Source organism: Oncorhynchus mykiss, chromosome 2 (genome assembly GCF_013265735.2).
Source record: "Oncorhynchus mykiss isolate Arlee chromosome 2, USDA_OmykA_1.1, whole genome shotgun sequence".
NCBI classification, from domain to species: Eukaryota; Metazoa; Chordata; class Actinopteri; order Salmoniformes; family Salmonidae; genus Oncorhynchus; species Oncorhynchus mykiss.
In genome coordinates this window covers 63,009,116-63,131,011 of record NC_048566.1, presented here as the reverse complement: position 1 = coordinate 63,131,011, position 121,896 = coordinate 63,009,116, and the positions used below count along the sequence as shown (strand labels likewise).

At 44.5% G+C, this 121,896-nt stretch overlaps 5 protein-coding genes and 1 long non-coding RNA gene across 9 annotated transcripts in view; 5 read left to right on the top strand and 1 right to left on the bottom strand.

Moving 5' to 3' along the window:
* The first annotated feature begins 475 nt into the window (after positions 1–475).
* si:dkey-82f1.1 (DENN domain-containing protein 2A) lies at positions 476–40,652 on the top strand. Its single transcript, XM_021567812.2, has 20 exons — positions 476–892; positions 15,631–15,717; positions 17,682–18,716; positions 21,617–21,741; positions 23,314–23,432; positions 23,640–23,837; positions 24,313–24,406; positions 24,838–24,888; positions 25,025–25,212; positions 31,351–31,460; positions 32,369–32,438; positions 32,595–32,672; positions 33,386–33,526; positions 33,772–33,920; positions 38,292–38,469; positions 38,620–38,661; positions 38,815–38,911; positions 39,055–39,324; positions 39,468–39,554; positions 39,738–40,652. Exons 2-20 carry the CDS (start codon positions 15,632–15,634, stop codon positions 39,767–39,769), a joined length of 3,150 nt encoding a protein of 1,049 aa, XP_021423487.2. The 5' UTR covers positions 476–892; position 15,631; the 3' UTR covers positions 39,770–40,652.
* A 581-nt stretch (positions 40,653–41,233) lies between these two features.
* LOC110493488 (transcriptional enhancer factor TEF-3) lies at positions 41,234–72,958 on the top strand. Of its 3 annotated transcripts, none has more exons than XM_021567791.2 (12): positions 41,234–41,583; positions 45,691–45,984; positions 53,499–53,563; positions 54,512–54,583; positions 56,231–56,365; positions 56,479–56,522; positions 56,796–56,857; positions 57,030–57,160; positions 57,511–57,684; positions 63,785–63,925; positions 68,955–69,107; positions 71,206–72,958. In XM_021567791.2, the coding sequence occupies exons 2-12, from the start codon at positions 45,978–45,980 to the stop codon at positions 71,317–71,319; spliced, it is 1,098 nt and encodes a 365-aa protein (XP_021423466.1). In that variant the 5' UTR covers positions 41,234–41,583; positions 45,691–45,977; the 3' UTR covers positions 71,320–72,958. The 3 variants fall into 3 exon arrangements, with proteins under 3 accessions (XP_021423466.1, XP_036808618.1, XP_036808612.1); XM_036952723.1 differs by lacking the exon at positions 41,234–41,583 and adding an exon at positions 55,400–55,437 and having other exon boundaries at positions 45,880–45,979; XM_036952717.1 differs by lacking the exon at positions 41,234–41,583 and having other exon boundaries at positions 45,881–45,979.
* Positions 72,959–77,736: 4,778 nt separating this feature from the next.
* On the top strand, positions 77,737–79,667 carry LOC110501771. 2 transcript variants are annotated; one of them, XR_005037467.1, is made up of 3 exons: positions 77,737–78,219; positions 78,345–78,410; positions 78,732–79,667. It is a non-coding gene; the product is annotated as an uncharacterized LOC110501771 (long non-coding RNA). The 2 variants fall into 2 exon arrangements; XR_005037466.1 differs by having other exon boundaries at positions 78,342–78,410.
* Positions 79,668–90,502: 10,835 nt separating this feature from the next.
* LOC110493479 (zinc finger and SCAN domain-containing protein 2) lies at positions 90,503–94,623 on the top strand. Its single transcript, XM_021567779.2, has 2 exons — positions 90,503–90,753; positions 93,046–94,623. Exons 1-2 carry the CDS (start codon positions 90,582–90,584, stop codon positions 94,029–94,031), a joined length of 1,158 nt encoding a protein of 385 aa, XP_021423454.2. The 5' UTR covers positions 90,503–90,581; the 3' UTR covers positions 94,032–94,623.
* A 10,607-nt stretch (positions 94,624–105,230) lies between these two features.
* On the top strand, positions 105,231–108,044 carry LOC118941153 (MANSC domain-containing protein 4-like). Its single transcript, XM_036952668.1, has 3 exons — positions 105,231–105,638; positions 105,941–106,075; positions 106,304–108,044. Exons 1-3 carry the CDS (start codon positions 105,419–105,421, stop codon positions 107,125–107,127), a joined length of 1,179 nt encoding a protein of 392 aa, XP_036808563.1. The 5' UTR covers positions 105,231–105,418; the 3' UTR covers positions 107,128–108,044.
* A 105-nt stretch (positions 108,045–108,149) lies between these two features.
* The window catches only part of mrps35 (mitochondrial ribosomal protein S35), a 15,540-nt gene continuing 1,793 nt past the window's right edge, over positions 108,150–121,896 (bottom strand). Inside the window, exons 3-8 of the mRNA XM_021567767.2 lie at positions 115,926–116,093; positions 115,651–115,711; positions 115,424–115,563; positions 112,763–112,872; positions 112,491–112,560; positions 108,150–108,722 (exon numbers count right to left, since the gene is read on the bottom strand). Of these exons, the coding sequence (XP_021423442.2) occupies positions 108,453–108,722; positions 112,491–112,560; positions 112,763–112,872; positions 115,424–115,563; positions 115,651–115,711; positions 115,926–116,093 (819 nt within the window). The 3' untranslated portion in view covers positions 108,150–108,452. The remainder of the gene's footprint in view (positions 108,723–112,490; positions 112,561–112,762; positions 112,873–115,423; positions 115,564–115,650; positions 115,712–115,925; positions 116,094–121,896) is intronic.

Sequence of the window (121,896 nt, the reverse complement as noted above, 5' to 3'; positions counted from 1 at the left end):
TTGAAGTCACCTGTAATTAGTAAATAATTAGAAATCAACAAATACATTGTCATGCCGTGTAAGGGCAGAGGTACATGGGGCCATCTGTAGCTACCAAAACACATTGCTGCTGTGGTTCTATTGGGTGGTTTGTGGACTGGTCAGTAAATAAAAGCTACTTTCAGAGATAAAGTCAGTGGAGGGCAGGAAAGCAAAACCCCCACTATCCTCTCAGAGAGAGGAAGAGTGGCCCTTCAGAACCTTTAATTGGCTCCCGGAGGAGGCCCTTATTTAAGTATTCAGTTATGCTCAGTTTTGCCCCTTCCTGCTCCATTCCACTTCTGAGCAGGACACTCCGTTTCCACAGCAACTGGGGCTCCAATCGCCCAGCCAGCTGCAGATTAGTACAGCTGTGGGGGCTTGGGGGTGGGGGCTGAGCTGATGATGGAAAAGGAGGGCGGTACTGGAATAAGGGAGAAAGGCAGAAAAGGGAGGGGGTCATGAGAGAAGGAGGGGTGGGAAAAGTTTGAGAAAGAGAGAGCGGCAAATTCATTGAAAGAGAATATAGATAGAGAGTATGTGTGTGTGTGAGTGAGAGAAGGCAAAAGGACAGAATAACTGAAAACATTTCAACCTGAAGGCTGAAAGGGGACGGACCGCCTTGACTTGTCCTTTTTCAAACAAGTTTGTGGAGAATCTTGGAGAAGCTCTTTTTCTGCTTGGGAAGAAGGGGCAGGGTCTATGCTAAGTGAGAGTGCAGCTCAGAGGCAGGGGTGTAAAACCAGAGGAGAAAGGGGGAAAAGGCAATTTTGCTTTGAAGGAAGTCATACCAGTGGATGCTGTCAGTGTCCGATTTCACAAAATGACAAACCACTTCAAGAGCACTTCTACAGGGCTCATCCAGCTGAGAAAGGTATGGCAAAATAAGATTCACTTGTGTTTAATGTTATGCTTTTTGGTTTCAGAGATTTTGTTTTGTACTTTCTGTGAATCTCATTTTGAACTTTTTAAAATGTTTACTATGGGACTGAACCAGTAACATATTTAAGTGTGTTAATGTGGGTATTGTATGTTTTACTGAGTATTTTATGTACATTTTGGACTATAGGTCATTTATAGTGTGTCGGTTTTGTTAGCTTGTGTGCATTTGATTGAGCGCGCATGCATTTTGTGTCTGTGTTTGGATGCGGTACTGTGTGTGTGTGTGTGTGTGTGTGTGCACATGTGCTTTTGCATATGTTTGTATTTTGATAGCACATCTGAAATACTTCAATGACAAATACAGTACTAGTTTGACTTTTCAGCCATTAAAAAAAAAAATGAGGGTGAGGAACCTATGGCCAACACACAGAACAGCATAACCTCTAGCTCATTCTGCATGTTTCCATGGAAACATTAGCAATCCGTGTTTTAAAATATGTTTTTATATATATTGACTTTCAATGTTCAATTAATATTCAATTACAGTCTGCTCTGGCTCCAGCTAAAGTGTTTTTTGAATCTTCAAATAGGCTGTCAATTAATCATACTGCTGCACCAATTCCGTTATACAGAACCATGTTAGAATACCTAGGAAGACAGGCGCGTGTGTGTCAGCCTACTAAAAACTGTGCAGTAAGAATGATTCTAATGGGTGTCAGCTCTCATCTACCTATATATGAAATGAGCAAAGGGCAGGAGAGATGTTTTGGTTAGATGAGGGTAATGGAGAGAAATATGTGCATTCCAGTCCAGCTTCTAGAGAAGCGCAGATGAGTAGAGGGGGAGAGAGGCGCAGAGTGGATAAGTAGATGAGTGAGGTGAGACATTCTTCAGCTCTAGGAACAATGGCAGCCAGTGTAGAGTCTCTGTATTGTTGGGAGTCGGAGGCAGAAAGAAACATCCCCAAGGGACAGGCTGTGCATCTCACTCTCTGGGGAAGGTAGCACTTTGTTGGTTTTTCATTAGAGCTGTCATTAGAGGTAATCTACACTCTTAGAAAAAAGGGTTCTTTGGCTGTCCCCATAGGATAACCCTTTCTAGTTCCCGGTATAGCCCTTTCAGTTCCATGTAGAGCCCTCTGTGGAAAGGGTTCTACATTGAACCCAAGAGTTCTACCTGGAACCAAAAAGGGTTCTCCTATGGGGACAGCTGAAGAACCCTTTTTTAGGTTAGTGTAGTGGTTAAGTAGGAGTTTATTGTGATATACATTTGATGGTGGAAATTGTAAGGTGGTGGTAGGAGTCTAGTGCCCACAAATAAAGTTAACAATATTGATACTGTTGCATATTAATCACTGTCAAAACCAACATTTTGGACTGGGCCTTCCTCAATGAAAGCTGAACTCAATGAAAACCTCATGTTAGTTGGTGTGAATTGGGGTTAAGGGAGGGGGAATTTGGGTGGAGTTGAGGTGACCGTAAAAGACAGAGGAAGCTCCGATGCCATGCCATACAGTTTACCAGGAACCTCTCCCGAGTTCTTACACGACTATCAGTCATCCTCTTTAATTCAATGAGGTTCTGACCGCCTCCTGATCCTGACGTTCTTCTGTTGTGTAATGTTCTATTAGCTTTCTACCTAACTTAAAAATACTGAACTGAGGAACGTTCAAAACTGACGTTCCGTCAGACACGACTCTTGCTCTTCCTTAGTGAAGAAATCAGTCTTGATTGGCGCTTCAGTTCATTCGACTAGAAGTGCTATCACATGCAACATTCTTCCATTCTTTTCCGCGTCGCTCTGTTGTGCTGTATTGAGTGTCTTGTAGTTCTGTGGCGAGAAGGACTGTAGTATTGAGAGAAGGTCTGTTTTGGTTTGTGACGTGGTACTAAAGCCTTTAATCCTGCAGTAAGTCCGCATGACTGGTGGAGAGCCAGAACCCCTTGTTTTCTGTTATCAGATGCCAACAACGGCCTGTTTGATTGGTGAGCTGTTTACATTCTCTGGAGTGGCGAGAGAGACCAACCGAATGATGACTGCTGTGTGACGCTCTGCTTTGTAGGTTTGCTTTCCCAGCCACACACTTACTCAGCCATTCATACACACTCATGCATACAGACACAACCAAAAGGCAAATGAAAGTGCTCAGTCTTAGATGTTTCGAGTATGTTTTCCCAATATGCAGCGACATTGTTAGTCTCATTTTCAGTGAAGCCAGATGTTTAGTATCGTGACAACTGTCATTTGTCACAATTAAATCTCAGCTGGTTTGGAAACCATCATGTATTGGATAAATGGATCTCAGGGAATCAGATGTGTTGACTCAAAACAGTGCTGGGCCAACTGGAGAAGTCATAAATTGCGTGCTGGGACTTAGTCAATGACAGATCAAGCTGTCTATTCGCACGCTGAGATGCATTTCTAGTGTGAGTGCGTGACATCTGTCCCCTCTCATCAGAGGACCATTATCCTGAACATAGAACAGTGACAGCAGGTCTTTGAGGGGGACAGCCATTTCTCTGCCCTCTTACAGGAACCAGCTTTCTACAGGCACTCTACCAGGCACCCCCTGTGGCCAAGGACCCAACTGGGGCCTTCAGACTGCTGCCATTGACATGCAGCTGTGGTTACCACGGTGACGCAGCCAGAATGTGTCCTGCAGTGCTAGTAGGGGTTTCAAGAAGTCGGAAACTTTCCGAAAAACTTCCAGAAATTTTCCATGGGAAGTTATGGATTTGGGGAATGTTGCTTAAATTTATAAGTGAACTTTTTTTTTTTGTGGGATACACAAGGCAATTCTAGGTCTTGTGGCATTTTTTTGGTTAAACTATCCCTAATTCAATGGAATTGCAACCCTCTGCATGCACAGTGTATTCCTCCATCACATGTGCAGTGCACTTTTCCATCACATGTACAGCTGATTCTCAAGATCCTGCACACTAATGAGATGCTATTGAGCCTACACTACTACACTGTCTGAGCCAAGGACTACAAGCTTTCTGGTAACTTTTGATTACAATACTGGGTGGGGTGAATATATTTATGACATGCATGATTTTGTTATTAAATAGTAGCCTACAGCAGTGTGTTTAAATAATTTGTAACTTAACAATTTCTGCTAGTTTTTGCTACCATGTGGGTTTTAGCTTACTTGAGCCTGCTAACTAAGGAGTGTTAATTCACCTGTTTATACATGCTTCAATTTATAACACGTATCTTACAAAGGAGTTGTTTTAATCTAACTGCTTACCTATTTCTGTACATGGAATTGTATATATTTTTTTTTACTCTTTTTTTCTAATCTTTACAGGAAAATGCCACGGGCACTATCTGATGTGTAGAGACATTTCACTGCAGCTAATGTAGAAGGAAAAGCTGTCTACATTTGCAAATACTGTGCCAAATTATATGTGAAGAATGTAACAAAGATGCAGAATCATCTGGCCAAGTGCATAACGTTCCCTCAGTGCTCACAAGAAGCAAACTCTGACAAAAGTCCCTCTACTTCTATTTGAGGAGAAAATGATGAATCCGACACCTTATTGATAGCAACAGCTCATGGTCCTCCTGGAATCAGAAGTTTTTTTGACTCAATGGAGGAACGTAGTCAGAGAAATGCTGAAGAATGTCTTGCTCGAGCTGTGTATACAACTGCCTGTGAGCATCAGAGGTGAACCAATGTGTATTGGAAGAGATTTCTGAATGTTCTTCACCAAGTGAAGGTCAAGCAAATCATAGAGAAAGCAGACTGTATTGCAATCATCTCTGATGGGTGGTCAAATGTTTGTGGACAAGGAATAATTAACTACATCTCCACCACTCAACCAGTCTTCTACAAGAGCACAGACACAAGGGACGACACACACCGGTCTCTACATTGCAGATGAGCTGAAGGCAGTCAACAATGACCTTGGACCACAGAAGGTATTTGCACTGGTGACAGACAATGCTGTGAACATGAAGGCTGCTTGGTCTAAAGTGGAGGAGTCCTACCCTCACATCACACCCATTGGCTGTGCTGCTCATGCATTGAATCTGCTCCTCGAGGACATCCTGGCACTGAAAACAATGGATACACTCTACAAGAGAGCCAATGAAATGGTTAGGTATGTGAACGGTCATCAAGTTACAGCAACAATCTACCTCACCAAGCAAAGTGAGAAGAATAAGAGCACCACATTGAAGCTGCCCAGCAACACCCGTTGTGGTGGTGGTGTCATCATGTTTGACAGTCTCCTGGAGGGGAAGGAGTCTTTCCAAGAAATGACCATATCACAGTCTGCCGATATGGACTGCCCCGTCAAGAGGATCCTCCTGGATGATGTATTTTGGGAGAGAGTGGTAAGCAGCCTGACACTCCGGATACCTATTGCAGTAGCCATTGCATTGATTGAGGGAGACAATGCCATCCTGTCTGATGTTCAGACTCTACTTGCAGACAAAAGAGGAGAACTCCGTACTGCCCTGCCCACTTCACTGTTGCTCCAAGCAGAGGAAACTACAGTTCTGAAACGCATCAAAAAGCGTGAATACTCCTGCCTGAAGCCCATGCACACTGCAGCGTACATGTTGGACCCCAAGTATGCTGGCAAGAGCATCCTGTCTGGTGCAGAGCTCAACGAGGCCTATGGTGTCATCACTACCATGTCTCGCCACCTTGGCCTGGATGAGGGCAAGGTTCTTGGCAGTCTGGCGAAGTACACTTCCAAGCAAGAGCTTTGGGATGGAGATGCAATATGGCAGTTATGCCAACATATCTCATCAGCCACCTGGTGGAAGGGACTTTGTGGATCTGAGGCTCTTTCACCTCCTGCCTCCATCATCCTCCAAATCCCAACATCAGCCACCTCGGAGCGCAACTTGTCCTTGTTTGGGAACACGCACACAACAGGCTGACCAATACATGAGTTGAAAAATTGGTGGCCATCCGGGTAAATTTGAGACTTTGAGCCTGACAACGAGCCACCCTCAACAAGGTTGGAGAGTGATAGTGAAGATGAGCTCTCAGAGTCTGATGTTCAAGAGGTGGACATTGAGGAGGTCCAGGGAGAAGACATGGAAGACAACCAAAGCTTTAGTTTCCAGATCATTTTATGTCTGTTGAAAACGTTTTTGGGAGATGTAATGGATCATTGGGGATCGTTCAATAGTCCCTTTTTGTTCAGTGAATTCATCCCATGTGAAGAGTCAACTCATTAAAGTAAAATTCGTAACTAAATAGTTTTTTATTTCTATTGAAAGGATTTAATCATTTGTCTACTTATGGTAAGGTAAAATGTTTGTTTCTGTCTCCATATATGGTAAATATATCCAATACAAAAAACATCTGCATGTAAATGGTATTAATATTCATTTTCATACATTGCAGTTAGCTCGCACCCCACAAACATACACCATCCAAAATCTGTGCTTGCAAGCTGTTGCTCATATTAAACTGTCAGGCCAGTGTAGCCGGTTCAGTTCCTCTGCCTCATTTGCTGTATTAAAACATGTTTCTAGTGGAACTGTGGCTGTGGGGAAACTGTTGGTGCTGTGATCTCAATGAGATAAAAAAATACCCCGTTTTCTCCCCAATTTCGTGGTATCCAATTGTTTAGTAGCTACTATCTTGTCTCATCACTACAACTCCCGTACAGGCTCGGGAGAGACGAAGGTTGAAAGTCATGCGTTCCCAACCTAGCCGCACTGCTTCTTAACACAGTGCGCATCCAACCCAGAAGCACCAATGTGTCGGAGGAAACACCGTGCACCTGGTAACCTTGGTTAGCGCGCACTGCGCCCAACCCCTCCCTAACCCGGCTCTCCCTGGGCAACTCCACAGCCTGCGTCTCCACTGGCAGTCTCTCATACTCACTCACAGGGCTTCAGTCCCTTCCACCATCATCGTAGAGGGAGAGTTAGAGTATTGGGCATGTTCTCGTTTGGAAGCTGCGCTGGCAACTATCCAGAGGGTCGCTCTCGTGTGGCTACACCGTTGCCACCGCTCATTTGGCTGCTGTGGCCATGCTCTGCTCTGGGCTTACAGTGAAGGTGGAAAATATTCCAGCACATATTTGCCTTGTTGTATGTATTATATGGCCACGGGGTCTGACAATGGGAACCCACAAAGACAACCCAGTAACCTCCAAAACGTGTAGCCTACTGTAGGCTCTCCTCAGATGTTGCAATTAGTGGAATATACCATCTTGTTTGGTGATTTTGGGGGGGGGTGGGGGGGGGGGGCATTTTAATAGCACCATTCTCAAACATTCATGTCTTAGGGTTATAAAGATTGAATCCTCCTAGTCCAATTAAAATGTGAAGTTGTTATTTTGAAACTAAACCTTAGAAAAGAGAACATAATGTTTCTGACAATTAGATTCACTTCTGAGAATTGAAAGAATGCCTGGAGATTCACCCAGGTGTAACAGCTAAATGAGCATGGCTCTGGAGAGACCATGGCATCTTTGATCATGCAGAAACACATCACTTGCAGCGTCTGTCTCCAACAAGATCACACTGACTGCTGCATAACTCTCTCTGCTAGGTTTTCTCTTGAATTCTCGCTTGTCTTACGCTCTTTCATTTTAGGTTTTGTATCTTGAGTTCTCTCTTGGCTTAGGCTCACAGTTGCCGGTCTTTGGTGTGTGTGTGGGGGTTAAAAGTGTCTGTTTCGCTGTGCTGTGGAGTTTTGACGCTGGGAGACCATTTTCCCAAGCTTTTGCCTCGCACCATTCCTCTGGGAGCAGCAAGGGAATTATACAAATCTGTTCTTGCACAGGCGTGCAGGGATGGGATCGGGAGCTCTCTGCAGGGAATTCTCAGGCGGAACCCCAGAAATGTGGGTGAAAACAGGAAGAGAAGGAGAATTTGGCAGCGAGTTCATTTGGGAGAGGCTGGCTAGGAGGACAAATCTGATCCGGTGCCAGAGAAATAAGTGAACATGTGCATTGCAATGTGTCCATATACACTGAGGCCTATTCAAGACTAGCCATGTCAGTTGCAGTGAGAGGAACCGGTGAGAAGGGGTTTGTCAGTAGTGTTCAAGTCATAAAGTAACGCTAAACTTATTTCATGAGACAGTTCCTTGTGAATAAAACTAGTTTTTCCATCAGCTGTTTGATCTTGGGTTATTGAATAGCACATTTCCTTTGTGGAGCTGACAGGTTTTGGTGTTCCAACAACCGATACAAGCATTAACTGAAGTACAAGACATGTTCTCGCCCCCAAGACATGTTCTCGCCCCACCATCATTGTGGTTGAGGACAAGGTGAAACCTCATCTAGCTTAATCGGCTGTGGTGTGTGTGTGCATATTTTCTGTTGCTACATAGCTTATTCCTCACCCTGTGAAACCCGTAGCCAACGCTTCAGCTACACACAGGAGACTCATAGCAGGGGCACTTTCATAATTTCCAGAGCTGCTTTTATTTAGCAAGTCTAATAGTTAATGGCCTGACTTAATCTGTCACTGGTTGGTTTATTGCAGCTGTATGCACGCTTCCTGTATGTATGGCTCGATTGATGTTGTGCAAGAGTTTCTGATTGATTGTTGTGCATCTAGAGAAGGCCACGCTGAAGAGGTCTGATGAAGTGAACTCGAGCAGGCTTGGATCAGCTATGAAGATTTGAGTTTATGGTATTCAGCAGGCTTGGATGAACTAATGCAGATTCAGACCAAAGTTGAAGGTTTATTCAGAAAGCTCTGCAGGTTTGGATCAGCTAATATATGCCAAAGTTGTAACTATTTACATTTGAGTCATTTCGCATGTGAAATTATCCAGAGCGATTAGGTTTAAATGCCTTGCTCAAGGGCACATTTTTCACCTATTCTGCTCAGGGATTTGAACCAGCAACCTTTCGGTTACTAGCTCCACACTCTTAATCGCTAGGCTACCTGCCGCCTTAAAGAAGACTTGGATCCTAGCTGTTCTCAGTAGAGCAGGCTTGGATCACTTAATATAGTGGTAGCTAGCTGTTCTCAGTAGAGCAGGCTTGGATCATTTAATATAGTGGTAGGTATCTAGCTGTTCTCAGTAGAGCAGGCTTGGATCATTTAATATAGTGGTAGCTAGCTAGCTGTTCTCAGTAAAGCAGGCTTCGAGATTAGCTGGCATAGGCCATGGTCAGTGGAGCCAGCAGGGTAATTGGTAGCAGATTGGGTTGAGGGGCAGCACATGTAGGAGTCTCTTCCTGGGAGGAGGAGGGGAAGACGGGTCTGTAGAGGAGGGGATGAAGGGAGTATGGAGGAGTAGTGTGCTGTTGAAATCTGATCCTTCTTCCCAGATGGGTTGAATGGTGATCGTTTACTCCTCTGCCTCCCTCACTGCTCATTGATTCCTCTTCTCCTTTTCGCCACTCATATTATTTTGCTCTTCTCTGTTCTGCCGTCTTCTCCCTGATTCTATTCTCACCTCTTCTCGTCTGCTCTCAAGGTTACTCTTTCCATAGTTGAGTTGAGCCCAGTCCAACAACTGTCAACCTCCTTTTAAAAGTTTCTTAGTGAGTTTTTGCTCTGCTTTCCAGACTGCGGTGTCAGTAGCTTCACCCTAAACCCCTGGTTCTGGAGCCTGGTCGTATCACTGCTAGTCCTTAAGCACACCGTTAACATACTAGCCACACCATTTGCAACGTCAGTGGAATGGATTTCACTGGGAAGAGAAGGAAAGCCCTTACTATTAAATGCTTGCTGAGGTTACAGATCGGCGTGCTGTGGGGTTTTCAACCCATTTACAACCTCCGCTCTGACAGGTGGATCGGAGTAAGGTTGTTTTCATAAAGACTGGTGCTTCTTGTTTCCGCCCTGGAGTAGAACAATGGACTTACTGTGGTGAAAGGCAGAGCAGAGGAACTGTCAAGAGTTCTCTGGGTTTTTACAGTTTATCTGCCTACACCACAGTGAGGTGGGATGGAGAGGGCACAGGAAGTAGTACACTTAACCCACATCCTGCCATTCACACTTTCTCTGTCTGTATGACTGCCATAAAAAAAACACAAGGGCAAACAAGACAAATGTTTGTCATAGTGTTTGCCCAGAACAGTAAGAGGTTTCTGAGTAGCCGTGGTAACCCTGTGGTCATGCACCATAATTACTGTATATCCTGTGAGGTTTGCAATTGGGGACCCATTGTGGTCATATTTAATTCATTCCTAAAGTCCTTTGTGGGGTAGACGGTACAAACCCTTGTCTTGGAAGCAACTACTTACAGTTGTATACAAACCACACAATAACAAGAAATGCTATACTTGGGTGTGAAAAATGCATGACAATACATGTCAAGGTTATTTTTAGATTGGATTGATACAATTAATTGTTTGTGGTATACCCTTGAGTTCCTGTCTCATTCTGTGGCTAACCCCGTTTTGTTTCTGTCTGCTGTCCATCCTTTCCCTACGGCTAACAATGGAGGAAGAGGGGCAGAGCGACTCGGCTGAGCAGAGGCACGCCATGCTGGGGGGAGTCCCGCTGGGCCTGGACGGGACGTGGGCAGCAGGGCGGCCCCTGTGTGTCTACTCGTTCTGGGTTCCCATGGGTCGCCTGATAGGGATGTTTACTACATCCAGTGAAGAAATGCAGAGACGGTTGGCGCTAGGGGATGATTGCAAGGGAGAGTGAGAAAGTGAGCACGCGAGAGAGATGGTGAGCGAGAGGGAAACGGGTGATAAAATAAGAGAGAGGGGGAAGGACCGGGAGCGAAGTCCAGAGGCCTGTTGCACACGCATTCGACCTGCTTGGCTGCTAGCCAGACACCCTGCTATGGAATCAGCATGGGAAAGAGGCTGGGACCCAGGACAGGCAGTGGAGGAGGGTAGAGACAGAGGGAGAGAAAGAGAGAGAGACTTACTGCTGAGCCTAGATAATATTCCATTGTTCATTTGCCAAACCCTCCTTCCCTCCATACAGCCTTCACGTCTCCTCCACCCCACCCCCCTCTTCTTTCTCATGAATCTTTGTCAGACTGAAGCAGGTCAAGTCAGTATGTGAGCAGGTGAAATCCCTAGCACATAATTTGAACCGGCACATTGTTTCACATCTGGCCTGGGTCCCTACAACATCCTGCAGCAGGGCTGACAACAAATTGGCTTTGCGTTACCTCTGGCATACTCTGGAAGTTCCTTCAGAGTAAAAATAAATTCCTCCATCTTGCTCTCCCTCCAGCTATCATCATATTGCTCTCCAACAGCAACGGAAAAGGGAGGGAGAGAGTCTGCAAAGTTCGCTGTTCCGCAGAGAGCTTGCTAAATGTGAAGTGGTGCATTCAATTGATTGCAGACGAGGCTTTAGCATTTGTTAAAGCAAACCTCACCGTGTGGGGATAGACACGGCTCTACACTTAGCCATACAGGGAGAGAGACATTTAATCGGAGCGTCCTGCACTTAAGTTCTCTGCCGCAGTTTTGAGCAGCTCTCTCCATCTGCTGCTTTGCTACCTTTCTGAAGGACTGTAGTCCTTTCCCCTTGGGCATGAAGTAGCAATATGAGTTTAACCACTTGTGGTGAATTATCATCCTGGACAATCACTCTTTGGTGTAGCGTCCCTTCTTGCTAGCTGTGGTTTCTGGGGTTGCCGTGGGCGACTTGTCCTTCTTTAGGTATGTGGAAATGACTTAGCGCTCCCCCATTCCGGAGGCTCCCTGAGAAGACGGGTGATGTCATGTCTTTCTGAGAAGCAGCTGTGAGGAGCGGCTTGCAGGCCTCCACAGCTCAGAGAGACCTGCAACACTATTCACAACAGCAGGACTTATCACTGACAGTACTACTGACAACACTACTGACATTCAAGACCTCACATTGACAACAGAACTGACACTGATAATACCAGGTCTAAAGCAGAGGAGGCTGGTGGGAGGAGCTATAGGATGGGCTCGTTGTAATGGCTGGAATGGAATTCATTGAACGGAGGCCAACATGGGGGTTCCATATGTTTGAGTTTGATACCGTTCCATTAATTACATTCCAGTCTTTACAATGAGCCTGTCCTCCTATAGCTCCTCCCACCAGCCTCCTCTGGTCTAAACTCTGACAACACAGCACTGACAATACCGACGACTACACCTATGACAACACCGATGACCACACAGGACCTCGGCACTGACAACACAGACGACCACACAGGACCTTGGCACTGACAACACCGACGACCACACAGGACCTCGGCACTGACAACACCAATGACCACACAGGACCTCGGCACTGGACCTCGGCACCATCACATCAAGTCATAAATGCTGATTCCGCACCAATAAACACACCGGTACTGACAAAATGAATGACAAGTCCATGTCTAATTCGCCATGAGGTGCTGTGAGGCTAGGAATGCAGACTCTTATTTAGTCACAGATGCCATGAAAAGCTGAATTCTGAAGTCGACAGTGGATTGTTTGTAGCTGCCCTATTGTTGTGGAATGTCATGGTGCCTCCTCTGGGCTTGCTAGTCTGTTTCCTTGACCCGGCTGTAGCTAGGTTGTGAATCCTGCTTTGTTAGTGTCCTATGTAAAGCAATCCAGGGTTCTTGGGGCTCTGTCAAAAGCTTCCAGGGCCGTCAGTGTGGGGCTGCTATTGTCCACAGAGCCCAGCCCGGGCCCGGTATCAGGCTCAGTGGCGTGTTTGTGTGGGTTACAGCAGTTTGTCTACAGATCTTTGTGGAACAGGGATTTATAGCATCAACGCAGATGGTCATAGTCCCCCAGCTCCTCCTTTAACACATCTTGTGCTCCTCTTCTGTTCCCTGTATTTTTGACTCGCATGCACCAGTGAATATATCACACACTCTTACAATGCTCAAACATGTATTTCTTCCACGCACACTTGAATACATCTTGCACAAACATGCTAAAAACATGATAACCATGACCTACTTCCCTATATTTAAATGTGCATACCATCTTCCCTGTCTTACCGTGACACTGTCCCCATTTGCAGTTTCCTACTTGGCTCACCCCTGTGTTTATGTAACTGTATCTGTGTCCAGACACCCAGTGACCAGCCATCTGCTGATAGGAATCTCCTGCTGTCCTGTTGGGTTTATTATGCAACTGATGGGGCCCTGATGCCCTGCTGCTGACCCTTTGGCTAAAGCTCACTCACACACACACACACACACACACACACACACACACACACACACACACACACACACGTTATGCTTTGGTCTTCTTGCAGGGCCAGGGGTTTACTGATGTGTTTTGATGACAAGGTCTGGGCATTATCAGTCAGTCCTATCTATCCTCTCTCACACATCAACAGTCCCAGACCCTTCTGAACAATGCTCATTCCCATAGTTCCTCTGCCGCAGCGTGCATCCGCTGTCACACCAATCAGATGTCAGAGAGCAAAGCTCAGTGGGGTCACATTTCCCTGTGATGTTTTTATTGGCCAGAGCAGATGGCGTCCCTTGGCCACATCATTGTGGAGGTTGTCATCTCTCCCTTCCTGGGTCAGGGTTAACGGCTGCCAGGGACAAAGAGGTGGCTAAGGCCCTATGTCTCTCTCTCGCGCTCTCTCCAATGGAGTTAGTTACCCCAGTAACGGGCTTGGTCCCAATAAAACTCCCTGGCAGCGCTGTCAGGTTTACAACTTTACTAGATACGGATTCATTGGCTGTCACATTGAGTTAAAGGTTAAGGGGGGGTGTATCATATGGAGCTGTAGTGCCACTGTAGTGCCAGGCTTTGTGATTCATTCGGAAACCTGGAGCCTGTAATGGTCAGTCAGTTACACTCAACAATGACGTGTTCCTCAGTTTGAGTTGTGGGACTGAGTCCACGGAACACGTTCAACTGTGGAGAACGCAGTGTCGCAGTGAGGCAGTCGGCGTTCCATCACAGAACTCCTAGAACAGCACTTTGCTTTCACCCTGGGGCTCCCAAAAATGAATGACAGCTGAAAGCCTCAACCTCTTTCACTGCGTAGCGTTATTCTTGTATTACAATTCACAAGATCCACTTTCCTTCCCTCTTTTTCTCTCACTCCATTTGCTCTCTCCTTTCCTTCTACTCCCTCACTTTTCCCTCTATGTATGCACCCCCCCGTCTTGCTGACCCAGAAAATAAATGTAAATGTAAAACTGCACTTGATCTTTCTGGGGATGCATACATGTTCCAGCCCTTATCCACTGGATTTCTGTTTTTAATGGTCCTGTAGCGAGGGGGGGGGGGGGGCTGAAGTTTCTCCTGAGACGTGTGAATAGTGCTCAGCTGAAAGTCATTTGGGCTTGCAGGCGAGGGCCTGACGCAAACCCCTCCTCTCCCTCTCTGGGGGTACTTCTCCAACAGACGCCAGAAGGGGAGAGAGGGATGGAGGAGTAGAGAGACAGGAATAGAGGCGGACAGATAAAATGCACTTGGTCACGGTAAGGGGTTTGTCAGCCAAGAGCATAATTTCTCCAGCGTCAAGTTATACTTAAACACTGAAGTGGAAAAAAACAACCCCTGAGCTGTGCAGTTTCAAAACGCTGGACGAACCCCCTGGGCCAACTACACAGTTGACTCCGCCAAGGAAGAGTTCAGCAAGTCAACAATTTTTGTAATTCAGCCAAATTGGGACATTTTCTTCAATGACTTGTTCAGCTACTCTGGGGATAGCAATGTATGGCATATGGCCTGACTGGGCAGGCATTCCCTGTGTCCTGAGGGCTGGGGTGAGGGGTTGCAGCAGGGTTAGCTAATGTGTGCTTATTGGGGTTGAGGGGGCGTTTGTTGGAGTGGGCAGTGCTCAGGAAATGTTTAAAGGCTCATGGATGCCCTGGAGCCCTCTAGCACATCTGGGTGAGGTCACACGCACATTCCCCCATCTGTTGCTTCTGGGAACTGCTTTGTCTAGCTATGTGTATGTGTGTGTGGGACGTGTGCGTCTGTCCAGCAGTCTGTCCGTCTGTCTGAGTAACTGCTAACAGGCGTTTGCCCAGATGCGTCCCCTGATGCTAACACCTGAGCCAAATCATGCCAGGACGCTTGACCAGCGTTTATGGGCCTGGTCGCTGAGTGTTTGTCTGCGTCCCAATTGGCACTATATTCCCTATATAGTTCACTACCGTTGACTATGTTTTTAGCATAATAAAGTACAGAGGAAAATGTCAGCTGGGGAATGGGAGGGGAGCCACGATTTGATGGAGGGTAACACGGTAAACAAAATGCTTCAGCACTGCTCTTGAGCAGGTTCCAGGTCTTCTTGGAGAGGTAGTTAGTCCGTGAAGAGGATCGATTGTGTGATCTGTTGTCAAGTGAAAAAACGTTCCTCTCAAGTTGAACTGAATACTGCTTCTTTTGTGTTGGAATGTTGCTGATGTTTTCCTAATAGGCCTTAATTGCATGACGGTAAGCTACATGAATGGAAAACACTGCAAATTCCCCCATGTGCCACATGGACTCTGTTAACTTCCGTGGGTTCAACATCATTTAAAGCATCATTTACAAGTGTATCCTCCAATTACTAATCGAGTAGGGATCTACAGTTTGGGGAGATTCCTCACAACCCGTGAGGTCTGTTCCTCTTTCTGCAGTTTTGATTTACAGGTGTTTTCAAGGCTCACGGAACTCAGAGGGAGGCTTAAAACCACCAGTATATAGCATACCCATTAGCCTGTGTGACTCTTAGTATTTACGTCTATCTCTGTGTGACAGTCCGACTCCAGCCTTTTGCTCCATGAGGAGAATAAGTCCTCCACAAATGATCTCCTCTAACAGACCCATATCAATCTAATTCTACTACCTGGAAACGATTGTGTCTGACTGTCTTTCTCTGTCATTCCAGGATGCCAGCTGCTAGCACAATGACTGGTGGGACGGCCCTGCGATTCTGTACCAACACTGACAACTGTGTCTACCAATCAGTCAACGGGTTTGTATTGCACTACTTCCTGTTTACATTTTACAGTCCGCTCCACGGAACCCCTTAGAAATAGGCAGAGGGCAACGGTGGCAGGCAAACTGTCCCATGTGGTGCTCCCACAATGGAGGGCCGGCTGGGCAGAGGTTGCCATCTGCCAGCTGGATACTGTTACTTGTCACCCTGTTGTCACTAGTGGTGAGTAAAGCCCTATAGCCCTGTGAGCTCCCCACTGCATCTGTGGTAACATTTTAACCAACGGACCTTCCTGACATGGCATTGCATTAAAATGCATGCCTGTGCCTTTGTAGACCCAACTACTGTTCATGATCCCTTGTTAGTGTCATGTCCTTTCTTTCCTTGTTTTGAATCCCCACCCCTCTTTGGCATGTAAAGCTATAGATTTCACAACTTGAAGAAATACCAACATACCTGGAAAAAGCCCAAGCAACAGGTCTATTCCCCCCCCCCCCCCCCAATTAGACTCTTCACCCACTTCAACTCGTTCCCCTTATCTCTTCCCGTCTCCTCATGCTCTGTTAGCTCAGCTGGCCAGAGATGGTTGTTGTAACCCTCTTCCGGCCCCATACCGCCCCCTCCACCCCCACCGTTCTACTCCCTTCGACTGTGGGTGAGATACAGCCTTCCCATAGTTCCCTGCTTTTGTCCAGGCTCTCTTTATGAAACAGGCCTTTCCCTGCTTTTAGCCAGGCTCTCTTTAGGAAACAGGCCTTTCCCTTCTTTTAGCCAGGCTCTCTTTAGGAAGCAGGCCTTTCTCTGCTTTTAGCCAGGCTCTCTTTAGGAAACAGGCCTTTCCCTGCTTTTAGCCAGGCTCTCTTTAGGAAACAGGCCTTTCCCTGCTTTTAGCCAGGCTCTCTTTAGGAAACAGGCCTTTCCCTGCTTTTAGCCAGGCTCTCTTTAGGAAACAGGCCTTTCCCTGCTTTTAGCCAGGCTCTCTTTTAGGAAACAGGCCGTTCCCTGCTTTTAGCCAGGCTCTCTTTAGGAAACAGGCCTTTCCCTGCCAAGAAGAAGAACCCTATTGATCCCCTTCTGCCTCCTCTCACTCCCTCTGTCTGTTCCTTTCCCCTCCCACTTTTTCTTGGCTTTGCAGTTTGACCTAGCTAGTTCTTCTCTGCTGCTTCATAAAAACTAGAGCCTCAACTGAAGGGAGAGGCATACATTTTTTTACATCTGAGGGATCGTTGTTGCAGGTGCATGGTAACAGTTGATTGAGATGAGGGAAAAGAAGAACCCCGCACACTGCTCTTTATTGAGCTTTACGTATCGGCCTCAAGGTTTTCCTCAGAGCTTTTAAAACCAAGATAATTTGCATGTTTTTCCCAATTACTCTTCTATCTTGCTCATTACAAAAAAATTTAAGGGCGCGAAGGGAAGTTGTACTGGCTGTTTCTTTTAGGTTTCCCTCAAGATTGCTGATTTCTCCATTTCCTATATACAATAAAGCAATGTCATCAAAAGTTGCAGTCAGAGGTTGTGTTTCCTCTGTTTGTTTTAAAACCAAATAATTTGATGAACTGGCCTTGATCCAACATGGAGTCAGTAAGTGGGTCAGCTTTAGTTTAGAAAAGATGCATGTCTGCTCTCTGCCGCCTCTCTCCTGGCTGTGTACAGTTTCATCCCCCCCAGAAATGGTTGTTGCTTGTGAACTTTGACCTCGCGTTCAAACAGTCACGACCCAGTCATTGTGCAGAAACGCATATTGAAGTTCGACAAGGTTGTTTTATGAGAAATCCTTATTATTTACGCCATCAAATCAAGTGGCAGTTATTTTATATCTGAAGAGCCTAGACAATTTTGGAATTTTTAAACATACTTACACAGAGATATTATGTGGATATCCAGAATTGAGCTCGATGATTAGTGCTTTGTCTACACCTGTTTTATGTCTGGGATGGGTTTGGCACTGCTATCCCTAATCTGTGTGTGTGCGCATGTGTTCCTATGCATGTGTGCAGGCTCCAGTGCTGCGGCTTGACGGTTGGGGAGGCTCCGTCTGCGGTCCCCCAGCGGCCAGACGTGGTGTGTGGGGACAGGGACACCTCCAAGCAGCCCTTCTCCCCCCTGGTCTCCCCTGTAGACGGGCCAGACACCACTGACACCATCCTGGCTCACAGGAGAGCCACCTCGGACCCCCAGACCACCATGGAGCACGGACTGGTCAGCTGCAGCAAACTCAACAAGACATCGGCGTGTCTGAAGACCAGCGCCAGCATCCGGGATAAGATCTCCCAATGGGAGGGAAAAAAGGAGACCCTCCCTACCACCCCGGTGGTTGGAAGTGGTCCATGTCTGCTGACCACAGTGCACAAGGAACCAGAGTCTGTGAGAAAGAAGGAGATCTCGGAGGTCCACAGGCCGGACAGTAAGAGGTTGGTCAGTTGGGAGAGGCAGGACTCTGGGAAGGAGCATGCAGGAAAGCTGGGGGATTTATGGCCAAAGTCACCTGAGGGCCCCACTACCAAGGGGGACCGAGAGGTGATACTGGATAGAGGACCCCTCAGAGGCAGTAGTAAACCCACAGAGACAGCCAAGGAAAATAAGTCAGTTTTGACTCACATTAAGAAACTGGAGCAGGCCATGAAAGAGGGTCCCACCAATCCCTCCTTGGTGTTGCCTGGGAACTATTTCTGCCCTCCTTCCGAGGAGCTGGAGGAGGCAGAGAGGAGGGGGAACGAGCCCATATTTGGGACACTGGACGTTATGGGGTCAATGCCTGTGGGGTCATCGCGGCAGCGGAGGACAGGTGACCCTGAGAATGTGTACACTGAGCCTGGCGCTGCCAGTCCCTCCATCAACCCCTTACCTAAACCCCAGCGAACATTCCAGCACCACACCCCTCCCAGCACCCCAGGCTCAGGACTGAGCCTGGGCAAGGGGAGACGTGACCTGCCCCCTCTGCCCTCCATCCCCCCGCCTCCCCTACCCACCTGCCCCCCGCCAGCAGTCTGCAGGAGACCCTGGGCAGACCGAACCCGAGACAGCAGTAACAGGTAAGAGGCAGAGATCAGACGGAGATGAAATTAGACAATATGAGAGGAAATACAGCACCCTCCGATTCAGATACAGATTCATTCATTGCCACATCAAAGATTGGCGGTGTTGTCTTTTGGTACAGCAGTCTTCCCTGTACATGTTTTACCCTAACCGCATACTTCATCCAGTAATCCAGTGCAGCGTCTCATTCTGCACATCTGCACTGAATCAGAGGGGACGATGTCATTCTGCTCATCATAGCATTCTAGAGGGTGAGGTCATTGGTTGAAGCTGTGGAATGTACACATGGAACATGAACCTTGCCAAGAGACTCCTGGCAGGAAACAATAACATGTTGCACTGTGTTTTTGTGGTTGATTGGTCCTTGGAATATCAAGGGCTTATGGTGGAGTCATTTTATAGCCCTTACGTGGCATTGATTTACTTTTCATTTTCACTGAAGTGTGAGGCTATAAAGAGACGACGTTCATCCAAGGCTTCTTAAAGCACAGTACGTGTTTTCAAGTATAGAACTAAAGAAACCCCCTGTCTGGACTCAAGCGTTTGCATGTTTCTATTGTTGATTTCTTTAGTAGACTGCATTCTCGTAAGACCTAGTCTGGCTGTGTAACGTTCCATACCAAATATGGAAGTTTCACACAGCTGAGGTCTGTTTCCAAACTCTTTGTGAAGTTGGCCCAAGTTTCAGCCCAGCTAGCACTTAACCCTTTGACACATGCCAACAAACGGGTGTGATCATCCTACAGTGGTCCCTGCAGCGTACGCTCAAACCGGTGTGATTAGAATGTCCAGTTTCGATTGAAGCAACAGTCAGCGTTTGAGCTGTCCCCACACTTTTTCTTTTTCACAAACATTTGGCACAAACACAGTCCCAACAAAGTTATCCCCTGAATTTGACCAGTTTATTTTTTTGGATGCAATGTCTAGCCATGCTGTCGATACTTCTGTGAATAACACAATCATCAAAACCTGAAAATGTAGGCTACATTAATCCTAGCGCTGACTGAGGAAAGAGTGACATCACACAAACGGTCATATTTATCCAACTCTCTGCTGACAGAAACCATAATATTAATTAGCTAATAGCAATTTGTCGCATCACAGGTGAGCTCACCATTGGTCAAAATAATTGAGTAAAACACTTTCTAGAAATCAAAAGTAATCCGACGATGGATAGTTTGTGCGCGCCGCATGTTTCTTTTTTCGCGTCAACCAAAGAAGAGGAGTTTGGTCTGTTTGTAGACACACCCCCTTCAACATGCATACTGCATTGATTCACTTCCCTTCATTCACTTCTGGAAGTTTACTCAAAAGATGAGTGAACCATTCCTTCACGTCATTTTATAACATCTTTGATCTGACAGACATTTACGTGACACCCAGAATGTATTGTATAATGTCAACAAACATGGCACCACACATAGCTGGCAAATAGCTTAGCATTAGCTCATTTATAATCAGTACAACTTTCAAAAAAGTATTTTACACACACACATGTCCATTACAATCTATGCAATCATCGGAATGCATGATTTGTCACCAGTTCTTGAAGATACATTATGCTACACAAAAAAATGACCAGGGGCACAACTTTCATGCCCCCCCGCCCACATTGAAATTGCACTTTTGTCTCCCTCAGTTTTATAATTGGAATGTGATTAAAAACGAGGCATTGGTGTGCTTTAGGACCATGCGGACGCCTCAGAGTGTTCGGGTAGGCTGTTTGGAGTGTAACTTTAAAACAATAATAATAATATCCTGTCAGATATGTATATACCCCCCACTTTTCTAAAACCAAGGTTGAGCCCCTGTAAATGACAACACGATATACAGAAAATAATGCAGTTAGTTTGATTGGACACGTTAGTTAGTAGTTGTAAGGAAAACAACAATGAAGGCAATACGAGCGCCAGCCAGAAAATGTGCCAGGGGGAAAAAGTTTGCTCCTCACTGACGCCTTGCCACAAAACATTTGAATAATGCATTTGCATGATTAATGCCTAAGCAAATTCATTTTCATGTGTCCTATCTGTGCTTGGAGTTCACAAGTTAAACTAAGCTAGCAGTGTTATTAAGTCTTATTGAAACATTCAGTGAAAGTTTAAGGAAGTTATTAAAAAACTTAATGTATTTCCTTTAAATTTCATTCTAAACAATTACAACATTTAGCAGCTGTTCTCAGAACATTTTATTTTATTACCTTCAAATATCCTATCATTTCTGTTCTCAGAACCTTAACCTCCCAGGAAAACTTTCAGGGAACCATAGTAAAATCTTCTCTGAACCTCCCTGCAACCTAAAAATGTACATTCCCAGAACAAGTGTTCTTCAGTTTTACTGGTCAGGAAACTTATGGCTTCGTTCCCAGAATGAAGCCATAACCAAATACAACCAAACCAAATACATGTTTCCACAACTTCCAAAGAAACAAATGTGCTAGCTGGGAGAGTGTGCCCTGGTAAAAAATAGTGCGCTATATACGGAATAGGGTGAGGCTGTCCAAAATGGCAGTCTCTTGTGGGTTTTACAGAACAATAGTCCTACTGGAAGAGATACTGTCTGTTTCCCACTGGGCCAGACTGTTTGGCAGCAGTGGTGCACACACAGAGATGGGCATTCAGAGCTGGCCAAGAGGAGTATCTGTCAGTCTGCCTACACACACCTTTACCATCTGGAGGGCTTTGGAGATAGGTAGTTCTAGACTGAAATGCCTTTCTTTGCTTCCTTTACCTCGGTCCCAGAGGTAGAGAGGGAGCATATGCAAACAGTTTATCTTGAATCTTCACCACCAGCCAATACTGTCAAGTCAGATTATTTGTGTTCCTTAACTTAAATCCACTACTTCCACTACCAATATGTTTCTCCCACCTGGCTGATCCGTGTGTCTGTCCTACAGGAAGTCCTATGAGTTTGAGGATCTGCTGCAGTCGTCAGAGAGCAGCAGGGTGGACTGGTACGCTCAGTCCCGACTGGGCCTACCACGTACTTTATCAGAGGAAAATGTCTACGAGGATATCCTAGGTAACACACCTTCTTCCTGGTCCTAAGCATATGTTCCTAACATGGGCTTGATGGCTCAGTTGGTTGGAGCTGTGTTGGTTTGTTTGCAACATCAGAATTTCTGCACGAACCACATATACAGAGTATGTTCTTATACTGTACGTTCCTAACACTGGATAGTGGAAGTGTTTAAGGGTTGACTCGTGTCATGGGCCCTTCTGCTCAGGGACAACTCAATGCCACAGAGTTCAGGGGCATGTTCAGTAGGTTACACTGTAGCATAACTCAGTGGGAAACAAAGCTGTTTTGTTATTGGACAAGTTCTGTTTCAAAAGCATTTGTTACTTACTGAACACAACCCATGTGTCACTAAGGTTTTCTTTTGTGCTTTTTAATTAAGAGGCATGCTGCTTCGGTATTGTTATTTGTAACAATGTGGTTCTCTTACCTACGTTTCTACATTCTGTCTACTGTGTTGAACTAACCCCACCTCCAGCCTGTTTAATATCATGTTGGTGTAATGGAGTTTTGTGCGGTCTTAACATTTGTGTGTGGGGGGGGGGGGGGGGGGGGGGCGCATATTTGTGGCTTAGTCCCCTGGTGCATTTTTGGCAACATTCTCCATGGTTTCTATAGTTTCTTCGCTCACACACTGAGTATTGGTCGTTACATCTAGGGTATATTCAGGTCTGTGCTTTAGAGCTCAACCATAACAATCAAATGGTGTATTTTATTGCATTTGGGTGCTGCCTATACTTAGTCTGTATTTTCTTAGTGTCTAAGTGGTGTACCTAGAGTGATTTCTAAGACATGGTCTACCGAACCCCCGGCCCCCCATGGGTCAAGTAACTCATGGCTCACTGTAGGAGCAGCTTTAAGTGCTTATGGGAGGAAGAGTTGGAGCTACAGAGGGAGGCAAAGGCGGGACAGCAGACTGTTAGAACTGGGTATGAGTGTCTCCACCATTAACCCCCCCCCCCCCCCCCCCCCCCGAAAAGCTAAACACAACCAACTTGAGCTTGCTCTTTCAAATAGACAAAGCAGCAACCATCACTTGAGAAATCTCTACCACAGACAGTAGTAGGCCTATAATGATATAGATGTTTGCCAGTGAAATGTGAAAACCAGTATTCTAGCTGATCCCTTGTTTTTCTGAGGAGAGGAGGGGGAAGAACTGTCTGTCCCGGTCTGACGTCCCCCTCCAACATGTCCATCTGGTAGATGGATCGACGAGGGAGAAGAGACCGGCCCCGGCTCTGGAAAATGGGCCTCACTGTCCCTGCCTCTCTCTCTTATCTGTGCTCACAGCAATGATTGGAGTTACTGGTGCTGTAGTGTAAACTGCATCTGTGCTAGAGAGGGCAGTTTATCTTGGTGAAATATGATCTTGGTTGCAAGCAAGCACTGCTTCTGGCAGGTCTGTACATACACACATCTGGAGCAAAAATATTGGAAATGCAACCAAAACATACTGGCAATGAATTCGAGCACTCATTTGGGTAGATTGCCGTCCAATTAGAAACGTAGGACATTAGAATCGTGGTTTGATAGCATGTTGCTGAGTTTTTATGTGGCGGTCTGTTTCCTTTGCAGACCCTCCGTCAAAGGAGAACCCTTACGAAGATATAGAGTTGAAGAGAAGTTGCCCTGGAAACAAGCGCTCTTTACCCATCTCCTCTCCCTCATCCCTTGTCCTCGACACACCGGCCAAGGTGCATAATGTAGAATGTATTGTCCCTGCTAGTAATGTGCATTGTGCTTCTAGTGAATGTGACCATAGTAATCAACTGCTTGTAGTGATCAGATTGTGAACTAATCATAATGTCCACTATACAATTTCAGGAGGAAAAAAACAACACATTAATACACGTCTCGGCCTCCCGCTCTTCCTTCTCTTCCTCTATTCTGTCTCCCTCCAGCTGTCCTCAAAGCCAGGTTTCTTCAGGCAGAACTCAGAACGCCGCAGCTTCAAGCTCCTGGACCTGCGTAAGACCAACCGGGACACCGGCATCTCCTCGCCCTCCCGCATCAGCCCCCCCTCCACCCCCAGCAGCCCTGACGACACTCCCAGTCTCTCAGGAGACCCCTACAACCGCAGACGCAGAAAGATCCCCAAGGTAAATGGGGGGCCTACCAGACGCCTAACCTCCCCCATCCTCAGTGATTTACAAGCACAGTCTACTGCTTTGGGGTGCCTGGTGCTCTCAATCGTCCCAGTCTACTGCCAAGGCATGGCCTGCCTCATGCAGTTGTCTGGGAATAACTTAGACAGGACAGAGACAGTTAAGAGAATGTCCCTAGACAGGACAGTTAAAGATTTATTCTGACAATATATTTCCATGGAGAGACAATGTCTCCCAACAAGTGTTGTGTCCAACAACTCTCATAATAGTACTGTGTGGTTGCTGCCGGTCTGTTAATGCCTCTGCCAGTAATACTGTCTTAATAGCCTTTTTTGGCAAGGCAATGACCGAAGAGCTGGCTAATAAAGCAGAAATAGATTGGCACTCAGGTTAACCTATGTAGTGAGAGGGTTGTTCTGGGAAGTTACGATGGAGGATTCTATTGTTGTGCTACTTCTCCTCCCTACAGATGGTGCTGAAGATCAACGGCATCTTCGAGTTGAGGAGAGGGAAGAAACGCATAAAGAGGGTGTCTCAGTCTACTGAGTCCAGCTCAGGGAGAGGTGAGGGGAGACCTGCCAGGAACACACCGAGGGGAAGGGGCTCAAGCTGCTTAAAGGCTTACCCCTACACTGCTACACTTCTACCTCCTTACGACCCTATCCCACTATTCCCCTAACCACCTAGCCGTTAGTTTCACAGCTGCTTTCGCTACACAGTTTGGACAACACTGCCTCATATCTCCAAAAAAACACTCCTCCATATGTGTCCACTTAGCTTTATGGGCATGTTTACATTTTTGGGTCAGTTGCATTTGACCCATTTTTCAGATGAACATTTTGTTGTTGCTTAATCAAACACAAATGTGGAAAGAGTTTGTTATTGTGAATGAGTACTATGCCATATGTGGAAATGTTCTGCCTCAAATGTTATTTCACATTATTTACAATGTGGTGGTCACATTCACTCATTATTCTGTTTCTCTTTGATGCAGTGACCGATGACAACAGTGAGTCCGAGAGTGACACAGAGGAAAAATTGAAAGGTGAGGACATCCTCAAGACTATCTGTGTGAGCATGTGTGCGTGTACTGAAATGTATAGTGCTCTCTTCTTTCTAGAGGAGGAATGATTGGATGAAATCTGCCATTCCTTTGGATTAAGTGTATTTTGATGTGTCAGCTCATAGCCAGCGTCTGTCATCGGTGCAGTCCATGTTGAGGCAGACGGGGCGGTGCCGGACCCTGGAAAGGGGCCCGATGGACCTACAGGAGAGGAAGCTGTTTGAGTACTTCATAGTGGTGGCACTTCAGAATACCAAGGCTGGAGCTCCTTATCTACCAGAGGTCACTCAGCAGTTCCCCATCAAGGTAGTCCAAGCTGACAGCTAGTCCTCAACCAACTGGAGTGTTCATGTGTTTATCGTATAAGTGAAAAACATTTTTAAAATGAGTGCACCTACAGTATGTGTGTGCACATGCATCTCTGTAGTGTGTGTGTGTGATGTAATATCAGACAAGTTTGGAGACACCTACTCATTCAAGGCTTTTCTTTATTTTTACTATTTCTACATTGTAGAATAACAGTGAAGACATCAAAACTATGAAATAGCACATATGGAATCATGTAGTAACCAAAGTGTTTGTAATGCGATGCTACTGGCGGCAGAGAAGTCAGGCGCAGGAGAGCGGAAACTGATTGACAACGGTTGTTTAATAACTATAAACCACCGTCAACAGAATAATACAATAAATGCACAAGCACTACAACAAGGACATGGGGGGTAACAGAGGGTTAAATACACAACATGTAATTGATGGAATTGAAACCAGGTGTGACGGAAGACAAGACCAAACCAATGGAAAATGTAAAGTGGATCGGCGATGGCTAGAAGGTCTGTGATGTCGAACGCCGCCCGAACAAGGAAAGGGGACGAGGCGCAGGGCGATCCGGACGAAGACGGAACTCCTGCAGCATTGAAGGGTACAACACGCCCTCGACCGGAACCCAGCACCTCTCCTCCGGACCGTACCCCTCCCACTCCACGAGATACTGAAGGCCCCTCGCCCTATGCCTCGAATCCAGTATGGAGTGAACGGAGTAAGCCGGGGCCCCCCTGATGTCCAGAGGGGGCGGAAGAACCTCTTGCATTTCAGACTCCTGGAGCAGGCCAGCCCCCACCGGCCTGAGGAGAGACACATGGAACGAGAGGTTAATACGGTAATTGGGTGGAAGCTGTAACCGATAACAAATCTAGTTCACTCTCCTCAGGACATTAAAACCTCTTACAGCTACCCCCCACTTTTTTCAATTCCCGCCTGAAGACATTCCCAAATCTAACTGCCTGTAGCTCAGGCCCAGAACCAAGGATATGCATATTCTTGGTACCATTTGAAAGAACACTGAAGATTGTGTAAATGTGAATTGAATGTAGAAGAATATAACACAATATATCTGGTTTAGATAATACAATGAGACAACCATACATTTTTTCTCATTGTTGTATCGTCATCTTTAAATGGCCCCACAAACCGCGGACTCAGCTTCCGGCAGGGCAGGCGGAGGGGCAGGTTTCGGGCCGAGAGCCAGACCCAGTCCCCCGGTGCGAACACCGGGGTCTCACTGCGGTGGCAATCCGCATTCTTCTTTTGGCACTTCACGGCCTGCTGAAGGTGGACACGGATGGCTTCCCATGTCTGATCCGCGTGCCTGAACCAGTCGTCCACCGCAGGAACCTCGGTCTGACTGATGCCAAGGCACCAGAACCAGCTGGTACACCAGTACGCACTGAAAGGGGGAGAGGTTAGTGGAGGAGTGGCGGAGCGAGTTCTGTGCCATCTCGGCCCAGGTCACGAACGCAGCCCACTCCCCCGGCCGGTCCTGGCAATAGGACTGCAGAAACCTACCCACATCCTGGTTCACTCTCTCCACCTGCCCATTACTCTCGGGGTGAAACCCTGAAGTAAGGCTGATCGAGACCCCGAGACGTTCCATGAACACCTTCCAGACCCTAGACGTGAACTGGGGACCCCAATCAGACACGATATCCTCAGGCACCCCGTAGTGCCGGAAGACGTGTAAATAAGGCCTCCACAGTAGGTAGGGCCGTAGGGAGACCGGGCAGAGGGAGGTGACGACAGGACTTAGAGAAACGATCCACAATGACCAGGATCGCGGTGTTACCCTGTGAGAGTGGAAGATCAGTCAGAAAATCCACCAACAGGTGCAACCAAGGCAGCTGTGGAACGGTTAAGGGGTGTATCTTACCTCTGGGCAGGTGCCTAGGAGCCTTACACTGGGCGCACACCGAGCAGGAGGAAACATAAACCCTCACGTCCTTAGCCAAGGTAGGCCACCAGTACCTCCCGCTCAAACAGCGCACTGTCCGACCGGTCCCAGGATGACCAGACGAGGGTGACGTGTGGGCCCAATAGATCAACCGGTCATGGACAACAGACGGGACATAGACGCCCAGCGGGACACTGGACGGGACCGGGCTCTGCACGTAACGTAACGCCTGCTCTATGTCCATGTCCAGCTCCCACACTACTGGCGCCACCAGGCAGGAGGCGGGGAGTATGGGAGTGGGATCCATGGGCCGCTCCTCTGTGTCATACAGCCGGGACAATTCTTCTGCCTTTACGTTCTGGGAGCCTGGTCTGTTGGAAAGGGTAAACACAAAACGGGTGAAAAACATGGCCCACCTTGCCTGGCGAGGGTTCAGTCTCCTCGCTGCCCAGATGTACTCCAGATTGTGGTGGTCAGTCCAGATGAGAAAAGGGTGTCTATCCCCCTCAAGCCAATGTCTCCACGCCTTCAAGGCCTTGACGACAGCCAACAGCTCCCGGTCCCCCACGTCATAGTTTCGCTCCGCTGGGCTGAGCTTCTTCGAGAAGGCACAGGGGCGGAGCTTCGGTGGCGTACCCGAGCGCTGAGAGAGCACGGCTCCTATCCCTGCCTCGGACGCGTCCACCTCCACTATGAACGCCAAAGAGGGATCCGGATGGGTCAGCACGGGAGCCGAGATCAACAGAGCCCTCAGGTGACTCGAAGCCCTGTTCGCCTCAGCCGACCACTGCAAACGTACCAGGCCCCCCTTCAGCAGTGAAGTAATGGGAGCCGCTACCTTACCTAAACCTTCGGTAGTAGTTGGCAAACTCTAAGAACCGTTGCACCTCCTTTACCGTGGTGGGAGTCGACCAATTACGCACGGCTGAAATGCGGACCCTCTCCATCTCCACCCCTGAGGTGGAAATGCAATACCCTAGGAAGGAGACGGATTGCTGGAAAAACAAGCATTTCTCAGCCTTGACGTACAGGTCATGCCCCAACAGGCGACCAAGCACCCTGCGCACCAGGGACACATGCTCGGCGCGTGTAGCGGAGTATATCAGAATGTCATCAATATACACCACTACACCCTGCCTGTGCAGGTCCCTGAAAATCTTGTCGACAAAGGCTTGGAAGACTGATGGCACATTCATCAACCCGTACGGCATAACGAGGTACTCATAGTGCCCTGAGGTGGTACTGAAAGCCATCTTCCACTCGTCTCCCTCTCGGATACGCACCAGGTTGTAAGCGCTCCTGAGATCTAGTTTGGTGAAGAAGCGCGCCCCGTGCATTGACTCAATCGCTGTGACTATGAGTGGTAGCGGGTAACTATACCTCAGTGATCTGACTCAGACCCCGATAGTCAATACATGGGCGCAGACCTTCCTCCTGCTTCACAAATAAGAAACTTGAGGAGACTGGAGGACCGAATGTACCCCTGACACAGGGATTCGGAGACATATGTTTCCATAGCTTCCATCCGCCTGTGAGAGGAGAAACGCATGACTCCTGGGAAGTGCAGCGTCTACCATAAACCCCCGTCAACAGAATAATACAATAAATGGGTCAAACAAAACCCGGTAAATACCAGCATACCGTGCACAAGCACTACAACAAACAATTACGGCCAAGGGGGGGGGGGGGGGGGGGGGGAGAACAGAGCGTTAAATACACATGTAATTGATGTAATTGGAACCAGGTGTGATGGAAGAGAAGACAAAACCATTGGAAAATGAAAAGTCTGTCAGCGTAGTGTCCAGAGCATGGAGGCGCTACCAGGAGACAGGCCAGTACATCAGGAGACGTGGAGGAGGCCGTAGGAGGGCAACAACCCAGCAGCAGGACCGCTGCCTCTGCAGGACCTCTGCCTTTGTGCAAGGAGGAGCACTGCCAGAGCCCTGCAAAATGATCTCCAGCAGGCCACAAATGTGCATGTGTCTGCTCAAACAGACTCCATGAGGGTGGTATGAGGGGCAGACGTCCACAGGTGGGGGTTGTGCTTACAGCCCAACACCGTGTAGTTGGCATTTGCCAGAGAACACCAAGATTGGCAAATTCGCCACTGGCGCCCTGTGCTCTTCACAGATTTGCTCAGTGTGAACCTGCTTTCATGTGACAGACGTGACAGTCTGGAGACGCTGTGGAGAACGTTCTGCTGCCTGCAACATCCTCCAGCATGACCAGTTTGGCGGTGGGTCAGTCATTGTGTGGGGTGGCATTTCTTTGGGGGGCCGCACAGCCCTCCATGTGCTCGCCAGAGGTAGCCTGACTGCCATTAGGTACTGATGTGAGATCCTCAAACCCCTTGTGAGACCATATGCTGGTGCGGTTGGCCCTGGGTTCCTCCTAATGCAAGACAATGCCAGACCTCATGTGGCTGGAGTGTGTCAGCAGTTCCTGCAAGAGGAAGGCATTGATGCTATGGACTGGCCCGCCCGTTCCCCAGACCTGAATCCAATTGAGCACATCTGGGACATCATGTCTCGCTCCATCCAACAACGCCACGTTGCACCACAGACTGTCCAGGAGTTGGCGGATGCTTTAGTCCAGGTCTGGGAGGAGATCCCTCAGGAGACCATCCGCCACCTCATCAGGAGCATGCCCAGGCTCCTGTAGGGAGGTCATACAGGCACGGGGAGACAACACATACTACTGAGCCTCATTTTGACTTGTTTAAAGGACATTACATCAAAGTTGGATCAGCTTGTAGTGTGGTTTTCCACTTTAATTTTGTGTGACTCCAAATCCAGATCTCCATGGGTTGATAAATTTGATTTCCATTGATAATTTTTGTGTGATTTTGTTGTCAGCACATTCAACTATGTAAAGAAGAAAGTATTTAATAAGAATATTTCATTCATTCAGATCTAGGATGTGTTATTTTAGTGTTCCCTTTATTTTTTTGAGCAGTGTATATTTTATATTCAGTAGTAGCCACCCTTTGCCTTGATGACAGCTTTGCACACTCTTGGCATTCTCTCAACCAAACCATCTCAATTGGGTTGAGGTCAGGCGATTATGGAGTTCAGGTCATCTGATGCAGCACTCGATCGCTCTCCTTGGTCAAATAGCCCTTACACAGCCTGGAGGTGTGTTGGGTCATTGTCCTGTTGAAAAACTAATTATAGTCCCACTAAGCCCAAACCAGATGGGATGGTGTATCGCTGCAAAATGCTGTGATAGCCATGCTGGTTAAGTGTTCTAAATAAATCACTGACAGTATCACCAGCAAAGCCCCATCACACTTCTTCTTCCGTGCTTCACGGTGGGAACCACACATCAGAGATCATCCGTTCACCTACTCTGCGTCTCACAAAGACACGGTGGTTGGAACCAAAAATCTCAATTTCCACCGGTCTAATGTCCATTGCTTCTTATTGGTGTTCTTTAGTGGTTTCTTTGCAGCAATTTGACCATGAAGGCCTGATTTCATGCAGTCTCCTCTGAACAGTGGATGTTGAGATGTCTGTTACTTGAACTCTGTAAAGCGTTTATTTGGGCTGCAATTTCTGAGGCTGGTAACTCTAATGAACGTATCCCTTGCAGCAGAGGTAACTCTAGGCCTTCCTTTCCTGTGCAGGTCCTCATGAGACAGTTTCATCATAGCGCTTGGTTTTTGCGACTTCACTAAAACTTTAAAAGTTCTTAGATTTCCGCATTGACTGACCTTCATGTCTTAAATTAATGATGGACTGTTGTTACTCTTTGCTTATTTGAGCTGTTCTCTTGCCATAATATGGACTTGGTCTTTTACCAAATAAGGCTCTCTTCTACATACCACCGCTACCTTGTCACCACACAAAGGGTTGGCTCAAACGCATTAATAAGAAAATAAATTCTACAAATTAACAACTTACCGAAGCACACCTGTTAATTGTGATGCGTTCCAAGTGACTACCTCATGAAGCTGGTTGAGAGAATGCCAAGCGGGTGCAACGCTGTCAAGACAAAGGGTGGCTACTGAAGAATCTCAAATATTAAATATATTTTGATTTTAACACTTTCTTGGGGTACTACATGATTGTGTGTGTTATTTTATAGTTGATAGTTATTTTATAGTTTTGATGTCTACAATGTAGAAAACAGTTAAAAATAAAGAAACCCTTGAATGAGTAGGCGTCAACTTTTGACTGGGACCATAGCATTGAAGCTAACCTGTTTATTCTCTCTGTCAGCTGGAGAGGAGCTTCAAGTTCATGCGGGAAACAGAAGACCAACTGAAGGTCATTCCTCAGTTCTGTTTTCCTGACGCTAAGGACTGGGCCCCCGTTGACAACTTCCCCAGGTCAGGCTGCTCACACACACATGAACCCCTCCCACCCCACCCCACATAGGTGTTGACAAATGAAGAATGGGAGGCTAGTGAGCTGTTAATAAAGTGCTTTAGGTACTATGAAACAACCTGTCACTTCTTCCTGACACACATTGCCCAATAGTACCAAGACCAGGTCAATCTCACAAGCACTACTTTGTTTCCAAAAGTGACAGTATGTTTCTGGTGGGAGACAGGTAATAATTACCCTTTACCAAATGTTTTATGGGTACCGGCTTTTTGAATGTTAGCTCAAGTAGACCGAGGCAGCATCCCAAATGGGATCATTATCCCTATTTGGTGCACAACTTTTGACCAGGTTTGAATGGGCTCTGGTCAAAAATAGTGCACTATATAGCGAACAAGGTGCCATTTGCGATGCAGTCAGAGCCCCATTACACACACCTGCAGGGCAGAGACGTTGATCTGGCTGACACGGTTCCTGTCAGAGAGCCAGGGTTGGTCAATGCACACCTGTCAGACAGACTGGAGCTGTATTTCTGGGGGTTATGCAGAGTAAGTCTGCCCTGAGGGGAGGACTGGAGAACAAAGTAGGGGGTAATTGGTTTTACTGATGTCAAGAAATGACCAGGGTGGTTGGATTTTTCCTTAAAACAGGATCAATGAGCAGCGAACTATCCTAGACGTTATTACAGTTGATAAGATTACTTTAAAATGGTGCACAGACAGTGACCCATTTTTTTCAAATGTCTAAGTAAATAAGAGGTAAGTTGGCTGGCTAATCTGAGGTTGTTTTGTGAAATACAGACATGAGTTTGAGTGCTCTATTTTCAACACACAACTCACTCAATTTCTTAACAGTTTTATTGCTCCTACATATGAATAGTTTCCAACCTGTGTGAATTATCTTATTTTTCCAGTGAAACTTTCTCCTTCGTCCTGACTGGTGAGGACGGGAGCAGACGGTTCGGATACTGTCGTCGTTTACTGGTAAGCTACTCAAATGGCTACTTTTGTTATTTTCACCACATCCACTTCCATGTGTGTGTCACCGAGTGATGATAGTGATTGGAAATCCCTGTGTTGAAATTAATTCAAACTGGAGGGCCCTATCATTCCCTGCACTGTCCTGCTCTGGGTCCACAGCCCAGTGGTAAAAGCCGGAGGCTGCCAGAAGTCTACTGCATCGTCAGCCGGCTGGGCTGTTTCGACCTCTTCTCTAAGGTACAGTATACTATACACATATTGCCTGGAGTTTTTCCTGGTCAGGTCACATGTTCAGGCCAAACTCCCGGACTTCAGTTCAGTATGGCCACCCACAGTGAGAGGAACTGGAGCCCACATGTACCCACAGAGCCCCTCCCTCTCCCTGTTTGTCACTTTCCCACCGCAGCTTTTCAAGCTGCAGCCCTGGCCACAGTACACAAAGACACATGTGAACCCCAGCTGATGTGGTTACCACAGTGGAATATTGGCATAGGCTCCCCTGTAATGAGCCACTGATTTATGTGTGTCAACATACGTGCACGTATGTTATGTGAGTGTGCAGTTGCCCGTGCTGCTTGCGTATATTTGAGAGTATAAAATATATTATAAACTGGGTGGTTCGAGCCCTGAATGCTGATTGGCTGAAAGTTGTGGTAAATCAGACCATATACCATGGGTATGACACAACATGTATTTTTACTGCTCTAATTACATTGGTAACCAGTTCATAATAGCAATAAGGCACCTCTGGGGTTTGTGGTATATGGTCAATATACCACGGCTAAGGGCTGTGTCCTAGCATTACTTAAATGTGTTGTAGTGCATAAGCTTCAGTTTAGTGTACTGTTAAGTGTACTTTCTATACCATATTTAATTGTGTAAGTTAATGTGCTTTAGGTTATAGTGTACTTCCTACTCCATTGTGAATGTGTGTGCCGTCTTCCCCCTAGATCCTGGATGAGGTAGAAAAGAGGAGGGCCATCTCTCCAGCCCTGGTGCAGCCCTTCATGAGGGGCATCATGGAGGCTCCATTCCCCGCCCCGGGAAGAACCATCACTGTGAAGAACTTCCTGCCTGGCTCAGGCACTGAGGTGAGGGGGAATAACTTTACAGAGTAGGGGTGGCTAGAGTCGATACCACCACTGGCCATAGGAGGTGGCCTTTGGCTTTACTGAAAATGTCATTGACTTGAGGTGTTTATCTTGTGCGTTATAAACTTTGAATGTGTGTACACTGTGCTGTATGCAAGTGTTTTGTGACGTTAGTAGCCTGTGTGTTTATGTAAATACATCTCTTTCTCGCTCTCTCCCCCTCTCTCGTTCTCCATCTTTCTCAGGTGATTGAGCTGTGTCGTCCGTCTGACTCTCGTCTGGAGCATGTGGACTTTGAGTGTCTGTTCTCCTCTCTGTCGCTGCGTCTGCTCCTCAGAGTCTTCGCCTCTCTGCTGCTGGAGCGCAGGGTCCTCTTCACCGCTGACAAACTCAGGTGGGACACTACTGTGTGCTCTATGGCCACTGGTGATGGGGGATCTATACAGTTACTTTGACTCCAAGTATCGATTTGTCATAGGTGTTTTTGTTGTTGCTAGTTAGCGTCAGCTAGCGCTAGTCTTCTGTACCTGTGGCAAAACGCAGCTATATTTTTTATCCTATAGCTTGTTCTCCAAGGTTTTTTCAGCATCCCCCCCCCCCCCCCCATATGACTGATCAAAACTCATTTCCTCATGTTCTCTTTTGTCTCTCTACTGCAGACTTATACAGAGCAATATGTTAGGAACATCAAAATAAAATTGCAGTACTGAATCGCAATACATATAGAATCATGAGAACCTCCATACGTATTGTATCGGCACCTAAGTATCATGATAATATTGTATCATGTGAGGTCCCTAGAAATAGCCCAAGTGGCCACGTCCCAAAACAAGTCCTAGCCTAGAGGTTGTTTATGGACTAGCTAATGGCTATGTGTGTTGCTCAGTGTCAGATTCAGAAAACGTTAATGTCCTCAGAGGCAATTCATCTTGCAGCAGTCATAGAACATATCACATCTAAAAATGTCAAATAAATAGCAAAGATATTTACAAGCAAATAGGCAGGGTAAGTGCAGTTTCATAGTGCATGTGCTAAGTGTAATTAGTCCAACATTTTAAGTTGCAGAATTGCATTTGGAATACAAGAGTACTTGGCCCCATTTTTATTTCGTTTAAATAAATATATTTTTTTAGCCTTCGGTAGTCTGTACCTGTGGCCAGATGGAAGGAGCTGGAATTCAGGGTGGAGTGTATGGGAAGTGTCCACTGCTATTATATTTACCTTCTGGAGGGATCTGCCCAGGTAGAGAGATGACAGTTCTTGCTGTTGCTGCCCCATGATTTTTCCACAAGTCCTGACTATCTTGCCCAACCTATTTTTCTGTGCCACCTTGATATTCCCAATCCAGCAGGTCAAGCAGTAGGACAGAATGCTCTCAATGATTTATAAAAGAGAACCATGATGGTTAGATCAACATTAAAGTGCAGTTTCCGTAGGAAATAGTCTGTTGGCCTTCAAAATAGCGTCAGTACACTGATCCCAGAACAGCTTGTTGTCAATGACTAGCCCAAGGTATTTGTACTCCTCCACTATTTCAATGGGCACACCTTATATCAGTGATGGTGTGTGCATGGTAGTGTTCCTTCAAAGGTCAATCACCATGTCCTCTTGTTTTTGATATATTTAATATTACATGGATGACTCCGACCAGACAGTAAAATCATTCAGACGGTCCGTGCTCGGTTTCATCCCCTTCAAGAAGACTGACCAAAGCAGTATCGTCAGCATATTTTATCAGGTGGCACCCTGGGAACCGGCTCCGGCAGCTGTCTGTATACAGTATGTATAGTACTGCAAATTGGAGGGGGTCAAGAAGGTGTCTGGTGGTGGTTTATGTATGCCTTGATGCTCTTTTCAATAGATTTAATCAAGAGGTAAGAGCGACAGGTCTGTAATCATTTGATGCAGATGGATGGGAGGTTTTGGAACAGGTACAACAATTTTTTTCCATAGTGATGGAATTTCCAATGTATCCAGGAACTGCTGAAAGAGAGCAGAAGATACCACTCAGCTGAGTGGTACAGTGTTTCAAGACACAACCACTTATATTATCAGGCCCCTGGCTCTTTCGTGCTCCAGTGCTTTTGAATGCTCGGTGTACGACTTCCTCATTGATGACAATCACGCTCTCTGTTGCCATGACATCCTCCTCCAGACAGGCCAGGGGAGCGAGGGTGCCCCCTGTTGCAAAGCGAGTGAAGAACTTAAGTTCATTGGCTGTTGAGGGCACACCCTCTCATCCAGGCAGGGATCGATACGTTGCCTCGCTGTGAAAGGGGCGTTTGCCCAACCGGGCAGACGGAGAGTCTCCCTGTAACATTATCTGTTGCACCTTATCCTTGTACTGGCATCTTGCCTTTTTAATCTCTTCGTTCACCTCTCTCTCTACCTCTTCGACTGGATTCCCGGAGGAAAGCACCACTTTCAATTCTTTGGTCACCCGTGGCACGCTAAGAAATATCTTACATGTTTTTTGTGGGGGATCGCCAAATGAACACAATTCAATATAGTCAGATATTACGTTAGTCAACTCGTTCAGGTCAGCGGATGATTCCTCAAATCCACTAAATGAGATACAGTCAAAGCATCCCTGCAGTTGATCACTACTGTCGTTGTCCCACACCTGTGTTCTGTTTTTCCACCGCCTGCCCCCTTTTGACTAACTGTCTATAAGTTGCTCGTAGAAAAGTGTTATGATCTGATCCACCCACTGGAGGTCTGGCCAAGGATGAATAACTTTTCGCGACCGAGCCGTAAAACAACTCAATGATCTTATTTCCCCTTGTTAGACAAGTCACATACTGGGTGAAAGTACTCGGTGTGTTGAGAGTGCAGCTATTGAAATCCCCCATGATGAATTGGGCGCATCAGGGGAAATCGCATCAAGCTCTTGAGTGAGGTTTGAAATTTTGTCTGCTGCAATGACTGTTTGCTCTTGGATAGATATAAACAGTTGTTATAAAAAGCTGGGTGGAATTTACGGGGGAGGAAAAAGGGGTGCAGTGACAATGACAGTAGCTCTCTATCAGGAGTGCATATTTTCTTCCCTTGACAATCATAGAAAACTATCATTTATCAGAACAGACTCTGCCTCCGTGCTCCTTACCACTAGCTTCTCTGCCCATATTAGTGACGGTGAATCCGTCAGGGGTGACTTCAGTCGGGCAGCGTTTCCGACAGCCAAGTTTCAGAGGCCATCACACAGGCCTCCCTGTATTCATATAGATACTGAGCAGGGTAGTTGGAAGCGGAATATTTTTGTTCCTCCTCAACCTCTGCCGCACACCTCCTTTTCCTCCTCCGCCGGGTTGTTTTGTCTCACCATCTCTGCAGGTATGTGCCCTTTGATCCATTCTCCCGAACGTGCGGTATTACATTGTAGAAGAGCTATAGCAGATGTGTGGTGCCCACCGACTTTCTCAGAAGTTGCATGCGGTTTCAGGTACCAGCGAAATGAATCAAAGTAGGAGAATAATCCACTGTATGCACATCATGTCGCTGTATTCTGTAGCCTAATCAGTCATCTGTAGCCTAATCAGTAATCTGTAGCCTAATCAGTAATCCGATGCAACATAAAACACTAATACACTACTATAGACAAAGCAACAAAAACAGTTTAAACGACGGACAAACGCTGCAGGGCACCACTGCGCTGCGTCCTCCTGCCCATCCTCAATTAAGCCTCACGCTTTCAGTCACCGAAGTATTTTGAGTACATACTGTCAGCTATGGATCAGTACAACTTAGTACTTATCTAGCTACCTTTTTTTGGTTATTCTGTATGAGTAAACCGACTTGAGACCAGTGGGATCAGGTGAAAGGCAGAGGAGAGGGAACAGGATGTGACAGACAGACGGCTCCTGGAATAGACAGAGAAAGAGTGTTAAGGAAGGAATGCTGTTGTGTTATACAGTCGTCTAGGGAACAATCATTTCTCTCTGGAAATATGTCATGGAAGCCAGATACAGGGTTGGTGTAGAAGTGAAAGCGTTAAGACTGCTGCGTGCAACCGATTTGACGCACTAGCATCCACTACTCACCTGCTATTGACGGGTGCCTTGAGATGGACTATAAAGCATTTCCAGGGTCTTTCTTGGATGTGCATTTCCCTGTCACTTAGGTGCTGTTAACACAGGCAGCTCAATTCTGATCTTTAGTTGATCTGATTGGTCAAAAGCCTAATTAGTGGAAAAAGATCTGAATTGGGCTACATGTGTAAACTCTGCATCATTAAATACTTCTGAAAACCCAGCAGGAAAAGCTTGTGAATCCACAATAGATTGTTGTTCCACTGTGATATTGTTCTACTGTTGCATTGAAATGAGTGGAAACTTGGCCTCACAATCACTGATTTTTGTTTTTGACTTAATTAAATGAAACAGACACGCACATTGGAAGCATTAAGTTAACAGCGCTGGGTTAGTTCATTCACTCCCGCAATATATATTGTAGTGTTAAATCACGCCCGCTAAAGATTCATGAACAAGTTCTCAAAAAGCCATGCTTTACAAAGTGCAATGTTCAGTTTTATGTTCTAAAGCAAGTCTTGATAATAGCTGAAGAATCTGCTACTACCACCTTGTGGTGGAATATAGAACTGCATTGAATACAGTACAAAGCACGCTGACTTATATTACGTGGCTATGTGTAGGCTACCACTACAGTCATATTTTTGCCGTTAGGTTTTGAATTAATGTTAACAACTTGTTCTATTCTGTCAGTTGACATCCTATTCTCTCCCTCCCTCTCGCCCCTCTCTCTGCAGTACTCTGTCTCAGTGCTGCCATGCGATGGTGGCTCTACTCTACCCGTTCACCTGGCAGCACACCTACATCCCTGTGCTGCCCCCTTCCATGCTGGACATAGTATGTACCCCCACCCCCTTCATCGTGGGTCTGCTATCCAGCTCTCTGCCCAGCCTCAAAGAGCTGCCCATCGAGGAGGTGAGACCAGGCCCCTGAGCCCAGCCCACTGTGTGTGTGAACCCCTAACCTCATCCCTTTCCTCAATAAACAATGATCTCTGTGGGTCTACTCTGAGAAAGAGCTGAGGCTGCCACACTGTGCGGAAATGACATGCGGCTCTCTCCTCAGGTCCTGGTGGTTGATCTCGGCAACAGCCGCTTCCTCAGACAGGTATACATCCCTAACAACGGTACCCATAGCAACAGACAAAGAACATACTGTATGTCTCTTACATAATTGGCTACACCCATAGATGTAGATACAGCTCTCTGCTCATGGCACACGGTCGTCATTTCCTCTCACACCTCGGTCTTTCCACTCCAGCTGGATGACGAGGACTCCATTCTGCCTCACAAGTTGCAGGCTGCTCTGGAACACATTCTGGACAAGAGGAAGGAACTGGCCAGTGAGATGCCCACCGGTGAGTCAGTGCTACTATATTAACACCTCTCGCAGAAAAGTCATGTTGTGACTAATACATGCTTGACGAAGGTCTATGTGACTGTTGATATATGTTACCAAATACCTACTCATGACCGCCATGTTGAATCTGTCTCTCTCCAGACTCGAGCTCCCTCAGCACGGTGGTGTCGGAGACCTTTGTACGTTTCTTCGTGGAGATGGTGGGCCACTACCCTCTCTTCATGGGCGGGGGGGATCGAGAGGACGAGTCTGGAGCCCCCTCCTCGCCCACCCTGTCCTGCTTTCAGCGCGAGGCCTTCCGCAAGGCTGTCACTTCCAAGAGTCTGAAGAGGTTCCTGGAGGTCTTCATGGAGACCCAGATGTTCGCTGGGTTTGTGGCAGAGAGGGAGCAGCGCAGGCAGGGTCTAAGAGGTGTGGAGATGGGTAGTAGAGCGTTTGAATTTTGTTAGTGCCTGGTTGTGAGCACTCCCATAAGATGCATCTGCTTTTGGAGTCTGTATGCCTGTCTGGAGTGCATAATTATGACAATTTTACATAATTACCTGTCTGTCCAGGTTTGTTTGAGGTGAGGTCACAAGATTACCTGGACTCTCTCCCAGGGAGCGAACAGCGTGGGGTCAACAAGTTCCTCAAGGGTCTAGGTAAGGCCCAAATCCTCTTCCATACATCTTATCCACTCAAGTACCTACATACACCATATACCAAGTCACTCTGAATAACAGGTGTTGCATTCGTGAAACTACATTCCTCCTCCATGTTTGAAAAGGTTGTCACTCACGCCAAAGTTATTTTGATCCGGTTCTGTTGCCTGTTTTTATTTTCAGGAAATAAGATGAAATTCCTGTCCAAGAAATGATGCCTCGGGACGGGACTCCATGAGAGGGAGCATGTTCAAAAGAGGTTGAGAACAAAACACTTTGTCTAAGGACCCAAACTCCCTGTGGATAGCATGAAGAAGGGGATTGTGTGTCCACAAGCTTATGGAGACATACTGGGCAAGGACCGAACACTCCTTGCAATATTTGGACTGAACATGAATGACTTTGGGGGGTGTTGGGGTTTAGCAATCGGACCAAAAACATTCCTATTGTCGCAGCCCCAAAGACACAGACCCATCAAGGAACGTCGTTCTCCTTTGAGGTCTTATCATTCGCGAGTGTCTCTCTGTCGCCCCTGAGAGCTTACTTTTGTAAAGCTGTCGGCCTTTATAGTGTACATTGATGTACTGTATAGCACAGTCCATTTCCATTCCTAGAGTTGAGATAGAATGACTCCACCCACAAACCTGAAAGACTCCACTGAGGATGTTGCTGGTTGGGCCAAAAGACCATTCCATTTTGTACCGTATCGTTTAAACATTCCACATATTTCTATTGAGTACAACTTCTATGTTAACAGGAGGCTTAAGTTAATTTATACTGTGTACTTTTTAAGAGTAACTGTTGCTTCCATTTTCCCTCCTTCAAATGAAAGCAAAATAACATCCTGTAGTTTTGTGATGGGCTGTCTGTATGGAGGAGGGGTCGTAGACCACTGGGTTACTATTGAGGAAATATACCACTGAGACAGAGTGAACTATGGATTGGAATGGGTGTAAGGGAAATTATCAGAAAATCATACCTTGGAGAAGGCAAAGGAGGCCTAAAACAAATTGATATGTAATTGTCAAACACCACTAGTTTTGCCTTAAACCTGATTTGAAAATGTTATGAAATAATTAAAGTTATTTTTAATAAATACAAGGATGTGGGCCTCATTCATGCCTGATTGCTATTATAACGTCATAAACTGATTATTAAATCACACATATTATCACTCATAGAGGGTTATTGACTTGATGTCACGAAACAAAAGGACAGTATTGTACAATTGAGCCCTTAATTTAAGTCATTTTCTACATGATCCACTGGAGGGCTCTCGCTATTACCCACTTCATTCAGTACTGACGCTCCAGTTGTTCAGAGTCCACTCGACCAGTGCTCAATTTATTATGGTTTCCTTAAAGATGAATAGCACCATCGATTTTCCTCGTTTGCTAAAACTAAATGACCATTGATATCGAACGAAAAATCATTATGAACGAAATATATCAACATATGTTGCCAAATGGCATTACAAGTTTTATTTATTTTTTTATAGTTAGCCTATTTATAGTTAACCTAATATAAATAGTAATTTATATTATCAAATGTATTACTTGAATAGTGCCCTATAAACAATATTTGTTATCTTCATTATAGGGTTATTTCACAACAAATAATTAGAGGGCTGATAAGGTTTCGCAATAGCGTTGTCCCTTTGTGTGTTTGTCCCTCTGTAAAGAGGCAATGACTACCCCCGACCTCAGTTTTTCTTTGTGATTTCCTTTTTCCCCCTTACCAAGGCTGGCTTTCTTTTCCTTTTCGGTGCGCCGTCCCCTCGAATCCCCCTCCCTCATTACGTGTTGACCGGTCGGTCCTGCCTCCCTATTTCCCCTCGTCTTTTTCGCTCCCTTCCAGGCTTCATGTCATTACCACAGCTAATTCCTGACATTCCAGCCCTCTTCGCGCTTCAAACGACTCAGGAAAGGGGCGACAAAATTTAAATATATTTCTTAACAGAAATCTGACCCCAGAAATTCCACTTGCCTGTTTGACCCAGCGGTGTTGTCTGTGGCTTGACTTTCAACAGGTACGTTTACAACATGTTTATCTGTCTCTTTGCTTTGTTAGTTGAACATTGTTTTTCTTTCATAAACCAATGCCTCTCAAGTTGTTGCCAAACTTTCTGTTTCAGAGTTCGACTGGTCAGCTGTAGCCGTAGTACAGTCGTCTGCCGGTTACATTGTTTATAAAACGCTGTATGGGGTACAAATTCTTTACATTTCTGACATTTTTTCTGTCGAATTTCTAAATTTGCACGGTACTTCCTGCGTTTCAGACGGAACTTTTTAAAGGAAACTAATAACGTCATAGACGCGCAGTTCAACGTTAGCGCTCCTCTGGGTGATGGGCTACTGATATTATAAAATGAATAGATATGTTTACAAAATATATATTTCAGTTGCCTCATTTGAGTGTCAGTTGTCCGAAAATCTGAGAATGTTTCCGAAATAATAGACATGACTTGAGTGAATTTTGTTGTTGTGCCAAATAAAAATACCAGTCTACTATTAATAATAACTATTACTCTGAATTACTTCCACTAACAATAACTACAGCGATTAATACTAATTTAGCACTTGAGCTATATCTTCAAAAACTATATCTAGAGAGAAATTAAAACAATTACATGTGTATTATGTGGCTATGATTATTAATGTGTTATATGCCCATGAAAGTAGTTCCCATAATTTTACATGTTAATATAATGTGTGAAATGTCCACATACCATACATTTACAGAAAGCCTGTTAAGTCAACAAAATGTGGTTTACTGTGTTGTCTGTGCCCAAGCAAAATTCAATTATCAGGCATACCTTTGATGTAATTTTAACGTCCACATTTTCAAACAATTTTATTTTCGCCTTGTTTATGATGTAGTGTACTTGGTATGCTGTTTTTGAGTCCCCAAATCCATCCACTGCTACCTGGCATATTGTGTGCACTGTGCGTAGCCAGTGATGACCAATCAGCACACACACAGGGTTTGGTTTTGTAGTGGATGGATAAATTGTGTAGAGTCTAGTCATGGTGGTGCTGACAGGCTGTGTGAGGGAGTATTTTTGGTCTGGGTCCCAGAGCAGGGTTAGTGTGTGTGTGTCCATCCCTCCCCCGGAGCAACAGGTGGAATGGGCCAGGGCCCTGGAGAGGTAGGGGGCAAGGGGGCAAGCACACCCCTGTTAGGGCACTCTCTTAAAACTACTGTATGACAGCCAAGGATTATTCATGTAATCAATCCTTTCTCACTTTTCGTTTTTCTGTCTAGGGGTCTCTCAGCTCTCAGTTCACTACCCTAGTCTGTTTTTTAAATTTACATACTGTAGCCTATTAATGATGAATTGCTAACATTCTGTCTCTGTCAGTGTGTTCGTATCATCAGGTCTCTGCAATTTATCAAAACTCATAAGCTGTCTGTATTGGTGTTTGCGTTTCTTTTGCCTTTGTATGCCTGTGTGTGTGTGTGTGTGTGTGTGAGCGAGCATTTGTTTGTGTATATTGAGCTGCCCTGAGACTGTCCTTGTGCAGAGGAGACTATTCAGTGTGCTCATCCCGCATTCCTCCTCCACTCACACGAGAAAGCAGAATAATGCCTTGGATATGAGCCCTACAGAACAAAGAAACCCCCTGGCATCCAAGCCCCAACAACCCGCGTCTACCAACAATCCTCCTCTCTCTACATGCATATGTCCAACAAGTCATTGGGCTGTATCAGTGCACATGTTTGATGGATCTCTCTGTAGGGATAACCTTGGATTGAACTCCATCTTGACCCTGTAATCTGTGATTATTGTGAGTTATGACTTAAATATACTGTGGGATTTTCATGATGGTTTTGATGTGGGGTTAGTCGAGGTGTATGGAAGCGTTAGTGGCATTGGCACAGGATGTTACGTGTAATTAGGCAGTGTGTTTGTGTGCGCTCAGAGAGCTTAGTTGATCTGCTCCTTACAGGGCAACACAGTGGGACACCGCACAAAACATGCCAATCAAATGTGTTCCTTTCTCTCCCGATGGTTTTCCACTCCCCACCCAGGCTAATGCCTGATCCTAGAAGACCATAGCTGTGTCCCAAATGGCAATCTATTCCCTATCTAGTGGGACCATAGGACTCTGGTCAAAAGATAGATAGGGAATATATTGCCATTAAGGACACAGACATGGTCTTCTAGGATCAGGCATTTTATGAGAGCATTACATTCCGGTCCCGATTAGAGGAGACTGTCCAGTGGAGCACCACCGTCTCTCCCCCTTCACCCCTAACCCTCTTTGGCGTTGACGCCCCTTGCAGTCTTACCCACCCCACAACACACTGAGTAGGCAGTGAGCACTGTGCCAGGGGCAAGTCGAAACTGATGCAGCTGTTCCCTCTTATGACTGGGGGTCAAAGGGTGGCGAGGGAGTGGGCAACGCTGCATAGTTTGTATAGGTGTGTGTGGTGTAGTCCTATGTGTATTTCTGGTGTCTGAAGTGAAAGTGTCAGGGTGTGTTTGTGTGCGTCTTTACGAGTGCATATCGGATTTGTTCCATACTTTTGTGTGTGCTTTTCTGTGAAGTACACACCTGCTTCGTGTGTGTGTGTGTATGTATGGGGGGGGGGGATCTGTGCCCCCTGAGTGCAGCATCAGCTGGGAGATTATCCCATTGAGTGGGCCCAGGGGAGAGGGGCCGAGATGGAGGACTGGAAGGGGACACCTGATTTTAAGGGGCTTACGCCAATTAACCCTGTTGGACACTTTGGCTGAGGAACCTAACCAGCATTAATGGTTTATGCCCCACAGCTCTCTACACTAAACTTTCTCTTTCTTCATCAGTGTTGCACTATAACATTTTAATTACAGTTGCCCTGCACTCCAGGTTACTCTGTGAGCAAAATAAATAAATGTACTCTCTTTGAGCACAGCAATGACCATTTCACCATAGACCATTTCACCATAGACCCCTCATTTAAAAAGTTACTAAGATTTACCATCAGAGCAAAGAAAGGGTCTCTACAGTGTACGTTTGCCCTCCTCCATTGTTTCTCAGTGTTAGGTGTATGAGCAGGGTTAACTGGCCAGCTCATTTACAGGAAGCCCATAGGAACGTCGGGAGGCTCAGAGGAAGAGATTGTTCCTCACTCAGACGTGACACCCTGTGACTCATCAGGACCACCCCTTCCCTCCTGTCCCACTCTTTACCCCCCCCCCCCCCCCCCCCCCCAACACACAGTTCAGCACACTGCCAGGCAGCCCAGATACAACCAGGCAAATCACACATTATAATGACTAACCATGTCAATAGCCTTAACTGTCAATTGGCAGCCCAGATTTACCTTTAGAGGAAAACAAACAACGATTGAGACAGGCCTCACCCAGTGACCCGAGCAGGAAAAACTCCAGGCCCTAATTATGCATTACTGAGAAACCTAATGATATATTCCGGTCACATGGTCAGCAAAAACTCCCGGCCCACCCTAGTCATGTGATCGATACTGTACATCCAGCTTGAGCGTTAAAGTGTAACAACCCTGCCATGATCTCCTTGATGTGTCTGTCCAAGTCTTTCTCTACCAATGGCGGTGTGGTGGGGATCTCAGTCGAATGTGTTTCCCGGTCTGTTGGCTTAGTGACTCCTCCACCCTCTGTCTCTAGGTGCCATGCTGTTTGTTTTCATGGCCCCATAATTACTTTCTGCTCCGAGGTGCTTTTTCCACGTAGGATTAGCGACTCCCCAGTGATGTGGTCCCGAGATCTTATAGCCTACGCACGCACACCGCTCTTCATTGTGACGTAAACTATCACTTCTCTAGATGGAGCGCCTCCTTGGGCGGACGTCAATGGACCTGAATAGTGTTTTGTTTTATCTTCATTTCTTGATGTTTGAACTTCTTGAGGGAGATCTGGCAAGATGTTGAATAGCTGACCGTATGTAGTCACAGACCAGTACTATGGACCCCCAAGACATTTCAAAGTACCGAATGCTTAGCAGCATAATCAATATTTGAAACCGATCCTTGTTATCCTGACAAGCGCATAATATGGTGCTTCGTTTATTTTACAATGGGTATTGCTTTCCTATGTTCTTGTTCTAACATCCTCCAAGCCAGCACTCCTTGACTCGACCTCCCCTTACCTAAATATTGTCTTTTGCTTCCTCAGGATCACCCTGTCCTATCTTGTCCTTGGCCCCTGGAACGCACCCTCTACCCCCTGCACCTCCCAGCCCGGTCCTGTGGTCCTCCCGGCCCCCCACCACGTCTGCGGAGTGGGTGCCGGCCCCCTCCCCTGGGGGCACCAGTGAGGAGCTGAACGAGCCTCTGGACAAGCCTCTGGAGAACGATGCGGAGGGCGTGTGGAGCCCCGACATCGAGCAGAGCTTCCAGGAGGCCCTGGCCATCTACCCGCCCTGCGGACGCAGAAAGATCATCCTCTCCGATGAAGGAAAGATGTACGGTACGCCCCACCCTTTTCTGTCTATTCCCCGGTGTTATGTGATGGCTCTGCCGTCCCCTCGCTCTTATATGGACATGCTCTCAGGCGCTGTCCCTTGATGTGCAAGATATTGCCTTTTTTTCTGGTGATATTTGTACGTAGTGCTGTCCCTCACATATTTGTGCAACCTTTATGTACAAATACACACGCACACACCGTCTTCATGTTTCAGAGCGCTCTTCACATCACACAGCTGTCCCTGTTTTTAATGTAGTTCTGTCCTCGCTGTTCTTGTCTATTCATGTTCTGTATTATTTCATGTTTTGTGTGGACCCCAGGAAGAGTAGCTGCTGATTTTCACAGCAGCTAATGGGGATCCTAATAAAACGCCAAAATACCCTTTCCCTCCATCCACGTGGTTGAGTAGCACGATTTGATGTGTGCCACTCTCCTCTCCAATGTTTCTGCTCACATTCTGATTGATACTTCACAGGATCTGCTTAACCCCTTAATACATTCCTGTATTTTTCTAGTATTTAATTCCGTAACTATGTAGCGAGGAATTGGTTTGGCCATACCTCATTATCAGTCACAGGTACAGTATACTGTATAGCGTTACTTCATTGGCCTTCCTACCTATGTTATGTTGTAAGTGTTGTAGTCCAATGAAAAGTGAAGAGCAAAAAGTGAGACGTTGTACACGGAGTGTGGAACACCTGCTCTTTCCATGACCGACTGACCAGGCGAATCCAGGTGAAAGCCATGGTCCCTTATTGATGTCCCTGAGGGACGCCTTTGACAAATTGAGGCTGTTCTGAGGGCAAAAGGGGGTGCAACTCAATATTAGGAAGGTGTTCCTAATGTTTTGTGCACTCTGTATGTTGTGATGAGGTCAAATATTTAGGTTTTGTACACAAAGGATTGTATTGTCTACCATAGAATGCTAATAGTATAGAGTGCTCATAGACCCTTCAGAATGTCATACAGTGACTATAGGTCACACTGTCTTGCTGATAGAGGTCTGATAACATATGGCTAGCTGATAGACGTCTGATAACAACATATGGCTAGCTGATAACTCGTCTGCTTGACTGTTTGATAGCTAATCTGGACCTCCGGTGGTGGAAAATCGAGGGGACCAAACAGAATGGGTGATTGTATGCTTATCATATGCGGTCTGCCATGGCCTCTGTCACTGCGCCAGCTCCTCTAGCAATTAGCCATTAGCCACACGCAAGGCTAGCTAGGTCCGGTGAGGTCATAGCCGTCCCCTGATCAACTCTAAACCCTTATAAAGCTTGCAATAATGGGGGTGGAGGAGAGGGGGCAGGTGTCACATTCTGTGTATAGGGGGGTAAAAGAGGGGAAGGGTGTTGAGGGCTGGGGGGGGGGGTGCTGAGGTACCCCTTCCTCCCCATGGGGGTCAGGGGCGGGTGATGTGCACCAGGGAGTACGATGGCCCGTTAAGAATGGTATGCGTTTGGAGCCGGAGTTCAAGGCAGCGCCGCTGTAACCCTATACCAGAATAGACGTTTACCCTTTGAGCGCCTGGAGGGGGGGAACAAATAAACACCAAGGTAGTGGCGGTGTCTTGTGGGGTGCTCTGCACCTGTCCCTGGTGTCTTTATGCCTCTCTCTGTTCCCTGCTATTTATGTGATTTACCAGCCTCTCATGCACTCTATCCCCCGTCCACATCGTGCACACACAAACACACACACTGTAGGCCCTGCCAGAGTCGCCCCCCCACCCCCCCCCCCCTCCGGGTCTGTCTGTCAGTGAGTCTGGCTGCCTTTCAGCTAACCTCCAGCTGCTCCCCAAGTTCACCCCAGCCTCGCGGCCAGCCCAGATTTACAACATGAGAAAAAGGACAAAACTAAGCTCGTAGCCCCCCCATCCACCCCATCAGCCCCTAAACAGCTAAATCAGCCCCCCAGCTCTGTTAGGGTCACCGACAGCCCTTTTGACTCTTTGCTACAACTCTACTAATTTCAACCTAAAGCTATGTGACTCTCATTCTCATGCATTAATGGCATTGTTCTAGTAATAGCCTGCATAGCGCTGGCCGTCGTGCCGATTACACATTCAAGTTAGTAGCTCTTTTGTGTTTTGATTTTTTGTGCGCGGCAGTCAGTCATTCGACATGCATTGCCAATGAAAACATTTCCTATCTTCCATGGGTCCCTGTTGTGCTAGGCCCCGTTGGACTCACGGCCGGTGTGTAGAGTAACGGGGCATCCACCGGGTAGACTGTCTTTTCAGAGCCGGGGTGACAAATGATGTGTGTTCAGGGAGGAGGGAGGGACTGTTGGATAAGTGCTTTGTCCCGAGGTATAGGATACCCATATAGGCCGTATATGGAGAGAAAAATGACATTGGAAATGTGATTATGTTGGCTGTTTATTCACAGCGATTGGATTATCAGCCATAACTCTTCTTGTAATCCCTTTTTATTATTTACATAATCCAAAAAAAAGTGTCTAGTCTTATGCCTAATGCAGAAATAACTGACATTATCATATTTTGTTCAGTCTTTCACACCTGCTCTCCCTCTGACACCTATAGTGATCATCTGTTTTCCGTGTCCTTCATTACAAGGGTTTTATTGCCGATAAACATGTTGACATGTTTGTCTGTCTTGTGTACAAAGTCAAAGTGCCTTGCAAGCAGAGGGCAGCAGTTTCTCCTGTCAGCTCAACCCTCGTTAATAAAGTACATGATGTAGAGGAAAGGCCCAATGGAAAGAAATGGTTCTCCTCCTCACCTAGGTCCCAACTTCCCCAGTCAAGTGAGATATTCACTGACCGAAGGCTGTGTGTGGCCAGTAGCCTTTTGAGAAAGTGCTTGTGTGTTATGTTTTTTTTTGGTCTTTGCAGCTGAGAGGACCGAGTTCTCTGTACGGTCATCATATCATTGCTGAGTCTCCACAGTGTGTACCAGGGCAGTGGGGGGTCACTGTCTCCAGAGAGAGTATGGCCAGGTCAGTGGAGTGTGTGTGGTGCTGGAGGGGACAGCCCTCACATGGGATGGTCCGGAGTCTGAACTGGACCCTGGCTATAACCCTAGCCCCTGTCTTGACCTTCACTCTGGGATAGGGATAGGATCCCCTCAGCGACTTTGAGGAACCAGTACTGCCTTTCTGCTAAGGTGCCGCTGGAATTCAGACATGGCTGTCTGCTTGGCTCCGACATGCATCTCATTATAGGGCCCTCCCATAAGCGTAATCCAAGATCAAACATGACTGTATAGAAAGATAAAAGCTATGTAATGAAATCCCTTGCCCTTGCTTGCACCTATCCAATGGTGGTAAATCAGTGATTACTTTTAGGACCTATTCACATGAGACGAGATGGGGAGAATATTATGCAACCAGTGTAGATATACATACTGTATGGCCAGGATTCACTTCATTCAAATAAAACTGACGGTAAAAAGTCAGCTACTGCTGTTACCATGGTAACGCCTCCGAATGAATCGCAATGCTATGTGGACGTACCTTTTTTAAATCTTTTAAGTCTTTGTAGGGACGACACTGTATCAGACAGTGTCCCTGAGAGAGGGGTGAAATAGCCGAGTGGCTTTAGAGACGGGCCTGTTCGCCAGGAGTCTCCACGCTGCTCGGCTCACTATCCTATCGGAGGGGACCCTGACAACACATTCCTGCGGCCTAAATGTGATTATTAATATTGTTATTATTTTTTTCTCGCCTACAGAGGTACATGTGCTGGCGGAAGCCTTACGGCTGGAAGATGTGTGTTCAGAGAGGGGCTCGCTGTGTGTGTGCGCTCTCCCTGGCTGGCATATTTGGCCGCCTCCTATCGTGCCCATCGATTGCCACTTCAGAATAGAGAGTATATGTAAGAAGCTGAGTCCTGTGTTGTTGTCTGGAGGGGGGCTATGTGCTAAGGTCTGAGTCGCTGTCATTCTAGGCAGGGTCATGAGGGTGTGAATGTTTTAGCAAAAGGGTTAAAGGGTGTGCGTGTGCACACACACACACACACCCAACCCAGTAAGCTTCCCTGAGGCCGGCAGTAGCAGAGAGAACAGATGCAGGGCTGGTGCTGCAGCAGGCAGTGTGTTGGTATGTGAGGAACGCTCGGGAGGATAGAGGTCAGAGGGTAGGGTAGGCCGTTTAGGGTCAGAGAGGAACCCATCCTTCTGAGAGGAGGCATATGTATGACTGGGAAGGGAGGGCTACACCTTCGCGTGGCACAGTCTGCAACCACCGCTAACCCCCTCTGACTTCTCCCTGACCCCAACAAACAGAACTGGAAGGGGGGCGGTAGGGCGAGGGGGAGACCAACTCTCACAGATGGTCCCAGAGTTGGACGAGTAGAGTATTGTTGTTGTGGTCGGTCACTGACTGCTCTTGAGAACTAACACAGGGTCCTTTGACCTGATCCCAGTCCCTGACTATTTATCCTTAAACAATGAGAGCGAGCTACACATTTCAAACTGGCCTTGGACCAGTGGTTAAGGAATTGACCGGGGTCAGGTTCTGTCTCTGTCCGTCAACCTCTCTGGACCGCTCCCAGTGGACACGGTCACACGATGACATCATTGTGTGACTGACCGACGACTCCTCTGATCTGTGATCTCACACTTGCCTGAATATTTTTTTTAATCATACCACCCGTCCATTTCAAGGAGTGGCAGGGACATCTGATATAAACACCTAAAGACCAGCCTCTTAACAGCTCATTAATGACTTGGTGTAATGGTCACAAATACAGTATGCTAATTTTGAATGGACTGGGAGGATGCTGTGTGTGTGCAGACTGTGTGACAGTATGTAAGCATAATCCTGAGTCATGGCTAAAATTGTTTTATAAGCACGATGCTGAAAATCAAGATTCCACTGTCAGTGAATGGAAGAGATCAATAGTTAAGATTACAAATAAACTTTTTTTATAAAAACAACATTTTCAGGAAGTTTTGTGTAACACAGCACTTACAAAGTTAGATGAAGATGGAACATAATGTGGTGGTTTCCTCAAGTACATGTGAAGTATACTGCACTCACCATTTTTGCTACTTTTAAAGTAGCCTACGGTCACAGTTGTCGTAAGAACGGGACCAAGGCGCACCGGATGTTGAGTTCCACATATTTATTGCAAAGTGAAACTTTAAGAAAAAACAAATCAATAAACAAACAACTAAACGTGGCTACGTGGTGCACATGCACTAACACAAAACAATATCCCACAAATGCAGGTGGGGAAAAAGCCTACCTAAATTTGATCCCCAATGGGAGGCAACGATTACCAGCTCCTCTAATTGGGAACCACACAAACCACCAACCTAGAAATCTATAAACTAGATGACCCCCCCCCCCCCCCCCCCCCCCAGTCACGCTCTGACCTAAATACCATAGAGAACCGAGGGCTCTATGGTCAGGGTGTGACACCTACATGTACTTTTCCTAACAACGTGCTTTCTAAATGATTAACTACTGGTGGCATCTAGAGTAAATTGCAACAGAATAATGGGGATTTATATTAAAGTTGCCTTGTTCATTTGAGGTAATGAAATAAGAGCTCTCTGCCTTCACCCTTACACCTTGTAGTCCGTCGCCTGACTAAGCATCTCTACGGAATCCAGAAGTTACCTCGGTGACCTCACAAAGTATTCGCCTTCAGTCAGCATCTGCAAAAAGGGCACAAGAAATGTGGAACACGTTTTTCATCCAAAGGGATTAAAGAAATATGTATTCAGGTGCTTAAACGATTGGCGCGCGAGTGCACCTTCCGATATAAACACTAAACGCTTGAGCAATTCCAGCCCAGAAATTCAAATAAGATTGAGGGTGAATGAGTGCCGTGACTGGGCCTTGTGTGGAGGCAGACGGAGACTGAGCGAAGAGTTTAAATCCACAAAAACCTGACACAAAGGGAGCCCTTACTGCTCTGTTTGTGTGTGTGTGTGTGTGTGTGCTTGCGTAAAGAGGTTAGCGTCACCCTCCTTAATATTCCTCCTTTGTGAACATGTCACCACTTCACAGAAAACCATCACTGCCAAAATTGACCGCAATACCCTCTGATTTTTTATATTTCACCTTTATTTAACCAGTTAGGCTAGCTGAGAACAAGTTCTCATTTGCATATATATATACAGCGTGTGCAAATGAGGTAGGATAAGAGATGTAAAGGCAATAAATAGGCCATGGTGGCAAAGTAATTACAATATAGCAATTGAACACTGGAATGGTAGGATGTGCATACATACAGCTGCTACTTTCAGGAGGCGGTGAACTAGTCCCCTATTAAACTTGAATCTTTTTAGAGTTTGATTAGTGGAAAGTAATGTCCTTACAAACGCCATCTGCTTGAACCTTATCCCCACCAGTGTGGCTCAGAGGAGGGCTGGAGAAACCGTGTTTTGCATTCCACTCGGAGGCTGCGTCCCTAATGGCATCCTATTGCCTACATAGTGCACTACTGTTGACCAGGGCTTGTCAAAAGTGGTGCACTATATAGGGAATAAAGGGTGCCATTTTGGGACGCAAGCTGAATCTGATCACTTTTATTGCCTGCCAGCGTTTCTGGGCTCCTTAGGGTTCGGGTTGCCTTTTCTCAACCCGACCGGGCGTTCTGATTGGTCAGCGGCGTAGGGCAGGGTTTTCTGACCCAAGCATCACTATGTGAGGAAAGTCTTATGCTGGTTGTTCCAGGTTGCGATGTGTGACTGATCTCTGTTAATTCACATGGAGATGTGGTGTGAGAACGAAAAATGACAGTGTTTAAAGAGGTGGCGCAAACTCGACCCTTCTACAGCTGGGTGGCTGGCTGAGTGTGTTAGTGTGTGCGTGTACGTTGTGGGTGTCTGTGCATGCCATAAATGTGCATGTATGTGCAGGGCCAAGAAGAGGTCACATGAGGTCACATGTCCCTCGCCCTTGATGGTGAAACAAGCCCAAGATTTACTGCAGGCGTAAAGGCATATTCCATAAACATTGACACACACACCAGCTGCCGAGCAGCCTCTCCAGGCCTCCTTCATCGCGCTCCAGTGTGGCCGTGGCGTGTCTGTTCTGAGCGTGGCTGCTATACCTCTTCACCTGCTCAGCCGCTGTGACCTGTCTGTCAGCCGCATAGCCCCACAGGGCACATGAATCAGGGCAAGCACACACACACACTCTTGGCCTTAAACAAAATGACACTTTTACTGAACACACACACACACACACGCAAGCACACAAACTCACACACCCCTCTCACCTCTGCAGCTAATTTGCCCAGCCAGGCACGTCCAGCTTGCTGAGGATGAGTTAGCTTCAGTAAACATTTTAATTCCTGCCGGTTTAAAACATCCTCATCGTCTACAGTACCTTATCATCCCATATCAACTGGCACCCAGCTTGTTGTATTTAACTGCATTCAACTAGGATTAACACCATTGGATGATGTGATATGACACTATGAAACCAAAATCAAGCTTTGTATCTAAACAAATCTACAAATATCACCTTTTTATATTGGATTATTTGAATTTTCTTCATGACATTTAGAAAGAAATGTATATTGTCTGGCTTTTACAGGACGGAACGAGCTGATAGCACGGTACATCAAGCTACGCACAGGGAAGACACGGACAAGAAAGCAGGTGAGTTTCACGAAGCACCAATCCACTCCTGCTCTGTGTTCCGAGCCCTGTGCACCCCGTACACTACACACCCCCCACCCCATGTCTGTCCTAGCGGTCTACTCCAATCAGAGGCAAAAACAAAGACACAGAGAAAGCCATAGAACAGCTATGACGGGGAAGTGATGCTGCCTTCGCTCCTGCACAGTCCCCGAGCCCTAGCCCCCTTCTCACGCTGAAATGGGCCACTGCTGAGTGATTTTAGTGGGCCGGGGCCCAATGCACAGATGCTATAGGATCAGATGACGGTGTGTTTCTTCACCACCTCACGTAGCGCATAGCCCAACCTTGTTAGGAGAGCAAGAAGTACAGGATCTTTGCAGGAGAGAGGACGCTGTAGAGGGCTGGATGAGGCAGGGATTTGGAGCCCTATCTGGGACATGGAATTTGATATGGAGTGACTGACTGACAGGTTGGCACTGGCTGATGTTGCGTTACATGGAGGCGGGGGGGGGGTCATCTTTGACCTCTTATGGGATGGGGTAAAGAGGGAGAGGGGTTGGGGTTAACAATGAGTTGAAGTGTCTAGCAATGTATGTGGACACTTGCTTGTCGAACATCTTAAAATCATGGGCATTAATATGGAGTTGGTCCCCCCCTTTGCTGCTACAACAGCCTCAACTCTTCTGCTAAGGCTTTCCACTAGATGTTGGAACATTGCTGTGGGGACTTACTTCCATTTAGCCACAACAGCATTAGTGAGGTCGGGCACTGATCTTGGGCGATTAGGCCTGTCTCGCAGTCGGCGTTCCAAATCATCCCAAAGGTGCTCGATGGGGTTTAGGTCAGGGCTCATTGCACTGTGGTAAAGAATGAGAATATCAACCTTATTGTTTTGTCGCACCTTTTGGCGTCAACATGCAGATAGACACATCTACCAAAGACCTGATCTCCGTCCCTCTCCTCCAGGTGTCCAGTCACATCCAGGTGCTAGCGCGACGGAAGGCCCGGGAGATCCAGGTGAAGCTGAAGGTACGCTACGTGAGTCTCCCTCGTTTTTTGGATCTTCAACTGTTGCGCTGCATCATGGGTTTGCTCAATACAGCAATGGAATGGGTAGACAAACCAATCACAGGGTCTAAATTCTGCAGGATCTGCCAATATGGAGGCACAATTCAACTTTTCACGATTGCGTTTAGAACACAAGACATTCAAATTCCAATCCTCCTCACCAATGTATCTCGGTCCACATACCATTTGTCGGGACCTTGCTTTCAATGGGAATGTCTACCATTCTACCCATTCCAATTCTGTCTGCTACAGCACTAGCTATGCAGGTCATTTGGAGTAGCATGCTGATGTTTTTAACGTGTGAAGTTACTATGGAGGGTTGTTGGGGAGGCTGTGGGGGTGCTTGGCTGTAGCCGTGATGTTGTTCATTTAAAGCCACAGAGCTGAGATCAGCAGGAACGCTTCCTATGGTCTTCATTGTACCTTAACCCATGTTATTCTCTTCTCATTTTGAGGCTTGGTTCCATGACTGAATAACTAAATATACCATGGCGTTGATATCCGATAGGGAATTTCTAATGGATTCCCATTCCTACATTTCAGTGAAAACAATATGGAGAGACAAAACCAATTAGAAACAGAGAGAGTGGGTTGTATTAAATATCAACCCCTTCATTTGTATGAGCATTTTATGCAAGGCTCGGTACAGATGATGCATCCCTACAAGTCCCCACAGTCAATTTAAATATGCTCCAGCATCCCTGGCTTGAGGCTTGCTGTGCACAATATGAACAAATGCATTTGTCAGGATATAAATTAATGTTTGTAATGCATTGTTCCTTCCAGGCATTTCATAAGTATTTCAATAGAAGTGTTCCTGTTTGGTGGGTGAAAACTTTCCTTACACATTCCGTCCCCTGTGCTTGTGTGTTTACGTTTCTCACCACAGACACGCGCATGCAAGCATGTGCCCGTACACACACACACGCCAGGTGACACAGCTCTCCGTCTCTCTGGACAGCGGCCACTGGGCCTCAGCGTTGGTCACAAGCCTTTGACAGGCCTTTTTAAATAGGTATTTCTTGTAACTGAGAACATTAGCAGATGTACTCCCCATATTTCGGCTATGCCCTTGTGTCGGACGGTTTTGGGGAAAAGAATGTGCTGGTTGGCCTTGCATTAAAGGGTTGGGTTGAGAGTGTTTGTAGTCCCAGATGAGTTGGAAACTGCTGAAGTCAACACGATGGACACACGCGCTCACAGAACAATAACGCTTTACCATAGACATCAGACAGGAATGACTCTGCCGTTTCTGGTAGCCACCATGTCTCCTGCTTACCGTTAGCATTTGTCCGCGAACCAGCTTGATTAGCATTAGCATGGCGCTAGCCCTCTGACATGCCCGGGCCAGCTCCCACTCTGACCTCTAGCAAAGACATAGACTGCTTGTCAACACCTCCCGGCCTCTGCCAAGGCTATAAACTTTACTTTCGACTCCAGGGCCCTTGGCTGCAATATCATCCAGCCTCCCAGACCAGCACCGGATGATGCAACCTTCCGCCCCTCTTTTCCCACCCAACTAACATAGTGGGGCAAGTGTTCCCAGGAAAACAGGTTGCTGACTAAAGTGGAAAGTGTGTTTGTCTGACCCCTGGGGCCTGCTGTGTGTGTCTGCAGGACCAGGCTGCCAAAGACAAGGCACTCCAGAGTATGGCCACCATGTCCTCTGCCCAGATCATCTCCGCCACCGCCTTTCAGAACAAGATGGCTCTGCAGGGGCTGTCTAGGCCGCCGTATCCCACTCCCGGCGGGGTGAGTATGTGCATGGACACACAAACCCTGTCCTTGGGCAACACTGAGGGACACATATAGAAGGAGAGGTAGTGTGTGTAATTAAAGATGTTTCCATGTTTTCTTTTCTTTAGTTTTGGCATGGCGGCCTTCCAGGACAGCCTAGGGGTCCTGAAGAGTAAGTTAAAACCCTGTGTGTGCGTGCCTGACTCTCTGTATGTCTGTCAAAAGACATTGGTTTACTGCAATGGAATAAATGGAAATCGCAATCCGTCCAAACTGAATATGAGAAACATCTTATTTAAAAAGCACTTTAGTTGATGAAGCTGAGCCCCCAGTGTGTTTAAGGGTCAGTCAATTAGGTGTGTGTGTGTGTGTGTGTGTGTGTGTGTACGCGCGGGGTCAGGTGGGTGAGGGTGTAATGTGTCTACTGCCTGTCTCGTCTCTCCAGCATTAAGCCCTTTTCCCAGCAGAGTTACGCCATGCAAGCGTCCGGCCCGCCCCCCATAACAGGTGGGTTTTCCCAGCTTCCCTCACATCCATGTGTCGACAGATGCTGTCATGGTCTGCAAGTGATGAAATACACAAGATGCCGATGAAGAGCTCAGAGAAAGACAGAATGTAACATTTTATGAACCTTTGGTATATTTTGTTGCCCCTGGCCCCCACCCTTCCTCTTCACCAGGCTATGAGAGCACGGCGGGCCTGTCCATGTCGCCGGGCACCCCCCCGTGGCAGGGACGCAGTATCGCCAGCTCCAAGCTTCACATGCTAGAGTTCTCTGCTTTCCTGGAGCAGCCTCAGGACCCAGAGACCGTGAGTAGTCACTTAGTAGCCCCTCGCCCTGCCTGATTAGCCTCCGTAATCATCTCACGTAGGCTGCGTTGACACCGACAACTAGTGAAAAATCAGAATCAGAATTGAGCTGCCTTTTTTTTAAACGCAGCCTTAGTTAATAGGGGCACTGCAAATTAGTAAGCAACATTTCTGATCTCATCAATGTACAAGTGTGCGACATACAGCTTTAAATAAAGATCTCACTTTCATCCAACAAGCCTCTTTCTAAAGGTGTTCCTTCCTTCCTCAGGCCATGACAGCATCTTGACCATGAACTGAAGCAGCGCTTTGCTAGTAATCAACATCTCTCTCTCCCCTTTGTTTTGCAGTTTAACAAGCACCTGTTTGTGCACATCGGTCAGTCCAACCCCACCTTCAGTGACCCGTACCTGGAGGCAGTGGACATCCGGCAGATCTACGACAAGTTCCCTGAGAAGAAGGGAGGGCTGAAGGAGTTGTTTGAGAAGGGGCCGCCTAACGCTTTCTTCCTCGTCAAGTTCTGGGTGAGTCAGAGCGAGGTGTGTGTTAGAGGCCAATTTATAGTGTTTGTGTGTGCATGCAGGTGTGACTCTGTTCGTGTGTGTTTTTGTTTAACTATCCTTTTGGGTACCAGATGTCCTTACAGCAAGGAAAAATGCTATTTAAGGTTTAGGGTTACCATCAGGGTTAGAATTAAGGTTAGGGGATACGGTTTGGGTTTAGGGTTCAGTTTAGTGTTAGGGAAAATATAATTTTGGATGGGAATCAATTATTTGGTTCACACATGGGTTGTTTTTCTGCGTTCTGACTAGAATCATAGAGAAGCAAAGCAGAGAATCACTCAAATGTGTATATATATTATAACATCATTGTTTTTTTTGTTGTTATTTTGCCTCTTGGGTCTCCTATGGGCTTGGGCCCAGCCCCTGACTCACACAATTGACCAGTCATATTGATTTATTATGCAGTTACATTTTTTGTTTTTATTAATCAGTTACCCAATTAAGGCAGGTCCCCCCAGAATCCTCCTGAGGTTGGTGGGTGCAGTAAAAAACAGTATTTATTTTTTGCTGCCCCACGGGCCTGGGTCAAGGGGATTCAGCCCCGGTAAGCCGCCATTCATCCGGCCCTGCTTACTGTAACAGATTTCCATAAAAATTGACATAAATAGCTTTTTAGCAAAATACTATTTCTTAAGCAAGCATTTTGCTAGGACTGTCTGAGTGGGGAGGGGAAAACTGAAAACCAGCTGTTATTGGCAGATCGGTTTAGAATTCTCTTTGTTATTGGTCTATTAACTAATTTACCGCATGGTGATGTCACCATGGAGAGCCCCCCCCCCCCCCCCCCATCTAAATCTGCTAATTAGAAGGTCCTGCGTAGATTGTACTTTCAACCAGCAACTAGCAGTAAATAACCCTGATAAAAATATATACACTTTTAGAGTTTGTTTCATCAGCTGTTGTACAATATGATATGGAAAACAGAATTTTGACTCCACTGGGCCTTTAACTGTGTTAGGGTAGATTTAGGACTGGAGCTAAAGGAATTTCTTAGCGATTTCTGTTTGAAACAAATTTAAAAGTAATCTGTTAAGACCTGGCTGTTTTCTGCCCATGGGTACAGCGGGTATAGAGGACACATTGTGGTGTGTGTGACGGCAGCCTTGGGCAGGAGAGTGGCAGGGTTGCTCTTTAACTGGTGAAACCTGAGCCTGGGCACCTGTCCACTCGCTATTAGGCTGAACCCACCCCACACGCATCCACTTATTTATAGATTCCCTCCAACCAAGAGAGAGGGAATGCACAGTGAGAGAGTGAGTGACCATCTTCTCTGACCATTTCTTTGCGCAGAATGTGCATAACTTGCTTCAGAAACATTACTTATACACGCTATATTCTACAGAATGAAGATTTTCAGAGTCGCACCTTTACATCCCAACTCTACATTCCCAAATATAGAATGTGCCCCTCCCCCGTAACGATCTCCCCCTCCAGTTAACTTGTACTTGAGGTGTTAGTCACCCTCACATGCTCCTCTGAAGCCTTATTTATTGTTGAGAGATAAGACATTGGTGACACCCATATGAAGCCGCCATCTCCCCCCTTGGAAGAAGCAGCGGCATTTGATGCAGGGTTAATGGGAAGGAGGGAGCGAGGGACCCAGCCATATGTCATGAAAGTGGGAGAGAAAGGGAGGGGAACATGTCCAAGCCATTCATTACGGTAGCCTCTTAATTTCAGTGCTCTGTTGGGCTCGTGCACCCATGATATATATATATATATATATATATATATATATTTATTTATTTATTTATTTTAATATACAGCTAGCTCAGACTGACTGGAGAAAACAACCCCATATGACTGCTGCTAGCGCCAGGTCCCTCACCACATCATATTATAGTGGGTCCAATTGTCTTAACCCTCATGGCACCAATGACAAAACACACAATCAACCATCCATGCATCCAGCCAGCCGGGTCATGACTTGGGGGCGTCCTGAGGCTCTGGCCGGTTGTCATGGCGACGGTGACAGGCTGCTTGCACATCTCCAAAGCTATGGCATTCTAGATTGAATTTCCAGCTCCACAGCCGGCCCAGCGTGCTCCCCCCGTAGTGCCCATGGCCCTGTCCTAACGTATTGTCTAGCGCCTTTGAAGTGCCCGGAGAATCCGATTTGAGACGGCCCTTGTAAATTGTTACACAGGAGCCCGGCCTGGCTGATCTAATCAGCCAATTGTGGGCTGTTGATTGTAATTGGATGAATTCCCTCGCAGGCTGTTAAAGAAGAGGGGGAGCGTGGGTTCTGGGAGGGTCACGGGGCCCCGGGGATGAAGACAAATGATAGAATTACAGGAGCGAGAGATGAAGACGAGGAGCAGGGCGATGAAGAGAGGCTGAGCGCTGTATTAATGGCCAATTAGGAGACAAGAGCCTGAGAGGGGAAAAGGTAAAGCCCTCTCAATGTTTGTCTGTCTTTCTCTACCATGACAGAGATGACACCTTGTCCAAATCTATAATCAGATCTAGGATCAGATTACCTTGACCCAGATCCTTCCCTTAACCGTTAGGGGGGAGATTCTACTTTCTCAGACAGACAGGAGGTTGGATGCACCTGACGGAGAGGCCCAGACGAGTCTAACGCCACAGCTAGACACAGCATCTTGGGAATGCAGTGGCTGGGGTGGCAGCCTAAGCTAAGTCAACACAGGCAACAGCAATAGAGGCTGCTGGGCTTTGCAGAGAATCAGTCGCAGGCTTTGTTGAGCTGTCACACTGGAGAAATACGTTTTGGAAAGCCAACTAAGATGCATACACACACACGTTCCCTGTTCCTTAAAATGAGGAGAAGAACATGACATTACTGAAAGAAAGCTTGATGTGTTACCACTGAAATAACATGCAAGTTTCTCTTCAGATTTTTGATTGAACTGTCGAACTAAAAAGATCTCCTCTTCAAGACTGGCAGGTTGTTTGATTAATGCCTTATCGGCGCTGACAGAGATGGCCGCCTCGCTTCGATTTCCTAGGAAACTATGCAATAATTTTTTTTTAATGTATTTCTTACATTACATATCACCTCCACCCTACCTGACACCCTAGGAGGAATTATTGAATATAAGAGCAACATTACGACCAGGAATACGACTTTCCCGAAGCGGATCCACTGTTTGGTGCACCACCCAGGACAATGGATCGGATGCCAGCCGGCGACACAAAACAACGACGGGGCAGACGGAGCGGTCTTCTGGTCAGGCTCCGTAGACGGGCACATTGTGCACCGATCCCGAGTTTACTACTCGCCAATGTCCAGTCTCTTGACAACAAGGTAGACAAAATCCGAGCAAGGGTTGCCTTCCAGAGAGACATCAGAGATTGTAACGTTCTTTGTTTCACGGAAACATGGCTCACTCGGGATACGTCATCAGACTTGGTACAGCCACCTGGTTTCTTCAAGCATCGCGCCGACAGAAACAAACATCTCTCTGGTAAGATGGGCGGGGGTGTATGCCTTATGACTAATGAGACATGGTGTGATCATAACAACATACAGGAACTCAAGTACTTTTGTTCACCTGACCTAGAATTCCTTACAATCAAATGCCGACCGCATTATCTACCAAGATAATTATTGTAGCTGGGGATTTTAACAAGGCTAATCTGAAAACAAGGCTACCTAATTTTTATCAGCATATCAAATGCGCGACCCCGGGCTGACAAAACCCTGGATCATTGTTATTCTAACTTCCGCTATGCATATGTGTTCCCTCCTTTTGGAAAATCTGACCACGACTCCATTTTGTTGCTCCCAGCCTATAGACAGAAACTAAAACAGGAAGCACCCGATTCGGTGAACAAGTTAATTAGCAAGTGCATTGGTACCCACAGCGTCTATTAAAACATTCCCCAACCAGAAACCGTGGATTGATGGCAGCATTCGCGCAAAACTGAAAGAGCGAACCACAGCTTTTAATCAGGGCAAGATGACCGGAAACATGACCGAATACAAACAGTGTATCTATTCCCTCCACAAGGCAATCAAACAAGCTAAGCGTCAGTATAGAGACAAAGTAGAGTCGCAATTCAACGGCTCAGACATGAGGGGTATGTGGCAGGGTCTACAGTCAATCACAGACTACAAAAGATAAACCAGCCCCGTCGCAGACCACGATGTCTTGCTCCCAGACGAACTAAACAACTTCTTTGCTCGCTTTGAGGACAATACAGTTCCACTGACACAGCCCACTACCAAAACCTGCGGGCTCTCCTTCACTGCAGCCAATGTGAGTAAAACATTTAAAGGTGTTCACCCTCGCAAGGCTGCCGGCCCAGACAGCATCCACAGCCGCGTCCTCAGAGCATGCGCAGACCAGCTAGCTGGTGTGTTTACGGACATATTCAATCAATCCTTATCCCAGTCTGATATTCTCACATGCTTCAAGAGGGCCACCATTATTCCTGTTCCCAAGAAAGCAAAGGTAGCTGAACTAAATGACTATCGCCCCATAGCACTCACTTCCGTCATCATGAAGTGCTTTGAGACAAGTCAAGGACCATATCACCTCCACCCTACCTGACACCCTAGACCCACTCCAATTTGTTTACTGCCCAAATAGGTCCACAGACGACGCAATCACACTGCACACTGCCCTAACCCATCTGGACAAGAGGAATACCTATGTAAGAGTGCTGTTCATCGACTACAGCTCAGCATTTAACACCATAGTACCCTCCAAACTCGTCATTAAGCTTGAGACCCTGGGTCTCGACCCTGCCCTGTGCAACTGGGTCCTGGACTTCCTGACGGGCCGCCCCCAGGTGGTGAGGGTAGATAACATCTCCACCCCGCTGATCCTCAACACTGGGGCCTCACAAGGGAGTACAGGCCTCTCCTGTACTCCCTGTTCACCCACGACTGCGTGGCCATGCACGCCTCCAACTCAATCATCAAATTTGCAGACGACACAACAGTGGTAGGCTTGATTACCAACAACGGCGAGACGGCCTACAGGGAGGAAGTGAGGGCCCTCGGAGTGTGGCGTCAGGAAAATAACCTCGCACTCAATTTTGACTAAACAAAGGAGATGATCGTGGACTTCAGGAAACAGCAGAGGGAGCAGCCCCCTATCCACATCGACGGGACAGTAGTGGAGAAAGTTCCTCAGCGTACACATCACGGACAAACTGAAATGGTCCGCCTACACAGACAGCATGGTGAAGAAGGCGCAGCAGTGCCTCCCAGCAACAGTGTGTGAAAACCTTGTGAAGACTTACAGAAAACGTTTGACCTCTGTCATTGCCAACAAAGGGTATTTAACAAAGTATTGAGAAACTTTTGTTATTAACCAAATACTTATTTTCCACCATAATTTGCAAATAAATTCATAAAAAATCCTACAATGTGATTTTCTGGATTTTTTTTCTCATTTTGTCTGTCGTAGTTGAAGTGTACCTATGATGAAAATTACAGGCCTCATCTTTTTAAGTGGGAGAACTTGCACAATTGGTGGCTGACTAAATACTTTTTTGCCCCACTGTATAAGGTAGTTGTTGTGACATTTTTAGGTTAGATTACTCGTTGGTTATTACTGCATTGTCAGAACTAGAAGCACAAGCATTTCGCTACACTCGCATTAATATCTGCTAACCATGTGTATGCCAAAAAAAGGGGGAGGGACTGGAAGGTTGTTGCTTGGGTGTGTGGTTCCTCTCTCTGCAGGCTGATCTGTTGTTGCCTGGGTGTGTGGTTCCTCTATCTGCAGGCTGATCTGTTATTGTTGCCTGGGTGTGTGGTTCCTGTCTTTGCAGGCTGATCTGTTATTGCCTGGGTGTGTGATTCCTCTCTCTCTCCATGCTGATCTGTTGTTGCCTGGGTGTGGTTCCTCTATCTGTAGGCTGATCTGTTGTTGTTGCCTGTGTGTGTGGTTCCTCTCTCTGTAGGCTGATCTGTTGTTGCCTGCGTGTGTGGTTCCTCTCTCTGCAGGCTGATCTGTTGTTGTTGACTGTGTGGTTCCTATCTCTCTGTGCAGGCTGATCTGTTGTTGTTGACTGTGTGGTTCCTATCTCTCTGTGCAGGCTGATCTGTTGTTGTTGACTGTGTGGTTCCTATCTCTCTGTGCAGGCTGATTTGAGTGCCAACCTGCAGGACGACAGCAGTTTCTTCTACGGCGTGTCCAGTCAGTACGAGAGCTCTGAGAACATGATCATCACCTCCTCCACCAAGGTCTGCTCCTTCGGAAAGCAGGTGGTGGAGAAAGTAGAGGTGAGCGAGAAACAACTGATTGTTCCAGGTCCATGAATAGAGATCTAGTAAATATACATACAGTATACACTGAGTGTACAAAACATTAGGAACACATTCCAAATTTTGAGTTTCACCCCCTTTTGCCTTCAGAACAGTCTCAATTCGTCAGGGTATGGACTATACAAGGTGTCGAAAGCGTTCCACAGGGATGCTGGCCTACGTTGACTCCAATGCTTCCCACAGTTGTCAAGTTGTCTGGATGTTCTTTGGGTGGTGGACCACTGCAACATTGCAGTTCTTGACACACTCAAACCGGTGCGCCTGGCACCTACTACCATACCCCGTTCAAAGGCACTTAAATATTCTGTCTTGCTCATTTACCCTCTGAATGGCATACATACACAATCCATTTCTCAATTGTCTCAAGGCTTCTTTAACCTGTCTCCTCCCCTTCATCTACACTTATTTGAAGTGGATTTAACACAAATAAAGGATTAAACGCTATTAAACTTATTTTTATTCATTTTTTTATGTTACGCACAAAACTATTAAGGCAACAGGGATCTTGATCCAGGAGGGGATTGAATGTCTGCTGTAAACAAGAAACTTGATCTTGACATCTAACCACTTAGCAAGTTAGCAAACCAAATGCATAGCTAGAGGCCTGAGCTGGATATCATTTATTTGACACATCTTAGATTTCTTATAGTTATACTTAACTCCTAGTTAGTTATAAGCAGTGGCTTAGCACCCACCCCTGAAATACCGATGGTATGATTTTGAATACCGTTTATTTTTCGCGGTATTGGAAATCACATCGGTATTTCGAAATACCCCGGTATAAGCGGTATTTCGCCCAAGCCTAGTATACATACAATATGCATATACAGTACAAAATACATACCATAGATGTGTAGATAAAGACAGACATACATGTAGGTTTACAGTACATAAATAATTTACAACAACAGACGGCCAAACAATTCACAAGACACCACTTAACTCCTCCTCACCCTGACTCACTGGTCACGTCCCAAGGAACCTACCAGGGACAACCCTATATCTGTAACCATGGACACCCTCTTATATCATCCTGACTAACTTGCCTTCTAAATACACCGCTGATGTCTTCATCTAGGATCTCAGCAATCATTGCCTCATTGCCTGCATTCGTAATGGGTCCGCGGTCAAACGACCACCCCTCATCACTGTCAAACGCTTCAGCGATTAGGCCTTTCTAATCAACCTGGCCCAGGATACCTGGTTGCTCTTTAAAAGTGCTTTCCTCACCATCTTAAATAAGCATGCCCCATTCAATTTTTTTTAGAACTGGGCCTCCCGGGTGGTGCAGTGGTCTAGGGCACTCTATCGCAGTGCTAGCTGTGCCACCATAGACTCTGGGTTGGAGCCCAGGCTCTGTCGCAGCCGGCCGCGATCGGGAGGTCCATTGGCCTAGCGTCGTCCGGGTTAGGGAGGGTTTGGCCGGTAGGGATATCCTTGTCTCATCGCGCACTAGCGACTCCTGTGGGGCGCACTAGCGACTCCTGTGGGGCGCACTAGCGACTCCTGTGGGGCGCACTAGCGACTCCTGTGGGGGCGCACTAGCGACTCCTGTGGGGCGCACTAGCGACTCCTGTGGGGCGCAGTGCACGCTAACCAGGTTGCCAGGTGCACGGTGTTCCCTCAGACACATTGGTGTGGCTGGATTCCAGGTTGGATGCGCACTGTGTTAAGAAGCAGTGCGGTTGGGTTGTGTTTCGGAGGGTGCATGGCTTTCGACCTCGGGAGAGATCCCGAGCCTTTACGGGAGTTGTAGCGATGAGACAAGATAGTGAATACTAACAATTGGATACCACGAAATGAAACCCCGTAGAACTAAGAACAGATATAATAGCCCTTGGTTCACCCCAGACTTGACTGCCCTTGACCAGCACAAAAACATCCTGTGGTGTTCTGGATTAGCGTCAAAAAGCTCTCGCGATATGTTTCAAACAGAAATTTGCATCCTGTAGCACTAATTCCAAAAAGTTCTGGGACACTGTAAAGTAAGAGCACCTCCTCCCAGCTGCTCTGAGGATAGGAAACATTGTCACCACTGATAAATCCACAATAATCGATAACTTCAATAAGCATTTTTCTACGGCTGGCCATGCTTTCCACCTGGCTACCCCTACCCTGGCCAACATCTCTGCAACCCCTGCAGCAACTTGCCCAAGCCCCCCCCCCCCCCCCCCCCCCCCGCCTCTCCTTCACCCAAATCCAGACAACTGATGGTCTGAAAGAGCTGCAAAATCTGGATCCCTACAAGTCAGCTGGGCTTGATTAAATGATCAGCCGAAATTGTTGCAACCCCTGTAACTAGCCTATTCAACCTCTCTTTTGTATCGTCTGAGATCCCCAAAGATTGGAAAGCTGCTGTGGTCATCCCCCTCTTCAAAGGGGGAGACACTCTAGACCCAAACTGTTATACACCTATATCCGTCCTGCCCTGCCTTTTTATAATCTTTGAAAGCCAAGTTAAACAGATCACCGACCATCTTCATCGACCTGGCCAAGGCTTTCAACTCTGTCAATCACCGCATTCTTATTGGCAGACTCAATAGCCTTGGCTTCTCAAATGACTGCCTCGCCTGGTTCACCAACTACTTCTCAGATAGAGTTCAGTGTGTCAAATCGGAGGGCCTGTTGTCCGGACCTCTGGCAGTCTCTATGGGGGTGCCACAGGGTTCAATTCTCGGGCCGACTCTTTTCTGTATATATGATGTCGCTCTTGCTGCTGGTGATTCTCTGATCCATCTCTACTCAGACGACACCATTCTGTATACATCTGGCCCTTCTTTGGACACTGTGCTAACAAACCTCAGACGAGCTTCAATGCCGTACAACACTCCTTCCGAGGCCTCCAACTGCTTTTAAATGCAAGTAAAACTAAGTGCATGCTCTTCAACCGATTGCTGCCCTCGCCCTTCCGCCGGACTAGCATCACTATTCTGGACGGTTCTGACTTAGAATATGTGGACAACTACAAATACCTGGGTGTCTGGTTGGACTGTAAACTCTCCTTCCAGACTCGCATTAAGCATCTCCAATCCAAGATGAAATCTATTATCGGCTTCCTATTTCGCAACAAAGCCTCCTTCACTCATGCTGCCAAACGTACCCTCGTAAAACTGACTATCCTTCTGATCCTTGACTTCGGCGATGTCATTTACAAAATAGCCTCCAACACTACTCAGCAAATTGGATGTAGTCTATCACAGTGCCATCCGTTTTGTCACCAAAGCCCCATATACTACCCACCACTGTGACCTGTATGCTCTCGTCAGCTGGCCATCACTACACATATTCATCGCCAAACCCTCTGGCTCCAGGTCATGTATAAGTCTATGCTAAGTATAGCCCCGCCTTATCTCAGCTCACTGGTCACCATAGCAACACACACCCGTAAAACGCGCTCCAGCAGGTATATTTCACTGGTCACCCCCAAAGCCAACACTTCCTTTGGCAGCCTTTCCTTCCAGTTCTCTGCTGCCAGTGACTGGAACTAATTGCAAAATTCACTGAAGCTGGAATCTTATCTCCCACTCTAACTTTTCAAATTGTTCTATTGCTATTGACTGTACGTTTCTTTATGTGTAACTGTTGTTTTTGTTGCACTGCTTTGCTTTATCTTGGCAAGGTCGCAGTTGTAAATGAGAACTTGTTCTCAACTGGCCTACCTGGTTAAATAAAGGTATAAAAAATAAATGGCACCCGATTCTGTATGTAGTGCACTACTTATGACCAGAGCCCTATGGACCACTAGCTATAATGTAATACTATTCAACGGGGACATCAATTTGATTATGGTAACCATTGCCTACAGTATATGTTTAATGCTATATCTGTCTTGCCATATCAGCTAAATTATACATTTATTTCCTTGAATTTCATTTATAAAATAATCGAATGTATTTTCAGTGTGACCATCTCATGATATATTAAACATACAGTAGCAGTCAAAAGTTTGGACACACTTCATTCAAGGATTTTTTTTTGTCTTTACCATTATCTACATTGTGGAATAATAGTGAATACATATGAACTTTAAAATAGCACATATGTAGTAACCAAAAAAGTGTTGAAAATATATTTTAGATTTGAGGTTCTTCAACGTAGCCACCCTTTGCCTTGATAACAGCTTTGCACAAGCTTGGCATTCTCTCAATCAGCTTCACCTGGAATGTTTTTCCAACAGTCTTGAAGGAGTTCCCACATATGCTGAGCACTTGCTGGATGCTTTTCCTTCACTCTGCGGTCCAACTCAATTGGGTTGAGGTCAGGTGATTGTGGAGGCCAGGTCATCTGATGCAGCACTCGATCGCTCTCCTTGGTCAAATAGCCCTTACACAGCCTGGAGGTGTGTTGGGTCATTGTCCTGTTGAAAAAGAAATGATAGTCCCACTAAGTGCAAACCAGATGGGATAGCAAATTTGTTGCAGAATGCTGTGGAAGCCATGCTGGTTAAGCGTGCCTTGAATTCTAAATAAATCAGTGTCACAAGCAAAGCACCATCACACCACCTCCTCCATGCTTCACGGTGGGAACCACACATGGGGAGATCATCCGTTCACCTACTCTGCGTCTCTCACAAAGACACGGCGGATGGAACCAAAAATCTCAAATTTAGACTCATCATACTAATCAACATATTTTCACTGGTTTAATGTCCATTACTCTGGCTTCTTGACCCTTGTCACAAAACACAACTGATTGGCTAAAACACATTAAGAAGGAAAGAAATTCTACAAAATTAACTTTTAACAAGGCATACCTGTTAATCTAAATGCATTCCAGGTGACTACCTCATGAAACTGTTTGAGAGAATGAAAAGGGTGGCTACTTTGAAGAATCTCAAATATAAAATATATTTTGATTTAATACTTGATTCCATATGTGTTATTTCATAGTTTGATGTCTTCACTATCATTCTACAATGTAGAAAATAGTAAAAAAAAAAAAAAAACATGAATGTAAATCATATTTTGGATATATTTTGTTTCCCCAGACGGAGTATGCACGGTTTGAGAATGGGCGGTATGTGTTCAGAATCCACCGGTCCCCACTGTGTGAATATATGATCAACTTCATCCACAAGCTCAAACACCTGCCAGAGAAGTACATGATGAACAGTGTACTGGAGAACTTCACCATCCTACAGGTACACAAGCACACACAAATGCACATTTTAAATATTCTATACATAATTCATACAATAAGGATTCAAATATTTCTGGACAGGGATAGCTGGACATCTAGGGAAACAGATACCCAGTGGTGGCAAAAGTAAAGATACCTTCATAGAAAATGACTCAAATAAAAGCGAAAGTCACCCAGTAAAGTATTATTTGAGTAAAAGTATTTGGTTTTAAATATATACTGAACAAAATGATTAATGCTCAATGCAACCGTTTTGAAGATTTTACTGAGTTCATGTAAGGAAATTAGTCAACTCAAATAAATAAATACATTGGGCCCTAATCTATGGATTTGACATGACTGGGAATACAGATATGCATCTGTTGGTCACCGATACCTTAAGGTAAAGGCGTGGGTCAGAAAACCAGTCAATATCTGGTGGGACCACAATTTGCCAAATGCAGTGAGACACATCTCCTTCGCATAGAGTTGAACAGGCTGTTGATTGTGGCCTGTGGAATGTTGTACCACCCCTCTTCAATGGCTATGCGAAGTTTCTGGATATTGTCAGGAACTGGAATACGCTGCCATACAAATCTATCCAGAGCATCCCAAACATGCTCAGTTGGTGAGTATGCAGGCCATGGAAGAACTGGGACATTTTCAGCTTCCAGGAATTGTGTACATGAGGTGGTCGGCGGATGAATGGCATGACAGTGGGCCTCGGGATCTCTTCACGGTATGGCTGTGCATTCAAATTGCCATCGATAAAATGCAATTAAGTTCGTTGTCCGTAGCTTATGCCTGCCCACACCATAACCCCACCTCCACCATGGTGCACTCTCAGCAAACCACTCGCTCACACAACACCATACACGCGGTTGTGAGGCCTGTTGGACGTATTGCTAAATTCTCACAAATGAAGTTGGTGGCTTATAGTAGAGAAATTAACATACAATTATCTGGCAACAGCTCTGGTGGACATTCTTCAAGTCAGCATGCCAATTGCACACTCCCTCAGTACTTGAGACATCTGTGGCATTGTGTTGTGACAAAACTGCACATTTTAGTGGCTTTTTATTGTCCCCAGCACAAAGTGCACCTGTGTAATGATCATGCAGTTTAATCAGCTTCTTGATATGCCACCTGTCAGATGGATGGATTTTCTTGGCAAAAGAGAAATGCTCACTAACAGTGATGTGTAAAAATGTGTGCACACATTTGAGAGAAGTAAGATTTTTGTGCGTATGGAGCATTTCTGGGATCTTTTATTTCAGCTCATGAAACACAGAACCAACAGTTGAAATGTTGTGATTATATTTTTGTTCATTATACATAAGCACCAAAAGTGAAAGTATGAATAATTTCTAATTCCATATATTAAGCAAACCAGACTGCACAATTATTATTTTAATTTGTTTTATGTACGGATAGCAAGGGGCACACTTCAACCTTCAGACATCATTTACAAACAAATGATTTGTGTTTAGTGAGTCTGACAGATCAGAGGCAGTGGGGATGACCAGGGACGTTCTCTTGATAAGTGTGTGAATTGGGCCATTTCAATGTCTTGCTAAGTGTTCAAAATGTAATGTACTTTTGGGTGTCAGGGAAAATGGAGTAAAGTACATTATTTTCTTTAGGAATGTAGTGGAGTAAAAGTTGTCAAAAACATAAATAGTAAAGTACATATACCCCAAAAAACGACTTGGGTACTTTACGCCACTGCAGATAGCATCTTTTCCATACAGCAAGCAAGCCTGGGATGGCTACGTGCTAAACTAAGGCGTGAGTTGGTGTCCTCTAGGCAGGGTCATGAGGGTGTGAGTATTTGTACACACGCACACACACATTGTATCAATGCTACAGATCATGATGCAACAAGTTTTTCATTCAGTGCTAGGGGGAATAAAATTGTGACAGTATCATTCTCTGAAGGAGCTCATACATTTTTGACAATTCAAATTTGTGTAGTTCGCTTTACATCTCTGTCATGTTCTTAGTGAGAATTGAGACCCACCTGTATGCAAAAGAATGAACATTTGATTTGTTATTTCTTCACAAAGGAAGTGTGCGTTGTAGTGGTGGTATAACAGGACAATGTGTGTGTCTCTCTTTAGGTGGTGACCAACAGGGACACACTGGAGACCCTGCTGTGTATAGCCTATGTCTTTGAGGTGTCTACTAGTGAGCATGGAGCCCAGCACCATATTTACAGGCTTGTCAAAGACTGAGAGAGCCCTGTGGACAGAACCACTATATAGCACAACAACAAACCCAACGTTGGACAATCTCCTCTATAAGCTGCAAGCACCATACAATTGTCTGTCAGGACCCAAAGAAGCACTAGGAGAGTTGCTTGCCCAGTGAAACGACTGTGGAAAAGGTGGATTGAGAGTATTGGGAGCTAGAGTGAACTTTACTACTGTGTGATGTGAGGAGCAGAGGGTGGGAACCTTCATTGTGGTATATCTATATGTACCAGAGAAGCCAAACGTCAAGACGATGCATGAGAACGTTGATTTTCATCTCATTTTACTAGTGCTTGCTTGTTTGATTTATTTTATTTTATGCAGCTGCATGAGCAGGATTGTGTTTGGTTGTCCATGGGCGACACCTAATGACTTAATGTATATTGCACACAGAAGAAAGAAAAGAGGGCAAGAGGACAGAAAAAGAACTTTCAACCCCAAGACTGCACATCCATGTCATTGTTTTTGGTGCCAATATTTGTGTTATGAGTATAAATGTCATGTACAGTACCCATCTTCACTGAAAAAGAATCCCAATGGAAAATAACAGGCAAATTAAAAATAAATATTGTATTCACCTGGTTTAAATTATGGAATTAAATGCCCGAACTAACTTTGTCTCACACCACTCCAGCAGGTGGCGATGGCGCAAAATGCCTTTACTTGTGTCTGACCAAGAGTTCAAATGTTTTACTCGTCCATGCAACTGGATACTGCCTTAATTTTCCCGGTCTCCAGGCTGAGGAGCTGTGTAGTTGCCTTGGCAATAGCTAATGGGGATCCAAAAATAGAAATACAAATGCTTTTGTCGCTGATGCAGCACGTGATGAAAACAACACAGCTAGCTAGCTCCTAAACTTTCATGATCTAAAAATGTCTAAAATACAGTTGAGGGGTTTCCTCAACGAGAGAGCAACAGCTGCTACTGAGGAGAGGTAATGGTTAGTAAAAAAAAAACGATAGTATCAGGAGGAAGTTGTTTTCAGAGGCTGCTCGACATTGTTCTTCAACCAAAGATAAAGTTAACGTTGCACAGAGCAGGTTTGTTACTCATTACGCTTGTCTAACTTACTCAACCTAAAATGTATCGACATTCGAGTAATGTTAGTTTAAGTTGTTTTTGAGACGAGGTGTAGGGTTACAGTTGGGGTTAGTGTACCTATTAAGCCCACGTACCCATTAATATTTTTGCTTTAAAACATAACCTTTATTTAACTAGGCAAGTCAGTTAAGAACAAATTCTAATTTACGACGAGTGCCAAATCCGGACGACGCTGCGCCAATTGTGCGCCGCCCTATGGGTCACCCAATCACGGCCGGATGTGATACAGCCTTGAATTGAACCAGGGATTGTAGTGACGCCTCTTGCACTGAGACGTCACTCGGGAGCCGCTTCCATATTTGGATACAAATAAAAAATAAGACTTTTTCTACCATTTTAATATTTCAACCAGTTCATGTGGTTGTTGTATCCATACCCATTTGTATTCTAAGCCAATCAGATGTTAAGTTATTGACAGTTGTGTAAATTCCTACTAGTGTGGAGGTGACTCACAAAAATACATTTTCCCAATATTTTTAGTACCTTCTCAGATAAGTGATCATACTTCATGTATTGTAATTTAAGCTTACATAAGACATGTCATTTTGTAAGTTTTTTTTACGTTTGGAAATTCATTCATGTATTATTTAAGAGGTGGGCTTATTCAGAACACCCATAAGGTTAAAGGGTACTTTCAGTACCCATGTGTTTGATACCATTCCCCCCCCAATTAAAGTTCCACCAACCTTCTGTGTTAGTCTTACCCTAATTTCACAGTATATTTTACTAGAAGGGTCGTTCCATTTCAGCAAGCCATGTCACACACCATCTTAGATTTTTTATTTAATGGTTTCTGCAGTTAGAAACCCATAGCTAAGTGTTCTTGCAACATTATTTTATTGAAAGACAATTTGACCTCTGAGAAATTAAATTCATTGCATTTCAATATGTGATTCATGCCATATTTAATAAATATAGTACTCGAGGTCCGATTTGGACCAAACCTCTTCCTAACAATGACTAAGTTGTGAGGAATCCAAATGGTCAAAATACACCCACGACCCCCCCCCCCCCCCCCCCCCCCCCAAAAAAGTGCTCTTCACTGACGAGTCATTGGTTATCAATGTAAATAGTCCGGTGGCCATTTGAGTAATTGTTCAGCAGTCTTATGGCTTGGGGTAGAAGCTGTTAAGGAGCCTTTAGGTCCTAGACTTGGCGCTCCGGTACCACTTGCCGTGCGGTAGCAGAGAAAACGGTCTAAGACTTGGGTGACTGGAGTCTGATAATTTTATGGGGTTTCCTTTGTCTATTATATGGATGTTAGGAAGCTTGGCCCCAGTGATGTACTGTTTCCATACCAGGTGGTGATACAACCGGTCAGGATGCTCTCGATGGTGCAGCTGTGGACCCATGCCAAATCTTTTCAGTCTCCGGAGGGGGAAAAGGTTTTGCCCTCTTCACGACTCTCTTGGTGTGTTTGGGCCAAGTGGTGCAGTGCTCCAAAATGGTGCAGTCGTCTAAGGCACTGCATCTCAATGCAAGAGGTGTCACTACAGTCCCTGGTTCGAATCCAGGCTCTATCACATCCAGCTGTGATTGGGAGTCCCATAGGGCAGTGCACTGTTGGCCCAGGTTAGACTGTCATTATAAATAAAAGAGAAACCTGGCTTTATGTTTTTGCTGACGTGTGACCCAATGACACTGCCTCCGGTTAGAAAGGAGTAAAGGCACCAGCATGCTTCAGTTCGGCTGGAGTCTAGTCGGCTAGGTGAACCGCACGAGTGTTCTGGAATAACTCCAACTTCTTAGGGATCGGCGTCCCGTCATCGGGACAGTTGTAAATCATGCAGCGCCTTGTATCAAGATCGCAGATTTTTGAGAAATAACAATGTCGGTACATATGTGTCTTATGTCGGCTGAAAGCTTAAATTCTTGTTAATATAACTGCATTGTCCAATTTACAGTAGCTATTAATGCGTAAAAATGCCGTGCTATTGTTTGTGGAGAGCTCCCAACAACAAAACACTTTTTTCACTACGATAGGTTTGATAAATTCACCTCTGAAGGTGAAATGTGTACTTACATTCTGAAATATTGCTCTGATTTATCATCCAAAGGTTCCCAGAGATAACATGAAGTTCCGTTTAGTTAGATAAAATCTTTTTTCATATCCTGAAAAGGTCCATATAGCATGCACGATCGATTTTGTATTTCCACTCGTTCAATTTGCAAAGAAAAGAATCTGTGAAAATCTCACCCTAAACGTTGTTTCAACGAGTCAAATCACGTTCGTATGTATTCCTCAGAGATCCTAGAACGTAACGAGACTTGACTATATCATTAGGGGTGTAGTATATCCTATAGGACACCATATTTGGTCAGAGAGCGACGCCTTCATTGCATGCCAATAAAGGGCGTGGTCATCACTTGAACTGTCAAGTAAGCACCAATCGGGGTCAAACAAAGCTAGCTAGATAGCCAATGAACTGGGTTTTATGGGAGTATCCGGAAACCCTGTGTCTGTCGCAAAATGTAGGTCCTACCTTTTGCGACAGCATGCCTTTTCCTTTTGGACAAAAATTATAAGAATATTCAGAATTTTGAAAACTGGTTGTTTTGCAAATGTTGAACTTATAATATGGCTACTATTACTAGAAAAGCTAAGTCAAAGTATCCGTATTTTAAAAAAAAATGTTTTCTTTATTTAACCAGAAAAGTCAGTTAAGAACAAATTCTTATTTTCAATGACGGCCCAGGAACAGTGGGTTAACTGCCTGTTCAAGGGCAGAACGACAGATTTGTACCTTGTCAGCTCAGGGATTTGAACTTGCAACCTTTCGGTTACTAGTCCAACGCTCTAACCACTAGGCTACCCTGCTGCCCCATTTGACGATATTCTTGCAGAAAAATGTAGTATGAATGCAACTGTCTCCTTCATGATTTGCCCAAATGTACCTGGGTGACTTCACACTAAATGTCATGGAGAACGCTCATACTTCAAGTTATCCGTCTGAAACCTTGCACATACACTGCTGCCATCTTGTGGACACCATCGGAATTACAGAGTGATGGCTAGAACTGTGACCTTTCTCTTGCATTTCACATATCAAGTTATCCGTCTGTATTTTCTTCTACCAGACCTATTGTGTTATATTGTCCTACATTCAATTCACATTTCCACAAACTTCAAAGTGTTTCCTTTCAAATGGAACCAAGAATATGCATATCCTTGTTTCAGGGCCTGAGCTACAGGCAGTTAGATTTAGTTGTCTATTAGGAGAAAGTTGAAAAAAAGGGGGCTATCCATTCTGAAAAACTAATAAAGAGTGGCAATAGTACTGTTTGTCCATTTTGAGACATCGGAGCCAGAATACACTTCCTCAGAATATTCCTGATTAATCTAAGATGACAAAAAAAATCTGTAATTTAATTTTGAAGTTTTTGCAGAGGAGATATTCCATCTAATTTTACATCGAAGATGTTTGGTGCAGTATTTCTCAGTGAAAAACAATTGCATGAAAATGAGTCATGAATGACCACAGACTTTATTGAAGAATCCCTACTGTTGACCAATCACTAACAAAGGGGCTTAGACTTTGGCTTGACTTGAGAAAACATTGTGTGCTCGAGCAGCTGGAAAAAAACGAAACGAAACAAAAACGTCACAAAATGTCATCATAATACATGCGAACTCTACCAAACTGTTTTGGCTGGGAAGCATGTGGACACCTTCAGTCAGAACAAGAGTTAACACACATAAGGAATTTTATTCACACACACTGATGAAGTTGTACATGGGGATGGTTTTTGAGTTCACGCATCCAATGCACAACTCTGCCCACCGTAACGCCGTCAGGCTCAGGGCAATATTTATACCTTTGCAGGAGTGCGCAACGGATCTGTCTGACAAGTGCAACTCAGTAGACAATGGACCTGATTGGACAGCTCAGAGCCTCTGCTCTTTTCTGTCCATAAGAAACAATTGGATTGGTGGAAGAGGCAGGGCAGGCCAGGCGCAAGGAAGGAGGGGGTGATCAAGCAGGGCATCCCCCGAGGCTAGATGCCCTAAGGTTTTTTATCAGAACGGGCGTAGATTAGTTTAGCCTTTTTTTTATTTTCCCGACATGAGTTTGTGGTGTTTACTTTAAAAAATAAAAATAGAAGTGACATTTTTTTTTTTTAAAGGGATAAAAAACTTCATTCAAATTATAGCTCACAACTGTGCAGGGGGAGAGGGGTGGGGGGGCTAAGGAGTGTATTCACATATCTACACATTTTTATACACACACAAATGATTTTTGTAAAAAAGAAAATCTCCTCTAGGTCAGTTTCAGTATTATGGACATGGGTGTATCTGTGGCCCATTTGGCCTGTCCCACGGCTTCCTTCGGTGATGGGTTGTGAGTGGCTCTGTTGATGAACTTCTGTCCAATGATTGACTGTCTATTGTTGATTGATGTCAGTCCTGATATGCTGTTAACGTAGTGGTTGCTGATGTATCTTGGTAGTCTGTAAGCCATTTTGTATTGCCATGTTTTGGACCCTCTGTAGCCGGTTCATCTGCTGCGGTGAAGCTGTTATCCAGGCTGGTAGGGCGTATTCAAAGAGGGGTCGGATGTAGCTGATGTAGACTTTCAGCACTGTCTGAGGTGAGGCTCCATATTTTCTTCCGCACAGCGTTTTTAGGTGGTTTAGTCTTTTTCGTCCCTCTCGCTCTATGTTCGCTATATGGATTGTCCAGTGCATGTTCCTCTGGAGGGTGACTCCAAGGAATTTTGCTTCTTTTTCTACTTTTATTGTTTCACCGTAGAGTTCGAGATCTATGGTTTTCCTGTTTTTTTTTTGCTGGTGCTTCTTGTGAAGAGGACACATTGGGTCTTTTGTGGGTTCAATTTTACTCGCCACATGTTAGACCATGTCTCGATAATTTCAATAGACTTCTGGAGTTTTTTTGCAGCAAGTTAAGGACATTTGGAGCTGGACCAGTAGCAGAGGTCATCGACAAACTGTGAGACTTGACCTATGGTGGGTGGAGAGTAGTAGATATCTGATATGTAGAGTAGAAACAGTGGTGGGCTTAGAACTGCCCCCTGTGGGACACCTGCCTCCGGGGTGAGAGGTGAGGATATTGCTGTGGAGACCTTCACTTTAATTGTACGGTTGTGGAGAAAGCTAGTGATGATGTTTCTGATGGAGAGCGGTAGTTTGAGATTGGAATCTGCGAGCCGGTAACACAGTCCATTGTGCCACATCTTGTCAAATGCTTTCTCTAGGTCAAAGAAAATCACCAGGGTAAGTTATTTTTTCTTGAAGTTCCGAAGGATGTCCTCTGACAGTCTTAGAATGTTATCGTGGTTGATCTTGCTTTCCTGAAGCCAGCTTGGTGGATTCCAAGGAGGTCCATTTCCTTAGTGTGGCCGCTCAGTCTTTGGGTGAGTACTCTCTCCAACAGCTTCCCGACATGACTGAGGAGGCTGATTGGTCTATAACTTGTGACGTTGTCTGGGTCTTTGCCAAGTTTGTGGATCATTATGACAACGGCAGATTTTCAGGGCAGGGGAAAGTAGCCTTCCGTGAGACATGCTGTGAAGAGGTTAGAAAGGAGGTGCAGGTATTCATCAGGTGCTTGTTTGATGAGTGTGCTGTCAATGTTGTCTTCCCCTGGTGCTTTGCTTTTTGTTTTTTTCAGGTGAGTTGACTTCTTCAATGCTAACAGAGCGGGTGAGAGGATGGTCTTCTGGTGTCGGATTTGAGGTGTACACTTTTCTGCATTTCTCTGTCGATGATGATTTTCCAGTCTTTGTCAAAGAGAGGATCATCGGGACAAGAATGAACATTTTGTAGGTGGTTTCTGAATAATGTTGCTTTTGTTTTGTTGTCTTCGATGAGTTGGTTTTGAGACATTAGCACAGGTATGATGTTATTGGTTTTGTCTCTGTTGATTGTTTTGATTTTTTACCAGAAGGCCCGGGGGTTGGTGTCTGTATCTAGCTGGTGATTGAAGGCAGTCCATTGTTTCTGTTTGTGGAGGGTGAGTTGATGTCTGATGTGATTCTGCAACCGATTAACTTCTGTTTTCAGGTTGGGTGCTCTTGTTCTAATAAAGTCTCTCCGGATCTTTCTTTTCTGCTTGATGAGACTGAGGATATGTGGTGGGAGTTGTTGTTGTGGTGGTCTGGTGGTGGTAAGATGGTGAGATGGTCTCTTCCCAGGCCTGGATGAGGATACTCCCTATTCCAGATCTTTGGGGTTCTGTGTTGTTACTGCAATATTTGTTATCTTGTCTGTAATGCAATTTCTGTATTTTCTGTATCCCAGTCTGCTTTCTTGTATTTGTATCTTTGCTTTTCAGGTGCTTGTTGGAGTTGGAGAGAGAAGGAGGCAAGGACAGGAAGGTGGTCACTTCCCACGTCATGGCTGACGGAGAAGCTAAGAAGTTTAGCAGCCAAGTTCAGGGAGCAGAGGACAAGATCAAGGATGTCTGCCGTGGAGGTTGAAGAATGGATGTGTGTGGGCTCGTTGGTGTTGAGAATGGCCAGGTTTGTGCTGTTGAGGATATCCCTTAATACTCTTCCCGATGTGTTTGTAGTATTACAGTTGAAGTCGATGTGTTTGGCATTAAAATCTCCCATTATGATGGTATGGCCGTTGTTGTCTGCAAGTACAGGGCTAGCTGTGAGTATTTAACCAATCAGAGAATGCGTGATCAGTGCATGGGCAGTGGTGGGGTGCATGGGGGAAGAGTCTGATTGGCTGAAGCCACAACCTGGGGTGATCGATAACTCTCACCTGAGGGGGAGAGCTAGACTACATGGTGCCAGACAAATGTAGACAACATACACGCTGGAAATTAGACCCACAGCGGCCTCGGCACGGGATTCTGTAACACCTTGGATGCCTTACTTCTTGAAGTTTGCAGTTTAAAAAATATACTTTTTTTTACCCTTTAGTGTGTGTACTTTATACTTGGGATATCGCTTTTTAACATGAAAAATTACAACAACAAAAACAAAATTGCTGGAAGACGTCTTCAAGATTTGAATTAACATGGGATGTGTTCTTCACACCTTTTACCCAAAACCAGTAACAGCACCATCTAGTGGTCAGAACCTGGTAATATCCGATTGTATGATGGGACATAAACCTAACAACTTCAATGCCTAATTTCTCTGAACAGGGGAGATAAACATCCCTAAATTCACTGAGGACACATTACATAGCTTGAATAAGCAATCCTCCAAGCCACAGCTTTATACTACTTGTCAAACACAGAGTATTATATACTGGCCATTGGGGTGTGGTTTGGGGGGGGGGGGGTCTGTGGGTGGATTTTCCTCATTGTTAGGAAGAGGATTTGTCCAAATCGGGCTTTGGGTATTATAGTTATTGAATATTATATGAATCCTATAAACTGAAATAGTCAATTTGGGTGCAATCAATTAGCTTAATTTCTCATATGGGTGGCTTTCAACAAAATAATGTTTCAGAAATGCTAATCTTGTCTGTTTCTAACTATAGAAATGATTTTAGAACAATTTGAGATGGTGGGTGTCAATTCTCTTTCTTGTGCTTGGAGATGGAACTACTCAGAAGTGAATTATTGCAGGATTACCCCCCGCCTGGTGTCAGCATCGAGTTCTCTGTTTTGTTCTTCCTCCAGCAGCTCACTCACTCTCTGAAGCAGAGATTCCCCCTGAACAGCGGCACTGTGAGCAGAAGTAGAGACTCAGTCTAGTGTAGGAGGACCCAGAGCCCACACAGATCAAAGAGGAACAGGGGAACTCAGTCTTGAGACTCATACTAAAGACTCCATATTCACTCCTGCTTATGATGAGGACCCAACTCAACCCTCACATCCCTATCAAGTCCAAAAGGAAGGAAACAGAGAGAGGGAGAGAGAGAGAGACTCTACCCAGCACTACAACTGAACAGATCAAAACAGAACCTGATGGAGAGGACTACGGGGGAATCAGAACCAACCAGTGTCTTTTAGCCCCTCTCTGCAATAAATCCATAACGTTCTGCAGCTCCGAGTGAAAACAGTGACAGTGGGATGGAGACTGGCGGACCTCCGTCAGGTTTCAAGTCAGTCAAATCACAGAGAATAAAGATGGTAAAATTACAAAGCTCCCTTATCAACACTAAGGATAACAAATCCACACAGTTGTCCTTCCTGAAATCACCCAGTCAAAGTCACCCTAATCCCTGTTGTAAATTGTGTGGCACATCTTTTCATCACATGGGCTAATTGATTAAACATGTTCAAACTCACACTAAGTATAAAGAACAGCTTTGTGGAGTGTGTGGAAAACATTTTCAGTCCACAGAAAGAATGACAGCTTACCTCAACTCACATTGCACCTAGGTTTTGTTGTTGTGTTTGTAGTGAATGGTTCACCTTCAACAATAAGCTGATAATGAACATGAGAAGCCACACAGGGGAGAAATATTTTCCCTGCCCTGATTGTGGTGCATCCTTCAATCAGAATGGTCTGAAAATACACATGAAGAATTACACAAAAAAGAAACCACATCACTGCCCTTATTGTGGCAAAGGATTCAGCAACAGTAGCGATCTGAAAGAAAAACACATTACGATTCACACAGGGGAGAAGCCATGGCTGCCCTGATTGTGACAAAGGATTCAGAGTTGCCAGTAATCTGCACATGAAGATTCACACAGGGGAGACAGAAGAATCCTGAAAGTGCACATAAGGCACGTGTCAAACTCCTTCCTCGGCTGGCCGAGTGTCTGCAGGTTCTCTCTCCTCCCTTGTACTTGATTGATGAACTAAGGTCACTGATTTTTAAATAACTCCCCTCAACTGGTTGTCTAGGTCTTAATTGAAAGGAGGGGAAAAAACTGCAGACGCTAGGCCCTCCGCAGAATGAGTTTGACACACCTGACATGAGGACTCACCGGGGAGAGACCACACTGATGTCCTCATAGTACAAAATGCATTTCCTAATCAATTACATTGAATAACAATCAAAGGCACACGGAGGAAGCACAGTGTATCATACAAGGCTTTCTCTGTGTCTGATTGTTATTCAGTGTAACCATTGAACATACAAGTGCAATGATTGCAGCTTTTTTAAATGATAGAACTCCTACAGAGGTACATCACTGGGGCTGAAATCCCTGCCGTCCAGGACCTATATACCAGGTGACGACAGAGGAAGGCCCTAAAAATTGTCAGACTCCAGCCACCCAAGTCATAGACTGTTCTCTCTGTTACCGCACGGCAAGCGGTACCGGAGCGCTAAATCTGGAACCAAAAGGCTCCTGAACAGCTTCTACCCCCAAGTTAAAAGACTGCTAAATGGTTAACCAAATAGCTACCCAGACTATCTCCATTGACCCTTTTTGCACTAACTCTTTTTGATTCTATGCACACACACTGGACTCTACCCACATACCCACACTAACACTCCACCACACATAACACTTACAGACAGGCATCCACTTCCACACTCATCATATACGCTACGGTCTTATCTATCCTGTTGACTAGTCCTTTTACCCCTACCTATATGTTCATATCTACTTCAATTACCTCGTACCTCTGCACATAGACTCGGTACTGGTATCCCTTGTACAGTACCAGTCCAAAATTTGGAAACACCTACTCATTCAAGGGTTTTTCTTTATTTTTCCTATTTTATACATTGTAGAATAATAGTGAAGATATAAAAACTATGAAATAACACATACATCATGTAGTAACCAGAAAAGGGTATATTTTATATTTGAGATTCTTCAAAGTAGCCACCCTTTGCCTTGATGACAGCTTTGCACACTCTTTAGCATTCTCTCAACCAGCATCATGAGGTATTCACCTGGAATGCATTCAATTAACAGGTGTGCCTTGTTAATTTGTGGAATTTATTTCCTTCTTAATGCATTTGCCAATCAGTTGTGTTGTGACAAGGTAGGGGTGGTATACAGAAGATAGCCCTATTTGGTAAAAGACCAAGTCCATATTATGGCAAGAACAGCTCAAATAAGCAAAGAGAAACAACAGTCCATCATTACTTTAAAACATGAAGGTCAGTCAATCTGGAACATTTCAAGAACTAAAAACCATCAAGCGCTATGATGAAACTGGCTCTCATGAGAACTACCATAGGAAAGGAAGACCCAGAGTTACCTCTGCTGCAGAGGATAAGTTCACTAGAGTTACCAGCCTCAGAAATTGCAGCCCAAATAAATGCATCACAGAGTTCAAGTAAAATACACATCTCAACATCAACTGTTCAGAAGAGACTGTGTGATTCAGGCCTTCATGGTCGAATTGCTGCAAAGAAACCACTCCTAAAGGACACCAATAAGAAGAGACTTGTTCGGGCCAAGAAACACGAGAAATGGACATGTTAGATTTTTGGTTCCAAACGTTGTCTGTGAAACGCAGAGTAGGTGAACGGATGATCTCCGCATGTGTTGTTCCCACCGTAAAGCGTGGAGGAGGTGTGATGATGTGGGGGTACTTTGCTGGTGACACTAAGATTTACTTCGAATTCAAGTCACACTTAACCAGAATGGCTACCACAGCATTCTGCAGCGATACGCCATTCCATCTGGTTTGCGCTTAGTGGGGCTATCATTTGTTTTTCAACAAGACAATGACCCAACACACCTCCAGGCTATGTAAGGGCTATTTGACTAAGAAGGAGAGTGATGGGGTGCTGCATCAGATGACCTGGCCTCCACAATCACCCGACCTCAACCCAATCGAGATGGTTTGGGATGAGTTGGACCACAGAGTGAAAGAAAAGCAGCCAACAAGTGCTACGCTTATGTGGGAACTCCTTCAAGACTTCTGGAAAAGCATTCCAGGTGAAGCTGGTTGAGAGAATGTCAAGAGTGTGCAAAGCTTTCACCAAGGCAAGGCTGGCTACTTTGAAAAATCTCAAATATATCTTGATTTCTTTAACACTTTTTCAGTCACTACATGATTCCATGTGTGTTATTTCATAGTTTTGATGTCTTCACTATTATTCTACAATGTATTCTCAATGTATTCCTCGTGTTACTATTCTTAAATTGTTTTATTGTATTCTGCATTGTTGGGAAGGGCCCATAATTAATCATTTCAATATTCGTCTACACCTGTTGTTTACGAAGCATGTGACAATACAATTTTGATTTGATTTGAATAAAGGGTGGATGTCATGTTTTGGCTAATAAATGTACTAAAATGTGAATAAAGTTGACATTTGAACTTTCAAATGGTATCACAAAGATGATTTGGTGACCCACACATCAAATAATGTCGACTTGAGAGGGAATATCCATTGTTATAAATTAAACTGTCAATCTTCCATGGGAACCCTATTGAAATCATAGAAATATAGATAATAGAATAGACATTCCCATTCAAATTGACATTCGACAGTGGGTGGACCGGTGGCCATCTTACTGGCATTAATTGGAAGTTAAAATGACAATTTAATTTCAATGATGTAGCGTTTAAATTGCAGTGGTCTGAAGGAATAGGTCCATTCTATGAATTATATTTCTATGATTGAAATGACACCCACCCTGTATTCAAGATAATGCTGTATCTTACCCGAAGATGGGGCCCCAAAAAATATTTCAGATGATGTAAAATAGGATCTAAGCTACAGCATTTGTGAAAGAGAACAAAAAAATTAAAATGTTTTAACTTTATTTCAAGATATCATAGAATACTTTGGCAACAACCCTGTTTTGTAAGCTTTCAAATTAAATCAAACTCAACCTTTTTTTAGCGATGATGACATGGATGTCTCATGGTAGGGTGGGGTTTATGCAAAATCGGTCAACTTTGAGCACCTCTATCTCCTGAATGTTTTAGAAATCAGGTCAAAAAAGTCACTTTCTGACCACTTCCACCATGAGCAAGCATGTCTGAAAGGTTTCGTTCAAATCAAAAAAGGGTGCAGTCAGAAAGTGATTGAAATCATATGGAACAACCCGCAGGAAGACTCTTGGGTGGATAAGATATGACTGAATTGCTGCTTGAACATCAGAACTCCCCATCGCTGTCTAACAGAGAGTAGTTGGTGGAGTTTTTTTCTGAGCAACAGGAGTGCCTGCTCATTACCTGTAGAAAGATCATTTTGAACCTATGTCTTCGTTTTGCACATAAAAACATGTTTTTGTTTTGGGAGTCAAATTTGTCAATATGTTGAAATAGGCTACATTATATCTGTTTTGATGTTGTTACTTCGTGTTTATGTGCCCTCTGGTTTCTATATAAGCTGAGAGAATCTTAAACACACCAATTGTTTTGTCAGGATCTATGGCCTTGATGTCAATATCCACTTTGCGGGAATGTTCATTTTTATAGAGTTTTTGCATGTTTTGACTAACATTAAGACAATTGATATGATGAGCCCAAGTGAACTATTCATATAAATGAACCTTCTGAAACAAGTTTTATTTTTCATCCAGAGATTGTAGGTTTTAAATACAAAGTATTACAGAATACATGTTGATAATGTCTTCACATGCACTCTTCTCTTTCTTCTGACAGTTTTGCATGATTATATGAAAACTCAAAAATGTTAATGTCATTGAAGTGTCTGATCACCAATTCATACAATGTGTTATGTTTCTAAAGCACTATAAAAAGGTCAATCAAGTTTCATTTAACTAAGGCTCTTAGTTGTTTGGGGTATGATTGGACTATTTTGATCATATTCTTGCGGGCCCTGAATATATTATTAATAATATACTATAATCATTTACTATAATATTATTGCCTATTTATCAAGGAAACGAGGATGCATTTTGCCCGTAGGCTATTTCAACAGGCTCTTCGAACTGACCCAGTCGCACTCCACTCCAGCACGTGGCGATAAGGAAAAACGTATTGACCAGCGCACGACCAAGAGGGCACATTTTTTTCCCTTGTTGATGCAACGTATTATTGTATCGCTGATGCCACATGTGATGAACAAAACGTATCTCCTAAGCCTGTGTTTACCACAGACATTATTCGTCGTTAACCGAAAACCCTACAAAAACGCCATTAATTTCCTCCTAGGCGTTGTCCAACGAACCCTGGCGGAGTTGGTGCCTGCAAAAAGACACAGTTACTATTTCTCTCTCTTTTAGCGTCATGAAAGCAACATTAGTGTACCGGCACAAATATTAACACTTCCGGTTCAGATTTTGCCTTCAACAAAAAAGTATGCGGTAAAACGCTGATTTCGTATACACAGCTAATCATTTTTGCCGCTTTGCATAGTGCGTAATCTTAAAATAATATTACTAAATTATAACTACATCGGGGAAAAACCTAAACTAAAGGGAATTACTACTTTAAATAAGATAAATACTATAAAGTGGAGAACAATGAGAAATGGTTGGAGCCTGTACATGGTGTTATTTCTTGAAAAAGTGTGGTCTAAATACCCAGCAGCCTTTTCTACTCCACCCATTCCGCTGGTCGCAATGCTAGGAGGACATTAAAGGCCTATAAATTACATATTGTCTTATATTGAAAAATATTATATGTGCTGAAGTAAAAGTGGGGTTGGTAATACTCAGTAGGGTCTGTGGCGTTGTGTGTATGTGTGCATATATATATATATATATCACACACACACACAGTACCAGTCAAAAGTAAAACATTAAAAAAACTATTTTCTACATTGTAGAATACTAGCGAAGACATCAAAACTATGAAATAACACATGGAGTCATGTAGTAAGCAAAAACGTGTTAAACAGATCAAAATATATATTATATTTGAGATTCTTCAAAGTAGCTACCCTTTGCCTTGATAACAGCTTTGCATTCCCTCTACCAGCTTCACCTGGAATGCTTTTCGAACAGTCTTGAAGGATTTCCCACATATGTTGAGCTTTCCCACATATGCTGAGCATATGTTGGATGCTTGTCCTTCTCTCAGCGGTCCAACTCATCCCAAACCATCTCAATTGGGTTGAGGTCGGATGATTGTGGAGGCCAGGTCATCTGATGCAGCAGACCTTGGTCAAACAGCCCTTACACAGCCTGGAAATGTGTTTTGGGTCATTGTTCTGTTGAAAAACAAATGATAGTGCCACTAAGCACAAACCAGATGGGATGCTGTATCACTACAGAATGTTGTGGTAGCCATGCTGGTTAAGTGTGACTTGAATTCTAAATAAATCAGCGAATCGGTGTCACCAGCAAAGCATCCCCACACCTCCTCCTCATGCTTCACGGTGGGAACTGCCATTTTTGGGTGTCTGACGCACAATTTTGTGCCCAAAAAAAGTTGAACATCGCAAAATGCATCAGTTAAATGTGTAATTAAATGTGTAATAAAATATAGTGCCTAGGCCAATTTAATGAAACCCTGGCTGTTGCAACAAATCGCAAAACAAGGAATCTCCGATTCCCCACTGAGCTCCTTTTTGGAAATGGCAAGTTCCATAAACGCATATCAAGGGCAAGTGCACTGCCCAGCAGCTGACATCAGCAAGATGTGGGCCTTTTTGTTAGGAGGGACGTCTAACGTGGATCGCTAAAATAATGATTTGGCTATGATCACATTTCCTCAATTTAAATATTAGGCCTATGGCTGGGGAAACGTATACATTTGGTAGCCAAGCACATGTGATCAGTGTAGCCTTTTATCATCTAGACTTTTAATGTGCGAGTTCACTAATTATCTCTGTCAATTCAGAAAGTTTCCTAAAGTAGCCTGTCTGGACTACATCAATTAATAAGAGAAGATGGACAAATAATATAACTTAACCGCATGTTCCATAACGTTGCCATGGAAAATGTTCATGTTGTTTCCAACTATCAATTAGCAACTGTGCCATAAACCATTGAGATAGCCGAATGGCCAGTCTTTTTGGCAAATGACAAGGAGTGGAATGTTAGCTAAAAAGACTGGTACCCAGGCTAAAGGATCATAGATCGCAATACAAAAAAAAAAAGGATGAGCATGAAAGGTAATTATAGCTAATTACAACTTAAGGCCTTATATTTCTTCAGAGTCAGGGGAGGTTTTGGAGCTGTTTTTAATGTGGGGAAGGCTTTAACCTCCTGGTGCTGAGGGTTGCTGAACTCTAGATTGACATGGTGAATTCTTTCACAAACATGGAATCTCTGATTTGCATATTTGTTTTTCAACTGGTCCAAGTTCATATTTATATCCAAAAATCTTAGTTTACATTGGCGTGTTATGCTCAGTAATGTTTTGCCTCCAAAATATCCGGTGATTTTGCAGAGAGCCACATCAATGTACAGGAATACTCATCATAAACCTTGATGAAAGATACAAGTGTTATGCATAGAATTAAAGATATACTTCTCCTCAATGCAACCGCTGTATCAGATTTCAAAAAGGCTTTACAGCAAAAGCACACCATGCAACAAAAGTCAGAAATAGCATTATAAATATTAACTTACCTTTGATGATCTTCATTGGAATGCACTCCCAGGAATCCCAGTTCCACAATAAATGTTTGTTTTGTTCGATAAAGTCCATAATTTATGTCCAAATACCTATTTTTTGTTCGCACGTTTAGTCCAGTAATCCAAATGCACAAGGAGCGAGCACTTGGTCCAGACGAAAAGTTTAAGTTATATTACAGTTCGTAGAAACATGTCAAACGATGTATAGAATCAATCTTTAGGATGTTTTATCATAAATCTTCAATAATGTTTCAACCGGACAATTCCTTTGTCTTTAGAAATTAAAAGGAACAGAGCTCGTGCTCAAGGCTTTCTGCTAGACCCCTGATTCAAACAGCTCTTATTCTCTCCCCTTTCATAGCAGAAGCCTGAAACAACGTTCTAAAGACTGACACCTAGTGGAAGCCTTAGGAAGGGCAATGGGACCAAATTTACACTGTATATTGGATAGGCAATCACTTGAAAAACTACAAACCTCAGATTTCCCACTTCCTGGTTGGATTTTTCTCAGGTTTTCGCCTGCCATATGAGTTCTGTTATACTTACAGACATCATTCAAACAGTTTTAGAAACTTCAGAGTGTTTATCCAAATCTACTAATAATATGCACATCTTAGCTTCTGGGTTTGAGTAGCAGGCAGTTTACTCTGGGCACGCTTTTCATCCGAACGTGGAAATAGCGCCTCCCAGCCATAAGAAGTTAAAAAAAAGAAAGAAAGTTTGAAACCACCAAGACTCTTCCTAGAGCTGGCTGCCCGGCCAAACTGAGCAATCGGGGGAGAAGGACCTTGGTCAGGGAGGTGACCAAGAACCCGATGCTCACTCTGACAGAGATCCAGAGTTCCTCTGTGGAGATGGGAGAACCCTCCAGAAGGACAACCATTTCTACAGCACTCCACCAATCAGGTCTTTATGGTAGAGTGGCAAGATGGAAGTCACTCCTCAGTAAAAGGCACATGACAACCCGCTTGGAGTTTTCCAAAAGGCACCTGAAGGACTGTGAGAAAAAATATTATCTGGTCTGATGAAACCAAAATGGAACTCTTTGGCCTGAATGCAAAGCATCAAGTCTGGAGGAAACCTGGCACCATCCCTATGGTGAAGCATGGTGATTGCAGCATCATGCTGTGGGGGTGTCTTTCAGTGGCAGGGACTGGGAGACTAGTCAGGGTTGATGGAAAAATTTACGGAGCAAAGTACAGAGAGATCCTTGTTGAAAACCTGCTCCAGAGCGCTCAGGACCTCAGACTGGGGTGAAGGTTCACCTTCCAACAGGACAACAACCCTGAGCACACAGCCAAGACAAGTAGGAGTGACTTCGGGACAAGTCTCAATATCCTTGAGAGGCGCAGCCAGAGCCTGGACTTGAAGCCGATCGAACATATCTGGAGAGACCTAAAAATAGCTGTGCAGCGACGCTCCCCATCCAACCTGACAGAGCTTGAGAGGATCTGCAGAGAAGAATGGGAGAAACTCCCCAAATACAGGTGTGCCAAGCTTGTGGCGTCATACCCAAGAAGACTCAAGGCTGTAATCACTGCCAAAGGTGCTTCAACAAAGTGCTGAGTAAAGTGTGAATGTGTGAATGTGATTTTCAGGTTGTTTTTTTTAATACATTTTCAAACATTTCTAAAATCCTGTTTTTGCTTTGTCGTTATGGGGTATTGAGTTTAGATTAATGAGGGGGAAAAAACGATTTAATCCATTTTAGAATGAGGCTGTAAAGTAACAAAATGTGGAAAAAGTCAAGGAGTCTATACTTTCCGAATGCACTGTATATGCCAAGTTTTTTGTGGTTGTATGTCAATTCACTTTTTGAAAATCAAGGCTTGAGATATTGGCCCCACACAACGAAAACATTAACAACTCTAGAAATAACAATATCTTAGTTATAACGAGGCTAAGAGCCTTAATTACTTCCTGTCAGCTCCATCCGCTCTAAAAACAAAGGAAGCACTTTGGGCACAGAGATCCTTTTGTCTTTTCTAAGGCGAGTTTCAATTTCCTGTCTGTTTTTTTTTTTTTTAGATATAGGGGAAACATGCAGTGTATAAATGTGTTACTGTGTGTAACTTAACAGTCATTCACCATACAGTCTGACAAGATGGCCTTGAGAAATGTCAAACATTTTGTAGAATAAAATAACTAGAAAAGATAAAGTAAACACAAACAGCAACATTCACACGACAGATACAAATGCTTACAAGGTGTACAAGATAAATGTAAGTCACACAAATATTTTAATATTTTTAAACCTGTACTGATGTCGGCACAATACTGTTAGCAGCTCTTGGGTTTAATAGGTAAAGACCCGAGTCTACACCCTTATAGCAGTGTTGTACATGGATGTTCAGTGGATGTGTTAACGTTAGATCGAACATGTAATTACCCCTCTTAAGTGTGCTATTCCTTTATACAGTTAGCTAGCTAAAGCTAACAGTGGCTGAAAGTAATCTTGACAAGTGACATGGACAATTAAAGAGCAGGTCGTCAAAGAGTCTTGTACATTTTTGGGGTTAAAATATTTGATTTTGTATATTTCTATGGTGGCCTTGAATCCGTCTTCATACTAATCGACATAAGCATACATGGCTAACGTTAGCTAGCTAGCGAAATAATCAAATAGCTATCTAATTTAAATACAGGTTATTGACACGATTGACACGATTATACTACTACTACTTTTACTTTGAATTTTTGTTGAAATTCCGTGATCCGGAAGTACTTTTTTAGTGTTGCGGAATTTCAGACGATTAAAATAACACAGCTCGCTAGCTACTCATCTTGCATTATCTAAACATGTCTAAAATACAGTTGTTGAGAGTTTTTCTCTACGATAGATTAACAGCTGCCGCTGAGGAGATATTCGAGGTCGTTGAAAAAACCATAGCAGAGAATCAGGAGGAAGTTGTCCGTCTACAGAGGCTACTCGACATTGTTCTTCAACCTGAGATAAAGCAAGACAGAGCAGGTTTGTTACTCATTGCTTATGTCAAACTTACTTAACCTTCATTTTATGAAACACAAGGAGCAATGTCAAATATAGTTATTTTTGAGAGGAAGTGTACCTGTATTAGGTAGGTCTAAATGTCATGTGTTTCCCCTATATTCATTTAGCAGTGGTGACCCACCCCAGCTAAATTTTTGCCACTGCTGCAAAAAATATATTTGATACATACACTCACTCACCGGCCAGTTTATTTTGTACACCCATCTAGTACCAGGTAAACCAGCTTTTTCTTGTTTTTAGCTGATAGGAGTGGAACCTGTGGTTGTCTGCTGCAATAGCCCATCCATTCTGCACACCACTGTGGTACTGCATCGTTATTTGCCTGTTTGTGGCCCGCCTGTTAGCTTGCATGATTCTTGCTATTCTCTTTCGACCTCTCCCATCAATGAACCATTTTCACCAATAGGACTGCTGTTGACTGGATGCTTTTTTGTTTGTCACTCCATTCTCGGTTGTCGTGGGCGAAGAGCCCAGGAGGGTGGCCTTTCTGAGACCATAGATCCCATTCTGCCCATTCTAGCCTTCAGTCGAACACCTCGATGTCTGTCTGCCTGCGTTATACAGGAAGACACAGCCACGTGACTGACTGTCTGTACAAGCGGGTGGAAGTCTACAGGAACAACTAGCTTGTCATTGCACCCCTCCACCCTACCCATCATATCCAATTTTATTTGTCATATGCACCGAATACAACAGGTGTAGGAGGTGTAAACTTTACCGTGAAATGCTTACTTACGAGCCCTTTCCCAATAAAAGTACGAATAATTAGCATAAAAGGAAAAAGTAACACAATAAAATAACAATGACATTATGTACAAAGGGTACCGAGTGTACAGGGGTACGAGTAAGTTGAGTTAATATGTATGTATGTAGGTAGGGGTAAAAGTGACTCTGCAATCAGGATAGATAATAAACAGAGTAGCAGCAGAGTATGTGAAAGTGTTTCTACACTACCGTTCAAGTTTGGTGTCACTTAGAAATGTCCTTGTTTTTGAAAGAAAAGCCCATTTTTTTGTCCATTTAAAATAACATCAAATTGATCAGAAATACAGTGTAGACATTGTAAATGACTATTTTAGCTGGAAACGGCTGATTTTCTTTTAATGGAATATCTACATAGGCATACAGAGGCCTGTTATAAGCAACCATCACTCCTGTGTTCTAATGGCAGCGCAAACAGGCTCTAGCCAAAATAGAAAGAGGGGTGGGAGGCCCCGGTGCACAACTGAGCAAGAGGACAAGTACATTAGTGTCTAGTTTGAGAAACAGACGCCTCACAAGTCCTCAATTGGCAGCTTCACTAAATAGTACACGCAAAACTCCAGTCTCAACGCCAACAGTGAACTCCAGGATGCTGGCCTTCTAGGCAGTTCCTCTGTCCAGGGCCTGTGTTCCTTTGCCCATCTTAATCTTTTATTTTTATTGGCCAGTCTGAGATATGGATTTTTCTTTGCGACTCTGCCTAGAAGGCCAGCATCGCCTCTTCACTGTTGACGTTGAGACTGGTGTTTTGCACACCAGGGCTTCCCACTCCTTTTTCTATTCTGGTTAGCGCCAGTTTGTGCTGTTCTGTGAAGGGAGTAGGTCGCAGCAATGTACCAGATCTTCAGTTTCTTGGAAATGTCTTGCATGGAATAGCCTTCATTTCTCAGAACAAGAATAGACTGATGAGTTTCTGGCCATTTTGAGCCTGTAATCAAACTCACAAATGCTAATGCTCCAGATACTCAACTAGTCTAAAGAAGGACAGTTTTATTGCTTCTTTTATCATGACAACAGTTTTCAGCTGTGCTAACATAATTGCAAAAGGGTTTTCTAATGATCAATTAGCCTTTTAAAATGCTAAACCTGGATTAGCTAACACAACGTGCCATTGGAACACAGGAGTGATGGTTGCTGATAATGGGCCTCTGTATGCCTATGTAGATATTCCATTACAAATCTGCCGTTTTCAGCTACAATAGTCATTTACAGTATTAAGAATGTCTACACTGTATTTCTGATCAATTTGATGTTATTTTAATGGACAACAAAATTTGCTTTTCTTTCAGAAACAAGGACATTTCTAAGTGACCCCAAACTTTTGAACGGTAGTGTATGTGTGAGTGTGTGTGCTGTCAATATCCATGTGTGTGGGCAGGGTCCAGTGAGTGTGCATAGAGCCAGTGCAAGAGAGTCACTGCTGAAAAAAATCCTAGGATAAACCTTGGCATAATGTCAGCACTGATTTTCATTCTTTCTCCTTTACCCCAGACCTCCAGCAGCTCTGTCTCTCTGTCTCTGAAGTGGAGATTCCCCCGGAGCAGCAGCACTGTGAGCAGGAGTGGAGCCCCAGTCTGAGGCATGAGGACCCAGAGTCCACACAGATCAAAGAGGAACGTGGGGCCAGTCAGGAGGAAGAGCAGCCTCAAGGGCTTGAGGCTCACACTAAAGACTCCATATTCACTCCTGCTTATGACCCAACTCAACCCTCACATCCCTATCAAGCCCAAAAGGAAGGAAACAGAGAGAGAGACACTCTACCCAGCACTACAACTGAACAGATCAAAACAGAACCTGATGGAGAGGACTACGGAGAATCAGAACCAACCAGTGTCTTTCAGCCCCTCTCTGCAGTAAATCCAGACTGTTCTGCAGCTCCGAGTGAAAACAGTGAAAGTGACAGTGGGATGGAGACTGGCGGACCTCCGTCAGGTTTCAAGTCAGTCAAATCACAGAGAATAAAGATGGTAAAATTACAAAGCTCCCTTATCAACACTAAGGATAACAAATCCACACCGTTGTTCCACCTGAAATCACCTAGGCAAGGTCATGCTACTCCTGGTTGTTGTAAGGTGTGTGGCAAGTATTTTCATTACATGGGCTTATTATTTAAACATGTTCAAACTCACACAAACGATAAAGAATCACTTTGTGGAGTGTGTGGAAAGCATATGGCGTCAACAGAAAGTATGAAAGATCACCTCCAAACTCACATTGCAGCTAGGTATTGTTGTCATGTTTGTAGTAAATGGTTCACCTTAAACAGCAATCTGATCGTGCACATGAGAAGCCACACAGGGGAGAAAACGTGTCACTGCCCTGTTTGTGGCAAAGGATTCAGCACCAGCGGCGATCTGAAGAAACACATCCGGATTCACACAGGGGAGAAGCCATTTCGCTGCCCTGATTGTGGCAAAGCATTCAATCAGAGTGGAAATCTGAAATATCATAGAAAGTCCCACACAGGGGAGAAATGATATCGTTGCAGTTGTTGTGACAGATGTTTCAGGATTGACACACATCTTAAAAGTAGACAACGACTCACAGGGGAGACAAGTAAGATGCAATGATTGATGATATGCTCAAGTGGGCCGATTCATATCATGAATACTTCTGGAAATTATATTTTCTTCATCCAGGGATTGTATGTTTTAATCACTTTCCCACTCTACATTTACAAGTGCATTTATTCAGTACATTGGCCATGTTGCACCCATGGCTGTGCCCCTGCCCAGTCATGTGAAATCTGTAGATTAGGGCCTAATGAATTCTATTTCAATTGACTGATTTCCTTATATGAACTGTAACTCAGCAAAATCTTTTAAATTGTTGCATGTTGCATTTCTATATATTTATTATTATTATTATATATTTTTTTTTCAGTAATCTGCATACATGTATAATACTTAAATGCTCATGTGTCATGTAGTATTAAAATGTTTATAACAAATATGTCCCTTATGTTAACAGTATGTGTTAACATGTATGTTATGGGATTTCAGTGATCCTTGTAGTCATTCATGGTAATAAAATCTTAGAACAAACTACACTAAACACTCAACTTAAATGTAATCCTATTCATTTCATTGTTTTTCTTTCATCATTTCTCAATTCAGCCATTTTACTGTTTTACACCGTTCCCTCTTGTCCCTTTTGTTGCATCCAGGAAGTGCGTCATGACAGCATCTGCAGAGGGAAAGCAACAAATATAAAATAAAGAGCACATAGAACAGTTATGGGTTGTTTTTGGGGTCATGAAATGATCCAATTCAGTTTAATTTAAAAATCCTTGAACATGAATGCCCTATTTGCAATGATTGATTTGTAAATTTAAAGGATAGTTAACTTTTTTTACGCCTTAGTCAGTCGGATGGTTCCTTACCCTGAAAGTAGTCCATGGGCCAGGAGAAACTGTATTCCATTACTTAGAGTTGTTTAAATAACCACTGGCAACTTGAGGGGATTTGGCCACAAACTTTGAACTTTGACTAATTGCCCCCATCACCCCCATATTTTTGTTTGTTAGCAATCTGATTATAAGGTGTAAAACAGCAAACTCCCTTTAACATCCTACAATGTATTTAATTGAAATTGACCCCAATCATGTTATGGTGGATGCATTTTTAATGGGATACTGCAAGATTTTGAGATTTAGGTCGTTTTTCGACTTACCCAGAGTCAGATGAACTCATTAAAAAATGTATGCCTCTGCGTACAGTTTGGAGATGATTGAAGTTAGCATATCATTAGCTTAGCAAAATTGCTGGAAGTCTCCTGGTATAGTAGCTAGCAGATCACAACGTTGTATGTCTCAATGGCGCTGCCCATGCGCCTATAGATGCCTTGAGACCGATACATTATATATACAAAATGTATATGGACACCTGTTCAAATTAGTGGATTTGGCTCTTTCAGTCACACTTGTTGCTGACAGGTGTATAAAATTGAGCACACCGCCATGCAATCTCCATAGACAAACATTGTCAGTAGAATGGCCTTACTGAAGAGCTCAGTGACTTTCAACGTGGCCCCGTCATAGGATCCCACCTTTCCAACAAATCAGTTTGTCAAATTTCTGCCCTGCTAGAACTGCTCTGGTCAACTGTAAGTGCTGTTATTGTGAATTGGAAACGTCTATGAGCAACCACGGCTCATCCGCGAAGTGGTGGGCCACACAAGTTCACAGAACGAGAACGCCGAGTGCTGAAGCGCGTAAAAGTTGTCTGTCCTCGGTTGCAACACTCACTACCGAGATCAAAACTGCCTCTGGAAGCAACATCAGCAAAATGACTGTTTGTCGGGAGCTTCATGAAATGGGTTTCTATGGCCGAGCAGCCGCACACAAGCCTAAGATCATCATGCACAATGCCAAGCGTCGGCTGGACATTGGACTCTGGAGCAGTGGAAACGCGTTCTCTGAAGTGATGAATCATGCTTCACCATCTGGCAGTCCGATGGACGAATCTGGGTTTGGCGGATGCCAGGAGAATTCTACCTGCCCGAATGCATAGTGCCAACTGTAAAGTTTGGTGGAGGAGGAATAATGTTATGGGGCTGTTTTTCATGGTTCGGGCTAGGCCCCTTCGTTCCAGTGAAGGGAAATCTTAATGCTACAGAATACAATGACATTCTGATGATTCTGTGATTCCAACTTTGTGGCAACAGTTTGGGGAAGGCGCTTTCCTGTTTCAGCATGACAATGCCGCCGTGCACAAAGCGAGCTCCATACAGAAATGGTTTGTCGAGATCGGTGTGGAAGAACTTGACTGGCCTGCACAGAGCCTTACCTCAGCTCCATCGAACACCTTTGGGATGAATTGTAACGCCGACTGCGAGCCAGACCTAATAGCCCAACATCAGTGCCCGACCTCACTAATGCTCTTGTGACTGAATGGAAGCATGTCCCCACAAAAATGTTCCAACATCTAGTGGAAAGCCTTTCCAGAAGAGTTGAGGCTGTTATAGCAGCAAAGGAGGGACCAACTCCATATTAATGCATTTGATTTTGCAATGAGATGTTTGACGTGCAGGTGTCCACATACGTTTGGTCATGTACTGTATCTCCGAAACAACACCTGTTATCCTTATACTTGCATTCTGAGTTGGAGACCTCCAAAGAAGTGACAATTCTATTGAGCCTGAGAAAGCTACTCCCTGACCCCCAAGGCCCCTCCTAGCCATGATCTCGGCAAAACCGAGCTGCTCTTCCTCCTGGGATGGCCGCTCCAAGACCTCTCCATCACGGTTGACAACTCCGCCATCCAGACATTATTTGGGACAGTAACATTTGAGCCTGGGTGAATTTCAATCTACAAAACATAAATAATTCACTCAGATGCTGTAAAAGACTAGAAAGTACTGTAAGTACAGTAACACATCCTCTGTATTTAAAATAGTTCTATTAGCTAATAAATTGACTTGTATTTAAAAAATATGTTCTCATTATTTATCTTAATTTCAGATGATGTAAGAGTTAACGATCGTGTACTATGTTTCAAGAAAAAAGAATACACATGTAACCGATGTGAAATGGCTAGCTAGTTAGTGGGGTGCACGCTAATAGTGTTTCAATCGGCGACGTCACTCGCTCTGAGACCTTGAAGTAGTTGTTCCCCTTGCTCTGCAAGGGCCATGGCTTTTGTGGAGCGATGGGTAACGATGCTTCAAGGGTGGCTGTTGTCGCTGTGTGCAGATGGTCCCTGGTTCCCATTTTATTTTTATTTAACTAGGCAAGTCAGTTAAGAACAAATTCTTATTTACAATGACGGCCTAGGAACAGTGGGTTAACTGCCTTGTTCAGTTGTAGAACAACAGATTTTTACCTTGTCAGCTCGGGGATTCAATCTAGCAACCTTTCGGTTCCTGGCCCAACACTATAACCACAATTGGCCAAGTGTCCTCCGGGTTAAGGGAGGGTTTGGCTGGGGGAGCTTTACTTGGCGCATCGCGCTCTAGCGACTCCTTCTGGCGGGCCATGCACCTACTGGCTGACTTCGGTCATCAGTTGAATGGTGTTTCCTCCAACGTATTGGTGAAGCTGGCCTCTGGGTTAAGGGAGGGTTTGGCCGGGGGAAGCAGGCGGGTGTTAAGTAGCGCGGTTAGGCTGTTTTATCTTTTAAATAGGTAAATGAGCCATAAGCCAGCTAACGGTAGCTGCTAAGCTAATAGCTACCCTATAGGCTTGACAGGCTAGCTTTAGCGCAGTTGGCTTAACATATACAGTTTTTCTCTAGAAATACAACTCTGTAATACATAACACTTGGGTGGGGAGATGTCAGTCCCTAGACCATGTAAGCGGAGTAGAAAATAAACTACAATATTACCTCAGAGGAGCTATAAATCAATCATTTCAAACCAGAAAATGATCTGCTTCAATTTTTTCTTATGTTATTCTGTGGGCTAGCCTTGTATAGCCGCAAACCCAGTCATCTCTATGTCAAGATCACTAACCGTTTTCACTCAAATCAATTTACACATTTCAACTTTACAATTTCAACATAAAAGGTAAGTGTCACTCAGATAACCATTTAGACGAATATTTTATGTAGATTATGTGCTTGTCTACACCACATGCCTGTTTATGAGAACACAGAAAAAATAGATGGGAGAAGAAACGGTTTTAGTTGTCACAGGCGTCTTCTTCGAGTGTTGTTGAGTGGAGGAGAGATACCTGTGCCCCTTGCTGTGAGCAACAGGCATAAGGAATTCCCAATGGAAAACCTTGGAGAACTCAAGGAGTTCAACCATATACAGTCATTGATTACAACAACCAGTTGTAATATGATAATATTAGCTGTTTTGAGCCCAACATTTTTAAGGGGGGTTTTCCTGTTTTGCATTAAAGTGATACATTGCAAACAATGTAAATATAATATCATTGAGTTAATAAAGCTGCATACAAACATGGTATCTTTTTTTGTTTTCTTGAGTAAGACAGCTTCAAAATGTAGGTGTTTCAGCCTAGCTGAGTGCTTTCTGTGGTGGTGGGGCAAGCCAGCAGAAAATACAGAGCATTGCGCTGTGATTGACTCAGTGTTCTGTCACTCACGGGACACGACGTCACCGCAAAGTTTAAGAGGTGACCTCGGTAATTCTAGCCCTTTGGGTGCTGCCATAGAGTTACATTAGAAGTGCTCATCCAAGAAGGCCATTGTCCACAGATAAAATTATGTCAAATCACATATGTACAGTAGCTTTGATTGGACGAATCATGTCAACATCATACTTTCAAAATCTTAGCTAGCAGTCATCATCATGAATCAAGTTGACAATCTACTGGCAAATCCTTTTTAAACCTTGTCATATGAAGAGAAAGAATGAAGAGAAATTATAGATAAAATGTGTAGGTGCTCATCATCCATCGGACATAAACATTACACAACAAGTTGGAAATCGCAAATTCAACGAGTGGTTTGGAAGGAATCAGTGACAGTGGCTGTGTGGTCCCAAATCTGGGATTAAGGAGCTCTTTTCCAAGTTTAAAATGATAAACATTCAACATTGGCAATGCTGTCTATGAAGCATGATTGTGCCTCATTCAAAACAACTTAACTCGGAACTGCAAAAACATGACTTCGGTGAGGTCAAGACAACTGGGAAGTTGGGAATAAACGAGCTCCGACTGGGAAATACATTTAGAACTTTCATCCAACTCAGAATTTTAAATCCGGCCTCCAGTTGTTTTGAAAGCACCATGAATCCAGAGAATGCCAGACTTTGACAACATTTGCCCACAAAGGACCGCCGCACCACCTTCCTGTTCAAGTGATCACAGCACAACAAGGTGAGTCCAACAATGTATTGTTTGCTGCTGCATAAATGATGTAATATGCCAGGGAGATATGTATACTGTAGCTAAGAAAGTAATACTAAGTGTATGTTGTGTAGCAAGCTGTTAGTAGCCCATGTGCCTCACCCTAATCATTTGGTCTATTTACCACTCTTAATTTCACCTACTGTTCTGACTTGGTGGTGCACATGTAGCCTATAAGCTGTTTTAGAGAAATAGTATCACATACTATTTAAAAGGTTAAAAGCTTTCATTGTCTGCTTATATGCCCCCTTTATTTATCCTACAGTTCTGACTTGGTGTACAGGTAAGAAAGGTCCATGTTCGAAATTCTGTCGCTGTACATTTCAAAAGTGCTAACCAAATAGTTATATTGACTAACATTAATTCCGTCCTAGCTCGCTCATTAATGTCTTAATCAAAATTATGGATCGCCTCTTATCCGCTTGTCGTCCCCTTATGCCATAGTTTGTACATCTCAATTGTCATTAGAAACCACATTTGTTTAAGCAAGTCAGCCATATCAGCTATGTTTTTTTTATACAAAGGCAGTAAATGAGGCTGAATGAACTGTTTCGATGCCAGACAAGGCTCCGCTGATAGCCAGGTGTAGCAGTGGTGAGATGTTGGGACTGCTGTTGTGGCAGCTTTATGTAAGCCCTAATAGTGTGTGGGCACCGTTTGGCACCATTATAGTGCAATTCATGTATTGTTTAGTGTTGTGTTGTGGCATTGCTGGCATTTTTTATTTTTTTGCCCCACCAAGATTTACAGTCTAACATTACCACTGGCAACAACAATATCTTAGCCATGTTTTATAAAAACAAGGTGAATCCACAACCTTATGTGCAACCACAACCATAGTGTACAAAAATAAACATTCATACTTAGATAGGTTTCTGTTGGTTTTCAAAGATGTGTACATCACAAATGATAAACCTACAATAGTCTACGCATTCTCAATCTAATCTCAATTATTTTTATTTTTTTATTTTATTTCACCTTTATTTAACCAGGTAGGCAAGTTGAGAACAAGTTCTCATTTACAATTGCGACCTGGCCAAGATAAAGCAAAGCAGTTCGACACAGACAACGACATAGAATTACACATGGAGTAAAACAAACATACAGTCAATAATACAGTATAAACAAGTCTAAATACGATGTGAGCAAATGAGGTGAGATAAGGGAGGTAGAGGCAAAAAAAGGCCATGGTGGCAAAGTAAATACAATATAGCAAGTAAAACACTGGAATGGTAGATTTGCAATGGAAGAATGTGCAAAGTGCAAAGTAGAAATAAAAATAATGGGGTGCAAAGGAGCAAAATAAAGAAATAAATTAAATACAGTAGGGAAAGAGGTAGTTGTTTGGACATAAAGATATAAAACTGTATTTTTTTGTGAAGAATCAACAACAAGTGGGACACAATCATGAAGTGGAACGACATTTATTGGATATTTCAAACTTTTTTAACAAATCAAAAACTGAAAAATTGGGCGTGCAAAATTATTCAGCCCCCTTAAGTTAATACTTTGTAGCGCCACCTTTTGCTGTGATTACAGCTGTAAGTCGCTTGGGGTATGTCTCTATCAGTTTTGCACATCGAGAGACTGACATTTTTTCCCATTCCTCCTTGCAAAACAGCTCGAGCTCAGTGAGGTTGGATGGAGAGCATTTGTGAACAGCAGTTTTCAGTTCTTTCCACAGATTCTCGATTGAATTCAGGTCTGGACTTTGACTTGGCCATTCTAACACCTGGATATGTTTATTATTGAACCATTCCATTGTAGATTTTGCTTTATGTTTTGGATCATTGTCTTGTTGGAAGACAAATCTCCGTCCCAGTCTCAGGTCTTTTGCAGACTCCATCAGGTTTTCTTCCAGAATGGTCCTGTATTTGGCTCCATCCATCTTCCCATCTATTTTAACCATCTTCCCTGTCCCTGCTGAAGAAAAGCAGGCCCAAACCATGATGCTGCCACCACCACGTTTGACAGTGGGGATGGTGTGTTCAGCTGTGTTGCTTTTACGCCAAACATAACGTTTTGCATTGTTGCCAAAAAGTTAAATTTTGGTTTCATCTGACCAGAGCACCTTCTTCCACATGTTTGGTGTGTCTCCCAGGTGGCTTGTGGCAAACTTTAAACAACACTTTTTATGGATATCTTTAAGAAAGGGCTTTCTTCTTGCCACTCTTCCATAAAGGCCAGATTTGTGCAATATACGACTGATTGTTGTCCTATGGACAGAGTCTCCCACCTCAGCTGTAGATCTCTGCAGTTCATCCAGAGTGATCATGGGCCTCTTGGCTGCATCTCTGATCAGTCTTCTCCTTGTATGAGCTGAAAGTTTAGAGGGACGGCCAGGTCTTGGTAGATTTGCAGTGGTCTGATACTCCTTCCATTTCAATATTATCGCTTGCACAGTGCTCCTTGGGATGTTTAAAGCTTGGGAAATCTTTTTGTATCCAAATCCGGCTTTAAACTTCTTCACAACAGTATCTCGGACCTGCCTGGTGTGTTCCTTGTTCTTCATGATGCTCTCTGCGCTTTTAACGGACCTCTGAGACTATCACAGTGCAGGTGCATTTATACAGAGACTTGATTACACACAGGTGGATTGTATTTATCATCATTAGTCATTTAGGTCAACATTGGATCATTCAGAGATCCTAACTGAACTTCTGGAGAGAGTTTGCTGCACTGAAAGTAAAGGGGCTGAATAATTTTGCACGCCCAATTTTTCAGTTTTTGATTTGTTAAAAAAGTTTGAAATATCCAATAAATGTCGTTCCACTTCATGATTGTGTCCCATTTGTTGTTGATTCTTCACAAAAAAAGACAGTTTTATATCTTTATGTTTGAAGCCTGAAATGTGGCAAAAGGTCGCAAAGTTCAAGGGGGCCGAATACTTTCGCAAGGCACTGTATAAGTCTATATATGGCCATGTATTAGTTTTCTATATGGATTTTCTCAATGACAGATCAACAGCTGCTGCTGAGGAGATATTATCTGCAGTAAATCCAGACTGTTCTGCAGCTCAGAGTGAAAACAATGAAAGTGACAATGGCATGAAGAATGGAGGGTCCGTATCAGGTTTTAAACCAGTCAAATCAAAGAGAACAAATATGCTAAAAGGACAGAGGTCCCGTATCAATACTAAGGGATAACATCCACACAGTTGACCCAGGCAAATCATGCTAATCCCCGTTGTTGTAAAAGTGTGTGGCACGTCTTTTCATCACACAGGCTCATTGATTTAACGTGTGCAAACCCGGATAATTAACAGATATGTGGTCTGTGTGGAAAACATACAAAGTCCACGGAAATGATTAAAGAAACTCACAATGCAGATAGCTTTTGTCATGTTTATGGTAAATGGTTCAGCAAGAAGGGTAAACTGATGCACATGAGAAGCCACATAGGGGAAACATATTTTGCCTGCCTTTAAATCAGAATGGAGATCTGAAAATATACATGAGGACCCACACAGGGTAGAAGCCATATCGTTTGTGGCAAAACGTTCATTCGGAGTTGACATCTACAAATGCATATGAGGATTCACACAGGGGAGAAATCATTTAATTGTCGTCATTGTGCCAAGGATTCAACCAGAATGGAAATCTAAGAACACATATGAAGATTCACACAGGAAATAAATTATATCTCTGTCATTTTTGTGGCAAAACATTTAATCAGAGTGGAACTCTGAGCTATCACAGAATGATCCACACAGGGAGAGATAATATAATCACAGTCGTTGTGGCAAAAATTGTAGCTCCAGCAACGATCTAAAAATGTGCATACAAATTCACACAGAGGATAATCTAGGCTGTTACTGTCCTGGTTGTGGCACAGACTTCAATCCGATTGAGCATCGAAAGATACACACGAGGAAACAATATCATTGAGGCAGCTCTATTGGGCTGGCCTGGGTTGAACCGTCACGTCCTCGGGTGAAATTGGGGAGGGAGGAACGCCCATCTCAAATGAAACATTAATCTGCGCTGCTCGGTCATTTATGTCAACAAGTCGATATGGTACATCTTCCAGAAACATACATATATTTTCCATAAAACAAATGTTTATATTTTCAAACTAGTTTTTATATGCAGATAAAGCGTTTTTATATAAAGCAATCATTTTTTGCAGGTGAAAACACAGATTCCTACTCATCACTCCACGTGCTTAATTACGTCTCTTTTGTTTTGAGCCGACTTCGCCGTTGGCCAGAGTAGGACATCAAGTTTACGCCCAGTTCCAAAACTAAGCCCAGTTCCAAAACTAAGGTTAAAATCTATCACCGGATTCAAATTGATCCCACCGGGATAACCCAGGACAGACAAACTAAACATTGCAGCCCTAATGACGGATTTCAGGAATGACACAAATCTAAAACGTACGATTCGTATAAATGAACATTCTGTTTTATCCACAACAGAATACATGTTGATAAACGTATTAATTGAAGTGTCTTAACCTGTTCTCTTGTCTCTCTTGCGACACTGTTCCGTTATCAGTCTTATCTTCTGATGTTAGAAAGCTTATATACAAAACGATCCTCTGATGAGCTAGATAAAAGTGCAATAGTAAACATTCAAAATGTTTGACCGTTTAATCAGCAATAAATATAATTGGTTCCATATTGCAGATGTCCATAAGTGTATTGAATGAAGTATGTTAGTATTAAATGGTGAATAGCATTGTATACCACACCCAGGACGGCTTAAATATCCTGGTCTTTTGTGGCTCAGTTGGTTGACCATGGCGCTTGTAACACCAATGGTCTTGGGTTCGATTCCCGCTGGGGCCACTCATGGAAATTATATGCACGTATGATTGTAAATCGCCTTAGATAAGAGTGTATGATATTTTTTCTATGAGTAATCAACTACAAGCATATTACCTGAGATAATTTACATTGCAAGGCATCTCCCCGAAATATCTGATATATGTTCAGAGATGTAACCTACAGCAATGTTCAATTTTGTGGTCTGGGCGTCTGGCATACAAACTTCATCATTGCCAATCCACAGATTATACCCCAGTAGCAGTAGCTCATTATGATTGTTATAGCCTGCCCCGCTGGTGTGTAGTCTCTGTCTAGGGAGGAAGCCAGCTTCAGGCTCTGCTGGTCTGGCAGGTCCCTATGGGCAGCCTTCCCGGGTCCATGGGTCATTGTTACTGCTGAAACTCTTTCCCTCACTATCAGAGCTGGACTCCAAACCCTGCATAAACACTTCAGTTTGTAAGTATTCTATCTAAACCTGTGAGACAGTACCCTACCTAGGCCAAGATGTGGATAATGACATTTTTGGCACCGTGGTTGACAGACATGCTGAAAATAGGTGGGAAACAAGTGGAACAAAAGAGAGTGAGGGAGAAACATATCTTAGTCTCGTAATCTAGTTCTTAAGAATCTAGGCTGCTAGTTGCAATTATGGTAATCCTCTCTCATATGTCTGCCCCGGAAAACAGATATTGTGGAGAGTGGGCTGTGGCATTCCCTGTCTGTTTGGATTTACCGATGACGTATTGAGGTAGGGTAAGTGCGCACTGATCTACCGGTCTAATGGTAAAACATAAATAACGTTTACTGAATTGAGTTGAGTCTAAGAGTCAATAATGCAGGCTACACCGCTACGGGCTATAATGGGAATAGCAGCAACCAGATGGTGACGTTTGGCACCCACTTGGCAAGCGTAATGAAGCCTATTTGGCAAGAACCGCTAATCTACGTTTTCTTCGCTGCTGCTAATAAAGACAGGGCTACATTACTGCTGGTGGTAGGGTACATAAATTAACAGTTTGCAGAGATCAGACATACCGGCCTCGCAAATAGAACATCGAAAACAATGTGGGCTTGACTCACAGAGGTTCCGCGCAAACTCGTCCTCTGGTAGCCTACGTAGTCGTGACACACCTGGCTAGGACACACATAGCTGTCGCAAGCAGTCCGACATCATTTCTGTCAACCCACCAAGTTCAAGAAACCTCGCAGATGTGTCCGAAAATGTTCACGATCCTCTATTCAACTTGAATTTTAACATGATTTGATTACATATTACACGCGCAATGACTGTTCCATGGAGTTTGCTAACGATTCTGAGTTTGGTGCACCACACGGAATCGAGGTGTTCGCCGACTACTTATTATAAAAACTGTTGGATTCGTCAGTACCCTGGTATATTCATCGACATTGAGGAATCTCAGAGAAGAGGCGCTCAACTTCTGAAGTATTACCAGGAAGAGACAGCTCTGAAATGCAGCCGAACCTGTTGCCTTACGAGAAATTGTAAGTTTACTGTAATTGTTAATTTTTGTATCGGATTTTTACTATTGATTAGATGCGCAGCGAAATAACCCAATAACCTACCATAACCCAGTGTACTATTATGTACATGTCGACATTAAAAAAGTATTCTCAAATGTTTAATTCATGATTTATTGGAGGCAATTTTGTACAATAATTTTATTTGCAGGAGCCCTGCCAGGTGGACAGGCGTAGCATGTCATGTGTGACTGCGCTGCGCAAAAGTCTATTCATCTGTTGCAGGGTGCGTCGATGGATAATTAACATTTTATGTAACTCCTTAGTTTCTTGTAACCTGGCGATATTCCACTATGACACCATCCAAGAGAATGTGAACTGTTTTCATATGCACTGTCCAACATTGGAGAGCTGCATCCTAAGCTACAGAGGCAACGTCATCCTGTACAACATCACCAAAGGTGAGCCTCCATAGGATACAAATGTTTAGACCCAGGAAGCCAAACATAGATGTTTATTACTGGTTATTAATAGACACACACATAAAAAGCTTTACCTAGAACATTGCAGGCACTTTATACACTGTTATAGCTTGTGGTATAGATGGTATCGGCTTCAGTGAAATGATTTATCACCTGCTACTCTGACAGCATTTGACGGTGGGGTTGGGTGTCTTGGGTCTCACACAGGTGTGGATCCAGACCTGTTGGTGTTTGGAAAGTACTTCACCTCCAACGTGCGGGTGTTACCCCACCTCTACACTAGAGTCAACGCCTCAGAGCCCCTAGCCTCAGACAAGCGCCAGTTCAACCGGCCACCCGTCCCCCCTGTCCAGCCTCTAACCATAGCCCCTACTACCAGGATCCCCACCACCACCACCACCACCACCTCACTCCAGAGCCCTACTCTGGGCACTACTCATTCCCCCGTCACATCCACCCCCTCCTCCACCATAATGCCCACCCTGGGAACCCAGGCCCCCACCACCACTCCCCCGACCCCAACCACGACTGCCCCTGCCCCCTACACCACCCAGACCATCCCTGCCTATCCATCAACCCACAGAGAATCAACTACCACCCCACATCCCACCACACCTACCCAGCAGCCCACATCCACAGCCAGGATGGCCACCACCACCAGTCCACCGACATCCCTGGCTCCTGCAGCCAACGTGGATGGCAGTAACAAGCAGGACCTCAACGACACCAAGGGCTACGTGGGCAGGAACCAAACAGCAGCCGCAGGGGGAGAAGGCGACCAGGGTAGCCAGGGCGGGGTGGAGTCCCCCTCACCCGGTGGTTTGGGCCCAGGATGGCACGTAGCGGCACACACCCTGCTGGTTGCCGCGGTGACGGTCGTCACGGTGCTGCTGAGCTGCTGCTGTTCCGTGCTGCTAGTGGTGAGCTGGAGGGGTCGGAGGAAGAGGAAGGGGCGGTACAGGACCACCTGGAGGGGGAAAGGGGGGTCCATGCGCCTCATTAAGTATGCCATTGTCAGGGAGAGCTCGTGAGGTAACCATGGGGATCAGAACAGGGACTAAGAAAGCTTTTACAGGGAACTGCACTGTAAAAGTAAAAGTAGTGCTAGTCCACTAGAGAAGTAATGTTTACATCAGAAACAATCCAGAATTTAGCAAAGGGACCTGCCACCAACCTGCGAATGTTGTTTTCCTCTCTCCAAACTAAATCTGTGTGTGTGTAGTCTGGAAAAACCACTGAAACTGAAAAGCAAAGATCGGGAACCATCACTGGTGTAAATAGTTTTTTTTTAATGCAGCTGTTATTTTTCCCCCCATTCTGACATGTTCAGTATCATCTTACTTATGTATATACTTTCGTGGTTTTGAAAAGATGAGCTGCATGGAGCATATTTGAGATTCCGTAGACCTGGTAGAGAATGAATTGAAGTACATGCCAAAACTGTGAGACCAAAGTTGATGCGAGGATTGTGGTTAATACTGATGTCATGGCTTGAGACTGACAGTAACTGCTGATGCATTTGTAGGTCATTTGCCTAAAGAAAGATACCGTGCGTCCTTTTGGCAGACCTACATTTTGATGCGGTCGAACGAAATCAAACCGATATTGATGCCAAACTCCATGGACAGTGTCTGCTCTGCTTTAAGTGCAACGATGGGGGCTTCCAAGCAAGAAAAGCTGCTGCAACAAGCCAAGTTTTGTTCTGAGGCAGTAAGATGCTAAATGGACTGTGGTGTATGCAAGTGGAGGTGTATCTTAGGCTCAGACCCATCTTGCCACCGCTCCTCTCTCCTTCAGAACATCTTTCCTGCGCATCGGGTTTCCCCTGACCCAGAATCACATGGACCAGAGCAGGAACTCTTTTGAAGGGTTTGGTGATTTCTTTTTTTTAAATGGCCCATTGCTGAATGTGTCCTTTCAGAACGGTGCTTCTCTTTGTCCCCCTGGGCCAGAGGGGAGAAGGTGATGGGTTTGAAGCCAGGAAGAGAGGGTAATATAGTAAACATTTGTGTCCACTGTCTAGTGATGTAAAAAGCACTTGTTGAAATAACAGTAAGGAAATTAAAGCTTTTTATTTCAAATGCAAGGAATACATTTTTGCTTCAGGCTATCAGTTTAGCATAACTCCTATACAACAATTGTATTACAGACATATAAACATAGGCCCTTTCATTTATTGTCAATAAATATTTCACAAAAGACCGTTACAGGCATCAAATGCTGTGTGTGGTGAAATCAGATGATAGGTTTGTCTCTAGACTTCGAATTGGTCACCCCGAGTGTGTAGCAGTCGAGTTCTGCTCTTGCTCACTCTCCTGTGTGTTTGTGTGTATCTGCATGTATAGAAGAGGGCACATTAAAGGTTGAGCACTTTCTTCACAGCGTCTCTGTACTGGTGCATGCTGCTCTCGCTCTCTCCCTCGTTCTTCAGTCTGGTCACAGAGTCCCTGTACTCCTGCACCTCCGGCCTCCCCAGCAGCTCCTCCCTCACCGCCTCTCCCTCCCCCTCCCCTGCTACCTGCATGCGGACCAACGTGGACATGATGTTCTTCTGAGAGGGGCTGTCCTCCCAGCTGTACTCCTCCATGTCTGCCACAGTCTTCTCTGACTCCCAGGCCTCCATTTTCTAGAAAGAGTAAGTGGAACAGCACAGCATTGTTAGCTACAGTGCATTCAGAAAGTACTCAGACCCCTTGACTTTTCCCCAAAAATGTTACGTTACAGCCTTATTCTAAAATTGATTCAAAACATTTTTCCCCCCTCAATCTACACACGATACCCCATAATGACAAACAAAAACAGGTTTAATAATTTTTTTGCAAAATAAAAATATTAAATTACATTTACATAAGTATTCAGACCCTTCACTCAGTACTTTGTTGAAGCACCTTTGGCAGTGATTACAGCCTTGAGTCTTCTTGGGTATGACGCTACAAGCTTGGCACACCTGTATTTTGAGAGTTTCTCCCATTCTTCTCTGCAGATTCTCTCAAGCTCTGTCAGGTTAGATGGGGAGTGTCGCTGCACAGCTATTTACAGGTCTCCAGAGATGTTAGATCGGGTTCAAGTCCGGGCTCTGGCTGGGACTCTCAAGGACATTGAGACTTGTCCCGAAGCCACTCATGCGTTATCTTGGCTATGTGCTTAGGGTCGTCCTGTGGAAGGTGAACCTTCACCCCAGTCTGAGGTCCTGAGGGCTCTGGAGCAGGATTTCATCAAGGATCTCTCTGTACTTTGCTCCGTTCATATGTCCCTCGATCCTGACTAGTCTCCCAGTCCCTGCTGCTGAAAAACATCCCCACAGCATGATGCTGCCACCACCATGCTTCCCTGTAGGGAATGTTGCCAGGTTTCCTCCAGATGTGACGCTTGGCATTCTTGGTTTCATCAGACCAGAGAATCTTGAATCCAAACTTCTTCCATTTAAGAATGATGGAGGCCACTGTGTTCTTGGGTACCTTCAATGCTGCAGACATGCTGCAGACATTTTTTGGTACCCTTTCCCAGATCTGTGCCTCAACACAATCCTGTCTCAGAGCTCTATGGACAATTCCTTCAACCTCATGGCTTGGTTTTTGATCTGATATGCACTGTCAACTGTGGGACCTTATATAGACAGGCGTGTGCATTTCCAAATCATGTCCAATTAATTGAATTTACCACAGGTAGACTCAAATCAAGTTGTAGAAACATCAATGATGTTCAATGGAAACAGGATGCACCTGAGATCAATTTCGAGTCATGGCAAAGGGTCTGAATACTTATGTTAATAAGATATGTTTTTTTCACTTTGTCATTATGGGGTATTGTGTGTAGATTGATAAAAAATATAATTTAATACATTTTAGAATAAGGCTGTAACGTAACAAAATGTAGAAAAAGGGGTCTGGATACTTTCCGAATGCACCATAAATAACCTCAGACAAATAAATCGTAACCGTGATTCTTCTGTTTATGCCTCAATATATGACAATAACGAGAGATATGTGACACGTTAACATAAGCTGTCCCACAGGGGTACGTGATGGCCCGTCTTGGGAATGTGGGTTTGGAGACAGCGCAGTGTGTGGAACCCCTGGAGTGCCCCGGTCGCCCCTAAACCATCTGTGGCGCTCTCCTCTCCTGTCCTCTCACAGAGATAGTGTTTCTCCAGACGTGGTGCTGAGTCCCTTTACCATAGCCGGTCTCCCTCCCATCACATTCCCCAGAGGACAATAGGCCCGTTGTGTGGGAGCTTAAAGCAGGGGCTGCCACAGGCTCTCCTGCAGCCCAGGTGTTTGGGGTTAATGGACCTCATTACGTCTATATGGTCCCCAATATCAAGACTGGCTGGAGGCCAACCCCTCCAGCGGACAGGTGGTGCGGTGGGGATGGCTGGAGAAGAGATTGGTCCTCTCCCCCTTAGCCTGACTGTCAGGATTATTACACCACTACAGAATCGTCACTGGGCAAAATAGGGTCAGCTAAGGTAATGTAGTTCCTTCAAATCACACCGATTCTGTACTGTAGTTTTATTCAGAATCTAGCCATCTGATTGTAAATTATAATTAAACTACACTGGGTATGCAAAATTATTTTGATTGACAGACTGACCAGGTGAATCAAGGTGAAAGCTATGATCCCTTATTGATGTCACTTCAAATCAGCGTAGATGAGGGGAAGGAGACAGGTTTTTACACAATCCATGTCTCAATTGTCTCAAAGTGTATGTGTGCCATTCAGAGGGGGAATGGGCAAGACAAAATATTTAAGTGCCTTTGAACAAGGTATGTAGTAGGTGCCAGGCTCACCTGTTTATGTCAAGAACTCAACAGTTTCCTGTGTGTATCAAGAATGGTCCAACTCAATATGCAACTCAATATTAGGATGGCGTTCCTAATGTTTGGTATACTCAGTGTATATAGCTATAATGGTTGACCATTGGTCTGACAGACTCCATATCTCCCACCACAGAGTGTATCCCAGTGAATGAAAAAAGAGGGAGATGATTGACAGACGGCTATGTGGCCAGACCAACAGCCACCTGTTCTTCAAAGTTGCCGAGGAGGAAGACATTTGTGGGTTTTATTACTGGAATGGGGCACGGAGTACTGGAGCTCTCAGATAAGGGATTGACATATTAGATAGTCACTTGGGGATTGGAGCGACTCTAGTGAACAGCGGGCCAGATGGTAAAGTACGGTACAGTACTGTAGACTTCCTGCTGTGGTGTGGTGGAGGACTGTGGTCCGTCCCAGTAGAGCACTGGCCCGGATCAACAGGCCACAGCAGAATTAGCAACAGGCCCAGAGAGTCAAGAGTCCTTCTCACTGAGTGAAGAGATAGAATCACTTCAGCGGCAACTAACAATTGGCCTCTTTGTGGGCTAGCGTTACTACCGGTGTATGGGCTCCCCCTCCCAGCGTCCACCAACCTGCGGGCTGCACTGTGCCTTCCATTGTGCGTGTAAAGGGCAGCGGACAGTGTTCCGCTTCCCGGCTCCGACGCCATTTCTCAGAGAGACGAAAAAAAGCCAAGGCTTTTTACCAGCTAAACCCCTGCTGCCTTGGCGAGAGAACTGCCAGAGGCACAACAGGGAGAGTCATTAATTCCCTTGTGGATCTGATGTGAAAGCAGCCTGTGCTGGTGACCCTGGTGGCGGATTTCTCAGGTGTGTGGTGTTGGTTGGAGTTGGCGCACTGTGAATAAGTGGCGGGGTTAGGATCTTATTCTGGTGTTGGTTTTCTCCTGTTTAGAGGGGAAATGCCAGTGGGACAATGCTGCTGTATGCCATCCGTTTGCCTATTCACCACTCATAGCTCCGTAATAGGCTTTCTCCTTCACACCAAGGGTAGAGAAAGGTGTCAAGTCCATTGGTGCTAGCTAGATTGGCATGGTCTTAGTAGTTGGAAATGAAAACAGACAAATGGAGGGAGGAGGAGCGTTGGCCATGGAAAAGCCACACGAGTGTCTCAGCAGGACACGGGGGTTTGGTGGGGAGGGGCAGTACTTGTGAATAGTGAACTCCTGAAATGTTAATGACTTGGTTGAAAGGCAACAAAAAAAAAGTATGTCGTGCTCTTTCTACTTAAAAATCCCTAATGTATACGCCAGCCCTTTACCTCTAGGGACGGCTTAAGGTATCAGGCATCCCTTTCCTAGTACATCATGGATTCTCTGGATAGTGATGGACTTGGCTGCCTGACCACCTGTCTACTCATCGTCCACGTATTGGCTGGGTGGTGAGGTTAGGTGGAAGATGATGTCTACTCGAGCTCTTTGGCACTGACCAGGGTCACGTTCAGGAAGATGCAACGTACTGAACGTAGCAGATAGACATGTCATGAATAGAACCGAGGATCAATTGTACATCGGGACTTTCTGAACGCGGCCCTGGCACTAGCAAGACACTTACCCAAGACTCGTGATAGAGGACAGTCAGGAGGTACATGGCATAGTCATAATTCTGCTTTCTCACAGGGCAGCTGGCAGGGCAAAAGTGAGAAAAAAATAAAACATTGATCAGAAAGTACAGGGCGAGTTGACGTAAAAACCTCCCCATCAAAAGACATCACTGTAAAGCAATGACGACAGTGAAGGACCAATAGCTTCCTTACTTTAGCCTCTTTTAAAACGAACTAGTAGATATTTGTAATAGTACATTGAACAACAGGAAGCGCTGTTTACCTGTCAGTGGTGATGGCGAGTGTGTCCGTGTCCTTGCAGTACCGCTCTCCTACCAGTTTAACCATCTTCTTCCTGGCATGGTCGTCCAAGTTCAGACAGGAGAGCTTCAGCTGAGTGGACAGAAACACAATCTGACATCATAATACTGAAGCTTATTTGGTTTGCCTAAGCTGCTTCAAAATGAATCCCTCAATGCTCGATTAGCATGCAAAAAAAAAAACCTATAGACGCAACCGTCCATCCCTACTCATGACATCTGAAATAATAAGCACCGTGCCTCACTAAATGTTGAAACTGCAGCGGTAAAACACTTCACCACAAAAGATGCTTAAAATGATTCCATAGAACTACAGCTGTAAGGGGGGGGGATAATGTTTTCTGTAGCATGAATCATAATCTGCTTGTCCTTCAGTAAACTGAGTTTAAAACACAGGCTTGAAACCTAACAACCGTTTGTACACTTAACATAGGCCAGGCCTGTTGTTACCTTATATCCCAACAATAATGTCATGCATTACACCTGGGAAGAAAACACTTCAATTTGCTCAACTTACACAAAGGCAAACATTTTGAATATACTAGCCCACACAGCTTCAAGGATGCGCTTTCATGCTAGGTTTAGGACCTCGCATTGAAGCTTAGAAACTTTGGCCAAGATAACGGCCAACAAATGCTTCTTGTAGCCATCAAATGAGCTTGCTGCACCTTTCTACTGGGAATTGGTTTCACTCTTCAGCAGCAAACTGTTTTAGGTGTGCCCTCCACCATCTGCTGTTTTCAGCTCACGCCGTAGGTTATAGATGTGATTCAGGACTCCTCACTGGCCACTCCATAACAGTGTTTCTTCTTGAACCATTCCTGGGTGTGTGTGGTTGTTGTCCTACTGGAAAACACACAACCTTCAACAGATACACCATTTTTGGACATTGGGTTGAACCTTGCATTGCAGAGCAGTCCCACAGCATTATCGAACCGCCCCCATAATCGATTAGTTATTTCCTTTGAACGCTTCATTTGGTTGTTGGTAAACATAGGAAGGCCCCACTGTTGAAGGAGACAAGCACGCCTGATTCAACTTCTCAAAAACCCATCTAAACAAGCCCAAATCCTGGAGAAAATGTTACGTGGACCAATGAAACAAAATCAGAGCTCTTTGTCAATACATATCAGCGCGATATGTCTTTACTGACAACCAAATGAAGGATTCAATTAAAAAAAAGAACACCCTCCCTACAATCAAAGATGGGGGAGGTTTGATAAGGCTGTGGGGTTGCTTTGCTGCCTCTGGTACTGGGGGCCTTGGAGGTGTGCAAGGCATCATGAAATCAGCAGATGATCATGTGATTTGCATGCCAATGTTCAACCCAGTGTCCAAAAAACTGTAGAAACTGTATATTAGGTTGTAGGTTTTCCAGCAGGACCAATGACCCAAAACACACATTAAAAAAGCACCCAGGAATGGTTAAGAAGAGATGCTGGTTTGTTCTGGATAGGCCAGCGAAGAGTCCAGATCTGAATCACATCCAAACAATGGCGAGATCTGAAAACAGCAGTTGGTAGAGGGCACCCCTCAAAAATGTAATTAGAGCAGTTTGCTGCTGAAAAGATGACCAAATTGTCAGTAGAAGGTTGCAGAAAGCTCATTGACGGCTACAAGAAGCATTTGTCTGCAGTCATCTTGGCCTTAGGCTGTGCAACCAAGTACTAGCTCCGGGGTGCCAATATTTTTGTCCATACCATGTCTTTATTTTCTACATTTACAATTGTAAACATAAGTTTACTAAAAATAAAATTGGTTCTGCAATGTTGAAAATCCAATAAGGTGTGGTGACCAAAAGTTGTTCTACATTTCTACTTATTTTAGAAGAAATGGGGACTGATTTAATAAAGGTGCAAGGGTGCTAATATACTGCATTTGCCCACAACTGTACAAGCATCATGAAAGCTCTAACACAAATTCATATATATTTTTTACCTTGATTTAACTAGGCAAGCCACTTAAGAACAAACTCTTATTTACAATGACAGCCTACCAGGGAACTGCGTTGTTCAGGGGCAGAACAAGAGATTTTTTTACCTTGGAGTTTACCGGGGAGTCGATCTAGCAACCTTTCGGTTACTGGCCCAACGCTCTAACCACTAGGCTACCTTGACTTGTTGAAAATCTGTTTTGTTTTTTTGACCTAACTTGCTTAACTTTTATATGTGGTTTCTTCCTTCAGACTCCATAGAATTACCTCTTCCTTAATATTTGGTAAAATTATTAATTTAGCGTATGGTTTCCTAGAAATAAGGGTGGCACAACCCTTTGGCTCAACTTACCCCACTCTCCCCTAAGCATTTGTTTTTAGGTTCCACTTTAGTGCAGTTCTCTATTTGTGGCAAGTATGTTACAGCAGCATTTCATAGGCATAAAGGCATAGATACAGACAATGGAGGTCTTTCTTGAAAGGTCAGCCAGCCGGACATGAGCTGAGAGCTGTTTAGGGAATCTCTAGATCCCTTCTATACAAAAGAGGAAAACCCTGCACTTTCTATGCATTTCGTAGAGGGTCAAATACAGGTCAAAGAGTCAAATTGAAATATTAGTATTTTAATCTGTAAACTAAACCCTGTGAGTCCCAGACCATATAAGCCTACAACACAGGCAGACAAACTTACTCTGAGGTGGACTATGCGGGCAGATGGGTTTCTGAGGGAGGTGCCGGCAGACACGTAGTCCTTGCACTCTACTTTGACAGGGAAGTGCTCATCACATTTAGCACCTGTGTCCAGGGCAGAGGGCCACTCTGTGCAGAACGCTTCAGGGAAAAGAGAAACAGAAATACAATTAAATACTGTTGCTACAGTAACATTAGTGTGTCTCTATAAGCAATTTTGTGACTTACGTTTCAGAGCTTCACAGTGTTTCTTTATGGCTAATGGAGTTAAATGCAAAAAGTTTGGAATCTGAAAAGAGAAGAGTTTTGATTAAAACCTGAATTAGCTACAATAGACAGAACATAAATACTGCTATACAAGTAAGGTATGTGGAACCAGTATGACCTGACAGCACAATACAATATATAGCTTTAAATGGTACAAATTATTTCCCTCCCATTGCCAGATAATGCTAAAATCAAAAGATCTGATATCATGCCAAGTTGGAGATAAGACCTCTGACCTTGATGAGCTCCAGGTTGCCCTTCTTCTCTGGGGGCACCCCTTTCTTCACTGGGAAGCCCATGCGGACAGGCAGGGGCACAGAGCCCTGTCTGAAGGGGGTAGCGGTCGGGTACACTGTAGTCCAATCCTGGTCTACAGGCATCCTGTCTGTCCTGGGGTCGCCCGCCTGACACACACCACGGAGACAGGGAACAGATGGAAAGGAGTCAGTATGTGGGTCAACTTCAAAATACATATACATCTTTCTGTCAATATACAGCTTGGAATAAACTTGATCAAAAAAATGATTCATTACTTCTTTTTTAATAGTAAAGAATCTGGGCTGAATTCATGACATGCCCCTCTCCCCCCAGGGACCATAATGTGCTGTAGGAGCCATGTTGCCCTACTTAGAGTGCCTTCAGAAAGGATTCACAGCTCTCGACTTTTTTGTTGCGTTTCACCCTGGAATTCAAATGGATTCAATTGAGATTGTCACTGGCCTTCACACAATACCCCATAATGTCAGTGGAATTATGTTTTTTTTTTTTTTTATTGTTACAAATGAATCAAACATGTAAAGCTCAAAATGTAATTCAACCCCTTATGGAAAGCCTAAAGCCTAAATAAAGTTCAGCAGTAAAAATTTGCTTAACAAGTGACATGCTGGTAATCGTTAAGGACTGGGGAGTTTTTCAGGATAAAAGAAAAAAGAAACGGAAAGGAGCGAAGCACAGGCAAAATCCTAGAGGAAAACCTGGTTCAGTCTGCTTCCCACCAGACACTGGGAATTCACCTTTCAGCAGGACAATAACCAAAAACACAAGACCAAATCTACACTGGAGTTGCGTACCAAGAAGAAAGTGAATGTTCCTGAGTGGTCAAGTTACAGTTTTGACTTAAATCTAATTGAAAATGATCAACAATCGATTTGACACAGCTTGAATAATTGAGGGGGGGAAATGATCCAGGTGCTTCTACAAAGTATTGACCCAGGGGTGTGAATAGTTATGTAAATTCGATATCTGTATTTCATTTTCAATACATTTGCAAAAATGTCTAAAACATGTTTTCACTTTGTAATTCTGAGGTAGTGCGTGTAGATCAGGCTGTAACACAACAAAATGTGGAATAAGTCAAGGGGTATGAATACTTTCTAATGGCACTGTTGTGTACTCCATACAGTGTGTCTGTCTTTGTATATTCCACTTCATTTGTAGACTAGAGGGCACTATTTTTACTTAACCTTTATTTATACAGGTCGTCTCATTGAGATAAAATACATTTTTCAAGAGAGACCTGGTCCAACCAAGACAGCAGCAGGGTGGGGGGGCAAAGTTTCAGACAAATCTCAGACATAACCTACAGACATAGAAACACAATGAACAACCGATAGCCGTAGACACCCATAAATTACAATCACATACAGAGACATACAAACACCATAGATAAAAATCTGTCACGTATACCACTGCATGAAATCCTAATGACAATCACGTTCCTCAGTAACAGGAGGGTCGAACTCTAAAACTCCAAAGAAACAAGACCCTGGAGTTTCAAACTGGTCTGGAGACAGTTCCAAGATCACGAAAAAAAAGTTTTTGCCATGATCCGTTGGGATTGTTGGAAAGTGGGAGTGACACCGTAGCTGACCTAGTCAAAGAAGAACAGAGAAAAAGCAGCAGTTTTCCCAAAACAGTCTTGTAGATCAGAGTTTACCAATGTTTAAGCCTACATAGACTTAATGAAGACCAGTCAACAGCACTGTACAGATCATAGTGATGTGTCAGATGCTTTTGGTTAGTAATAACCTAAAAAGGGCCTCAGGATAGTGCTTGAGGTCTCTGCTTATAAATATCAACGTAGTCCCAGACAGACAATAACGTACACCATACCTTCTCTTTTGTGGCCTCAAAGAAAAAAAAAGAGCCATATGCCAGTACTAAAAACCTATTCTCAACTTGAGTTTCTTAACCAGGTTCTCAACATTATTATTGAAGCTCGGCTTCTCACCCAGCCAAACTCACAGATATCTGTGCGTTTTGACTTGCTCTGTGGAATGTCCTTTCAAGGTAGCAATGACATGGTTTTCAGAGTGTTGTTCAGAAAACACCATGCATTTTGTGAGGAATTTCAAACACGCTTCAAATCGCATAGAGTCAAACTGCCACTCGACTAGAGAATAGTGTCATTTTGAGGCTCCCGAGTGGCGCAGCGGTCTAAGACACTGCATCTCAGTGCTAGAGGCGTCACTACAGACACCCTGGTTCGATTCCAGGCTGTATCACAACCGGCAATGAATGGGAGTCCCATAGGGCGGCGCACAATTGGCCCAGCGTCCTCCGGTTTGGCCGGTGTAGGCCATCATTGTAAATAAGAATTTGTTCTTAACCGACTTGCCTAGTTAAATAAAGTTTTACATTTAAAAAAAGATTCTGCATAAAAAAGTACATCAGCTGTCTCAATATGTCTACCAATGTTGTTAATATAAGTAATAAACAGGGGACCTAAACTGGATCCTTGAGGCACACCTGAGCTGTGTTGGGTCATGGGTCTCTTATGTGGGAAGGTGGTAATTATCAGTTGTGAAGTCGTAAATACCAGTTGGATACATTCATATGCTTTGGCTAGATTGGCTAATGGCCAACAAGCGGAATCAACCATAAACTCCAAGTACAGCTAACCATATTAATAGATTATTTATTAAAAGTAATGTTTTTGTTGCATTTAACTGGTGAAAGTGCTGTAATCGAGGTAATTTCCTTAGTAGGTGACGTCAGAGGTTAACACGTGGGAGTAGTCGGAGCTCAGGGGTGATAGACGAGTTTCCCACTAGTAATTTCCTGCTGGAGGGGCGTTCAAGTGGATTTTTCCCAGTCGTATGTGGTAAATCCCACCTTCCCACTTGGTTTTAAATGCAGCATTAGGCACAAAGGCAGTTGAGATTTGGAATGATGGCCTCTCAAGACTAGCACATAAGTGACCAATTCTTCCCGTGCTCATCGTTTACATCAGTGTTTCCCCAACTCCGGTCCTCAGTACCCCCAACAGCAGACATTTTCGTTGTAGCCCCGGACAAACAACTCATTCATCTCATCAAGGGTTTGGTGATTAGTTGACAAGTACTCGAGGACTATGTAGGGTTCCCACCCCCAGACATAACACTCTCCATATGTCGGGTTTTCAGCTGTTACAGTTGCCCAAGTTAGGCTACATGTGAATTACAATTCCGATGCCGTCTAACAACGTTTAGAAACGTCAATCAACATCACTTTCTAAATGCCCCTGATCATTCATGTCAGTGAGAAAGAATCTTTAAAAAAAATATTTAAAAAAGACTGTGTGCCCCCAGTTGATGAACTACACTTCCTCCCCAGTTACGCTCACACAGAGGTGTTTGGAGCACACTAGATAGATATTTAGCACTGGCGGCCGCCTATGTCTTCCATCTGTTCTCCGTAAACAAGCGTTGTAACATGGAGATCTAACCATGTGGGAACACTAACCCTAACACTATAAAAGGTGTGTAGTGATTTAATGTTTTTATTTTCTTAAAAATGTGCTGATATGAAAGATATGTTCCTTATGTTTCCCAAAACAGTACTGCAAGTGATGTGTGTTAACTTTCAGACCGAGCATCAGGGCTCTTCTTCCTGATAAAGAAGATCTTATCGCCAATAGGCGCTAAAGTAGTAAGCATTTATGGATGGGGTACTCAAGGACTGGAGTTGAGAAACAAAGCAGGGCAAACCACACACCATTGATGAAACACTCATAAAACCGGCTGTGTTGAAGATGGCGAATATCATGCTGGGAAAAGAGGCTGAAGTTAAATTATCCCAAATTCCTCTTTCAAATGACACCATCAGTGACAGAATAGAGGACGTGAGCAAAGACATCTTGGCTCAAGTAGTTGTAGATCTGATTTCAAGCCTGGCAAATTTCAGCCTTCAACTCGACGAGAACACAGACGTTTCCAATCTAAGCCAGTTTGCTGTATTCGTGCGCTATGTGAAAGACGACGTGATAAAGGAAGATTTTTTATTTTGTAAGCCTCTTACAACAACAACTAAGGCAGCCGATGTGAAAAAAAACTTGTGGATGACTTCTTCAAAGACAACAATCTTTCGTGGGATATGGTTTCTGCAGTTTGTTCGGATGGAGCTCCAGTCATGCTGGGAAGAAAGTCTGGTTTTGGTGCGCTAGTGAAAGCCGATGCACCACATCATGGTTAAGCATTGTATTCTGCACAGACATGCGTTGGCAACAAAAACCTTGCCTCCAAAACTGGTAGAAGTATTACAAATTGTAGTGGAATGCGTGAACTATGTGCGAACTAGTGCTCTGAGGCACCGCATCTTCAGTGAGCTGTGTAAAGAAATGGGCTCTGAATTCGAGGTACTTCTGTACCATTCTAACGTTCGGTAGTTAACCCGGGGACCGGTGCTGAATTGTGTTTTTGCCGTGCGTGTGGAATTAGCCCTGTTTTTGCAAGAGCACCAACATTGTCATGCAGATTGCTTCAAAAATTCTGAGTTCATTCTCATTTTAGCGTACATGGCTGATATTTTCGCAGCTCTCAATCATCTCAATCGAAAGATGCAGGGCAGTGGAGTCAACATCATCGAAGCGGAGGAAAACCGGAAGGCTTTTCAAAAAAAGCTACCGTTATGGAAACGACGAACAGAGAACGATAACTTCGCAAACTTTCCCCTGCTGGACGACTGTGTAAGTAAGATCGAAGATGTATCTGGAATCGGAGACATTTCTGTACCCGCGGAACTGAAGCAAGCAATTGCCACGCACTTAGATGAGCTTGCAAAGTCTCTCGACGGATACTTCCCTACAAGAGAGTCATATCCAGCATGGGTGAGACAGCCATTCACATTTAGTGTTGAGACAACAGATACCTCGATGAAATCAACAAATGGTAGTACCCTGTTATTGCTAAGAAAGCTCTGGAGATGTTCATGCCGTTTGTTACAACATATCTTTGCGAGCAATCCTTTTCGAGGATGCTGGACATAAAAACTAAGAAAAGGAACAGACTTTGTTGTGAAAATGACATGAGTGGCACTTGCCAAGGTGAAGCCGCGCATTTCTGAACTGGTCTCTGAAAGGCAACAGCAGAAGTCACACTGATTTGCAGTAAATATTCATTATTATGTTTTTGTGTGAAAATCATGTTTTGATGATTTTGTTCTTTGAACACAGTGATGTTGATGCACGGTTCATTTTGTGCACCAGTAAAATATATACCTATGTTTTGAATTTGAAAAAATCATATTTTATTTTTCCAATTAAGAAGGGTTCGGTGAATGCGCATATGAAACTGGTGGGGTTCAGTACCTCCAACAAGGTTAAGAACCACTGGGTTACACACTAGCAATGCTGGGAATTAACTTGAAAAAAATATATATTTGAATCTGCCTGAAGCCAGGAGTTCAATCAAATTACATTTAAATTTACTCTGTTGATTGGATGAAGGCTTGGTCCTTAAACAGTGGGTAATAATAATAATAAAAATCTAATAGAACGTATAATTAAACAGAATTTCCAAACGGGGGTCTATTGTAGACCCATGCAGCTCCTTGAGCTTACCTCATGTCAAAAATAAAGGTTACCCACAAGTTCTTGCTTTTTTGTGTGCAGGTATGGTACACATGCAGGACTTTGACATGCGGTAAGTGGAGAGGAATTAGGTCGACAACAGACCCACATTTGTAAAGTCTTTAAATTGTCGTCATTTCTCAATTTCCCCCCTGCATGAGGACCAACCCTACGGACAATCAGCAGAGTAAGTAGACATTTTATTTGATTTAACTTCCGGTGGCCTTTCCGGGGATTTTTTGCAAGCCAATTCCTACCAATGCGAGTGTGTAAATACTACCATTGCTAAAAGCAGCTACTTCAAACTATTATATGTGCCTAAGGGAATTTGCTAGCTATATCTGCCAGTATGGAATGTTTTTATCTTTACTGCTAACAAA

What these genes read in the sequence shown, in the direction of transcription:
- LOC110493479 (XM_021567779.2), top strand. Translation starts at nt 90,582, where the DNA reads ATGTCTAAAATACAGTTGTTGAGAGTTTTTCTCTACGATAGATTAACA. An exon ending in GATAAAGCAAGACAGAGCAG is followed by an intron (nt 90,754 to 93,045) that starts GTTTGTTACTCA and finishes CCTTTACCCCAG; the next exon opens with ACCTCCAGCAGCTCTGTCTC.
- LOC110493488 (XM_021567791.2), top strand. An exon ending in AGCCTCAGGACCCAGAGACC is followed by an intron (nt 57,161 to 57,510) that starts GTGAGTAGTCAC and finishes TTTGTTTTGCAG; the next exon opens with TTTAACAAGCACCTGTTTGT. An exon ending in TCTTCCTCGTCAAGTTCTGG is followed by an intron (nt 57,685 to 63,784) that starts GTGAGTCAGAGC and finishes CTCTCTGTGCAG; the next exon opens with GCTGATTTGAGTGCCAACCT.
- si:dkey-82f1.1 (XM_021567812.2), top strand. Translation starts at nt 15,632, where the DNA reads ATGCCAGCTGCTAGCACAATGACTGGTGGGACGGCCCTGCGATTCTGT. An exon ending in ACCCGAGACAGCAGTAACAG is followed by an intron (nt 18,717 to 21,616) that starts GTAAGAGGCAGA and finishes TCTGTCCTACAG; the next exon opens with GAAGTCCTATGAGTTTGAGG. An exon ending in GACGCAGAAAGATCCCCAAG is followed by an intron (nt 23,838 to 24,312) that starts GTAAATGGGGGG and finishes TCCTCCCTACAG; the next exon opens with ATGGTGCTGAAGATCAACGG.
- LOC118941153 (XM_036952668.1), top strand. Translation starts at nt 105,419, where the DNA reads ATGACTGTTCCATGGAGTTTGCTAACGATTCTGAGTTTGGTGCACCAC. An exon ending in CTGTTGCCTTACGAGAAATT is followed by an intron (nt 105,639 to 105,940) that starts GTAAGTTTACTG and finishes GTAACTCCTTAG; the next exon opens with TTTCTTGTAACCTGGCGATA. An exon ending in CCTGTACAACATCACCAAAG is followed by an intron (nt 106,076 to 106,303) that starts GTGAGCCTCCAT and finishes GGTCTCACACAG; the next exon opens with GTGTGGATCCAGACCTGTTG.